The sequence below is a fragment of the Canis lupus genome, chromosome 10 (assembly GCF_011100685.1).
Source record: "Canis lupus familiaris isolate Mischka breed German Shepherd chromosome 10, alternate assembly UU_Cfam_GSD_1.0, whole genome shotgun sequence".
Classification (NCBI taxonomy): Eukaryota; Metazoa; Chordata; class Mammalia; order Carnivora; family Canidae; genus Canis; species Canis lupus.
In genome coordinates, this window is record NC_049231.1 from 23,897,917 (window position 1) to 24,039,233 (window position 141,317).

General features: G+C 52.4%; 1 protein-coding gene, 2 long non-coding RNA genes and 1 pseudogene across 4 annotated transcripts; 1 reads left to right on the top strand and 3 right to left on the bottom strand.

Moving 5' to 3' along the window:
* Window positions 1–23,772: 23,772 nt before the first annotated feature.
* Window positions 23,773–25,345, bottom strand: LOC100682605 (annotated as a pseudogene).
* Window positions 25,346–47,973: 22,628 nt separating this feature from the next.
* Window positions 47,974–48,906, bottom strand: LOC111097637. Its single transcript, XR_005365542.1, has 3 exons — window positions 48,752–48,906; window positions 48,328–48,425; window positions 47,974–48,228 (listed from the first exon to the last, which is right to left on the bottom strand). It is a non-coding gene; the product is annotated as an uncharacterized LOC111097637 (long non-coding RNA).
* A 9,034-nt stretch (window positions 48,907–57,940) lies between these two features.
* LOC111097638 lies at window positions 57,941–67,050 on the bottom strand. 2 transcript variants are annotated; one of them, XR_005365541.1, is made up of 4 exons: window positions 66,902–67,050; window positions 65,142–65,300; window positions 64,852–65,046; window positions 57,941–60,460 (listed from the first exon to the last, which is right to left on the bottom strand). It is a non-coding gene; the product is annotated as an uncharacterized LOC111097638 (long non-coding RNA). The 2 variants fall into 2 exon arrangements; XR_005365540.1 differs by lacking the exon at window positions 66,902–67,050 and adding an exon at window positions 66,170–66,267.
* Window positions 67,051–67,747: 697 nt separating this feature from the next.
* NFAM1 (NFAT activating protein with ITAM motif 1) lies at window positions 67,748–106,751 on the top strand. The gene is made up of 6 exons (XM_038550330.1): window positions 67,748–68,090; window positions 84,007–84,336; window positions 85,730–85,842; window positions 94,253–94,351; window positions 103,228–103,314; window positions 104,658–106,751. The coding sequence occupies exons 1-6, from the start codon at window positions 67,991–67,993 to the stop codon at window positions 104,715–104,717; spliced, it is 789 nt and encodes a 262-aa protein (XP_038406258.1). The 5' UTR covers window positions 67,748–67,990; the 3' UTR covers window positions 104,718–106,751.
* The last annotated feature ends 34,566 nt before the right edge of the window (window positions 106,752–141,317 follow it).

A 141,317-nucleotide genomic window follows, 5' to 3' on the forward strand; every position in this document is an offset into this window, starting at 1 on the left:
AGACAGAGACACAGGCAGAGGGAGAAGCAGGCTCCTCGCAGGAAGTTCCATTCGGGACTTGATTTTGGAACTCCGGGATCACGTCCTGAGCCAAAGGCAGACGCCCAAAGGCTGAGCCACCCAGGCATCCCTAATTATATGCTTTCAAGTTGGGAGGGGGTTAGGGAATAGCGTATTCTCTAAGGAATTTGGAAGCAAGGTTTCCAGGACCTTGAGGGGCCAGCGGTTAGGAAAAGGTCATTTATTACTGTGTAGTAAAACCCTAGTAGTGACCTTCAGGTGTATTTGGGCAGGTCATACCTTTGGCAGGATGATTGCTAACAGATAATCTGGGGCGGGGAGGTAGAGATAAAGTTTCCAAAGGAGATTTTCTTTCTTTCTTTTATAGATTTTATTTATTCATGAAAGACAGAGACAGAGACAGAGACAGAGACACAGGCAGAGCGAGAAGCAGGCTCTATGCAGGAAGCGGATGTGGGACCTGATCCCAGGATTCTGGAATCACATCCCTGGGCCAAAGGGTTGTTGCAAGGATTTGTCAATGGGCTGCAGGGAGTAAGGAATTAAAAAAAAAAAAAAAAACTTTATTTATTCATAAGAGACACAGGGAGAGAGAGAGAAAGAGGCAGAGACGCAGGCAGAGGGAGAAGCAGGCTCCAAGCAGGGAGCCCGACGTGGGACTTGTTAAGTTTTTTAGTAACTAGATGGAAATGAGACCGCCAAGGCAAGCGAGGGTCCAAGAACAGATTTTATTGCAGGCACCCTCGGGCGAGGTTCCACGACTCACGGGGGAGAGAGTGAGTCGAGGAAGTCGCGCCAAGACAAGGTGGTCGGGGGTTTACATAACGTTGTAAGGCAGGACGGTTTCCTATTGGTTGGCTCATATGCAAAGGAAGGCTTGCAATCCAGCCAGTCAAAGGTGACCTCCTCCTCTGGGGTTTGAAGGGCATTGGGTTCGGTTGGGGAAGTCCAAAGGAGAGGTGTAAGGGTCTGCTCAAGCTGTCGTCCCAAGTGGAGGTGGTGACACGAACCTCAGCCATTTTGGCGCATCCGCCATCTTGAGTTTCCCTTCCCGCCTGGCCCCAACAGGACTCCATCCTGGGACTCCAGGATCAGGCCCTGGGCCAGAGGCAGGTGCTAAACTGCTGAGCCACCCAGGCTGCCCCGGAGTAAGGAAATTTAAACTCTCTGTTGTCCCTGTTTCCCACATCACTATGAGGATGCCAGCAATGATTCCCAGTGCAAGCATCTCTGCTTCCTTGATGGTCCTGGCGATGGGCCTCGGAAAATGAAAGACGACTAAGTGACACAGATCAGGGTTGATCACATCCACCTCCCAGAGCAGGTGAGGAGGCCGGCAACACGGTGAGGGAGGTAAAGTTTGGCCCTGGCACGTTGTCCTTTCTTGAACTCTTCCAAACACAGAGGCCGGTGTGGCCCCGCGGTCCAGGAGCTGGATGTGAGCCGCCCCCACACCGTCCGCTTCCTTCGTTCAGCAAGCGCTGCGGGCCCAGGAGGTGCAGGCTTGGTTTTCTCGGGGGCCTCGGGGTCACAGAGCTCTGAACTGGGTCCATCAGGTCAGCGCCACTCACCTGCGGTTTGGCCACGACCCTTCCACTTGGCGCTGTTTCCCGTCTCGGGACTTCCTCCAGCGCCGAGTGCCCAGGTGGGCAGCAGGGACGCTCCGAGGCCCGCAGGTGGGCCCAGAAAATATGTCCACCAAGGCCCTCGGGTTGCGACCGAGACCCACCCCGCCTCCCCAGGCCGCGCGGGTGGGGGAAACACTTCCCACGGGCGGGGGTCCCATTCAGCTCGATTTGATTCCCGCTCCCCCGCCCCCACCCACTATCACCCGCCCGGCCTCAGGTCCTTCCCGCGGCTCTGCGCCCTGACTTGCTTTCAAGTGTGCGGGGGGCGCGGGCAAGGCGGTGTGAGAGGTCACGGTAGATGGGCGCCGGGGGAGCCTGGCGGGCACGCGCACGGGGTGGGGGTCGGTGGGGGAAGGGGAGGGGCGAGAGCGCGCGGCGGGCACGCGCCCCGGGAATCGGTGGGGGCCGGAGGAGCCGCTCGGGGCGGGGACTGGGGTGCCCAGGCGGAGGAGAGCTGGGCGGGTGTCTGCGGGGGCGGGGGCGGGGGGGTCCTCGCTGCGCCTCCGCCTCCGCCTCGGCTCTGGGAGGACGTCACCCCGAAGCCCGCAGCGCCCCGCCTCCTCCCTCTAGAACTCCCTCGGGTGCGGGGCGCACCTCCCTCCCCATCGAGACTTGTGGGGCTGGTTTTGGGCAAAAGAGAATTTCCCGCAGTGAGGCGGGGGGCGGGGGGTGCACCTGGGGCGGCCGGCTGCCCTTGCTGCGGGCGGGTGGGTAGCGGGAGCCCCGCCGCTGCAGACTCCGAATCCAGCCCCGTCAAGCGGCTTGGGCGGGGCAGGCGGCTCCTGGGTGCGAGGACCCAGGCGGGCGCTGCGGGGTTCAGGGTGCACGCGAGCCGAATGGGGGAGAGACGCGGGCGGAAGTGGGGGCTCGCGGCGGGACCCCAAGAGCGCGGCATCCCGCAGAACTCAGGCGTTGCAGTTGACCTCCTCCACCCCGGGGCAGTTTTGCAGCACCTCTCGCCCGCCCCCTACCTTAGTGCATCCCCTGCCAGTCTTGGGATGTCTGATTATTCTAGAACTATGTCCAAGCGGGATCAATAGTTGATAGATTAAGCTTCATCAAAGTAAGAGAAGACCGAAAGGGACTTATTGTAGCCCGTTTAGCTGTAAGACCCACCTTACCTGTATCATTGAGAACATACTTATTTTTTAATTAATTAATTAACTAATTATTTTGAGAACATACTTCTTGATTGATAAAGGGCTACATAGAAGTAGATTCCTATTTCCTTGGTCTCATCCATCCAGTTTATCATTACAGAAAGTGCCAGATAGAAAAAAAGGAGAGTATACAGTTTCTCTTGTCCATAAGGATAGCAAAGTAGGAAAACTGTAAGAAACTACTTTCTGAACATCTGAAGTTCTAACCCTAGTCCTGGCTCGGCACCGTGTTCGTTTTCTTCACTTATACCTGTTTGCAGTTACTTCGTCTGTCTTTGGCCGTGTTGTCACCTGTCCCTTACGTTATCACTCTCTGGGGCAGTCAGCAACCACTGATTCTCCAACCTCGGTACTGCACCTGCTGCAGAGCTGGCTCTGAGCAAACCTACATCGGAGACACGAGCCTTCTTGGAGGCAGTGTGCAAGATAGGACCAGTTTTCATGGATTTTCTGGCAGTCTCTGCACCCCGGTGTCCCCTCTCCCCTGACCACTTCCAGTTCTGGGTGGGGGTGGGGATGAGTTTTCCAGACCAGGTGGAATCTACATAATGCTGTGTATCTGAACTAGACTTAGATCTAATGCAAAATTTTTTCAGGCTTTTTTAAAAAATTCATAGACACACAGAGAGAGAGAGAGACAGGCAGAGACACAGGCAGAGGGAGAAGCAGAGGGAGAAGCAGGCTCCATGCAGGGAGCCCGGTGTGGGACTCGATCCCGGGTCTCCAGGATCAGGCCCTGGACCGAAGGCACTGCTTAAACCGCTGAGCCACCCAGGCTGCCCCCCCCCCCCCCCCCCCCCCCCCCCCCCCCCCCCCCCCCCGTGAGGGACTGGGTGGCTCTGCGGTTGAGCATCTGCCTTTGGCTCAAGGTGTGATCCCAGGAATCTGGGATCGAGTCCCACATCGGGCTCCCTGCATGGAGCCTGCTTCTCCCTCTGCCTATGTCTCTGCCTCTCTCTCTCTCTGTCTCTCATGAATAAATAAAATCTTTTTTAAAAATTGAAAAAAAATAAAAATTACTCAATGAGGGCTCCTGGGTGGCTCCTGTCAGTTAAGCAGCTGCTTTCGTCTCAGGTCATGATGTTGGGGTACTGGAATCGAATCTGTGGCCTCCACTCAGCGTTGAGTCTGCTTGTCCCTCTCCCTCTGTTCCTCTTTCTGTGCAGGCACTCACTTTCTCTGTCTTTAAAATGGATAGATAAAATCTCTTTTAAAAAATTATCCAATGAGAAAGATTATAGATAGAAAACTTCTTAATGCTACTTAAGCTGATTGCCAGCAGTACCTATATACACAGTCAAAACACTTCTGTAGATAGAGACTGACAAAATGTTCCAAATGCATTTTTAACTGTTTTTCGAGCTTCTTGGTATGATATATTTTAAGAATATGTCAGGTTTTTTTTAATTAAAATTTTTTTATTGGAGTTCAATTTGCTAACATATAGCAAAATATGTCAAGTTTTTATTAAGCTGCATACATTTCATTTGAATAGTTATATTTTGGTGTAATTGATTTATAATGCATAGGTATTTTCTAAATTGAGCTAAATACCACAGTACTTGGCTGACTTGGTGGGTAGAGCACGTGACTCTTGATCTCAGGATCGGGAGTTCAAGCCCCATGTTGGGCATGGAGTCAACTTTTAAAAAATAATAGTGGTCAGCTAACTACCTAAATCCTACCTATTGTAGGATTCAGTAAAATAATTATTTAGTTTTTATTAATTTAGTTTAATGTGCAATAATTTTCTAATATATATACAATATTTAGCACAGTTTTGCTATCATATACTCAATATGGAAGTTGTTATTGTTATCATTACTCTTATTACCTTGACCTCTGAAACAGAATAAAAATAACCATGAGAGAGACAACTTATTTAAAAATATTCTTGGAATTACGGAGGGCTAGTAAATAAATGGTGCAACATAAACTAGGAGACACTAACTTGCTTGATATTCAGTATAAGACTGTTCTGAAAGAAGTGCATCTCCCTGTTTTATAAAGGTGGCAGGAGATACCTGTAAGTTGGGAAGAGATTTGCTACGTCTGCGGCCTTGTATCCAGGATGCAGGCCCTCCTTGGGAAAGTTCATGTGTGTTTAGTCTTGGAATAGCCCAGGCTCTATGGAATAAAGGTTAGTTCATTTTGGAGGCTGGAGTGAAGTTGATTTTTACAGCTGCTTCTGTTAATTATTCATAAATAAAGATGTACCTAGTTTACCTAAATGCCAAATGTATCCAGTTTCCATAACTTTGGGCTTTTGTTTAACTTTCTTTTGGTAGAAAGAGGAATTAATGAAGACTTTAATTGGAAGCCTATGAGGGAAACCTTCGCACAGTTTGGCTGTCTGCCCCTCCCTGCTTCTTTATCTCCCTCCATCCCACTTCCCTTTTACAAATTTTCTTGGTTTGTTTCATTCTTTGTTTAGAGAGCCTTCCAAGCACTGAGCCACCCTCAAATAAATAAACGTGTGTGGTGAATCACAATAAATAAAATCTTTGAAATAAATAAATAAATACTCTTAAAATTTTTTTTTAAAGATTTTATTTATTTATTCATAAGAGACACAGAAAGAAAGGCAGAGACACAGGCAGAGGGAGAGGCAGGCTCCATGTAGGGAACCTGATGTGGGACTTGATCCCAGGACCCTGGGATCGCGACCTGAGCTCAAGGCAGATGCTGAAACAACTGAGTCACCCTGGCTCCCCGAGACCTTCCCTTTCTATCAATATATGCTCGTGGTATTGGACAGTTTCCTAATTTCGTGTTCACCCGTTTGCTTGTTTGTCTCTTGCACTAAGCCAGTGTTCCCAAGCATATCAGGTCCCCTTTATACTTGCAAAATATCAAGGACCACACAGCTTTGGTTTCTGTAGATGACATCTATTGATGTCAAAGCTGAGAAATATAAAAAATATGTATTGATGCATTTGAAAATTATAATAAATCCATTTAATATTAACATAAGTGGCATGTTTTGATGAAGAACAACTATTTTCCAGAACTAAAACCATGTAGAGTGGAGTTTTACATTTTTGTAAATCCCTGTCTGGCTCTAAAGACACAATGTTATTAAGACATATTACTTATCCCTCAATGGTTTTGCTTGTGGTGATTTTTTCTTCTTTTTTATAGTGGTAAAATATCCATGACATAAAATTTACCATTTTAACCATTTCTAAGTGTACACTTTATTTATTTTAAACATTTTATTTATTTTATTCATGAGAGACAGAGAGGCAGAGATACAGGCAGAGGGAGAAGCAGGCTCCCTGTGAAGAGCCTGATGTGGGACTCAATCCCTGGACCCTGGGATCACGACCTCAGCCAAAGGCAGATGCTCAACCACTGAGCCACCTAGGTGCCCCTCTAAATATACACTTTAGTGGTACTAAGTGCATTCCCATTGCTGTGTGATCACCCCCTCCATGTCTCTCCAGAACATCTCATCCTTCCAGAACTGAAACTCTGTCCTTAATTACACACCAGCTCCCCATCCTCTGGCCCCTCCTTTGCTGGTAGTTTTGTCCAAATACTAGAGATGGCTATCCACTTTCTGGAACAGTGTGCTCTTCCCCTCAGTATTTCAGAGGACTTACTGTGGGCATCACCTAAGGCAAACATTTTGAACAGCTTCCACGACGTGAGGCCTAGCACAGGTATGCGGGGTGCAGAGGACACACTCTGCCCTCAGGTAGCTTAGTTTTAGCTAGACAGGAGCATATAAAATGAAATCTATGCACAATCGTGTGCATTCAGAAAATACTTATTGAAGATCTTTTTTTCTTTAAAGATGATTTATTTATTTATTCATGAGAGACACACAGAGAGAGGCAGAGACATAGATAGAGGGAGAAGCAGGATCACGACCTGAGCCAAAGGCAGACGCTCAGCCACTGAGCCATCCAGGTGCCCCAGATCTTTTTTTCTTTGATCACAAACTGCACTTTTTTTTTTTTTTTTTTTTTTACAGTTTAGCATCTCTTAAATCAGGGATGAATTTTACTATCCATGAGTATCATAGTTTAACCATCAGACTTTTTTCTTGGTGGTACATAAATATTGGTGCACTTGGGATGCCAAGTGTGTCTGCTTTTGGCTCAGGGCATGATCCTGGAGTTCTGGGGTCGAGTCCCACATCGGGCTCCCTGTGGGGAGTCTGTTTCTCCCTCTGACTATGTCTCTGCCTATGTCTCTGCCCTCTCTCTGTGTCTCTTGTGAATAAATTAATAAAAAATCTTTAACAAAAACATAATGGTGCACTTGACAGTGCAAAGGCATCTTAGATGTGATGGGACATGGTGTGTGTCAAGTACTGTTCAAAGTGCTGGAATACAGCAGTGATCAGAACAGACAAAAAGGGGAGAGGGTAGTGGAGATGGGGGGAACAGAAGAAGGGGATGAAGAATACACCTGTCATGATGAACCCTGCATAATGTATAGACTTGTTGAATTGCTGTATTGTACACCTGAAACTAATACAACACTGTACTTCAACAAAAAGTTAAAGATTAAATTAAAAAAATAAAAAATAAAGATTTACAGATTTTTTTTTTTTAAGATTTCTTTCTTTTTTTTGAGAGAGAGGGAAACAGACTTCCCGTTGAGCAGGGAGTCCCTTATGGGGCTGGATCCCAGGACCCTAAGATCACAACCTGAGCTGAAGGCACCTGCTTAACCGACTGAGCTACCCACACACTGCACCCCAAATATTTACAGATTTCAAGTTTGGGGCGAGAAGAAGCAATTACAGTCAGTCTGGGAGAACTTTTAACAGAAGTAAAGTTGGATTCACATATCAGTGGGGTCATGTCAAAAGTATACAGCTTGAGAAGTGCTTGTACATTAAATTTGAGAAATTTTGAACCTATAATTATTATAAATGATAATAGGTAAAGTCAATGGCAGAAAGAAAAACAAGAGGGAGAAAGGCAGGAAAAGCTCCTTTACCACCACGGGGTGGAGGGTGGGAGGTGATTATCAAACTAACTCCTTATCCCAAGACTTGGTTGTTCAATGGAAATAGTTTGACATTACCCTAACTTTTCAGAAGCAAGAAGAAATGTTACAGAAGGATACCAGCTAATAAAAAAAAACCCCACCACCACCTCCAAAGACAAAAAGGATAGTGGATAATACGTAGCAGGCATTCACTACTCTTTGTTCTTTCTCTTTTTCTTAATTTATTTTTTATTGGTGTTCAATTTACCAACATACAGAATAACCCCCAGTGCCCGTCACCCATTCACTCCCACCCCCCGCCCTCCTCCCCTTCTACCACCCCCACCCAGTTCGTTTCCCAGAGTTAGGAGCCTCTCATGTTCTGTCTCCCTTTCTGATATTTCCCACACATTTCTTCTCCCTTGCCTTATATTCCCTTTCACTATTATTTATATTCCCCAAATGAATGAGAACATATAATGTTTCTTCTCTTAATAACTGGCAAGTGTTGGGGCTTTTGGCTGGCTTAACCGGTAGAGAATGCGACTCTTGAGATCTTGGGTTTGTGAGTTCAAGCCCCATGGGGGGCGTAGAGCTTGCTTAAAAAACAAAACCAAACAAAACTGGCTGGCATGTACCTAAAGCCCCTATAGGACTTTGTACATGATGTTCCCCTCTCAGCTGACAGCTCAGGGTGCCATAAGCATTGGGGAGCTTGTAGACCAATAGGACAAGATGTTTACTGCCTTCTGTTGAAAAGTAACAACCTCTGGGCAGCCCGGGGGCTCAGCAGTTTAGTGCCGCCTTCAGTCCAGGGCATGATCCTGGAGACCCCGGATCGAGTTCCATGTCGGGCTCCCTAGATGGAGCCTGCTTCTCCCTCTGCCTGTGTCTGTGCCTCTCTTTCTCTCTCTGTCTCTCATGAATGAATAAATAAAATCTTTATTTTATTTTTTTAATTAATTAATTTATTTATTCATGAGAGAAGAGAGAGAGAGAGAGGCAGAGAGAGAAGCAGGCTCCATGCAGGGAGCCTGATGTGTGACTCGATCCCGGGACTCCAGGATCACGCCCTGGGCTGGAGGCAGGTGCTAAACCACTGAGCCACGAAGGGATCCCCAAATAAAATCTTAAAAAAAAAAAAAAAAGTAATAATCTCTTTTATTTGGTCACCATTTTACATGCATAACTACTCAAAGATTTGCTGAGTGACCTCTGCCTCTCTCTCTCTCTGTGACTATCATAAATAAATAAAAATTAAAAAAAAAAAAAAAAAGATTTGCTGAGTGAGTGGATGTTCTTTTTGGATCACAACATCCCTTTGAGACAGGCCAGAAAATTTGCATCACCATCTAATGGGGATGAAGGACTTCTTCGGCATCACCCCACAAATGCAGGGGAGACCCAGATCTTCTGACTCTTGTGCAGAAATGCTCCAAGTCCAGCTCTTGGGAAGAAGTGTCCAACTATATCCGACCAGTCAAAGTGCAGGAATCTTAGTCTTGCTTCCTTTCCAATCGAGGCTCATTCTGTGACAATGCCATCTAGCTTGGAGGTATGGTTCAGATGGAGGCCGCCCTCTCTAAAGTAGGCCATAGAGGCTTCCAGAGGCAAAATGGAGGCTACTGTTTATGGAGAGGGAGAGGAGGGAGGTCAAAGACAGTGATCTGGAGATGTGTTCGGAGGGCATCCTGGAGGCTGCGGATGAGGCCAGGCTCTGTGTCATTCCTGGTGTTTGAAGGAACTCAGCAGCAGCACAGCTCCATGGGTGCTGTCTAGTGGAGGGTCTGGGTGACGGAGGAGCAGCAGGATGGCGATAGATGTTACCCTTTCAAATGTAGTATCTTTTCAATCTGCACCAGACTGTAGCCTCTGATCTGATCTGATTTGGGGTCTCCGGAGGTGGGAGTTTATTTTTTTAGTTTTAAAAAGATGTTATTTATTTATTTGTTCATGAAAGACACAGAGAGAGCAGAGACACAGGCAGAGGGAGAAGCAGGCGTCCTGCAGGAAGCCTGATGCAGGACTCGATCCCGGGATCCCAGGATCACAACTTGAGCCGAAGGCAGACTCTCGACCCCTGAACCACCCAGGTGTTCCCAGTGGTGGGAGTCTAAGAGCTACTCTTGCCCTTTCTTTGTGGCTTCCTCAGGCTCTCTCCATCTTTTCTGACTCTCTTTCTTCCAGCTGAACTGTTTCTCCTTTTAATCAAGAAGAACCACAAGAAATAGAGAACTGGGCCCAGAGCCAGGGAGCTTGGCTGGCGTCTTTGGAGGCTGCCGGGCCAGGTCCCTGAATCCTCTGGCTTCATGGCCCGTACCCAGGAAAGTGGGTCAGGCATTCAGCGAATGCTTTCCAATTCGCCTCACGAGGGTTTTCAGCATCAGATTAGACTATGGGTGTAAACTAGGAAATGCTACAAGAATGCAAGTTCTGAAATAAGATGTCTAGTGACAATCAGAATCAAATTTTTGTCTTAAAATAGATGATATTCATCTCCTCTGATTCGATGTCAAAAATGTGCAGACTTTTTGGTCATTTGGAGAGGCCAGCATAATTGTAAGTTGCATAGCTTACAAAGGCTTCTCATGCTACACGAGGTTTTCTGTGTTATAAAAACTGATAAGAATACAATCAAAGGGAGGGGCACCTGAGTGGCTCAGTCAGTTAAGCGTCTAACTCTTGGTTTCAGTTCAGGTCATGATCTCAGGGTCATGGAATCAAACCCTGCGTTGGGGTCCACACTCAGCATGGAGTCTGCTTATCCCTCTCCCTCTGCCCCTCCTCCTCCTGCCCTCTGCCAGCTTTGTTGCTTTCTAGAATAAAGAAAATTAGGGATGCCTGGTGGCTCAGCAGTTTAGCTCTTGCCTTCAGCCCAGGGCATGATCCTGGAGTCCTGGGATCGAGTCCTGAATCAGGCTACCTGCATGGAGCCTGCTTCTCCCTCTGCTGGGGTCTCTGCCTCTCTTTGTGTCTCTCATGAATAAATAAATAAAATCTTTAAGAAGAAAGAAAGAAAATTAAATCTGAAGAAGAAAGAAAGAACAGTATAAAGAGGCCCCCCAAAGAGCTGAAAATACCATCTACTCCATTACAGCTTGTGCCACATTTGTACATGGGAACTGGATTTTCTGTAAAGCCCTAATGAACGTATTTATGGCCTCCTCTTTCTTTGGGTGAAATTAACGTCTCTGCATGAGCCAGAAATTAATTTTGTATTTCACCTTTTCTCCCTAGTGCTTTCTCAGGGCTTTGCCACCGGCGCCCCGCAGCCCCCACCTTTCTGTCTCTGCAGGAACCTCTCCCTGAGCCCCCCGCCATCGTGCGCTCAGGTGCCTTGCCAGCATCCTTGCTTGCACGGGCCTGTGCAGCTGTCCCCATCCACTTGCCTCGTCTTGTCCGCAGGCCTGGTCCCCTCCCAGCCTGACCCCACTCCACTGGCTGCGGCTCTCCCTGGGCCAAAACCCCACCCCAGAGCCAATCTTGCCATGAGCCACCCTTGGCTCTGCATCAGAATACAGTCTGTCACTCCCTTGTCTTGTCCGGTGGAGCCACCCTCGTGTCCCCTCTGGGTCACTGCCATCGTGCCTACACCCGTCAGCTGCTCCTCCTTCATCTGCTAGAGTCACTTCTCAACCGCCCGAGTGATGCCCTGTTCTGAACCTCGCAGTGGCTCCTTTTCTTTCATGTTGGTAGCATTCTTTTTTTTCTTTTTGTAAGATTTTATTTATTTATTCATGAGACACAGAGACTGTGAGAGAGGCAGAGACACAGAGGGAGAAGCAGGTCCCTGCAGGGAGCCCAATGCGGGACTCGATCCCGCGACCCCCGATCACGCCCCAAGCCAAAGGCAGGCGTTCAACCGCTGAGCCACCCAGCGTCCCCGATGCTAGGGTTCTTACAACGACTTCTCAGGTCCCCCGTGATGTGCCCCTGGCCCTGCACCTCTCTGAGCTCCTCTGCCACATTGGCCTCCAGGGACATGCCAGGCATATTCCGTCCTTACCCAGGAAGAGCCCTGGCACCAGAGCTTGTCCTTCCAAGTTACCCAAGTGACCCGCTGTGCTGCCTCCGTGGAGGCTTTCCCTGAATGTCACCTCCTCCCCCAGGTCTGCCCTGACCACCTGACTCCAAATTGCTCGACATCTGGATCCCCCTCACCCTCCTGGAACTTATATTTTTAAGTCCTCTCGTCATCACTTTGTAACGCCTACCGAGCAGATTGCAAGGCTTCTCCTGCCTATTATTTGTTCTCTGTCTCCCTCTGCTGGAATGGGTGCTCTGCAAGGGGAGGGGTCTTTGTTCCCCTCAAAGCTCCGACCCCCGAGGTGCCCTTAATAAGCTGAGCGAACAGATGAGTGATGCTCACAGCCGGTCATCTCAGCCTCTGCCTACTTGCTGTCAGCACGAGCTTCCCACTGGGCTCAAACCTGTCAGACAGATTTATTCTCAGGATTTCAGCGTGGCTTTGTACTGGGGTGGCGGGGTGGGTGGAGGGACTAGAAGGAGGCAAGGATGTACAGGACATTTGATCTTTTGGGTTTTTCTAAGATCTTATTTATTTATTCATGAGAGACACACACAGAGAGAAGCAGAGACATAAGCAGATGGGGAGCCCGATGCAGGACTTGATCCCAGGACCCTGGAATCATGACCTGAGCCAAAGGCAGCCGTTCAACCACTGAGCCATGCATGTGCCCCAGGACATTTGATCTTTTTTTTTTTTTTTTTTAGGACATTTGATCTTGATGAAAACAGTGATTTATTGTTCCAAACATTTCAGGTATTGGAATTAGCAAATCAAAAGTTCTAAAACTTTGGGGAGTCTGGGTGGCTCAGTCGCTTAAGTGTCTCACTCTTGCTTTTGGCTCAGGTCACCATATCAGGATAGAGCCCCACGTCAGGCTCTGCGCTCATTGTGGAGTCAGCTTGTCTCTCTCTCCCTCTGCTCTTCTCTATGCTCTTTCCCTCTCTCTCTTTCTCTGTCTTTCAAATAAAGAAAATATTGTTTAAAAAATTAAAAAACTTTAGATAAGGAGAAATTTCCCTGGGGTGGGGCAGGGGAGCAGGGCAGGCTCCCAATCGGGTTGATCCCGTGGACTGTGTGGTTTCCTGTGTGTGTTTGGGGGTGTGTGTGTACCCATGTGCGTGTTTGTGGAGAGTGTTCTAGAGCCCTTGCTGGAGTCTCAGACAACCTGTCCCCCACAGAACATCAGGATCCCTGGGTCAGGACAGACCCAAATGTGCGTACTGAGTGCCGCTGACCACCTGCCACCTTGGCACCCGGAAATGTCACTGTTGGCTCTTTCTGCCCCTGGGGCCCCACTTGGAAACAGTTCAGTGACTTTACTGAAAGTTCTTTTGTGCTCGAGCAGCAAGGGTACACACTCGGGGTGGGGAGCCCGACTGCCCCGGTCTGGATCCCAGTGGGCACTGCCTGCCGTGTGTCTCTGCGCGAGTTACTTCACCTCTCTGAGCCTCGCCTCCTTCCTCCTAGAGTAGGGACGAGTCAGGCCGCACAGTGAATTCGCATAAAGGTTTAGGCTGCCCCGGGCACGTGGTCAGCGCGAATATTCTACACACTGGGGCTTTCTTTCCTAACAGTGTGACACGGGCAAAGTGTACTATAGAAAGCGTTTGAGTTTCCACTGGAGAGGTGATTGGACATTGCGCAATGGCACAGAGCGCGCAGGGCTGGCTCAGAATGCACTAGCCTCAGTTCTGGAAACTTTACCACTAATCCGTACAGTCACAGAGAACTGGACTGTGCCAAGTGTCTAACCCCAGGAGTTTACATTTCAGTGAATATCTGACTCGGAAGGCTTGGTTCCTAGAAGGCTGTTAATAATTTGGTGGAAGGATATAAACCTTTGCAAACTGTTTTCAGTGATTTCTAAATATTAACATTGGTCATATCCTTGATGAAAAAATATATTTGGAATTTCTCGTAAAAAGAAACCTCAGAGGGATGCCCGGGTGGCTCAGCGGTTGAGCATCTGCCTTCGGCCCAGGGCGTGATCCCAGAGTCCTGGGGTCGAGTCCCACATCAGTTTCCCTGCATGGAGCCTGCTTCTCCCTCCGTCTATGTCTCTGCCTCTTTCTCTGTTTCTCATGAATAAATAAATAAAATCTATTTAAAAAAGAAAAGAAAAGAAATCTCAGAGATAGTCCAAACTACACAACAAATGACTTACTTTGTGGCCATATTTGCATTTTGCCTTGTTTTTGATCTTAAATGATGAGAGTTATTTTGGTCAGTATGCTTATGGATCAGGCTCGGTTGTTATGGCTTTTGCATATTTCCAGAAATTAAATTCACCTCCCAAAGATGAAAATGAGACAATTATTGAGGACAGTTAAAAATGTGCCCTGTGGTGGTTTTGTAAGTGTATATATTTATCGAAACTCATCAAGTGGTGCACTTAAAGACAAGCACACATTTTTTTGAGGGGGATTGTCTAAATTATAGTCTAGTAAAGTTTACAGAAAAGATAATGAAATCCTCGAAATAGTCACTGTGTGCTCAGCAGACAGATCACAAAAGCTTGGTCTGTGGCATTGCTAGCAGAATCAGTGTGCTCCCTGGCAGGGGGCTGCTTGCAAAGGATCGGACCCTGTGTGGAGATGTCCACTCAGTCACTGTGTGTATGTGATGGGGGTGCTGGGAGTGTGCCTGGGAGAGACTCGGTGTCCCCACTATTGAGCAATCCCCCACCACTCGCTCCAGATCAGAGACACGGAAGGCCGCATGCTAAGGGTGACTTCTTCCTTAGACCTGCCTGTTTCTGCCGTGTGGTACCCTCAGGCCCCAACATCCTCTGGACTTCCTTCCAAAAGGGCTAACCCATTCTTGGACTGCCTGTCTGGTGAGGCTTCTGGAAGAGGTTATGGAAGCAACTCAAAACAGCTGTCTCCACTGAGCTGGGGGCGTAGGTGAGCCCCATGCCAGGCCAGCGCCTGGGCTGCTGGAGGACTGGAGGCAGGGCCAGCTGTGGCCTTTCATCTCTGTGGGGGAAGGGACCCGCTGATCCAAGACCTGAGCTCCCAGGCAGACAGAGTGCACTGGAGACCTGCCTCTTTGTCTTAGCAATCAGCTGCTAGGTGAGGCACCCTGCATCAGTGTCCCTTGTCTTTGACTGTTGTAATATTTTAATTCTTATTTATTTATTTTAAAGATTTTATTTATTTATTCATGAGAGAAACAGAGAGAGAGGCAGAGACATAGGCAGAGGGAGAAGCAGGCCCCCTGCAGGGAGCTGATGTGGGACTTGATCCTGGGACCCCAGGATTATGATCTGAGCCAAAGGCAGATGCTCAACTACTGAGCCACCCATGCATCCCTATTTAAAAAAAATATTTTATTTATTTATTTGACAGAGAGAGAATGCAAGAGAGTACAAGCAGGGGGAGCGGCAGGCAGAGGGAGAGGGAGAAGCAGTCTCCCTGCTGAGCAAGGGAGTCCTACGTCCATCCCAGGACCCCAGGATCATGACCTGAGCCGAAGGCAGATGCTTAACCCCCTTAGCCTCCCGGCGCCCCTTGACTATGGGTATATTTTTATTTTATTTATTTTATTTTATTATTTTTTATGGGTATATTTTTAAATGGTGGTTGTACAGGCACAATTTTAGAAGGAAGGCTGAAGCCATCTGTTTGATCCTAATAGATCATCCTGGGCTCCTCCTGCCATGCCCATTGAGGGTTTATGACTCCACTTTCGGCATAATTAATTCCTTTTCTCCTTTATAGCTTTTGAAAGGGCAGGAGGGGGATTTCGTGAGTGCTGGTATATTTTTCTAATACATACCCGCAAAATGAGACACAGACCAGGAACAGTGGGGAATCAACTTTTATGTGGGACTTGATCGGCGGTTGGCACACCCCGTTTTGCCATTACAGACAGCTCCTCGTGTGCCTTTCTCAGACAGCCCACGCGGGTGTGTACTCCCCAGCGCTTGTGGCAGGCTGTGCCTGGGCTCCGGTGTCCGTCTCAGAGCAAACCTTTGGTGTCAGTAGAAGCACACGCATAGCTGAGTGGTGCTCACCTCCCACCATCCCTCTCTCCTTTGCTTTTACCAAATTCGGCAAGTCAGCTCCAAGTAGGATGTTGCAAAATATATTAAGGGATAGAAAAAAGATAGGAAAGGTAAAGTGCTGTAAGAGTCTGGCCAATGTTCTCGTTAATGGCAGTGCCTCAAAGTAGATGCCCGTCTCTTTCTCCTCACAACACCACACTGCCACATCATAGTAATTTGTGGGTGCTTTCTAGGGTCGTTGATTCATCTAGCAAACATGCTTTGAGCCCACATGGGAGCAGCCTGGTTCCTGTGGAGGAGGCCCATAGCCTGAGACTGATCCTAAGCAGAGAGGGAAAGTTCGCTTTGAATGAGCTTTCTCAAGCCAGGCTTGGGAGTTGGACAGAAAGGCTGGGTGAAAGGTCAGGCCATAGATCCTGGTGTGAGCTGAATCCAGGACCACAGGGAGCAAAGAAGTTAAGGCCTGGAGAAATGAAATGGTTTATCCAGGGTCTCCTGACTTCAGCCTGGAGGTTTCTCTCTTAGATTATACCTGCTGTATTCTTTTTCTTTTTTTTTAAGATTTTATTTATTCATGAGAGACAGAGAGAGAGAGAGAGGCAGAGACACAGGCAGAGGGAGAAGCAGGCTCCATGCAGGGAGCCTGACGCAGGACTCAATCCCGGGTCTCTAGGATCAGGCCCTGGGCTGAAAGCGGCGCTAAACCGCTGAGCCACCCAGGCTGCCCTACCTGCGGTATTCTTTTATTTTTTGGAAAGAGTGAACGCAGAGCCTGATGCGGAGCTCGATCCCATGACCCTGAGATGATGACCTCAGCTGAAACCTAGAGTCAGATGCTTAACTGACTGGGCCATTGAGGTGCCTTGCCCACTGTATTCTTGGTTGTTGTTTTTTTTCAATATTTATTTATTTATTTGTTTGTTTGTTTATTTATTTGTTTATTGTTTTTTGTTTTGTTTTTTATTTAATTTTTTTTTATTTTTATTTATTTATGATAGGCACACAGTGAGAGAGAGAGAGAGGCAGAGACACAGGCAGAGGGAGAAGCAGGCTCCATGCACCGGGAGCCTGACGTGGGATTCGATCCTGGTCTCCAGGATCGCGCCCTGGGCCAAAGGCAGGCGCTAAACCGCTGCACCACCCAGGGATCCCTGTTTTGTTTTTTAATTTGGAGGAAGAGGAAAAAATTTTCATACCCTTAAAACTCATCGGATTTATGTGAAATCACCATTTCCCAAACACCATTTCATGGAATATTAATTCTGCAAGATATCATTCTGTATTCCCAATTTTGTCATTATGTATTCCCACCTGTGTGGCTCAGTCAGTTAAGCGTCTGCCTTCAGCTCAGGTCATGACCTCAGGGTCCTGACTGAGCCCCAAGTAGGACTCCCTGCTCAGCGGGAAGCCTGCTTCTCCCTCTCCCTCTGTCTGCCGCTCCCCATGCTTGTGCTCTCTTGCATACTCTCTGTCAAATAAATAAATAAAATCTTAAAAAAAAATTATGTTAGCAATATAATAATAAACCTGTACTTAATAAACAATAAAGTACAGGTTTATAAAATGTGAAACCCATGTATGTAGTTATTACTATTAGTATATGATAATCACTCTCGTGTGGTAATCTTACAGTACTCCGTGAATACTGCATCAAACCCTAAAATGCATCAAACCCTAAAATGCAAACCCTAAAATAGCATGAAGTGGTCACTTGATCTTACAATACGGATTCTACTCACAGGAAGCGTTTGTCAACTCCATACTCTGTGTGTTATTTGTACATGGGCAAGCCTGTATTAGATTTTTTAAAATTAAAACCTCAATATATGATTAGCATTCAATATTTATTACATATTACACATCAATAAGATTTAAAAAACTAAATGCAGCCTTTTAAGACAAGCTTGCGTGTAGATACTGAATCGTTCAGCTCTGTGTGTATCTAAAACAGACGGATGAGCGGGTGAGTGTGGAGCCTCCACCGAGTTCTGGTGGCTTCACGGCAGAAGAAGACAGCTCACGTGGTCATGACCAGTTCTGTCCCTGGCTCTGTGTGTGGCCTCTGTGCTCCAATTCTTCTGTCTATAAGATGGGTGCTGATGCAGAACTTTGCAAATAGAAAATACAAGCGACCAAAATCATAACCTGGAGACAGTTAGATACTGAGATATGAGTTATCCCATAATCTCTCTCCAAAATGTCTCCTGAAGGTAATAGTTTTAATCAGGATTTGGGCCAACTTTTCTGCAATTACATAATTATTAGGCACAAGGATTCTGGAAAATGTTTCTTTGCATGTGAATATTTTTGAAATGTAAAAAAAAACACAGTCCGGGACTCCCGGCTGGCTCAGTCAGAAAAGCATGAGACTCTTGATTTTGGGGTCATGGGTTCGAGTCCCACATTGGGTGTAGAGATTACTAAAAAATAAATTAATTTTATTTAATTAAAAAAAGATTGATTGATTTTAGAGGGGGTAGGGGCAGAGGGAGAGGGAGGGAGAATCTCAAGCAGACTGAGTGCAGAGCCTGATGTGGGGCTCAATGTTACAACTCTGAGACCATGACCTGAGCTGAAACCAAGAGTCTGACACTTAACCATCTGGGCCACCCAGGCGCCCCGAAATAAATAAACTAAAAACCACAAACGTATGTCCCATTTGGTTGTCTGTGATGAATGTCAGTGGACTTAGTGATTTTCTCTTGAAAATGGTAAAGACCATTTAGATGGTCAAAGGTCATGGTTAAAATGATTTTTCTGGTGTTAGGAACCATATATTCTGGGTATGAAAGGATACTTTGGTTTTCAAATAGCCAAATACTGATTTTAAATAAAAGTTGATTATTTGATCATGTTTTCACAGACCTTTATTATATTGTTTTATAAGTTTAGTTAAGGAGAGAAAAAGGTTGTTTATTTGAGTGTCTTACTTGATAACCAACACTGCATCTTCATTCCTCCTGGGTGATAGAAACCATATGAAGTTGAAACGATTTACTTTGGTCCTCAAATGCATCTATAGCATGAGTCAAAACATCATTTCATTCACTTCTGAAAGGTAGGTACTCCCCTCAAATTTACCTTAACAAACTCATTTATAGTATGTGCAATTGTTTAAAATAAGGTTATTAAGAGATCATTTAAAATGGCTACATTTGGGGATACCTGGGTGGCACAGTGGGTTAAGGATGGGACTCTGATTGGTGGTGATCTCAGGTCATGAGATTGAGTCCTGAATTCCCTTCTTTATTACCCGCTCCCTCCTCAGGGCAAGTCTGCTTGGGATTCTCTCTCTCTCTGCCTCTGTCCCTCTCACTCCTGCTCTCTCTCATAAATAGGTAAATCTTAAAAAAAAAAAATGGTTACATTCTATTATATTTTGTTTAATTCAGACTTTTCACTGATTCAGCCTGGCCCTTCCCCTAAGTGGGCCAAATTGCCAAATCATCAGACACCATTGTCACCAGCGTTTAGTGCCAGCATTAACTCCTGACCCCGCTGGTCCACAGATCAATTGTCAGAATGGCCTGGCTTGGGGATCCCTGGGTGGCTCAGTGGTTTGGTGCCTGTCTTCCACCCGGAGCATTATCCTGGAGACCTAGGATCGAGTCCCACATCGGGCTCTCCACAGGGAGCCGGCTTCTCCCTCTGCCTGTGTCTCTGCCTCTCTCTCTCTGTCTCTCATGAATAAATAAATAAAATCTTAAAAAAAAAAGAAAAGAATGGCCTGGCTGGTTTAGCAATACATTCAGAGCAAATAATTCCAAGCTCTCCATTTCTAAGTTCCTGCTGGCTGGAATCTTTGGTGACTTTTCTCCCCCCACGAGGAATTTATAAAGCACCAGAAATGGACGGTCCCTTGGGAGCTTAACGCTGGCAACGGCTCAGGGATCCATCCCTCAAGCATTAGTCGGGTCATGGCCACCGAGCCAGGTTCTCTGCTATGCACCAAAGGTACCCAGAGTCTTAAGGGCCTGTCTATCCAGTGGGGGGAGACGGAAGAGTGACATACAGCGCTCTGGAGACTCTAATCGAGTTTGTCCTCTGCAGAGTGCGGGTTCAGTGGGCACAGACAGAGGTGCCTTCCAAACAGAAAGGGAGGGGCTCCTGGGTGGCTCAGTGGTTGAGCATCTGCCTTGGCTTAGGTGGTGATCCCGGGCTCCTCAGATCGAGTCCCATGTCAGGCTCCCCACAGGGAGCCTGCTTCTCCCTCTGCCTGTGTCTCTGCCTCTGTGTGTCTCTCATGAATGAATAAATAAAATGTTAAAAAAAAAAAGAAAAACAACCCACATCAAACAGGAAGGGACATGAGCCATTGCAGAGAACAACTGCATTTTGTGAGCATGTCCTGCATTGGAAGCCCTAGGAGCCTGTGTTAGGTCCACCTCTGCGACCTCGGCCTTGGCCTTGACCTCGGGGAGCCAGGGACCTGGGACCTGGGACCTGGGACCCACACGCATGCAGCACCCAAGGCCGGGCTGGAGACGCAGGGCCTCGTTCCCTTTCCTTGTAAAGTGAATTCCTCCAAAGGGTTCAGAGCCAGGAAAGACATTTAAAATGTATTCCATTGTCTTTCTTGGCGACAGAGTGGCCTCCTGCAGCACATTTCCTAGAGTCTCTTTGTAACCAGGGGAGTGTGTTACTCCCTCCTCCTCTTAAAGCGAGGCAATAATGAAGAGGGAGAAAAAGCGCTTGTTGCAAAGCGTGGGTTATTATAGGTTCTGGTTATTATAGGTTCTGGATGCTCCATGTGCATCCACCTGCCGAGGAAATCGTGGCTTTGCCTGTGGAGGGACTTAGAGCGCCACGCAGCTCCTGTGCAACTTTGCCAGGCAAAGCTGGCAGTGTTTGCAGGTGCACAACGTGACTTTTATTTATCTAAAGATTTTATGTGAGAGAGACAGAGAGACAGCATGGGGGCGGAACAGAGGCAGAGGGAGAAGCAGACTCCCCTCTGAGCAGGGAGCCCCACGTGGGCCTGGATCCCAGGACCCTGAGCCAAAGGCAGCAGCCTAACTGGCTGAGCCACCCAGGCATCCTGGGGAAATGTGATTTAAGCATGTGATAAATTATTTTTCTCACTGTCTGCCACCCCCCCGGGGGGGAGGGATAATATCCACCTCCCCTGGGCCATGGGTTGGCACATATTGTAGGACTAGCTGGAGGTGGGATCCTTGCTCGGTAGAAGCACAGTGTAGACTGGGAGGGTGGGAAGTCCTTCAAAGGCTTGGGTGCACAGGGCCTAGCTCAGGCAGGGTGGGAGATTAGAAAGACAGCTAAAGGGGTGCCTGGGTGGCTTAGTTGGTTGGGCTGCCTTTGGCTGGGGTCGTGATCTCAGGGTTCTGGAATAGAGCCCCATGTTGGGCTCTCTACTTAGCTGGGAGTCTGCGCTCTCCCTCCTCCTCCTTCTCCTGTGTGCTCTCTCTCTGTCTCTCAAATAAATAAAAAAATAAAATAAAATCTTAAAAAGAAAGAAAGAAAGAAAGACAACTGGGCATGATTCCAGAGTCTTCCTTTTATCACATATTTATTATGGCCTTGAGGAAGTCCTATAAACTTCCAAGGCAAAAAAAAAAAAAAAAAAAAAAAAAAAAAACAAACCAAACCCCAAAAACCAAAAACCAAAAAACAAACAAAAAAAACCTTCCAAGGCCCCTTTGGGCACCTGGCTGTCTCAGTGGGTAGAGCATGGGACTCTTGATCTTGGGGTTGCAGGTTCGAGCCCCATGTTGGGTGTAGAGATTACTTAAAAATAAATTCTTAAAAAAAAATTTTCCCCCAATGCCTTAACTGCCTCCTTTTCCAAATGGAGGATGGCCAGTGGCCTCTGTGGGTTCTAGGGCCAGTGTCCACTGGGGCATGGCAGAGAACATACATAGCATTCAGTGTCTTCCTCCTTCCTTGGGCCTCCTTTGGCACTTTGGCCTGAAGTCAGCTAGCAGCTTGGGGCAGCGCAGCCATGCCATTAGGGTGAGTGAGACTGTGTGTGTGTAATCAGTTGGTATAAAGATCAAACTCATAATCTATCCAGATTTTCTAAGATGAGCACTTTGCAGAGAGAAGGGCCCTGAAAGGAGGTATCTACATGCAGTCTGCTTGTGGAAAGACTCACTGATAAAAATAGTTGTGACTGTGGACCAAGTCTGGGGAAAGGATGATGGGGACAAAGAGAAGGGACAACTTGTATGTGGACACACAACCAAGAAAGGTCATTCCGAGAAGGTGGTTTCCAGGCAAGGGCAGCTCGAGGAGAGTGAGTTGGGGTGGCCTGGAGAGGCTAATGGAACTGAAGGTTTACTGGGTTGAACAGGGTCCCTCAAATATGCGTGTCTGCCCCGAAACTACGAAAGTGATTTTATTTAGCAATAGGATCTTTGCACGTTAATAAGAGAGTCCCCCTGGGATAGGGGGGTTTCTAATCCAATGACTGGTATCTTTAGAATACTAGTCAAAGAATAGAATCTTTAGAAGAAGAGGGAAGTTTGGACATAAAGACACTGGCCAGAGGGAAGAAGTCCATGGGAAGATAGAGGCAGAGATGGCCCTGATGCTCCCACAAGCCAAGGAGCGCCGGTGGGTGTCCGGTCTGCTTAGGCTGCTGAAATGAAACATCATAGACCAGGGGCTTACGCAGATATTTATTTCTCATCGTTCTGGAGGCTGGGAAGTTCAAGATCAAGGTGGGGGCCGATTTGGTGTGTGGTAAGAGCTCTCCTCTGGGTTTGCAGATGGCTGTGTTCTTGCTGCGTCCTCAGCATGTCTTTTCTTTCTTTCTTTCTTTTTTTAAAAAGATTTATTTATTTATGATAGACATAGAGAGAGAGAGAGAGAGAGAGGCAGAGACACAGGAGGAGGGAGAAGCAGGCTCCACGCCGAGAGCCCGACGCCGGACTCGATTCCGGGACTCCAGGATTGCGCCCTGGGCCAAAGGCAGGCGCTAAACCGCTGAGCCACCCAGGGATCCCTCAGCATGTCTTTTCTTATAAGGGCACTAATCTCATCTTGGGCCTCCACCCTCATGTCCTCATCTAAACCTATACGCTTCCCAGAGATCCCACCTCCTGAAACCATCACACTGGGAGTTAGGGTTTCAACCTGTGCATGGTTGGGGGAGGGGGGTGGTACAGACATTTGGTCCCTCACAGCCAGGAACCACCAGTAGCTAGAAGAGGCAAGGAAGGACCCTTCCCCAGGGCCTTCAGAGGGAGCATGGCCCTAGTGATACCTTGGTTTTGGGCTCTGGCCTTCAGAACTGTGAGAGAATGAATGTCTGTTCTTTTCAACCTCTGAGCTTGTGGTCATTGTTCCAGTGGCTGCTGTAGAAAACTAACACAGAAGGAAAAGAGTCTTCAGAGAGCTGGGGGGAGCACGCATGTGCGTTTCATTGACCCTTCCCCACCTCTATTCATGCCAGGGATCCCCTTCCACCAGGGTCTGTGGCCCCACCAAATACAGCCTCCCCAGATGGAAGGTGACTCCTTCATGGACTTCACACACAGGACCTCACCTGCTTTCTGGACACAGCTCCAAACCCGACTTGCCCACAGGGAAGGGCGGCAGCAGCTAGTAGATGGAGCATGTATTAAAGTCGATGCCGTTGGGAGGCTGGGTGGCTCAGTGGTTGAGCATCTGCCTTTGGCTCAGGGCGTGATCATGATCCTGGGGTCCTGGGATCAAGTCCCACATTGGGCTCCCCAAATGGAGCCTGCTCCTCCCTCTGCCTGTGTCTCTGCCTCTCTCTCTGTGTGTCTCTCATAAATGAATAAATAAAATCTTTAAAAAAGATAATAAAGTCAATGCCAGATAGGGTTACCTGTGTGGCTCAGTTAATTAAGCATCTGACTCTTGCTTTTTTTTTTTTTAAGTTAAAAATTCCTTAATTTTTGTGCTCCTAGTACCACTACCACAATTCATGGGGCAATATACCTGATGTAATGAAAAGAAAAAGACAAAGCTACAACAGAAAGAAGACCTCAGGAATGTACATCTAATTGACACTACATTGCATTAATCAATAGCTGCACTTTTTGCAAACTATGGCTATGACAGTCCTGAACAAGAAGGGTTTCCTGTTTAAGCTGCAGTAACTTTTCTGACTACGGATCATCATTCCTCCTGTGGCAGATTTTTACAGTTCCTCTAATGCATTTGGGACGACTGTCTCAAGGTAACCTGCAGCTTTCCTGACAACTCCTTGCTCTCTCTCCTGCTAAGGACTGTAGCCCTTTTCTTCTGAAAATTTTTTAGAACCTTCTGCTACCATATCCACCATATCCACCACCAGATCCATAACCACCACCATAGGGACCACCCGAGCTTCTTCCACCAGAACTGCCCCCCTTCATGGGTCCATAATTTGATCGCTGTTGTCCACTACAATTTCCAAAATCATAGTTCTCACCACTACCATAGTTTCCTCCAAAATTTCCTCCTTCATTGTAACCATCATATCCTCCACCACCACCACCATATCTGCCTCCTTGGTTTCCATATCCTAGTCCACTACCACCATAGCCTCTGCTGCTATAACCAGGACCTCCACCATAGTTGCCACCATCACCTCCAAATCCGTTATATCCACCATCACCTCCTCCATAACTACCTCTGCTGCCACCACCTCCACGACCATAGCCTCCTCTTCCACCAAAGTTTCCACCACGGCTAAAATTACCACCACCTCCAAAGTTTCCTCCACGACCCATGAAGTTGCCAGATCCACCTCCATGACCTCTTTGTGATCCAGCCGACTGCATCTCTTGTTTAGAAAGGGGCTTTTTCACTTCACAATTATGCCCATTAATAGTGGGGTATTTCTGAACAATAATTTTATCAACTGTATCATGATCATCAAAAATTACAGGGCAGCCCGGGTGGCTCAGCAGTTTAGCGCTGCCTTCAGCCCACAGTGTGGTCCTGGAGACCTGGGATCGAGTCCCACGTTGGGCTCCCTGCATGGAATGGAGCCTGCTTCTCCCTCGGCCTGTGTCTGTCTGTCTCTCTGTGTCTCTCATGAATAAATAAATCTTGAAAAAAAAAGTTACAAAAGCAAATCCTCTCTTTTTTCCACTCTGCCTGTCTTCCATAACTTCTATGGTTTCAATTTTGCCGTACTTTTCAAAGTAGTCTCTTAAATTATATTTTTCTGTATCTTCTTAATACCACCAACAAAAATTTTCTTCACTGTTCAATGGGCACCAGGCTTTACAGAATCCTCTCTAGAAACAGCTCTCTTTGGTTCCTCTGCACGCCCATCAACCTTGGGTGGTCGGGCACACATTGCTGTATCCACCTCTTCAACACAAGAGTAAGTCACAAAACCAAAACCCCTGGAACGTTTTGTTTGGGGGTCTCTCATTACCACAGAGTCTGTAAGTGTGCCTCATTTTCCAAAATGTTCTCTTAAACTATCATCTCTAGTTTCAAAGCTCAAACCACCAATAAACAGTTTTCTCAACTGCTCTGGTTCCTTTGGATCATGGCCCTCCTCCCCTTGGCAGTGGTGGCGACGGCCAGAGTTGGGCTGGGGGCGACCGGGTGGTGGTTTTACCTCCATTTTGAGACTGGACTCGCCTCTTCCAACTCGAGTTCAATATGGTTGACTCTTGGTTTTAGCTCAGGTCATGATCCCAGTGGTGTGGGATCGAGCCCTGTGTTGGCTCCATGCTCAACAGGGAGTCTGCTTGAGATTCTCTCTCCCTCTGCCTTTCCCCTTGCTCTCATGAGCATGCTCTCTTCCTCTCTCAAATAAATGAATATTTATTTTTAAATATTTTTATTTACTTATTCATGAGAGACCCAGAGAGAGGGGGGCAGAGACACAGGCAGAGGGAGAAGCAGGCTCCCTGCAGGGAGCCCGACATGGGACTGGATCCCAGGTCTCCAGGATCAGGCCCTGGGCTGAAGGCGGTGCTAAACCACTGAGCCACTTGGGCTGCCCATAAATAAATCTTAAAATAAACAAAGTTGACAGCTGATAGAAACCGCCTCATACTAAACAAGTGAGCAAGCATTGCAGGCTGCAGGAAGAGCTGTGTGCACGTTTTCTATAGAGCCTCTTGCTGGCCAGTGCTTTAGTGTGATCCAGTAAAATACCAGCATCATCCCAGATCTTGTTTCCCTGCATCCCAGTGGTTTGAAAATAAACCCACCCCTTCTCTTTGAAGGGTAAATCTGTCCATTTAGCAAATTTAAGCCTTTCTCCCAATGTCACCCAGGACCACTCTTCCCTTTAGTCAAAATACTGTAGCCAGTCTGGGTGAGCCTTCTGCTTCTTGAGACACCAAGTTCTCCATGGCCCCGGGTCTTTACACATGCTATTTCCTCTGGCTGAAAAGTTCTGGCTTTTCACATGAGTGACTCCTTCCTGTCCTTTGTACCTTGCCTTCAATGCCAGCTCTTCAGGGAAGCCCCTCCTGACCACTGTTCTCCAGAGTAGCATCCCCACTGTGGTAAGGCAGTCTAATACCTCTTTGCAAAGATGTCCAGATCCTAATCCTCGGAACATGTGAATATATTTCGTTCCATGCAGGGGGGAGTTAAGGTTGCAAATGGAATAAAGTTTGCTATCAATTGACTTTGTTTCTTTCTTTTTTAAATACAGATTTTATCTATTTATTTCAGAGAGAGAGAGCAAGCGCAGGAGCAGTGGGGAGGGGCAGAGGGAGAGGGAGAAGCAGACTCCCTACTGAGCAGGGACCCCAATGTGGGGCTCGATCCCAGGACCCTAGGATCATGACCCGAGCCAAAGGCAGATTCCTAACCAACTGAGCCACCCAGGCATCCCGAGAGATGGCATTTTGAGGAAGATCTGCAGGCTTTGGAGAGGGAGGCAGAGGCCACAAGCCAAGGAATGTGGATGGCCTCTTGAAGCTCTGGAAGACCAGAATACTTGTTCTCCCCCTGAGCCTCCAGAAAGGAACACAGTTCTGCCAACAACACCTTGAATTTAGCTCAGTGAGGCTCAGTTTGGACTTTCTGACCTGCAGAACTGTCAGATAATAAATCTGCATTGTTTTACGCTACCAAGTTTCTAGTACTTGGGTGCAGCAGACCAGCCACTTGGGTGCAGCAGACCAGCCGAGGGAAAATAATACAGATCTTAGTTCCAGTGTGAACCACTCAGAGAAACCCTCTCTGACCATCTTTTTTTTTTTTAAGATTTTATTTATTTATTCATAGAGACACACACACACACACACAGAGAGAGAGAGAGAGAGAGAGAGAGGCAGAGACACAGGCAGAGGGAGAAGCGGCTCCATGCAGGGAGCCCAACATGGGACTAGATCCTGGGTCTCCAGGATCACACCTCAGGCTGCAGGTGACGCTAAACCGCTGCACCACGGGGGCTGCCCCCTCTCTGACCATCTTATCCAAAGAGGCACTCCACTCTCATCCAGTCACTCTCCCAGGTGCCCCCATGGGCTAAGCACTGTTTTAGGTCGTAGGTATCCAGGCACGGACAAGACCTGAAAGATGCCCATCCTCACCGAGCCTGCATGGCCGGTGGGGGGCACATAATCAACAAATGAGGAAAACAAACAGCGTGGTGGCTAGGGGAAGAGCAAGCTCAGGAGGAGGGTAGCAGGTGCTGGGGTCAGGGGTGGGTGCCACATAAATGGCATGGTCATTAACGGGTCACTAAAGGTGACATGTGAGCAAAGACCCAAAGCAAGTGACGGAAGGAGGCAACTCTCTGGGAAAAGAGCAGGACAGGCGGAGGAAACGGCAAAGGGAGAGGCCAGCAGAGCCATCAAATTCATCATCCAAACCAGGGCCTCTGGGAGGGAAGGTGGCACCATTAATAATCATGCTGGACCAGCAGCCACACACCAGGACAGATCACCTCTCAGCGGCAGGGTCCCTGGGCAGTGAGTGAAGGAGGGAGTAGGATGAGATCTGAGACGGTGGGTGTGGGTCCGGCAGGACCTTGTACTTTACTGTGAGGACGTTGGCTGTCACCCTGGGGCAGCTGGGAGTCTATGGGAGAATTTTGAGCAGAATAATAGGATTGGGCTTAGGTTGTAAAAGGATTGCTCCTGGGGCACCTGGGTGGCTCAGTTGTACACACACACTCTCTTTCTCCAATAAATAGAAAAAAAATCTGAAACGAAATGAATGAAACAACTGGCTTGCCAAAAGTCATTATTGACTCAGGGGCAAAGCGAGGCCTCAGTCCGGGTCCCCCGACTCCACCTCTGCGGCACCTGGCCAGGGGCCTGCTTGCCTCACATCCTTGGTCCCCTTTTCTTGCCTTTGTTTGAAATTTGGTGCCACAGTGAAGTAATGGGCTTGGGAGCACCTGGTTAGAAAGCAGGGGCCCCGATGGTGGAAATGCTCCCAGAGAAGAGCCCCGTGCGTCCCCGATGGAAGAAAGGGCACCAGCTTCAGGAGCATCGCCTCCTCAGTGCCTACATCAAGGGGGGCTGGAGACAGAGGACGGGTCTTCCAAAGACCCCCATCATCTCCCTTGCAGGAGGGCAGTCCGGCCACGTTATGTGTCCTAATAGGTTAGGAGGAAGGGCACCTGGTGGCTCAGCAGTTGAGTGTCTGCCTTTGGCTCAGGACTGATCCCAGGGTCCTGGGATCAAGTCCACCATCCGGCTGCCCGCAGGGAGCCTGCTTCTCCCCCTGCCTGTGTCTCTGCCTCTCTCTGTGTCTCTTATGAATAAATAAATAAAATCTTTAAAAAGGGGGAGGGGGAAGCATGAGTTTTTCTGAACTGTATTAACAAGTGACTTTTTCTCTGTCCCTAATTCTCTGTCCACCAGAGTTCATTCAGTGGTGCCGCCTGGGGAGATAGTGCTCGGGATCCGGGCGGGGCAGGGAGGGTGGCAGGTGAGGAGCCCGACCACAGCTCTAAGAGGAGATGCCACGATTTTCTGTCCCACTGCAGTTGCTGTATGATCTCTGCGCTGTTGCCAACACAAGCTTGGCTCTACTTGTGAGGCAGCTACATCTTAGTAATGCGTGGTTTGTGTGCATTTGCTTTATGAAGTTGTTTGAGATCTGATGATCTTAAGCAGATAACCACTACTCATTGATAAGGTCACCTTTTAAACTTGGTGAGTGGGCATATTTACACTTCAGAGAGAAAGGATGGACGTACTTGAACAATTCTTATATAATTATCCGGAGAGACTGAGTGTAAACACGGACAGTGCCAGAGCATATGTAAAAATAGAACTTTGACTCATGGGCTGCAGCAACCTGCCCAGGAAACCAACCCCCTGACCTATAATAAATAACCCTAGAAGCCAGGCTACTGTAAATCAGACTTGCAGGAAGCCAGGTTCCTAGCTCTGGTGACAATCCACAAAGCTAAACAACTTCTGTAACAGTTGACCCCAGATGACCAGATGTAGATTAATAACTGACAGCCTCCCTAATTTTTGTGCCCCCTTCCAATTTAGGACCAACCAGAGGAAGCGAAATAGGTACACCTCACCAATCACATGGGGCACCCCCTTGTAGGCCGCCACCTACAGCTTCCCCAGGCCAACCGCCTCCCATCAGGGCACACCCGAAGAAGGCTTCTTCCATGATAAACCTTCCCCACTTGGGGCGCCTGGGTGGTTCAGTCGGTTAAGCATCTGCCTTCCGCTCAGGTCATGGTCCCGAGGTCCTGGGATTGAGTCCTACATTGGGTTCCCAGTTCAGTGGGGAGTCTGCTTGTCCCCCTGCCTCTGCTTCCCACTTCCCCTGCTTGTGCTCTCTCTCTCTCTCTCAAATAAATGAATAAAATCTTAAAAAAAGAACAACCACAAAAAAAAAAAAAAAAAAAGAACAACCACAAAACACCAGACCTTCTCAACTCTGTCCGTTTTGACTCTTTGTCAAAATGCAAGTGACACTGGCTCACTCCTTTGCTGTAGCCAGTTCAGAAAGAATGGCCTTTACTTTTCTTATTTGGTTGGTCTTCATGTATTTCCACAGTTCACAGAAGACTAATGAGGTTTAAAGACACAATGTGTGTCTGCATGAAATATGTTATGTGTGAATGCTTGTACACATGGGCGACACTGATTAGATATTACTTTAAAAATCAGTTTTAATTTGCAAATGACTGAGTTTTATTTTTTTTTATTTTTTATTTTTTTAAAGATTTATTTATTTATTATAGACATAGAGAGAGAGAATGGTAGAGACACAGGCAGAGGGAGAAGCAGGCTCCATGCAGGGAGCCCAACGTGGGACTAGATCCCGGGACTCCAGGATCACGCCCTGGGCCAAAGGCAGGCGCCAAACCGCTGAGCCACCCAGGGATCCCCGCAAATGACTGAGTTTTAATTCCAGGATTCTTTGGCAAAGATCTCAGGAGAAGTGTGTCTAAGCAAACGCAGGCACTTTCCCAGAAACCACTGCCCTCCAGAATGTCATGGTTGTAACTTCGTGAAGTTGTCTTCAAAGTGTGGCCTCTGTTTGGCTGGCAAATGTGTGTCCGGGAAGGAGGGGCAGCACCTGCTTTGTGTGGGGAACCGAGCTGACCTCGTCCCCCAGCGCAGGCTTCAGGCTGGGGAGGCCGCAGTCTTGCTCTGTTCCCAGAAAAGTCTGTGACAGTCATAAACCACAGGTGGGCAGAAACCCTAAAGCCTCCAGGTGCCACACAGGAGAAATGCAGAGACGGATCTGGGGTCACATGGGGAAGGAGCAGGCTCCAAGAGGTGGTAGTTGCTGAGAGGGAGGGGGGAATCAGTCAACCTTGGAAACAGATTGGGCCCCCGCGACTGAAAGAAATAAAGGTAGGCTTCAAATAAATCAGCTGCGGCCAAGTACATAACATTTTTATTAAAAATCTAAAATCTCGCCCTGGCCTTTAAGTCAGCCAGATTTAGTGTTACGACTTCCTACGAGTGGTCCTGTTAGCCTAGAGTCGGGGTGCGCAGTGGTAGGCCGCAGGGACCGGGCTGCTCCCTGGGTTGTGTTGGAATCCGAAGGGCCTGGGACCCAGGTGAGCGATTGATGGTGGCTTCTGGATGTGTCTGTGCCCCCAGCCATCTGACACCACCCTCCCCACCCAGCCCTACCCTGTGTTCCTCTGTCCCAGATGCCCTCCCTGCCCCTTCTCCATCCCGGGGGGCCGCCCAACCTCACCGAAGCTCTCCAGGCTGGGTGCTCTCTCATCATAAGTTAGTGACTCATGTTTCCCCTTTGCTGGTAAAATTTTTTCCAGCAGGTGAAGCTCCAGGCTCAGCGCCTGCACTTGGGTTTCCAGCATGCCATTTCAGGCGTATGCGAACTCCTGTGTTTCATCATTACAATTGCGATTTTCCCTGCCGGGGTTCAAATCCTAACTCCCCCGCGCCTTACTCATTCACGCCCTCCACGTGCAGAATGGCAGAGCTAAGTGCATACCTCGTACTTTGCTGGGGTGTGAGAGGATTAAATGAATCAGTGCTTCGTGGGGCACCTGGCACCCAGTAGGTGCAGCAGGTGTCTTCGCTATTAATATACCAACGTGTCTGTGCAGATGAGGATCGAGGCCCACTGGTGGGTCGTGGTGGAATGCTCTGTCGTGCTCCGAGGGCTGCAGATGGCTTCCAAGGCAGCCCTCCCAGGGAGAAGAGCAGGAAGGCGGCAAAAATCACGCAGTAGCAGAGAAAATAAGTGAGATGCCCGTGGAGACCCTGAGTTATTTGGGAGAAAGGACCCTGGACATGTTCTAAGTGGTGCAGGAGTCCGGCCTCAGTATTTCTGAAACCGTGGCCCCACGTTGATGGCAGCCTAGGAAACAGGGCGATGCCTTTTGGGTCCTGGCCATCGAGGAGGAGGAGGCCTGCTAGTGATGTACCAGCCCAGCCGAAGGCCCAGCAGGCTTCCTTCCTGGGAGAGCTTCCCTGATGCCAGAGTCAGCTGCATGATTTTGGGGGCCCAGTGTGCGATGGGAATGTAGGCCTCTTGTTCAGAAAGTAGGGAAAAGACACTAGCAGACAAAGCTTTCCCCTTTCTTCCAAAGCCTGACATGAGGCTTTTGGTTCACTACTTAATGTTATGCCCCCTTGGGCATGAGGGTACTCAAAGGGAGAGTGCTGACCCTCAGAGCCACCAGGATCTCCCTCTTGCCATAGTGGGACAACAGTGCCCTGGCTGTGAGGCTGGAAGTCAATCCCCCCTTCCCACGAGCCTGCCACCCCAGCTCCTAGTGGATGGGGAACCCCAAGAGAATGAAAGTTGGTGCTTGGATAAGGAGTTGGGCAGAGGCGTGTCCCCACGGAGTTAAACACACCGTGGCACAGGCTGCCCAGGGAAGGACAGTTGCCACCATGTCCACCATGTCCACCCCAAGGCCTCTGCTGGGAACAGAGGGCTATAGCAATGCACTGGCCTCCCCCACGTGCCCCCTCCCATTAACATGACTGAGCCACCAGCCTGGGCTGAGGGCAGAGCAGGCTGGGGTGGGGAGGCAGAGGCCAGGAGGCAGGTGGCTGAGAACCACCTAGTCCAGAGAGGTAGTAGGAGGCAGGGACTGCCTGAGAGCCAAGCCCCCAAGCCCCCACTTCCATTGTCCCTTCAGACTTCACTTATAACACACAAATTCAAAGGTAAAATTATTAAGAATTTCAAGATAGTGGCCACAGAGCATAAAACTCTAAATACAAGCCCATGTGAGCCTGCATGGCTGCCCTGGCTGGATGCCCACGAAACTGGCCTCCTGACACCCAGGCCTTTTGGCTCCTTAGCACCCTGTGCACGCCTCCATCGTGGGATAAAAATCCTCATGCTGTAAGCAGAGATATGCAGAAATGTAACTGTCTTGCTCACAAGTCCCCACTCCCACCTTTAGGCAGAAAAAGAAAAAAAATTAAAACACTGTGAACTTGCTAATAAAAGCTGTCTTTTTCTTCAGGCTTCAAAAACTCCTGCGTTAACTCCATTGCATCAAGACACTAGTTCAAGTGCATTCAGGTTCAGGCTCCCAGTCAACCCTCCTTCTGCTTCTTCTCAAGACGGGGTCCAGGCTCCCGGCTCCTGCCTTTAAGATGGGGCTGCGGTAGGTCCTGGCAGCCTGTCCTGGTGCCCACTGAGCAGCCGGTCCTGCCTGGTTCTCGCCTTCCCACCAGTGTCCTTTGTTTTGTTCTGGTACCACACTCATGCTGGGCCTTCCCACTGCTGTTTTGACCAGGAGGAGGGAACCAGGGCCCTCGTATCAGACCCCCTGTCTCTTCCTACCTGATGGGAACTTCCCCAAATCATATATACCCTCTAGCCTTGTATCCTTTTTATGTCCAAGACACTAAACTCAGTTATCATTTTTTTAAAGATTTTATTTATTTATTTATTTATTTATTTATTTATTTATTTATTTATTTATTTATTTATTTATGAGAGACATACAGAGAAAGAGGCAGAGACACAGGCAGAGGGAGAAGCAGGCTCCATGCAGGAAGCCTGATGTGGGACTCGATCCGGGGTCTCCAGGATCACGCCCTGGGTGGAAGACGGCGCTAAACCGCTGAGCCACCCGGGCTGCCCTCTATTCTCTTTCTTACTTCTGGAACTGGATGCTTAGCTCGCTCAATTTGAACATTTCTTCTTCTCTAATGTGTGTGCAAGGCTATAAATCTCCCTCTGCACACTTCCTTAGCAGTGCCTGTCTACTCTCAGCCCATAGTGACCTAATTATCCTTTAGTTCTCAATATTTCCTTATTTCTCATATGACATTTGGATTCATTGGATGACCCATGAATTTAAATTTCAAAACAGGGATGCCTGGGCAACTCAGTCAGGTAAGTGTCTGACTCTTGATCTCAGCTCAGGTCTTGGTCTCAGGGTCATGAGTTCAGGTCCTACGTTGGGCTCCACATTAGGTGTGGAGCCTACTTAAAATAAATAAATAAATAAGTAAACAAACAAAATTCAAAACCTATGACTTAAAAAAAAGTTTTATGCTTTATTTCTGATCTTATTTTATCATGGCCGACTCTTGGTTTTTTGTATGGGTCGTCATGGCTTTGTGACCTACTATATGTATGATTTTTATAAAAGTCCCATGTATGCTTTGCAAGGTCAGTTCTTCAATTCCTGGCATTAATCTTTAGGAGAATGTCTCTGTTTTTGCCTGCTTGATCAGTCAGTCGCTGAGGGCTGTGTAAGGTGTATATTATGATATTCTCCTGTGATGGTACCTGTGGCAGCCTTGCACGTGTGCTGCTCAGATTCCCCGTTAGAGGCACCTGCTGCAGGGAGTGTAGTCAGCCGAGAGCTTCCAACCAGGACACCTTCAGACCTACTGTGGCACTTACACCCAAACCACATTCCCACCTCCCACCTCCCTGGGCTGCTCCCAGCCAGTGGCTAGTCACCAGGGGGTATGAGAGCTGAACAGGACCATTTCTGCCCTAGTCTTTGGTTGGGGATAATCCATCTGTCTGGCCAAAGCTTCCTCTCAGTCACACCGTGGAGGCTTCCTCCTTCTTTCTGCGATGTCAGACCTGCATGAGTGGTCTGTGGCTCTCCAGCCGGCTCCTCCATATTCTCCTCTTTGTCCTTCACACATCTTTCCCCCAATAAATCTCCTGTGTGTCAACTCCATCTGGACCTGTTTCGTGGATGATCCAAACCAGCACAATGGATTTGTCAACTTCTCCATGTAATTCTGACCATCCTTGACACGTTGCTGGGTGCATAAGAGCTCAGACTTCTTACGTCTTGTTGATGTTCCTTATTATCGTATGCAACAATCCCATTTATTCCTAATAGTACATTTTATTAGACGCACCTGTACCCCGAAACAGTATGTAGTATTGTGTTCTATTTTTAAGCTTTACCTAAAAGTCATAATTCTGAAATATCCTTCTGCAATTTATGTTTTTGAGATATATCCATGTAGATGCATTAGCTGCAGTTTATCTGTACTGCTCTATAGTAGTCAGTTATATGAATAAATGCAATCGATTGATCTTCTCTGCCACTAAAGGACATTTAGCTCATTCCCACCTTTTCTCGATTATACATAATACTGCTGTGAACATTCATTTTTTTTTAGGTTTTGTTTATTTATTAATGAGAGACACACACACACAGAGAGAGAGAGAGAGAGAGAGACAGAAACACAGGCAGAGGGAGAAGCAGGGTCCCCTCGTGGAGCCTGATGCGGAACTCGATCCCAGGACCCTGGGATCACGACCTGAGCCAAAGGCAGACACTCAACCACTGAGCCACCCAGGTGCCCCATGATGTGAACATTCTTTTTTTTTTAAATTTTTATTTATTTATGATAGTCACAGACAGAGAGAGAGAGAGAGGCAGAGACATAGGCAGAGGGAGAAGCAGGCTCCATGCACCGGGAGCCCGACGTGGGATTCGATCCTGGGTCTCCAGGATCGCGCGCCCTGGGCCAAAGGCAGGCACTAAACCGCTGCGCCACCCAGGGATCCCTGATGTGAACATTCTTACACGCAGCCTAGCGCTCCTGCAAATGTTTCCTTAGGATACTTGCCTAGAAGTAAAAGTGGTGAGTTATAGCGTGTCACTAGATAATGTCAAATTGCTCTCTAATGGGGTGGCCTATCCTCTGTGTCTTTTAATCTCTCTTGAAGTTTTTCACATATTTATCTCTCTACTTTGCATTCCGAATATTTTTTCACATCTTCTAGTCCAGCAATTCTCTCTTCATCTGTGGACAATCTGCCATCAGACCTGTCCTGAGTTTTACCATCTCATTATGTTTATTGTTCATTTCTAGGAGCTCTATCTGGAGATCTGTATTTTGTTTGTTTTTTAATCTTCATTATGGACATTTTCAAATGTATGTAAAATTAGAGACAAGGAAATAAAAAGCCCAGATATACATATCATTCTTCATGCTCAACAAGTATCAACCCACAGCCATTCCTGTTGTACACATACGGCTTCCCAAATCTCAGACACCATGTCATTCCATCTGTAAATGTTGCTCGAATCTGTTCATTCTTGCCTTCATAATGTATTGTTATCTCCTTAAGAGTCTGACTCTTTCATTTTGGCCTTCAATCAATAGAAACATTCTGCTTGCATACTCTCCTCTGCGGGCTGTTCTGTTCTCTCTGTCTTAGGGCTCTAATCCTCATGTTTGTGGCACCTGCTGGCATGTTCAAGATGACCTCCTTTCTTCACACATCCTGGGATTTGATGTTGTGAGCTCATCTTTGGAAGAGCTTGTTTTTTTCTGTGGGAATTGGAGACTGCTACCTGAGTTCTAAGAGTGTCCCTCTAAAGCCATTTTGCATCTGCTTTACCAGGTGGGCTAGGATTATCACCAGCTTGGTATCAATTTCTTTCTCTTGACATATGAATCCCAGACCATGCACGCAATATAAATTTGGACCTCCAACCCACTCTCAAAGTGCAGACAGGCAGTTTGCAGTTTTCAGAGGATCTTTTCTGAAAACCCTGCTGCTCTTGCCTATGCTGTGATAGACAAGCTTCCTCATATCCCTTGTGCCTGGTGATGGGGTTTTCTTAGCCCACCCTTTCACTGAGCGATCAACCCTTAAAGGATCTCTAAGGAGATTGGCTTTACAAAGAGTCACAGTTTCAACTCTCTACCTCCTGTCAGCTGGCAATCTTACTTGCTATCTCTATATGCATCTCAATGTGGAGGCCAAAGCCAAGGACCCGGGGTTACTGGTTCTGATATTTACCCCTCTCTGACATCCCTCCCTGTAGCAGCCATGGGGTCAAATCACATCCTACACACTTAACAATTTATTTGTGTGGTTATATTTTATCATGCATTTCTGTTTTTGTAGGGAGAGGTTTTTTTCACATTATTCTAGTCAAGATTTTGTCAGAACTGAGTCCCCTTTATTGTGAAAGCTGATTTCATTTCCTTTTGTTTTTGTTTCTTACTTGCAATGAAAAAAAATAAATAATTGGAGTGCCTGGGTGGCTCAGTCAGTTGAGCATCTGACTCTAGATTTTGGCTCAGGTCCTGATCTCGGGGTTGTGGAATTGAGCCCCACTTGGGCTCTGCACTCAGCAGGGAGTCTGCTTGAGATTCTCCATCTCCCCCTGTCCCTCCCCACCCCACACCCTCTGCTCCCATTCTGTCTCTCTAAAATAAATAAATCTTAAAAAAAAAACATTATAATTATCATATCACACTCAGATCAGACACACTGCCCCCAAGGCCACAGCACAGAGGCACCCATTCTTTCTGGTTCTTGCCTTGTTAGGGACTTTGGGTTTGAATGGACCAGCTGCACTACCCAGAGGCAGGTGTTCACTGCCCTGGTTCACAGTGATTGCACTTTGGCCACCCCACAGGGCCTTTGAGGACAGAGCCCCTGCCCTTTCACTGGTAGAGACCAGCTGTGGGTTTTGCTTCATGGACCATATGGATAGTGCTCTGTGCCATTGCCATGTTGCAGAAACTTCAGAATTCCGGATTTTGCTGCGATATGGCCTCTCTGTCCATTTTTCTTTGTAAATAGGCAACATTTATCTCTAATACTGATTTGTATCACTGCCACTAAATAGCCAGCCAGCAAAAAATGGCCTGAGTGTTCATAACCCAGTTCTCTTCCTGTCAAGGAATAAGAATCTAAGAGAGGGGCTGAAATTCCCCCCATTGCTGCCATGGATCTTTAACCCTTTAGGTGCTGCTGTGCTCATCATTTATATCCTAGGCTCCACGAAGGGGGCCAGGTTTACCCCTTTGAACCCCTCTCTGCTCTGCTGCCAAGCTGATGGGAGGCATAATTTGGCCAGGCTAGACCCTGTCAAAAATCCTGCTCAGAAGGTTTCCTTTTGGGGATGATGAAAATGTTGTGAAATTAGATTATAGTGATAGATGCCCAGTTCTGTAAATATACTAAAAACCATTGAATTGTACAATTTAAGCTGGTGAACTTAATGGTATAGAATTTAAATCTTCATCAGGCTATTTATTTTTTTTAGCACATGAAATTATATGAGGAGAACACCTGCTTGGGCACCCCAAGCCCTGCTGTGACCTGCTCCTCCACATGACCTCAACCTTCATCCAAACCAAGCTCCCCACTGCTCCTTTCATGCACCCCTCTATTCCATGCACCCATGACTTTGCACAAACTGTCCCCTCAACATGGAACACCCCTCCTGCTGAACCCTAGCTAATCTGTACGGTGGGCCTACAGTTTGGCTGTCTCCAGGGCATCTCTCTGACCCTTGTGAGCCTCTGGTATCCTGGCTTATCTCTGCCACTGCTCTGTTCACATAAAACCGTTGGCTTCAGTATATCGGCTTGTCTCCTGGATATCCCTAGTCAGTCTGCCTTTCTATCAGACTGTCTGGGTGCCTGGCATCTCAAACATTTTCAATGGAGGCTTCCCCTAGACCTGGCAGGCTTCACAGATCTCCCTATTAAATCTGAGTCCTCTGCAGTGCGTGGAAGCTGTAAGCCTGTGATGGGAAGAGCTCATGGGGGCTTACTAAGTGCGTGGGTAAAACTCCCTCTGTGCACTCCTGTTTAGCTGCTTCTAAACCTCTGGTTTAGCAATTTCGAAAGAACCACCTTCCTTGTCTTTTTGGAATGCTCCTCTACTTGGGGTGGGGACCAGGGGATTGCTCCTACTGGCTGAATGAAAGAGGGGAGAGGCCAATTAACATTCAGCTAAGAGAGAAAATGATTTCTCCTATCAGCAATAAAAACTGACAGCTCTATCAGAAAATGAACCAGGGGAGCCACAGAGCCTGGCGAGGCAGGGGAGGGGAGCTGTGTGCAGGCCTCACCCCCCGTGGTAAAGATGGCTAAGGGCAGAGACCACTGCTGGGAGTCAGGGAATGGTTCAGGCATCCAGGGGAGTCGCCTTGGGAGGTGAACCTTGCTCTTGCTCCTTGCCCCTCCTCTGTGATCCAGCCCCCAGGCAAGAAGACTAGCACTGTTCAGGTTTTACAGGGAAACTCAGAGCTCTGACTCTCCTAACGGCCTCTCCCTGTGCACTCGTTTCCTCTGACCTTATCATAAAAGGAAGCCACGTGATGTCTATTTATGGTAGCGGTAGGGTCTGGGGAGAGGAGGCTCACAGTACGTGAATTCCAAGGGCTGATGAAATTGCTCTGGCCCTCTGGATCTCTCCATGCCATGAATGAATAAACGGGCGTGGGGGCAGGGCGGTGAAGCCCAACTCCAGTGTGATCCAACAGACAAGTTCCTTCTTGAGCGCTACATAGGTAATTTGTCCTATAAATCAGAGCTTATAAACCAGAGAGGAGTTAATAGAGCTCAAATTCAATAGCTTTCACAGGAGAGGAAGAGCCAAGAGAAAAGATGGGGTGAAGCACCCTCGTTTAGCCTGGTAGGGAAGATATTTCTCTTTTAAAAATATAACCACTCACTTTCTATTTTAAATATAATATACTTTGCAAAGAGAGAGAGAGAGAGAGAGAGAAGAGGCCAATGAGACAGATACAGCAAGTGATACAAAAGAGATCTAAGACTAGAGCAGGTTGTCTTAATTGCAAGCACAACAGAGAGGCGGCTTGGGGTTGTGTTCTGCATCCGGTTCTGGACCCCGTCCTCTCTGATTTACAAAAATGAAGCATAAGGACCGAGACGAAGTCTCAGTGCCTAGGAGCGCTAGCTCCTGCCCAAGGCATCTACACGCCCATCGTGGGGACGTAGGAAACAATCTGGTGACACAGGTCAGGGATTCTCATTTCTCCAGATGTTTGTCTTCAGCAGACATTGGTGGTGAGAAAGCAGAGGTCCAGGCAGGCATTGTCAGAGATGATAGCTCTGGAGCTGTGCTTTTTTGTTTGAATTGCTCCCAAGTGCTTTTGAGCTGGGAGTTCTGATCAGGCCTCATGTCCAAAATGTTCTTCTTCTTCTTTTTTTTTTTTATATTCTCAGTATAGTAGGTATAACAAGGCAATAAACTTAAGGTCTCTAATGCCCACAAATGGATTCAAGTGTGTTCCCACGTCCTTAATGTATCATTAGCAGGCATCTTTCAATTTACATTGCTGATTTTTGAGGTTAACAGCAAAGACACACTAGCCGTTGTTAACATGTCCATTCCAAACTATTAACGGCCTAATTCAAGAGCCACGAGTCTTGCCCATTTAACAGACCAATATGAGTGTTCATGGTTGGTGGAAGGCTTTTCTCCACGTAGTAATTCAGGGACCTCTGTTCTTTCCTTCTTTTGGCTCTATCTCTGAAGGCTTTGTCATCACCACTTGCCTCTGTCAATGAGAAGGGAAAAGTGTACAAAGAATATTTATTCCTTAATGGCGTTGGCTTGGAAATAACATGCAGTGCTCCTCACACTCCATTGGCAAGAACTGTTCATCTTGTCTCACCAAGGCCCAGGATGCCTTGGAAACATGCCTGGGCAGCCACTTCCTGGTAACACCTACGTGCTGTTCAGGGTTGGGGTATGACTTAGGGTTAGCTGTCTTTGTCTCCTCCAAACATCTTGGTACCACTTTCAAAAATCACCAGCTACATTGTACTGAAAATGAAAATATACAGCAATTTGTAGGATGCAGGTAAAGTAGAGCTGGGAGGGAAATATATAACACAAAGTGCTTACGTTTGAAAAGAAGAACGTCTCAAATCATAACCTAAATTTCCATTGCAAGAAACTAGATTAAAAGAAAAAGAAAGAAAATAAATCCAAAGCAAGCGGTAGGAAGGAATGATAAAGAATAGAAATCAATGAAATTGAAAACAGGAAAACAAGAGAGAAAATCAGTTAAACAAAAATTGGTTCTTTGAAAAAAAAAAAAAAAAGAATAATTTTATAAGCCTCCAGAATGACCAGCAAGGTAAAAAGAGAGAAAACACAAATCACCAATACCAGGAATGAAACAAGGAATATCACTACAGGTCCTATAGCCATTAAAAGGACAATAAAAGAATACTATAACAACATTATGCTTCTAACTTGATCATTTAAATGAAATGGACCAATTCCTTAAACGCACAGACCACCAAAACTCAACCAAGATGAGATACATAATAGGAAAAGTCCTATAACCATCAAGGAAATTGAATTCATAATTTTAGATCTCCCATTAAAAAATGTCTATAGAGGGATCCCTGGGTGTCTCAGTGGTTGAACGCCTGCCTTCGGCCCAGGGCGTGATTCTGGAGTCCCGGGATCGAGTCCCACATCAGGCTCCTGGCACAGAGCCTGCTTCTCCCACTGCCTGTGTCTCTGCCTCCCTCTCTGTGTGTCTCTCATGAATAAATAAATAAAATCTTTAAAAAAATGTCTATAGAATCACCCAACTGGCTCAGTAGGAAGAGTATGCGACTGTTGATCTGAGGTTGTGAGTTCAAGCCTTATGTTGGGTGTAGAGATTACTAAAAAAATAATAAACTTTAAAAAAGTCTATGGGGGCACCTGGGTGGCTCAGTTGGTTAAATTTTTGCCTTTGGCTCATGTCATGTTCCTGGGGCCCTCGGATCGAGGCCACTTAGTGGGCTCCCTGCTCAGTGGGGAGTCTGCTTCTCTCTCTCTCTCTCTTTCTCTGTCAAATAAATAAATAAAATCTTTAAAAATTGTCCATGTCCAGGATTGGTTCAAAGAGAATTATACCAAACATCTAATGAAAAATTGACACTGATATTACACAATCTCTTCCTGAAAATAGGAGAGGAAAGAATACTTCTCAATTTATTTTATGAGGCCAGTATTACCATAATATCAAAATCAGAAAAAGGATAGCATGAAGAAAACTACAGAACAATATTTTTCATGAACTTATAGAAATCCTCAACAAAATGTTAACAAATCAGATGCAGCAATATATAAAAAAAAATAACATACCACAACCAAGTGGATCGCATTCTAAGTGTGCCAGGTTGTGTCAATATTCAAAAATCAGTTAATGTAACCCACCAGATCAATAGGCTAAAGAAGAAAAATCATACGATCGTGTCAATTAATACAGAAAAAGCATTTGACAAAATCTAATAAAATACCTATTCATGATTTTGAATTTTTTTAATTTTTAAAGATTTTATTTATTTGACAAAGAGAGGGAGATCACAAACAGGGGGAGCAGAGCCTTATGCAAGGCTCGATCCCAGGACCTTGGAATCATGACCTGAGCTGAAGGCAGATGCTTAACTGACTGAGCCACTCAGGCACCCCACCCATTTATGATTTAAAGTAATCCCAACCTCTCAGCAAACTGGGAAAAGAAGGGATAATTTGATAAAGGGCATCTATAAAAAATTGATAGCTGCTACTCCCACAAATTTTGGTATCTCATGTTTTCCTTTTCAGTCAATTCAAAATACTTTCAAATTTCCCTTTGATTTCTTTTTTTTGACTGTTGGGTCATCTAGAAGTGTGCTATTTAATTTTGAGTCATCTTTCTGTTATCCATTCCTAATTTAATTCATCGTGGTTAGAGAGCATACTCTGTATGACTTGAATCCTTTTAACTGTACTGCAACTTGTTTAATGGCCCAGAATATTGTCTATCTTGGTAAATGTTCTGTGTGAATTTGAGAGGATGTGCATTCTGCTGTTGTTGAGTAAAGTTTTTGTAAATGTCAATTAGATGGAGTTGGTTGATAATGTCAAATCTTCTAAATAGTTACTGGTTTTCTGTCTACTTGTTTTATCAATTATTAAAAGAAGGTATGAAATCTTCCACTATAATGGTCAACTTGTGTATTTCTCTTTGCAGATCTATCAGGTTTTGCTTTAAGCATTTTGAAGCTGTTATTATGCACATAACCATTTAGAATTGTTATGTCCTCTTGATGAATTGGCCCATATATCATTCTCATATACCCTTTTTATCATTGGTAATATCTTTTGCTCTAAAATCTGCTTGGTCTGATATTAATACAGTCACTCTAGCTTTTTTTTTTTTTTAAGACTTTATTTATTTATTTATGAGAGACACAGAGAGGCAGAGACACAGGCGGAGGGAGAAGCAGGCTCCATGCAGGGAGCCCGACATGGGACTCGATCCCAGGACCCCAGGATCACGCCCTGGGCCGAAGGCAGCACCAAACCGCTAAGCCACCCAGGCTGCCCTCTGGCTTTTCTTTTCTTTTTTTTTTTTTTTTAAGATTTATTTATTTATTCATGAGAGACTCACAGAGAGAGAGAGAGGGAGAGAGAGAGAGAGACATACTCACGCAGAGGGAGAAGCAGGCTCTTCGGAGGAGCCCAATGTGGGACTCAATCCTGGATTTGGGATCACAACCTGAGCCCAAGGCAGCCACCCAGCTACTGAGCCACCTAGGCATCCCTAGCTTTTGGTTTCGATTGGTGGTAGCAGGGTATATCTTTTTCCATTCTTTTATTTTTAATCTAGTTGTGTCTTTATATTTGAAGTGTGTGTGTGTGTTTTAGAGAGTGCACATGTGTGTGCAAGTGGGGTAGAGGGACAGAAGGAGAGGGGGGGAAGAGAATCCTAAGCAAGCTGTATGCCCAGCATAGAGCCTGATGCAGGGCTCAATCTCACAATCCTTTTTTTTCTTTAGATTTTATTTATTTATTCATGAGAGACACACGGAGAGAGGCAGGGACACAGGCAGAGGGAGGAGCAAGCTCCACGCAGGAAGCCAGATGTGAAGCTCAATCCTGGGACTCTGGGATCATGCCCTGAGCCAAAGGCAGATGCACTTAACCGCTGAGCCACCCAGGCGTCCTACAATCTCACAATCCTGAGATCATGACCTGAGCCGAAATCAAGAGTAGGATTCTTTTTTTTTTTTTTTTTTTTTTAAGAGTAGGATTCTTAACTGACTGAGCCACCCAGGCGCCCCTGAAGTTGTTTCTTATAGATAGCATACAGCTGAATCTTGCTTTTTTATTCAGCCTGGCAATCTTTGCCTTAAAATTTGGATGTTTAAACCATTTATACTTAAAATGGCCATTGTTATGGTTAGGTTTCAATCTAACATTTTACTGTTGATTTTCTATTTGTCTTACTGTTTTTTGTTTCCCTTTCTCTCTTCTGTATTCTTTTGGCCTAATTGAATATTTTAATGATTCTATTATATCTCATTTGTTGGCTTATTATAATTTTTATCATTATAATGGTTGCTTTAGGGTTTATAATACATCTGTTAAAAAAAAAAAAAAAGATTTTGGGATCCCTGGGTGCTCAGCGGTTTGGCGCCTGCCTTTGGCCCAGGGCACGATCCTGGAGTCCCGGGATCGAGTCCTGCGTCAGGCTCCCAGCATGGAGCCTGCTTCTCCCTTCTCCTGTGTCTTTGCCTCTCTCTTTCTCTCTTTATATCTATCATGAATAAATAAATAAATATAAAAAAAGATTTTTATTAATTTTTTTTATTTGAGAGAGAGAGAGCACTAGAAAGAATGAGAGCAAGCACAAGTGGGGGTGCAGAGGGAAAGGAGAAGCAAAAAAAAAAAGAGAGAGAGGAGAAGCAGGCTCCCTGCTGAGTGGGGAGCTCGACCCTAGGACCCTGGGACCCTGGGATCGTGACCCAAGGCAAAGGCGGATACATAACCCATTGAGCCACTCAGGCATCCCTATAATACATCTTCAATTGATCAGTCTACCTTGGGGCATCTGTATGGCTCAAACAGAGGAATGTGCAACTCTTGGACTCAGGGTTGTGAGTTCAAGCCCCATGACTGGTGTAGAGATTACTAAAACAAACAAACAAACAAAAACCAAACAAACAAACAAGAAAGAAATCACAGTCTACCTTTAAGTGATAATATACTGCTTGGTGGAAAGTATAAGAACCTTACAATAGTTCCTCCATTTTTTCCCTCTCATCTATTAAAAACATCTTGTGTCTCAGGATTATTGACAATTGCAGTCTAAGGACTACAAAAACTGGGCTTCTATTATTTCAATCCCTCTATTTGACATTTACCTCCAGACCTTGTGGGCTGCCGTTTACCTTAGTGTAGGACTTGACACCTCTCTACCCCAAACCAATTAGGGTCTACCTTTGCCCAACAGCCTAACTTGTTCACATCTGCCTAGTGGCTTTTTTAGAATTTTTTAAAAAGGGGAAAAAACAACAACAACAACGAGTATCTTCTAAAGCAAGGAAGGAAAGAGGAGGAGCTCTAATAGTTTATGAAAGCCTTCTTGCTGGATCAGATATTCCAGGCTTATCCTGTCCTTTTTGTTTTTGGGTTGTTTTTGTTTTTTAAGATTTTATTTATTTATTCATTAGAGACACACAGAGAGAGGGGCAGAGACACAGGCAGAGAGAAGTAGGCTCCCTGTGGGAAACCCAATACAGGACTAGATCCCAAGTCCCCAGGATCACGCCCTGAGCTGAAGGCAGACGCTCAACCCCTGAGCCACCCAGGTGCCCTGAATCCTGTCCTTTTTGCCCAGATTTGGAATCAGTCCAGAAACCCTAGCTCCTTTTAGTGGAAAATGGTGTTTAGAGACCACAGTCTGGGAACCAAGTGCTTTGCTACTGTTGCTTTAGTTTTTAGTGGATAGAACTGGGAAATACTTTTCATTTTGTTTTATTTTATTATTTTATTTTTTAAAAAATATTTTATTTATTTATTCATGAGAGACACCGAGAGAGAGGCAGAGACACAGGCAGAGGGAGAAGCAGGCTCCATGCAGGGAGCCCGACGTGGGACTGATCCCAGGTCTCCAGGATCACACTCCGGGCTGCAGGCGGCGCTAAACCGCTGTGCCACCGGGGCTGCCCCTACTTTTCTTTTCTTTCTTTCTTTCTTTTTTTTTTTAATTTTTTTAAAAAAAATTTATTTATGATAGTCACAGAGAGAGAGAGAGAGGCAGAGACACAGGCAGAGGGAGAAGCAGGTTCCATGCACCGGGAGCCCGACGTGGGATTCGATCCAGGTCTCCAGGATCGCGCCCTGGGCCAAAGGCAGGCGCTAAACCACTGCGCCACTCAGGGATCCCCCTACTTTTCATTTTAAAGAGAAAATGTGGGGCGTCTGGCTGGCTCAGTCAGTAGAGTGTGCAACTCTTGATCTCAGGGTTGTGAGTTTGAGCCTCACGTTGGGTGTAGAGATTAGTTAAAAATAAAATATTTGGGGCAGCCCAGATGGCTTAGCGGTTTAACACTCCCTTCAGCCTGGGGTGTGATCCTGGTGACTGGGATCGAGTCCCGCGTTGGGCTCCCTGCATGGAGCCTGCTTCTCCCTCTGCCTCTGTCTCTGCCTCTCTCTCTCTGTGTCTCTCATGAATAAATAAATTTAGAAAAAAAATAAAAATAAAATAAAATATTTTTAGTAAGTGGGTGGAGGGATGGGGTAACTGGGTGATAGGCATTAAGGAGGGCCATTGATATAATGAGCACTGGGTGGTATATGCAATGATGAATCACTAAACTCTATCTCTGAAACTAATAATACACTAATGCTAATTAATTAGATTTAATTTAAAAAAGAAAATATTTTAAAAAATAAAATAAATAGAAAATGCACAATGAGTTTATGTTCATATTTCCAGCTTAAATTTAGGATTATAGGGTTTTCAGTTATCTTCTTTGATTTTCTATTTCTTTTTTCTCTTATGCTGAAAATTTTGGTTCCTAAGAACATTAACATATTATTTGTTTTACCCATATGCATAACCTATGCACTACATATTATATAATATGTGTTATAAATATAACATAGCATATAGTAATTTTTTTAGCATATAGTAATTTATATCACATATTTTGGGAAAACACCAATATTATTGTTAACAATATAATTAGTGAAGGCAATTTAAGATTTATTTGCTTTTTATTTTTAAACTTTTATTTATTTTATTTATTTTTAAGTTTATTTATTTAGTTTTAGTGATCTCTACACCCAAGGTGCTTGAATTCACAACCCCAAAATCAAGAGTCACATCCTCTTCCAACTGAGCCATCCAGGCGCCCCCATTTATTTACCCTTTTTTTTTTTTAAAGGTTTTATTTATATATTCATGAGAGACACAGAGAGAGAGAGAGAGAGGCAGAGACACAGTAGAGGGAGAAGCAGGCTCCCTGCAAGAAGCCCGATGTGGGACTCGATCCTGGATCCCAGGATCACACCTTGAGCCCAAGGCAGATGCTCAACCACTGAGCCATTCAGGCATCCCTTATTTGCTCTTTTAAAAAAAATATTTAGGGTACCTTATTCTGGGAGATATAGTAAAATTATTTACTTTTGAAATAGTTCCCATCTGAGAGGTTGAGCCACCTATATATACAGTTATTTCTATTTGTTTCATTTTGCTTCTGTTCTTTAGGAATAATTTTCATTTCAATTGAATTTTTGTTTATAATTGAATAACCATTTACATGGTTCCAAAGTCAAAACGACAAAAGAAAGTGTTTTTAGGCAGCCCGGGTGGCTCAGCAGTTTAGCACCGCCTTCAGCCCAGGGCCTGATCCTGGAGACACAGGATCGAGTCCTGCATCGGGCTCCCTGCATGGAGCCTGCTTCTCCCTCTGCCTGTGTCTCTGCCTCTTTCTCTCTCTCTCTCTCTCTCTCTCTCTCTCTCTGTGTCTCTCATGAATAAGTAAATAAAATCTTAAAAAAAAAAAAAAAGGAAGTGTCTTTAGAGAAGTCTAGCTCAACCCCATCCTCTCTATAGTGTTCTCTCTCTTGCTCTCTGTGTGATCTTGGCTTTCAGGTTTTCCTTTCTTTGTTTAATATGAACAAATACTTTTATATACCTGGACGGCTTCTCCTTCTTAAACAGTAGCATACAATGTACATTTTTCTCCTCTGGGCTCAATACATCTGTTTTATGGCTTTATTAAGTGGCAAAGGATACAGGTTCATTGTTAAAAGACCATGTCAAGAGCCTGGTGACTAGGTTTATATTCTATGTGTTTTGGATTCCCTTTGTATACACAGAATGGTCATCACTGGTCACTTATCAAATGTGTGCATGGGCCAGGCATTGTACAGAGCATTTTGTTTATTTTTTATTTATTTATTTTTAAAGATTTTAATTTTTTGTAAGTGGGCTCCAGGCCCAGTGTGGAACCCAACATGGGACTTGAACTCGCAACTGTGAGATCAAGACCCGAGCTGAGATAAAGAGTCAGATGCTTAACTGACTGACCCACCCAGGCACCCCAAGGTTTTTTTTAAGTAATCTCTACACCCAACGTGGGGTTCAAACTCACAACTGTGAGATTAAGAGTCACACGTTCTACCAACTGAGCCAACCAGGCACTCCGTGCTGAGCATTTTCTATGCTGTATTGCTGAGTAACAAATAAAAAACCCAAAACCTTAGCTTAAAGCAACAGACATTTATTATCTCGTGGTTTCTGTGGGTCAGTGGTCTGGGCACAGTTTATTTTATTTTATTAAAAAAAATTTTTTTTTTTTTTTGGTCTGGGCACAGTTTAGTTGGGTCTTCTGGCTCTGGGTGTCCCATGAGGCCATAATCAAGGTGTCGCCAAGGCTGTGGTCATCTCCAGGCTTGGCTGGGGAAGGACCCATGGCCAAGCTCACTCATGTGGTTGTTGGCAGGATTCAGTTCCTGGCAGACTGGTGGCTGGAGGCTGTCCTCAGTTTCTCACTGTGTGGGCCTCTCCATAGGGCAGGTCACAATATAGAATCAGAGTAAGCAAGTGAGCAGGACACCGGGAGGGAGGGGAAGAAGGGGAGGGAAAGAGGGTCAGCAAGTCACCGTCATTTGTAGCCTGGTCTCAGAAGTAACACCATGTTCTGTTGACCAGAAGTAGGTAGTAAATCCAGCCCATACACACGGGGAGGCATGACACGAGGCTGTGAATGAAAGAAGCGGGAGGATTACAGAGAGCCTTCTAGAAAGTGCCTACTACCTATGCTTTACCTCTTTAACAAACACAACAGTCTCATGAGGGAAGCATTACTGTCCTTGCTTCATAAATGAGAAAAATGAGGCATCTGGATGGGGTAGGCAATTCACGCAGCATGCCAGAGCCAGCAGGTGGCCAAGCTGGGTCTGGGTGGGGGGGGGTGGTATCCACAAGGGCCATGCAGATGCTCTCAGGGCCCGTTCTGGGGTGTGCATCGGCCACTTCAAAAACAGCATCTTGGGATTTCAACCCAGATCACACATCTCAAAGTACCTGACTCGGCGGAGCTCCCACTCGAGTCTCGATTTTTCTGTGATTTATGTTCAGGTCTAGATTTCCCTCAGAACCATTGGTCCCCACCATCCCTGCCAAGGATGCAGAGGGTCGCAGCTGGATGGTGTTTGCTGGTGCTCTGACTTCTGAGCGAATCTGAAAAGACAAAACTGCCAAAAAAAAAAAAAAAAAAAAAAGACAAAACTGCCCTTTCCACACACCCTGCCGAGATGCCTGGCGTTTAAACTTTTTAATCATTTACATTAAATTCTCAAGTACAATTGTAGTCATTTTTTTTCATCCAGTACATCCTTGTAAGAATTTATTATGTACTAGATTCTGTTCTGGTAGTGAACAAAGGAGATGGCATTCTGGCACTTTCTAGTTGGGGGAGACAGGCAGTCAATCAATCAACCGATCAATCAATCAATCAATCAAATATATAGTGTGAGAGATAGTGACAGCTGTCAGGAAGGAAATACATCGAGGAGGGGGTGGGAGCAAGCTGTGCAGTTATAGATGGGGGTGGAGGAGAGAATATTCCAGAACAGCTGGTGCAAGGTGATATCTGGTATGTTCCAACCCAGTGAGGAGGGTGGTGTGGCTGGGAGGTGTGGAGGAAAGTGTGAGGCTGAGACCCCAAAGTGTCTGGGCTGTCCGGGAAAGACGACCTCATCCTTTGCTGCCCTGGGCCATAGTGTGGTGGTGGGGAGGAGCAGGTTGGTGAGGGAGGGGCATGGCAGGGGGCTTGGCAGTGGAAGTTTGGAAGAGCCCACTGGACCCCGAGTGGAGGTGTTTTTTTTAAAGATTTTATTTATTTATTCATGAGAGACATAGAGAGAAAGAGGCAGAGACACAGGCAGAGGGAGAAGTAGGCTCCCGGTAGGGATCTCGTTGTGGGACTCCATCCCAGGACCCCGGGATCACACCCTGAGTCAAAGGCAGATGCTCAACCACTAAACCACCCAGAGGCCCCCCAAGTAGAGGTTTTGAGTGGGACGCTGGGCATTCGAGTCCAGAGTCAAGGCAAGGTCCTGGCCAGAGGGCTAAGGCTGAGAGTCCAAGGCCTCCAGTGGGATTTATCACAGGCGTGAGTATGGGCCTTGGACCCATTTGGAGGTTGGGGTGATGAGAAGGAGCAGCCAGCAGGAGAGGGGAAACCCGGGCAGAGGGATCCCTGTGCCAAGCAGGATGAGGCTCGGGACAGGGCTGCTGGATTCCAGCACCCAGATCACTGGACCTCGCCAAGGGCATTTCAGAGACCGGAGGGGATGAAAGCCCATCAGAGAGAGATCTGGAGAGAGCAGGAGGAGGGGAAGGCACACAGACAATGCAGACATTCTTTCAAGGAATTTTCTAGATCAGAGGCCTGGCACGCTTCTTGGAAAGTGATGCTGAGCCAAGAGAGGCTTTTGTGGGGTTTGTGGTTGTTGTTTTGTAAGAAGGGAGAAATGAGAGTGTGCTTGCAGGTTTGCACACTGCCGGGAAGGGGAAAGGAGCGGCTGTGGGAGCGCGGGACTGCCCAGGCCTGGGCTGGAGTCAGCAAGCAGGGGTGGGGTCTGGACCCAAGCGGGGGTGCCAGGTGGGCACGGGCACTAAGGAGCAAAGAGTCTTACTGAGCTCCTAGCGTGCAGGGTGCTGTTGTCGGCGGGGGTCAGCGATGAGTAAATGAAAACTCTCTGCTCTCATGGAGCTTCCATTGCTGTGTGGGAGGTGGACGCAAAACAAGGGCAATGAAGATTTAAGAAAAAAGGCACCAAGCACCGCTGGGAGGAACCCGTGGCAGGGAGGGAGATGCTGGGTTCAGGGAGGGATGCGTTTTAGGCGGGGAGGCTAGGAAAGGCCTCCCTAGGAGGGTGAGGCCAGGGACAGTGGCAGGAGGGACACTCATGGGTATGGGGGAGTCTCCAGGTGAAGGAAGAGTAAGGCTCAGATGGGAGCCTGTGGCTGGTGAACCTGTAAGGAGGCTGGCAAGTAGATGAGGCCGAGAGAGAGAGAGAGAGAGAGAGAGCCATCACAAGTGTTTGCAGATGTGATGTGAGGTTCCCTGCTTGTGTTTAACCCCATCCTCTGGCAGAGATGGGGAACCTCAAAAAAAAGTGGGAGGCAGGGTCACAAAGGGGCTGTATCCTGGTGACATTTTGCCAGTGGAGGTGACTATGCATGTGACAGATGGCCCCAAGGCTCCTCTGAACCAACAGAGGGATGTAGTGAGGGGAATATTCTCCAAGCAGCAGGGCAGGGACTGGGCCAGGTGGCAGTGGGTTATAGGAAGGTGGCCTGGGGTTGGGGGGGCCATCCAGGTGAGCCCTGGTGATTGTGAATGAGACTCGTGAGTGCAAATGTATGTCTCCAGTCACGTTCAGGAGTGAGGTCAGAGGGCAGGGCCTAAGCAGAGGCAAGGTGGGGGGTCCCTAGGCAGTGGGATGAGGGTGGGGGAACAGTCTAGGAGGGAGAATCAGGTGAGAGCGCTGTAGGTCCACGGTTCGAGAGTGCTGAGGTGGTCAAGGATTGTCAGGAGGCAGGAATCTAGAAGCAAGGAATGGATAGTGGGAGGTGGTGGCCTGAAAGCGCTGGGGAGTGGGGGTCTGAAGGGTCTGAGCGCACTTGCCAGGTCCAGTGTGTGCCCTCAGGAACCCGTTGTTGAGCTGCGAGGAGGACCCAGCCATCGCAGGAGAGGAGGCAAAGCCGTGAGGCCGGAAGACCATCTGCACGGATGCCACGGTCACCAGGAAGTAAGCAAGTGCAAGGGGACAGGAGACCCAGCACTAAGATCTTCAAGGATCGAGGGCAGGTGGCCTGGAGGTCTGTGGGTACTGAGGCCAAGAGGGGTGCTTCTCCCTCTGCCTATGTTTCTGCCTCTCTCTCTGTGTCTCTCATGAATAAATAAATAAAATCTTAAAAAGATCAGATAGGATGACTTTTTTAAAGGCATTTTTTGGCTTTTAAGGTTGATTACCAGTTACTTGGGATTTGACCATCCTGCCTGGGGACCATGAACCGTTTTCTGGGCTGTTTTGATCCACTTTGGCATTCTTTCGCTGCTCTTGGGTGGGCACTTCTTCGTGTTAGTGGAAATAGAAGGAAATGAACCCAAACCATGATTTGACATTCTGAGGGAAAAGGCACAGGATGGAAGGAGGCTGAAGGGACAGTGAACGTTTGCTCCTCAGTGATTGACCTTTGTCATCACACTGCTGCTGATGGGGACCCAGAGCTGATGATGAGGGGCTCTCTCTGACCAAACCTTTTATATATATATATTTAAGATTTTATTTATTTGAGAAAGCAAGAGAGCACGAGCCAGGAGGAGGGGTGGGGGGGGGGAGGGAGAAGCAGGGTCCCCACTGAGCAGGGAGCCCGATGTGGGGCTCGATCCCAGGACCCTGAGATGATGACCTGAGCCGAAGGCAGACGCTTTACCGACGGAGCCCCCCGGGCACCCCTCAACCAAACCTTTTAGCAAGCCTGACTTGGAGGTCATCTGGAACCTGACTGGGACCCAGGACCCTACTTGTAGGTATTTACACAGGAGAAATGAAAACGCATGTTCACAGAGAAACCGAGACGTGAATATTTACAGCAGCCTTGTCCATCATCGCCAGAGTGTGAGGGGAGCCCACATCCTTCACCTGGTGAGAGGACAAACCAACCGTGGTGATGCGCAGGGTATACTCAGCGATATGAGGGAATCATACACGATAAGGAATCCACAGGACCGCATGGATGCGTCTCAGAAGCATTGTGCTCAGTGAAAGCATCCAGACTGGAAAGGCCTCGTGCTGTGTGATCCCACTTCTGTGACACTCTGGAAAAAGGCAAAAGGAGGACAGACCAGTGGTTGCCAGGGCCTGGGGGAGGGACTGACCACAAAGGGACAGAGAAGGGAATTTGGGAGGGTGATGGAGTGTTCTTTACATTGACGGTTAATTGGTTGGTCGTGGTTATGCATTTGCCAAAATCCAGAGAACTGCACCAAAGAGAGTGCATTTTACTGCCTGTAAATTTAAAAGTACATTTTTGAAAGTTAAAAAAGAGGGGGACCTGGGGGGCTCAGTTAGTGAAGTGTCTGCCTTCTGCTCAGGTCCTGATCCTGGGGTCCTGGGATGGAGTCTCACATGGGGTCCCTGCAAGGAGCCTGCTTCTCCCCTGCCTGTGTCTCCGCCTCTCTGTGTCTCTCATGAACAAATAAATAAATCTTAAAAAAAAAAAAAGTTAAAAAAGAAAAAAAAAATCATTGTTTCCAAATAGATGAAGAAGAAAGTTGTGATACATCGAAATTTAGGGATTTTATTTTATTTTAAAGATTTTATTTATTTATTCATGAGAGACAGAGAGAGAGAGAGGCAGAGACTCAGGCAGAGGGAGAAGCAAGCTCCATGCAGGGAGCCCGACACAGGACTCGATCCTGGGACCCCGGGATCACACCCTGAGCAGAAGGCAGACGCTCAACTGCTGAGCCACTCAGGCGTCCCTAAATTTAGAGATTTTATTTTATTTATTTATTTTTTTAAATTTAGGGATTTTAAAAACAAATCACATTTCATCATTTCTGGAGGTTTTTTTTTTTTTTTTTTTTTTTTTTTTTTTTTAAATCAGAGAAGGAACGAGGAATCAGGGCACATCTTACTAAACTTCGGTGAGTGGCCAGGCATATGCCGGGGACTCGTGTGTGGTTTTCTCATTTAACCCTAACTGATTTGGGAGGACAGATTATCACCCCCACTTTACAGATGAATAAACTGAGGCTCAGAGAAATGACTTACCTCCCCTAAGTCAAAAAGGAGTGGGGAGACTTTCTTCGTGAGAGGCAAAACAGAGCGGGGATTTGATCCCAGGCCTGCAGAGTCCCGAGGGTTATTACAGCATAATGGGTTCATGCTCTCTTCTGTTTGCCAGACTTTTTGTGAGGTTATGTGGCTCTAGAGTAAAAAGTTACTTATTTCCCTCCTACAGCTCATTGCTTGTCAGAAAGTTGCTCCTGGCATGGCCTCAGAAGTACTTAAAATTGCTCGCCGGCCTCCTCTTGAGGAAATTTGCCTTTTTTTTTTCTCTCTCTGCTGGTGCTTGCTTGGTTTCTTTATTCAGCCTATTAGGTTCCCAGGGCCACCATGACAAAGCCCCCCAGCCTGGGTGGTGGAAAGCAGGAGACTGTTCTGGAAGCTAGGAGTCCAGGATCCAGGTGTCAGCTGGTCCTGCTCCCACTGAGGGCTCCGAGGCTCCGTGGCCCGAGGCTGCCTCCCTCCGCCTCTGCCCCATGGTCACAGATCCGCCTTTCCTGCCTCTCTGTGTGACCCTCTCTTCCTAGAAGGACAGCAACCATCGGATTCAAGGCCCACCCTCAACCCAAGATGATTTCATCTCGAGATAAATCTGCAAGGACTCTTTTTCCAAATAAGGCCACGTTCACAGGGACAGGGGTTAGTATTGGACATATCATTTGGGGAACACAGCCGAACTTAGCTGCTTCAGTGAGACTTTCTTTGTGAGAGGCAAGCCAGAGCCTTGGTGCTCACCCATCCCATTCTTGGCTGTCACCCTGATGGGTCTTGGGGAGCTGAGCTAGAGTTGTCAGCAGCAGAGAATCCCAAATTCACCCTTCCTAATAAAACCCCATTGCTTCTCCCTCCTCCCAGCAATCTCCCCAGTGGTGTCTCCTTGAAATAAGCTGACCCCGAGAAAGGGAGGGAGGTATTATGGGTGAGAAAAGTGCCTGACAAAACATCCTTTTACGAGTAGGGTGCTTCTTCTAGCAGCTTTTGCCTGCCCGGCATCCTCCCCCACCCCCAGAAACAGCCTCCTTGTTCTGGTGAGGACTCCCGGTCCTCGGGTCCTCTTGGTCCTCCCTGGTCTTCCTGAGGTCAATTCCTGGGACAGGGATGGGGCCCCCCCACCATCAGCTTGTCCCTCTGGCTTCTTTCAGCTCCTGCCCTCTGCCTCCTCCTGTCCTTCCCCACGGCTGGGCAGAGCAGATCCTTGCTCTTCTATAGCCCCACCTGGTCTTCCTCACCTGATTTAGTTGACCTGCCAGGTACAGCCCCAAGCAAGATGCATTCCAGTAAAAAGAGCAAGGATGGCCCTATGACAGTAAAATCAAACAAGCCCGGATCCCCAGCCGTGGCTTCATATCTGTGCAGAGTCAGAAAAGTCACAGGTGCCAGTGAGCTTGAGGGTATAGATACTTTTGGGGAGAAGGGACTGGGAGGTGGGAGTATGGAGGTGATCAGCCTTTTTTTTTTTTTAAAGATTTTATTTATTTATTCATTAGAGGCACAGAGAGAGAGGCAGAGACACAGAGGGAGAAACAAGGGTTCCTGCGGGAGCCGGATACGGGACTTGATCCCAGGACCTCGGGATCATGCCCTGGGCAGAAGGCAGATGTTCAACCACTGAGTCACTCAGGTGCCCCAATTAGCTTTTCTTTATAGGTCTTTGTGTGTTGCACTTTCTCAGCCCTGATTTTGCTCTACCCCCTAGCAAACCTCGCTGGGTCCTGGGTATCTTCCCTGCTCTGTTCTGCCTCCTTCCTCACCCTTCTTCACCCTGAGTGTTGTCCAGAGCCGTGCCACCCACAGATCTGTCTGCCAGGACCCCTGGCTCCCTGGCCCTGAGGCCTGCAGGTTCCCCCCAGGTGCCCCTGGCTTTTCTTGTCACTTGGCCAACAGCCCGTGGCCCTCCTTGATAGTGACTAATGAACTTGGCCGATTCTCAGCTTTCCTCTCTCTTCCCTGAAAACCTAGGGAGCTGCCACCCAACAGGGTTTTGTGCTCAAGGGAGAAAATGCTTGAAAAAAGGCGCAGTAAAATTGGGATTTGCTAGCAAACAAGAAAGTGTATTATTAAAGACACGGATGCAGAACACTTAACCAGCACTGTCTCCTTCACTGTCAAGGACAGCCCTGGATCCAGGATGTCAGGACAGAGAGGGTCCCTTGTCTTGCATCACCCCAACCCACCCACCCCGTCCTCTCTGACCTCCAGGGGGCACTAGATCTCCACCCAGTAAGAACAGGTTCCCCTGCCTCTCCTCAATTCCTCCTAAAGGCTCTGGCTGAGGGGTGTGGGATGGGCGGGAGGGGTGGGCACAGAGCAGGGCCTCCACCCAACGGCAGGTTTGGGGCCACACCAATATATCGTCAGGGTGCAGCACTTCTAGTCCTGCAAGATTCAGAACATCCCTAAATCCCACATTTTTGGAAAATGGATGAAAAGCTGATCAAACAGACTTTGATGCCAGGATGAAGGGCCGAGTCCTGCGTGATTGAGTTGGAGGCAAAGTGTGGGCTGGAGTTCTCTTCAGCTGGAGGAGGAGTCTCCCATCATCTGTCAAGCCTGAAGGGGAGGATGCAATGGGGCCTGTCTGTCTCCCCTTGGAGCCTGGCTGCTAGGGTGGCATGGGCTGGGCGGCCAGAGCACGCAGGGCACGCAGGGGCAGGCTCAGGCCAGGGCGATGGGGGTCCTGGGGGCCCGGCTCGCTGGTAAACCACAGTCCAGCTTGGAGTTTGGCTCAGGATGCTGATTCGGAAATACCATCCCTTCTCCATACCTGGAGAGGCAGGTGAGCCCCCAGGCTCCACCCCGACAGAGGCCTACAGGGCAGTATTCCCCAGGCAGGAGCCAGCCCGCCTCACTAGGGAGGGAGGATACCCCCCTACACACATCCACGGTCCCTTATGGCCCAGCAGGGGAATATGCCCTGCTCCCAGGAACGCCTAGCCAGGAGTGAGGTGACACTCAGAAGGCCCTCGTGACTTGCACAAGCCCCTTCAGGAAGTGGCAGCCTGGGGGCCTTGAACCCAGGTCCCCAGCTTCCAAGTTCAGGCTCAGGTTCCCATAAGGCAGAGGCCGCCCCTCCCTGTCAGGGTGGTTTCGAAGGTTGGGCCTTATGAGTGAGATCAAAAACTAGCAGGAGTTTGGCTGCTGCATCCTCTTTTGGACACTTTTCTCTGGAACAGCCAGGGAGTGACTTGGGTCCACCTGCCCGGATGTGCCTGCTTAGTCAGTGCTATTGGGTAAAAACAAATCCTTTTTTTTTTCTGCCACCGAATTAGAATATGTAATTGCAATGTGTTCCCAATGTCGTACGTTTCTATAACATTTTTGTATGTTTTTTGTGTTGAGGCTTTTTTAAAAAATATATTTTATTTATTTATTTATGAGAGCAAGCCTGCACATGGCGGGGAGGGGCAGAGGGAGAAGCAGACTCCCTGCTGAGCAGGGAGCCAACGTGCAGCTTAATCCCAGGACCCCGGGGACTCGATCCCAGGACCCTGGGCTTAACCAATTGAGCCACCCAGGTGCCCAAATGTTGAGCCATTGTAAACTCAGTTACACCTCTTTCCATCTGACTCCCTCCCTTCCCACCTCTCATCCAGGTGGGTGGTGTGGGACTGGCCCCGGGCATTTGGGGGAGGATGATTTGGAAATGTGTTTGGCTTGGGCTGTTGGGATATTTTTTGTGGCTCAGTTACCCCCACAGTCGTTATTGGGCCGTCAAGGGTATGGAGGGCTTCCAGCAATACTCGCCCTGATGGATAAAGAAGAGAGAAGAAAAAATACAGGGGACACAATAGAAAAAGATGTACGTTTCCTGCTTATTTGACATGAAATAGTGCCATCGAACAAAGATGACACAAGTCATCATAGGCCCCGCAAAGGAGGCATCCAAGCCGCGCTGGGATCCCAGTGCCATCCACCCAAGGACCCATGAGGTCAGTCCCTGCAGGAGAAAATTGAACAGGCCCGGAATTCTTTCCGGTCACGTATGAAGGAAACTTGGCCAAAGTTTGTATTCTGTTTACAGAACGGGACATCTCAGAATCCTTGTCAGACAAAGAGGGGATCAGAGGGAACAGGATCACAGGGAATATGTTGCAGAGGTGATAGGAGGTTAATACAAAATATCCTGTTATCTCGAGTTGCTTGATTGTTTCTGGCATTTGTCAGCCGTTTAGAATTTGTAACTTGCGAGTTCTACTCTCCTTAGAAGGGGAAGTTAATATTCACCGCTATATTTGATTTTGGTTTTGTAGTTATGGGTCTTTTTTATTTTTGCAATGAGAGCCCCCTCAAAACTGCATAAGCCTCAGATCCCAACTTTCTTTATTTTTATTTTTAATTCTTTTTCTTTATTTTTTTAAAAAATATTTTACTTATTTATTTGAGAGAGAGAGCATGAGCAGGGAGGAGAGGGAGAGGCAGACTCCACACTGAGCAGGGAGCCGACTCAGGGCTCGCTCAGTCCCAGGACCCTGAGATCATGACCTGAGCCAAAGGCAGACGCTTTGCCGACTGAGCCACCCAGGCACCCCCAGAACTTTCTCTGCTGAAAACAGGTGGTTTAGATACGTGCTTGGTCCTGCCCCTTCCTCCCCCGGGACCCTGGCCAGCTGGCTTTTCTCAGCTTGAGTCCCTTCCATATCCAACAGTGAGTCATGCCCCTCATGAGGCCGTGAGATCACGCGTATGAAGCGCCCACAGTCTTCCTGAATCCTTCACAGAAGCCAGTGCTTGGTGCCCATTCCTAGATCTTTCTCTGATGTTCCACAGAGATGGTTTCGGTTCCTCTCATGGGGCATGCTAAATGTGGGAGTGTTGTCCTTGCCTACACCCCGAGCTTCCTCACAGTGTGGGTCCCGAGCCTGAGAAAGGCTTTCTTTAAGACGCGACGTGGGACTTGATCGCAGGACCCTGATCCAAAGGCAGATGCCCAACCAACTGAGCCACCCAGGCACCCCTGAGAAAGCCTTTCTCTAAATCTAAATCGCCAGTGGAGGATGTAAAGCATCAGGCTGGGACAGGAGTTGTTGGGGGGGACATCTTCCAAAAAAAAGTGTCTTCCCAACAGGTCATCCTCTTTCAGAAAGGGCAGGGCTTTGCCATGTGGGAAGCCAATGTTAGTCAGCACCATGCATTACCAGGAAAGAGGACCCACATCCAGGGGTAGGGGGGGACGGGGGCAGGAGAAGCTTTGTGGGGCCTAGAAGGGGTGCAGCAGAGGGTCAACCAGCAACTCGGAGGAAATGAGGGGCCCAAAGGAAGCTGGGCACTTTAGGAGGCATCTCTAGGATGAGGGAGGGGTGTGGCCCACTGACCTCTGCCCTGGAACCAGGGACAGGCAGGCTGGAGGCCCCTTCTGTGGGAAGGGTCTGGAAGCCAGCTCAGAGGAACCACCGGGACTAGGGATGTGTTGGCCTGCAGAACGGGAGGCTGGGGGCCACGCACCCTGTCGGCAGCTGTGGCAAGGAAAGCAAGAGGACCTGGGGGGAAATCCCAAGGGAGACCCTTCATCCAGGGCAGGGCTGCTACTTTAGGATCCCAGTCAGCCAGTTCTTCCTTAAGTCAGCCCAGATCCTGTTTTCAGAGTCCGACGTGCACTTTCTACCAGTCACGACCAAGGTCATTTATCGATTATTAATGTGATCTGAATTCCCTGTGGGGCCCGTTTCCAATAACTCACACAGGGACTCTTCCCAATTTCTCATCATTCATTCATTCACTCATTCATTCATTCAAGAGGTACCCATATGGGGCCTTAGCGCCTGAAAAGTGGAGGTGTCATTGTGTCATTGCCTGGGAAGGGAGGCCTGTTGCAGGGGGGCTGGTGAGGGGGTGAGGGAGCCTGCGGGGAGCTCACCACCTAGCCAGGGAGTGCAGACAGCCCCCAAAGGTAGCACTCGCTGGCAAACTGAGTTCAAAGGCCCTGCTCTGCCTTCTCGGGCTGTGTGACTTTAGAAAAGGGACTTCAAGTCTTCTGAGCATGTTTCCTCATCCGCAAGAGGTGGATAGGATAAAGCTGACCGGGCAAGGAGGTGGAGGGGAGGGAGCTAGCCCAGCATCTGGTGAAGATGACTTAACAGTTCCTCCTTGGGCTGCTTCTCCCCACCCCACCCTTGCTTCCAGACACAGGCCAGGCCCAGGGGCCGCTGGTTGGACACCCCATGGGCGATGGTGTCACCGGAAGCTGTGGGTGAGGAGTGATGGGACCCCTATGTGGGTCCAGGTGGCAAAGGGCCTACTCTGAGGTCAACTGCATGGAGCAAGGAGCCCAGCTCCGACCCATGGGCAGCTCAAGGATGGCCGAGTCCTTTGTGTGTCTCCAGAAGGTGCTGACACAAAGACCAGAGGACAGATATGGGAGGAAAAGAAGGAAAAGGAATAGCCAGCAGTGCAGGGAAGCAGTGACTCGGGTTTGGACTCCCTGCCAGGCAGGGCTGCTGCCTAGAAAGACTTTCTCCCAAGTCTGATTAAAAAAAGCCCTGAAAATACTTTCCTCTGGCCCTGGGTGGGGATGGGGTGCTTTCCCCAGGAAGGAGCTTGCGGGGGAGGGACATCTTCTGGACACCCCCTGGGCTTCTATGTCTGCTGAGACCTACAGGAAATGTCACAGCACAGCGAGCCCAGAGTGTAGCCCAGAGTCTACACTTGCCTGATGTTTTCTCTTCCTCCTTCTATCTGGACGCAGAGCAGCCTGTGATTACTGTTGATCCGCGAGTCCTCTGGAGACTTCTGGGCCTAGAAAGACAGCAGCATCTCCTGAGGATTGCTGGGCGTTCTGTACAGAATGGGATTTTCACCCCAGCGAACGCAAGGAGTGTCTCAACTTCCAAATGAGCTGTCTTCCAGAGAAAAATCTCTGCACTCGGAAACTCTATCACGAATGATGCCAGGCTTCTGCCAACGGCCAGAAAGTGGCTCGACTCAGATGCGGCTGAAAATCCGTACATGCAGAATGAAAACAGAACAAATTGATACTTGTTGCACCACCAGTTATTTTTTAATAGAAAAATAAATAGTTTAATTCATCTGGCCAGCGTCACTGGGGAGCACAGGTGGTTTCAGCCAAGGATGGAGAGGAGGGAGGCCCTCCAGGCCCCTCTCCCACCTCAGCTGCTCAGGACCTGACACCCCAGTCCCTCCGGCTGGCTCATTCTCTCCTAGTCCTCGAAGCTTCTCATTGAGCCTTTGTGAATGCTGTGGCCTTGGCTTCCATGGCAGGCTCAGCCTGGTCTGGGCTCGTGTCCCCTTCACACTGGGATCCCACTGGGTTGTGACTCAGCTCTATGAGTGTCAGGCTCTGCCCCAGATGGAGGGCATCCAGGACAGGATGATCCGGAGCAATGTCCCCAAGGGGGTTTGTTAAATGAATGAATAAAAGAGTGATCCAGGGATGCCTGGGTGGTTCAGCGGTTGAGCATCTGCCTTCGGCTCAGGTCGTGATCCCAGGGTCCTGGGATCGAGTTCTGCATTGGGCTCCCTGCATGGATCCTGCTTCTCCCTCTGCCTGTGTCTCTGCCTCTCTCTCTCTCATGAATAAATAAATAAAAATCCTAGAGAGAAAAAGAAAGCAAGAAAGCAAGAAAGAAAGAAAGGAAGGAAGGAGTGACCCAAAGTTTCTGGTGGGTCATTGCAGGCACTTTTAGATCCTGTAAGAATTAGAGGTGCTGGCCTGGGTTCTTTGCAGAAGGACTGAGGGCCTTCTGCCTGTGACTCAGTCTCCCCAGGCATGGGGTATTTGAGGGAAATGGCCTAGCATGGTGCACTAAAGAGGAGTGGGAGGAAGAGAACCTTCTGGGCGGAGAGGAGAGGGAGAGTGGGAGAGGCAGCAGCTTTCTCAGGGAATCAGACCACGCTGGTGGGAGGGTTCCCGAAGATGCTCCTGCCCCTACCCTGACCCCTGACCCCATCTCTGGAGCCCCAGCAGAGGCCAGCTCCAAGACAGGACTCCCCTGGGGTCCTCCTCTCCTGCCCCTCCTCCCACTCCCCACCCTCCCCCCATATTCTCCCACTGCCCCTCCCAGACCTGTTTCCCTCCACAGAGTTCCTCATCCATAACCCACACCCTGGATGTCTGGACGCGCCCCATCTCCCCTTGCTGGATCCCCAAGGCTCTCTGCCAGTCCCCCAAGCCCCACATAGAGACCTATTCTAGAAAGAGGCTCAGTGAGAGTTTAAGGCAGAACTGCTACTTTCAACCAACATCCCATTCTTTGCAAAGTGCTCTCGCCTCTGTCTTCATCAAACCCATACAGGGTAGATGAAGAGACTGTCCCCACTGGCTTAGAAGGTAAGGCGGGGAGGCACACGGAGGGGGCTCGGTCTATATTCCCAGGACACCTGCTGGCCTTCCAAGGGAGGGGGAGGAGGAGAGGGAAGGAAGGAGGATCAAATCTCTTTGAAGGGCTCCTCCTGGCCCTTTCAGAGCAGGCCTCCTGGAAGGCTGCCACGGCCCTGCCCACAACCCCTTGGGAATGTGCCTTGCAAGAGCTTCAGGCATTTTTTCCAGTGTGAGAACCAGGGGCTGTTAAAATACAGATCCCCTGGCCTCTCAGAGCTGAATCTCTGGGGTGGAGCCAGAAATCCGCATAATTACTGGCTGCCACACACACACCCCTCTGCCCACAGGACACTGAGGCCCTCTGGCTCATAAAACCATAGAACTGTGTGGGGTGACAGTGCATGAATTAGCCTCAGGGGAGGCTAATTGTTTCCTTAATTGGCTGAACTCACTGTGGGAGCCCTGCTCAGAAAGTCTCTGGTTGTCACTGCAAAACCCTGCGACTAGTTTGCCTGGTGGCCAATAACTGGATCCAATGAAATCTCCCCCAGGTGGGTTTTATAAAGTGTTCCCAGCAAAGCGGCTTGTGGGAAAGGAGCGGGGCGCTCCCCAGCCCGGGAAGGGCATTGCTGGGACAGCCAGCCGGCTCTGCTCTCCGAGCCCACAGGCCCCCTGCCCCCTGCCCGGTCCCGCTGGTCCCCCCCTTACCCCGGCCCCCCCTGCTCCTGCCACCCTCTCCTGTGGCCTCTCTAGCCCTGGCCTGAGCCTGCTGGGTGGCAGCCTCTGGAAGCCCGAGACCCCCTAGAGGGAAGGAAGGGATGGGGAAAGACACCTCGGGGGAGCCACCAGGTGGCACCATTGGCATAGGACAACCCCCGGGCGGTCCGTGGCCTGTGGGGACAGGGGTGGTACCACTAGTACAAGACCTTCAAGGCTCCCTGCCTGACACCTGAGGACCTGCAATGATTAGACTCTTGGTCGGTGCTTATTTCTCCTGAGGACACAGTTGTACCAGCCTAACACGTCCTAACAAGGCCTCGGCATATGGTGAACGTGGAATAAATATTGAAAAATGATGCCATCTTTGTGTTTTGGGTGTTTTCCCAGATCTTCAGGATTATTTTCCGAGTGGCAGGGACCGAGGAGGGGGCAGGCCTCCTTGCTGCCTTCCCCCGACAGAATCCGCAGGGAGGGTCTTGTCTCACTCGGGGCATGTGTCCATTAGGAGAACCCTGGCCTCTGATCCCCTCTGTGACGTCAAGCAGGCCATTTGCACGATTTTTCTCTGCCACTAAATCTATGAGATGAGGGTTATAATACCAGCCCTGCTGGGGAATCAAGTGAATTTTGCAAGAGAACGTAATGATTAAAAGTGCGATCACGGGGCCCTTGTTCCACTGCCTACTGGCTGTGTGGCCTTAGGCAAGTGGCTTACACTCTCAGATCTTCAGTTTCTTCATCTGTAAAATAGGGGCAATAAAAATGCCTACACGCACGAGGTTTCTGAGGCCTGAAGTAGTCAATACATGAAAAGCCTTTAGAACCATGTCTGGTATAGAACAAATACTTAATAAACAAGCAAAAACACTGGGTTGAACTGGGCAGGCACTTTGGAGAGGGGCCCAGTCAACTGTACAAGCAGGACAGGAGGCTCTGAGTGAGGTGCAGGGAGAATGGCCTCCGGACAGGTTTGCACACCTCTGGTAACGGAGAGCTCATTTTCTCCAAGGAAGGAGGCCGGTCTACTGTGGGCCAGCCCAGCTCACGCTCAGAAGGGTCCCCTCGACTGAGTCACAGCCGGTTCTCGGGCGGAATCACGTCCCTGACTTAGTGGTCATGGTCAGGTCGACTCCAGGAGCAGGGTCACTGCCCCCCCAGCCTCAGGCCTCTACATGGTGCAGAAAGGAGGACCCCAAAAGCACCCCGGGTGGCTCCAGGAGGGGAGGGAGGCTGGCCCCCCAGCACTGCTGCTGTGTCCCCCGCACTCACAATTTGGCCTGAGGAGGAAACGGAGAGAATACAGGCAGCTCCTGAGCACAGGAACCGAAGCAGGGCCAGGCCAGGGGCCTCACAGTCACTTCCTCGCCCACCTTTGCTCACCTGGGGCGGCTGGAAATTCCCATCCGGGGATTGTTTTCTTCTCGAGATGGGGAGCGACTCAAAGGCAAAACTATGACTTACATCCTGTGCTTCCACTGCCTGGCACACAGTAGGCACTTAATAGGTGTGCGTGGGAACTAACTGAAAACAAAGACCAGGAGTTTTGGTCCAGTTTGAAAAGCTGTAGTCTTCGTGTGGATAAGGCTCCTCTGGACTGCAGGGGCATCTGTGCTCTCCCATTTCCTCCTCCTTTGTGGCTGTCACCTCCTCCAGGAAGCCCTCCTTGGCACTCCCTCCTCTCTTCTCCCTGAGCAAATAACCTCTTCTCGTGCCTCACTCTTGGCTCTGTACACACTTCTGCTGTTAAAGGTGGGATGGAGGAGTGGACGGGGCCCCAAGAGCCAGGGGTTATCTTCAGAGTCACTACCGCTAGACATATTTCTTAGCTTTGTGACTTTAGGCAAATTTTATTTTTTTTATTTATAATTTTTAAGAAGATTTATTTACTTGAGAGAGAGAGAGAGAGACAGCATGAGTGGGAGGGACAGAAGGAGAGGGAGAGAGAATCTCGAACTGCCTCCATGCTGAGTGTGTGGAGCTGACATGAGGCCTCGATCTCACAACCCTGAGATGATGGCCTGAGTTGAAGCCAAGAGTCAGATGCTTAACTACCTGAACCACCCAGGGGGGCCAGGTAAATTTTATTTTGAGGTCTCTGAGTGGCTCAGTGGTCGAGTGGCTGCCTTTGGCTCAGGGCGTGATCCCAGGGTCCTGGGAGAGAGTCCCACATTGAACTCCCCACAGGGAGCCTGCTTCTCCCTCTGTCTAGGTCTCTGCCTCTCTTTGTCTCCATGAATAAATTAAAAAATATTTTTAAAAATTATTTTAACTTCCCTGTGCCTCGGCGTCCTCATCTGTAAAATGGAGTTGGTTGTAGTACCTACCTATGGGACTGCAGTGAGGACTGAGTTGATTTATAGATTAGAAGTGTGTTGAACAGCGTCTGGAGTTGAGTAGCTGGCCTGAACTCCCACGTTATTGCCTCGTTGTGCTGGAATGATCGCTTCTCACCCAAACATGGGCTCCTCGAAGCTTGGGTCTCTTACTTCTGCATCTGTCTGCGAGGCCACTGCCCAGTGCTGGAGAGATACGCAGCAGAATGTGAAGGGACAGATGGATGGACTCACAGACAGATGTCTGGATGAGCACAAGTGCTGAAGTGTAAGGACCTCACCTGCAAACTCAACTGTGGAGTCCACGGCCACCCATCAGGGATGCCACTAGAGCCCACGTCCCCTGCCTCTCCTGTCCTGCTAACCCAAAGCCCCCACCAAGAGCTCGGGGGAGGAAAGGCCATCAGATCCAAATCTAGCAGGTTGACTCTGCAGCGGCCCTGTGGGTGAGAGCAGGTGGAAAGTGTTGGTGAATACGAGGTTTCTCCATGTGCTGTGGTTTCATTTCCATCACCTGGTTCCTGAAGGCCTGACAGGACGGCCCCAGCCCGTCAGCTCCCTGCCCAAGGCCGGTCCCTGCCTCTCGCCAGGAGCCACCATCCATCCCCCTGCCACCTGTTGGGAGCCTGCTCTGTGCCAGGTTCCATGTTGGGCACCCACCTTCACAGCCAGCCTGAGAGGAAGGCACTCCACCCCACCTTAAGCTTAACTCACCATTGATCCACCCACCCACTGACCCATCCATCCATCCACATGCCCATCCATCCACCCACCCATCTACCCACTCACCCATCCACCCATCTACCCACCCATACATTCATTCATCCACCCATCCATTCACCCACCTACCCACCCATCCACCCATCCACCCACCCATCTACCCACCCAACCACCCATCATCCACCCATCCACCCATCCATCCACCCACCCACCTACCCACCCATCCACCCAACTACCCACTCATCTACCCACTCACCCATCCACCCATCCACCCACCCATCTACCCATCCATCCACCCACCTATCCACCCACCCGCTCATCTACCCACCCACCCATCCACCCATCCACTCATCTACCCACCCACCCATCCACCCATCCACCCACCCATCCACCCATCCACCCACCCACCCACTCATCTACACACCCACCCATCCACCCACCCACCCATCCACCCATCCATCCACCCACCCACCTATCCACCCACCTACCCACCCATCCACCAACCCACCCAATCATCTACCCACCCACCCACCCATCTACCCACCCACCCATCCACCCGTCTATCCACTGATATTTATTATGCACATACTAGGCGCCCACACTGTGCCGAGCCAGGAGGAGTCAGAGGTGAAGGTGACAGAGACCACCCTGGGCAGACAGGAGACCACACGCCAGACTCACACCCCGAGGCTGCGCAGCTCCCAGGGCCCCAGGGTGCAGACCAAGGGGGTGCAGTTGTTTGGGGGCTGAGGGCTCTGTGTTCGGGGCGGGCAGAGAGAGCAGCACCTGCGCGGACGGGAGCCGCTGGGCCCTCCAACGCCTCGTAAAGAGACTCCTCGAGGCACAGACCGATGCCTTTATAACGCTCCCTCCGTGCACAGAGGCATTAACATGACGTCTATCACCATGGCATCGAGGTGCTTAGACAACCTGCTCCCCCCGGAGGTCGGAAGCAGCGTGAAGCAGATTATCTGTGTCTCACTGTGACATATGCGATCATGTATCACTGTGATGGATCAACAGTCAAAACCGCTGGGGTCCCCGCCGCCCCCTAGCTGGTAGGAGGTGGCTTGCGTTTATGTCGTCCTCCTCACCTGGGGGGGCAGTCCCCACCTCCCGGCCTCCACCCCCCCCACCCCCCCCACCCCCGTGCTGCTGGTCGGAGGAAACGGAGGAAACAGCGTCCCTCCGGCCTTCAGGGTGCACGTGCAAAGCTGACAAGGGGAGAGGGTCCCCCCTCTGTGCCACGAGCGGGGCTCCCGTGGAGGTGGGGAGAAAGCAGGCTTCGCACAGCCCAGCCTTGGATGCTGGCCCCACGCACCTGCCCTGATCTTGAGCAAGTTGCGCAGCCTCTCGGGGGCACGGTTTTGTCTGTCGTCAAATTGGGATAATCGCATTCATCTCGAGGGTTAATGGGTTCTGCTGGAGAGGGGCGGTGAAGTGCTGGCATGCGCCCAAACGCAACCACATTCACCCCAGCCTCTTCTGCGGGGCCGGGATCCCCTCCACCCCCATCCCCTCCACTTCCGCGCCCCCTTCCCTGGGCCGCTCAGGGGCATGCGGGCAACTGTCTGTGCCCCCAACCTCACCCAGCTCGCCCGGGCTGGGCTCCAGAATGCCAAGGGTAACAGCCCAGGGTGCTGGGGGCAGGGGGGCGGTGGCCACGCCTTATCCTACCTGTTGTCAGTGTCTGCGTGGGCGGGGGGGCGGTGAGGAAGGGGGGGCGAGGAAGGGGGCTGTGGCTCCACCCGCTGAGGAAGCAATTCAGTTGTCTGCTGGTGGGGGAGGGGTGAGCTCAGGCTGAGGGAAGCTTCAGGAAGGAAGGACATTTCAGGTGGGTGAGAGAGGAGGCAAGTGCTGGGGCTGTGTGATGTGAACACAGTTTTAAAAGTTTCAGATGTGGGACGCCTGGGTGGCCTTTGGCTCAGGGCATGATCCTGGGGTCCTGGGATCGAGCTCCCTCCCCGCAGGGAGCCTGCTTCTCCCTCTGCCTCTGTCTCTGTCTCTGCCTCTCATGAATAAATAACCAAAATCTTAAAAAAAAAAAAAAAAAAAAAGTTTCAGATGTGAGCAGCTAAACCAAGCCCTAGAGTTACTCGTGGGACTCCTGCATCCCCTCGGTCACTAGTGTCTACCGGATGGGCCACCAGATAGAAGGGCACCCAGGACGGGAGCAGCACACCACACGGGGTGGAGCAGGAAACCCCGGACTCCTCACCTGGTGGCCTGTGCCCACTGCCTGCTCAGAAAGTCCAAGGTCATTAAGGGGAGCAGACCGAGTGAGGCCCCGAGGAAGCAGAAGCGAGGCCAGGGAGGAGCTTTGTGGGAACTCAAAGGGGAACTGCGGCTGCCAGCAGGCCATCCCCTCCCGAGGACGAGAGGAAAGAGGAAGGCTGAACAGGAGGCCCCGATGGAGAGCCGGCCTCCGCGGCGGTGGGCCCCGCCGGCCGCCTCCTGGGGCCCCTGGCTCCTGGGTTTGCTGCTGTTCCCCTGGACCCTGCAGCTCACAGGTACGCTGCCTCCTTCCCACCAGCTCCCTGGCTCGCACATCAGAGCGGCTTTCATCTGCCGGTGCAGCTAATTCCTGGGGACCTGTCTCGGGAGATTTGCTGGTTGCGTTTGAACATTGCAGACTTCACAGGGGAAGCCTTCGGGGAGCCAGGAGATGTTTAGCTAATGCCTCGCCAAGGTGGCTTTTACAGGGGTGGGGGCAGCGCTCCCCCCTCCCGGCTGTGTTAACAGCCCTCCTCCCGCAGCCTGACCTCTGGGCCTTCAACACGGTATGGGGGGGGGGGGGGGGGCGTCAGGATAGGTGTGGGGCCGGTGGGGAGGGACAGCTTGCCCCCAAGGAATCTGATGGTGGAGTCACCGCGTTGTCCCTGCCAAGCGGCAGGGTCAGCCTCGGCCTCGTTCCCAGTGCTAACCAGGGAGACGGGGGTGGCCGAGGGCTGGCCAACAGAAGCATTGTGCCCTGGGACACAAAATTGTCACTATTGCCAGAAGGGGTGGCAGTCTCCACTTCCTGAAGTCACCCAGAGGCCACCTTATGTTATTTTATAACAGGAGCTTATGCCTTTCTCCAGGGCCAATGCTGCACCCCCTTCCCTGGTCCCAGATCCGCTCAGAAACTGGGTGGCCTGGATCCAAGCCAGGCCTGGGGGCATGTGCCATGGGGCAAGTCCATCCAGATCCCTGGCTGAGCAGGTTGGGGGGACACCCCCAAGGGTTTGCCTCACTGGGGCTGCCCTCACTGGGGTCCCTCCCTGCAGCTCAGTCCCTCCCTGGGCAGCCCTGGCCCCCTGGGGTTCCTTGGATCCCCCACCCCACCCTGCTGTGCAGCCTAGATGTTTTTCTTCCTATTCACCTGGTCTTCTCTGAGGCTTCCAGGAGGGCTCCCGACTCTGCTTCATCCTCTGCCTTTCATTTAATAGCATAAACAGTAAAGATCTAGACAATGAGTGGAGGTCAGGTTTAGACCTGAGTCAGCCTGAACCCTAAGCCAGGACCCTTGGCAGTGAGCCCCAGGGCTCCTCTCTGGCTTTCTTTGTAGAGAACATTCCTTATGTGATGCCTGGGTGGCTCAGCCATTGAAGGCTGAGCATCTACTTTTGGCTCAGGTCGTGATCCTGGGTCGGGGGATCGAGTCCTGCATTGGGCTCCCTGCGAGGAGTCTGCTTCTCCCTCTGCCTGTGTCTCTGCCTCTCTCTGTGTGTCTCTCATGAATAAATAAATAAAATCTTAAAAAAAAAAAGAACATTCCTCATAGAAAAATTTCCCTCCCCCAGGGAGGCAAGAGCTGACTGTGGTCCCTACTGCAGGCTCCTGGGCTGGGCCCCTTGTGACATCATCCCCTTTCATCTTGCACACCTTGCGTCCCTTCCTGCTCCCTCCCAGAGATGGCCAGTGACGAGATGGCCCGAGGAAATGCAGCTTGTTGGTGACAGTGCATCCAACTGGGTCATTTCCAACTTAATTTCCCTCAAATTAGTATCATTTCTTTTGGCGTGGCCCCTCCTCCCCAGAAGGGACCCAGCATACCTGGGTAACAGCAGGCGGACCACACTTTGCGGGGACACTGCGCTAAGAGGCGCTTTTGTAACCGTCTTAACTGTAAATAAAACAGCAGGATCCTCCCCCCCCCACCCCCAGTATTGCAGCAAAGGTTGTACAAAAGAGAAAGTCTGCTCTTTCACAAGAGGTGAAAAACCCTCAGGGTCCCCTGGAACCTCCTGGAACAGCAGAGAGCACAGTCACTCCTGGTCCTGCCCCTGCCCTGATTCACTCTGTCTGTCTGTCCGTGAAGCGGAGGGACAGCGTGCCACTTCCCTGATGCGTGTTGGGTACATACGCCAGGGCATAATCAGCTTGCCTTTCCATCTAGGCGCTGATGTTCACCGCAGGGGCCTGGGCAGGTTCCTGATGTCTCTGCGCCTCAACTGCCTCCTCTGTTAAATGGGTGCGGTAGTAGGACCTCCCTGTGTCACCCCCTGAGACTGAGTGGTTCGGGCACGTGGACGGGGCTCAGAGAATGTCAGCTACCCTCCAGCCTAGCAGAGCCAATCTGGGGTCCCTGTGACCTTGCCGGTGGCCTCTGGCGCACTGTGGGATGGTGTCCCAGGACTGCCCTTGCTCCCAACCCTCCTCCTCCTGTCGTGAGCCGGGTCTCAGGCCCACTCCCCTCCAGTGTTTCGAGCTCTCCGTAAATTCTACTTTGCTCAAAGGGTCTCGCAGCCACTTGTGGTTTCGTGGGCAACTGCTCACCCCCAGAGGTGAGTCATCCGAACCCCAGACTGGGAGCCGCTCGCTGTGCATCTGCTCGAGCCCTGCTTCTACAGGGCAAGGGCTTTGGGGCCCAGCGGACCAGGCTCAGGTCCTACCTTCTTCCACTGCCTGCTGTGTGACCTCGGACAAGTCCCTTAACCTTTCTGAGCCTCTGCATCCTCAGCAGATGTCAGAACTTGGCCTTCCCAGAACTCCGGGCTGTATTTATTTCTCAAATATCCACTGAGGAGTACGGGTTCTAGGCCCTGGGGGGTGAGGGGACCCGGAGGTGAACAACCCTTACTCTCAGCCTGGTGCAAAGGCTGAGGCTCACCCAGAGAATGTGACCCAACTTGACCCAAGGAGAGAGTTACCGATGCAGGTTTGCTCCCTGCCCCCTTTGCTCCGGACTCAGGTGTCACAGCTCTCTTTGTTGTCCAAAAGATGTTCAGGAGCCTCCCGCCTTCTTTCCCGCAGCTCCGAGCCTCTGCCAGGATTGGCCTCTGCTTTTCATCTTTGTCTAATCCCAATAAAGAGCTTTCGAGGCAGGCGGAGAGAAGCACCTCTCCGCTGGAGGTGGGGCAGGGGGAGTGTTCGCGGGGGCCTGGGAGCGGAGAGGGGGAGGAGGGGAGCAGGTGGGTGGGTGGCAGGCGCAGCGTGAATAAAGACGGGGAGGTCAGAAGGCAGAGCCGGGGGAGGGGAGGGGAGAGGTTCAGTCCCACGTTGTCGGGAGAGGAGGGTCTCTCGGAAGCAGTGGGATGCGAATCCCACTGGGCTATCTTCCAGGTGGATTATAAATGCCTGTCAGGTAGGGGTTCGGATGCTCTTCTGGTTGGCCCTATTGTTATTGCTTCCTCTTTGTAAGCTGTCAGCTATCGTACCTATACAGCAAAGTACAATAAATATCAGAAAACAAAGTCCCGTGTGACTGCCACCCGGAGAATGCTGCAGGGTTCCGGAGCCCTCGGCCCCGTGGCCGCCCCCTGGACACCCCTCTCTCCCATCCCGACTCTTAGGGCAATTGCTTCCTGGCGTCTCTTTATGGTTTTATCCCGTACGTGTCCCTGAATGATATGGATTAATCTTGCCTGGTTTTGAACTTTGTGTCATCAGAGAGATGCGGTGTATTCCTTTGTGACCTGCTTCTTTCACTCAGAGTGATTTTTTTTTTTTTTAAAGATCCATCCAGGTGACAGTGTGGCTATAGTTTGTATATTTTCGTTGCTCATGAGCAGGGATCATAAACGGCGGCCCCAGGGCGGAATCCAGCCTTCTGCCTTTTGGAATGTCCTTGGAGCTAGGCGCGGTTTTTAGATTTTTTTTTTTAATGGTTGGACGGACATCAAAAGAGGATTATTTCACAACACGTGGAAATTATACAATATTCACATGCCAGGGTCCCTAAATAAAGTTTTATTGGAACAAAGCCACGCTCATTCATTCATAGATCATCTATGACTGCTGTCACCGACATCGGCAGAGTTGAGTAGTTGCGAGAGAGACCATATGACCTGCAAAGTGTGAAATATTTACTACCTGGCCCTTTACGGAACACGTGTGTCAACCCCTGCTGCGGAGTGTCCCTGTGAATGGAAATACTGCAATTTCTTTAGCGACGACTGACATCTCAGGTGCTTCATGTCTGTGGCCCACATGTGTCCGATGCCTCTGGGGGCATGTGTTCCCACGAAGGCTGCTTCTTCCCAGGCTGTCTGCCTCCCTGTGGGGACTGAGAGCTTCGGCGGGCTGGAAATGCAGGGTTCAATTTCTTGCTTCAATTTTTCAACTCCTAGCACGATGCCTGGCACCCAGAGATATGCCCAGGAGATACCAAAGAGAGTGGGATGGACTCAGCTCCTCAGCCACAGACAACCCCAGGAGGAGTTCTAAGAGGGTAGGACCTGGGCTTGAGTTGTGGGCGACTTGGCCATGTCATCAGCTCCCACTGTCAGGACACTCAACACACAGCTATGCAGGCCTCTTGCCAGGGGTATCAGGAAGGCACATCCAGAACCAGCAGTAGCCCTCAGACCTGGCACCAGGCCCCTCAACCTTGGGGACAGGATGCCTCTAAAGGAGGTGTGATGAACCTGGTGTGCATCTGCTCAACTGTGTGGACTGTGGGGAAGAGAATGAGGTCAGAACCCAGAGCCCCTTTGAGGCTCCGGGCCAGATCTGTGCTTGCTGCTGGTGGGCCAGGGAAGGGGGCACCACGTGAGCACAACCTAAGGCAAGGCAGGCTAGCTTCCCAGAGTCAGCAGAGGCATTGCCTGCAGCGCTGGTTATAGGGTCCAAGGCATATTTCTTTTTTTTTTTTTCTCGAAGGCATATTTCTGAAGGCCACCCGGCAACTCATCTCAAAATTTAAAAACTTAAAAGGGTACCTGCCCTTTGAAGATTTATTTATGAGAGACAGAGTGTGTGCACACACTTGAGCAGGGGAAGGGGCAGGGGGAGGGAGGGAGAGAGAGAATCTCCAGCAGACTCCCCACTGAGCAAGAAGCCTGACCCTGGGGGCTCCATCTCATGACCCTGAGATCATGAGCTGAAATCAAGAGTCGGCTGCTTAACCTACTGAGCCATACAGGTGCCCCAGCGTCCGTGCTCTTTGAATCAGTAACTCCCTTTTTGAACCAGACAACCTTTTGCACATGGACAATCCCTCATGGGTCCCTGGAGCACGACAGCAGACTGTTTTGCTGCCATCAGCTGGCCCCTTGCTGTAGCATAGCTCTCCTCCAGGCCCCCGCCTCGAGGGACTCCCACACCCCACTTTGGAGCCATGCTGGATGACTGCCTGCCCCTAAGCTTTTTATCCTGTTGCTCCCTTTTCCTGGAAGGGGTCCTCTCACTTGCTCACGTGGTGACTCCAACCTGTTGGTCAAAGTCAAACTCTGCTATCTTTTCTGTGGTGCCCACTCTCCTGGTCCCCCACAAACCCGGCCTGCCCTGCCAGGGCTTTCACCTTTGGTTCTTTTTTTTTTTAAAAGATTTTATTTATTTATTCATGAGAGACATATAGAGAGAGGCACAGACACAGGCAGAGGGAGAAGCAAGCTCCTTGCAGGGAGCCGGACAATGGGACTCGATCCTGGGACTCCAGGATCCTGCCCTACGCTGAAGGCGGTGCTAAACAGCTGAGCCACCGGGACTGCCCTCACCTGTGGTTCTGAGAGTCAGGAGCTTAGAGGTATGAAGGGCATGACAGTGCTCACCTGGGCAGGTAAGGGTGTGGACAGCACCAGGGAACCAGTACTCAACGTTGAGAAGTGGGCTCTGTGCGAAAAGCCAGAGAATGGGCAGAGAGAAGGTGCTGGCTGGGGAGCTCTGGGGGGAGGAGGAAAGGTCAAAGGAGGTGCCTGCAGGTGAGGGTCAAGGCCAGAAAGAAGCCAAAGCTTAGCCTCCAGGTGTTTGCTGACTTCCTCTTGCTAAGGGAGGGAGGAGGCTGACAGGAGGCAAGGACAGGGCTGGCACCGCAGAGACTGTGGGAGGATGGGGGCCAGTGAGTGATTTTGTGCCTGAGGGTGCTGGATCTTTGGGGAGAGAGAGATTTAGGAGAAGTCAGGATAAAAGTGATCTGGCGAAGGCGGCCTCAGGAGGAGTTAGTGTGTTGACACCCAGAAGCATTTATATTTGAAAAGGAGGCCAGAGGGGGAGGGGTCCCAAGCCCCAGAATGAGTCCCTAATGCCAGGGTGTTAGGCAGATAAAGACTGGAACTACAGTATCTCGCTTGTTATCTTTCTTTTTGTAGAGGTGGGGAGGGGCAGAGGGAGAGGGAGAGAGGGAATCTTAAGCAGGCATCACACCCAGTGGGGCGCCCGACATGGGGCTCGATCTCACCACTCTGAGATCATGATCTGAGCTGAAATCAAGAGTTGGGCGCTTAACCGCCTGAGCCACCCAGGCGCCCCCTTCTTGTTATCTTTCTAACACACATGTAATCCTGTCAATTCCCTGCCTGGCATTCTGTCCACCGAGGCTCCCCCTGGGTTTCCAGGACAACACTGGGCCCCTCCCCGTCCTCCCACCTCCCAGAGCCGCCCCACCACCACCCCTAGAACTCCCCTTGTGCCTTTTGAGTCCCTCAACTACCAATGGCAACAGGAGTCTTGTTTCAAGACTTCTAGAAGCTTCATTGAGAGCTTTTTGCACTTGAAACCCCCTCTCTGCACACCCCCCCCAACCTGGCTGCCTGCTAGTCTTGTATCAAAGTCCAGCTCCGTACAGTGAGATGTGGGAAACTCATCCCAAGGTCCACACCTGCGATGTCAGGGTGGCAGGACCGCAGGCAATTTCAGCGTTCTCTATCCTTTGCTGTGGTGTCTAGAACTTCTACAGTGAGCACGGTTCACTTACATGAAGAATTGTTGACCAGGGGCACCTGGCTGGCTCAGTTGGCTGAGCATCTGCCTTTGGCTCAGGGCGTGATTCGGGGTCCCGGGATCCAGTCCCACATCAGGGTCCTTGCATGGAGCCTGCTTCTCCCTCTGCCTGTGTCTCTGCCTCTCTGTCTGTATCTCTCATGAATTAGTAAATAAAATCTTAAAAATAAACAAACAAACAAATAAATAAAGACCCAGTCCAAGAGTCTTTGGCCCCTCCTGGAAACCTCTGCCCCCGCCCAGCGGGGTTGGCTCCCCTCCTCTAGGTTTCTGCAGACTCTGAGACTTCCCTTTGTCTCCCCACCTTCAGCTTTGTCAGAGAGCTCTGCCCAGTGGCAGGACGGCCCTCCCTGGCAGGACTTTGGGTGGACACACACTGCAGGGGGTGCCCTGGTGGGGTCTACCCCCTTGCTCTGTTTCTTCCACACCCATCCAGGGACGAGGACCGGGACCCCAACTCGGCCTCTTTGGTGCTATCGCCATCTCCACCCCATCCTGACACCCTTCTTGAGGGCGGAGGAGGGCATAAAGGGAGAAACTGAGTCTCCTGCAGACCACAGCCTCAAGCGTGTTGCAGAGTTTGAGAAACTTGCCTTTTCAAACCCATCGAAGGAGGCTGCTTTACGAATGCCAATCAATGCCCAAGAAGCTTCTACGTTTCTGGGACCAAACGTTTGACATTTCTGCACTTGGTTCGTGTCTCTGCGTGGCCACGGTGCACCCGGGGCCCAAAGTCTGGAGGCTCTAGAACGGAGCGCGGGAAGGCTGTGGCCATGGCCCCCGAGGCAGGCCGCGTCCCTCTGCATCTGTGTAATTCAGAGGTGTTGAAAGATGTGACAGCCAGCCTGATGGCAGTGTTCCGAGGGCATCGGCGCTAAAAGCCTCATAACACACTCTCTCTGTTCAAAGGTTGCCTTCCGACGCCTGCGACACGCTTTTCCCTAATCAGCCACTTGGCCACGCGCCGTTGTGTTTGATGCGTGTGTCCTGAAGGACTCACCCGGTTTTCTGCGGCACCTGGGATTCACGCTCAGGCACAGGCCAGAGCCCTGTGATAAAACCAGCACCCCACATCTCTGTCTCCCCAGCAGCCCTTCTTCAGATGGGCCTTAAAAAAAAAAAAAAAAAAAAAAAAGGCATGGCTCTGAGAAATGCCAGCATTAAATTGGAGGGCAAAACTCCATGCCTAAAATAAAAACCGTGGGAACTGCTTTCTTCTGCAGCTGGGGAATCAAAGTGCTTTCCTTTAGAATCGACCCGAGTTGGAATGGATACCTTTGATCGGCACGTGTGGACTCTCACACCCTTGGCTGAGGATGCCGATGCTCATGCTCTGGGCCCCAGGCGGGCTGGCGTTCCAGGCAGAGGGGAGACCTGGGGCCCAGGCCTGGGCCCCGAGTTGGTGGGTCACAGGGGCTGCGAGGAGGCCAGGGCAGCCCCGGGGAGTGCGGGGGGTGGGAGGGAGGGCCAGATTCTGGGTGTGGGGGGTGTCGTCGCTGCGGTGAAGGGGGGGACATGGCTGGCCCTTTGGACACTTGGCTGGTGCTGCCAAGGGACGGGTCTGTAGAGGGCTCGTGTGGCCACTTGCTTCTGCTCTGGGAGCCACAGGCCCTCCTCGAAGCTGTTCCCCCTTAAGCTGAAGGGTCAGTTCTGATGAGTACCTTGGTCTGAAGATACCATACGCTGCTGGACCTGTCTGCCTATTAGATAACCCAAATCTAGGGAAATGGCTGCTGAATTTTTTTTTTTAAGATTTTATTTATTCATGAGAGATGCAGAGAGAGGGGCAGAGACACAGGCAGAGAGAGAAGCAGGCTCCATGCAGGGAGCCCGATGCAGGACTTGATCCCAGGACCCCAGGATCATGACCTGAGCCAAAGGCAGATGCTCAACCGCTGAGCCACCCAGGCATTCCTGGCTTCTGAATTTCTAGCTCCCTTTAAAGGGGTGCAGCTCTTTCATTTGAGAAATGTTTTCTTTTTCTTGCTTTCGGATTTAAAAATCATGCCACAGAGCAGGGGTTAAGAGCATGGGGGTAAGGACCCAAAGGGACCCAGCTTAAAATCACATCCTCGCCACTGACTGGCTGTGCTTCTGGGCAAACCTCTTCCTTTCTCAGAGCCTCAGTTTTCTCATCTGTAAAAGGGGTGTGTGTCCCAGAGATACCAGTGCTTATCATCACGTGGCTTAACAGCAACACCTGAGAGTCAATTCAGGGCAGGGGACCCATGTACCCCGCAGTGGCTCAGGAAGGAAAGGAGTCCTTCAGATGTAGAGGGTGATCCCACAGTCCTGGGAGAGGAAGGGAACAGGAGGACTTTCTGAGCAGCGGGAATAACGTAGGCAAAGGCTGCAGAGACTGGCAGGCCTGGCGTCTGCCGGATAGTGGGTGAAGGGGAGCTGGAGGCATAGACTGGATCTTCCAATCCAGGGACTTGCAATTTTTTTTTTTTTTAAAGGTGATCCAAAGTTAAGGGATGCATGTTATAGTATGACCCTGTCTGAACCTGGTTGTATGACTGTAACTAGAGCCAGAAGGTCACAAAAAGTACCCTTATTACACACAAAATGCTTCCTGTTCTATTTTTTTGAACTGCTTGTCCTCACCATGTAAATTGATTTCAGAATCCTTCCTGGGTCTCCTCTGGTGGGCACCCAGCAAGGTCAGCAAGGTGTTTGTGGTTCCCTCGGGAGCAGCGCCAGGCAGGTCTCTGGCTGCGTGGAGAGAAGCCTGGATTCTGGAGCTGGCAGGTGGACGGGGGGTGCGTTGTGTAGGGTGTGGGGAGGGCAGACAGGGTGGGCATCCTTCCTACATCCAGGCAAGTTCTTTGATTATGAATCTCTCCCCCCAGGGACTCAGCATGTGGTCCCTGGGCCAGGGTGGGAGTGGGGCACCCCCAGCCACCCCTCAAGAGCACCATTCAAATGGCCACAGATTCAAAAGAAGAACCAGAAAGGGAAGGATCTGGTGCCAGCAGGTGGTAGACGGAATCTTTCCCAGCCAGGGCACAGACAAGCAGGATGGGGGAAGAGCAGTGGAGGCTGCTGGGGGGACGGTCCTCTGGGCTCAGAGCTCCTGTACTTACACACTGAACACCTGCCAGGGTAGCCTTGAGGACCAGGCCCAGGGTCTGCACCCCAGGGGGTCACCCACTCCCCTGCGTCCAGGCCAGGCCAGGGCCCAAGGTGGTAGACAGGCTGTCATGTTTGGAGGCCACTCCATGCTGCATGTGCCCTGCACTGCAGGCCTGTCACTTACGTGGGACATTTGCCTTTCCAGACTCAGTGAGGACTCAGGACTCATCCGACTCCCTTGCCTCTTTCTTGTCACTGGGGAAAGGCAGCCTGGCCCTGTGGCAGCCTCTGACTGTTCCTGGCTCCTTTTAGTCCCATGCCAACCGTGTAAGGTTGGCTTTGTTGTTCTCCCATTTTTCTGGGGAGACATCAAGCTTCAGAGATAGAAAGCCACCTGCCCAAGTTTGCACAGCGTTTGGGTGGCAGAGCAGGGATCCAAACCCAGGCCTGATGCCTCAAGAAACTAGGCTTTTGGGACACCTGGGTGGCTCAGCGGTTGAGCATCTGCCTTTGGCTCAGGGCATGATCCCAGGGTCCTGGGATCGATTCCTGCATCGGGCTTCTTGCAGGAAGCCTGCTTCTCCCTCTGCCTGTTTCTCTGCCTCTCTCTGAATAAAGAATAAATAAATTTTCAAAAAAGTAGAAACTAGGCTTTTCCCAGGCACCCCTCACCCCCATATATCTGGCGGGGTCCCAGGCTTTGTAGCAGTCCTTGGAGCTGCTGAGAAGTGAGGGATGGAAGACACGCCTTCCCTAAAAACACTCTCCTGCAAAGCAGCATAGCCTGCGCTGCCCTGGGGAACCATCTGTGCTTGCAGTGGGGAGGGGTGGGGAGGACGGGCTTGGGGATGCCCTAGGTGTCACAAGCTCGAGGGCAGGGCTGGCCTGGGGTGGTGGCCCTGAGGAACGAGGTCCTCTGGCTGGGCCTGCTCCTCCCCTTCCTGCTCTTCCCTCCTGGACTGCACCCACCAGGGGGGCCCTCTTCTCTGCGCGGCACCATCATCCACATCCACGCAGGCCCACGCTCCACCCCCATCCCCACCCCTAGCCTTCGGACTCTCCCCGCCCCTCCGGCTCCTCCTTTCTCTCCTTCTGCGCAGGAAAGAGCAGTTACATGAGCAGGTGGGGGATCCACCTGCCCGCATCCCCTCCTCCGCGCTGCCCTCGGCCACCTCCAGGCCCTCTCCCTGTCAGGCAGGGAGCTCGTGAACTGAATGAACCATCTCCCTGCAGAAAACAAGCCAGGCTCCCGGCTGCATTTTCTTCCCTGTACCTGTCCTGGCCCAGGCTGCACGGAGAACCCACCCGCCTCCTGGAGAATTCTCAGCAGAGCAACTTTGTGTTCCTCCTGGGGCCCTTTAGGCCTTTCATATCGGGGCCTGTGCCCCAGCGCCTGGGGGAAAGCCCAGCCACCCTGGCCTATTCCAGGCACTCTGCCCTGGGGTCACTCACAGTCAATACCAAGTCCTGGTTCTCCTTTCTCTAACCAGAGGAACAGCCAAAAGGCTGAACTTTTTTTTTTTTTTTAAGATTTTATTTAATAATTCAGGAGAGACACAGAGAGAGAGGCAGAGACGTAGGCAGAGGGAGAAGCAGGCTCCCTGCAGGGATCCCGATGTGGGACTCGATCCCAGGACCCCAGGATCACGCCCTGAGCTGAAGGCAGACCCTCAACCTCTGGGCACCCAGATGCTCCCCCAAAGGCTGAACTTGATGCATGCTGAAGGCGGCATCTGGGACCTGTGTGAGAGGAAGAGGTGAGGGGCCTCTTCCCTTCTTCCCCCCAGACCCCCTCCCGGTCCTTCCCTGTGTCAGCTGGGTGGAGACAGGGGACTGGGAAGGAGCAGGGAGAGGGCAAGGGAGCCCTGCTGGTCAGGTGCTGTGGATAGCTGGCCCTGTGCTCTGGGTCCTCGCAGGGCTTGCAGTGGACCCCCTCTCGTGGGTCACTGGGGTGTGCCATCCGGGCTCCTGTGGCTCTGCCTCCCTCCAGGAATCCAAATCCCCCTGGTCCTCCTCCCTGGGCTGTGTATCCCTCTTGGAGGCCCATGAGCAGAATCTAAGAGGATCCCCAGCCAGCTCACTCCGTGCTGACCCACCTTGTTCCATGGGGGACATACCCCTTTGCCTGAACAAGGGACAGAGTGTGATACAACCGCCACCAGGTGCGAGGTGGGTACCAGCCACTGTGCATTCAGGGGACACACTGCAAGCTTGGGAAGGGTCCTGGTGAAGCCTCTCTGGGTCTGGGGTGAGAACTAGGCACAAAAGGCAGGCCAAGTGACCCCTGCTCTCTGTCATGCGGCCACCTGGCCACCAACTGTGAAAAGACGTGGCTTGTGCCAGGAATCCCACGAACCCGTCTTCAGCAGCTGACGTCTACGGTGCTTGGTGTCACTGTGAGGGCTCCCAGCCCTGTGCCAGGCCACACTCGCCTAAGTCTGAGCTGCTAGCCCTGGGGGCTGGTTTTACATTCTCAGCACAGGCAGGCCTGGGCTCAGATCCCACTCCACCACTCGGGAGCTCTGGGCCGCTGGGCCTCTAAGACCCTCTTGGGTCTTTTGTCTGCAAAACGGGGCTGCAAATGTTGTCTCAAAGGATTGTTGTGGTGTTTGGTTGACAGAGGGCTTGTGTCGTGCCCAGCCAGAGTATGTTTTTTATGTATTTTCTTTCCCTTCTATGCTCAGGCCATTTCTGGCCCTGCCATCCATGCATGTGCTTGCTTTCCGTTCCCTGGTGACCTCCAGAGCTCCAGGTCACCAGCATGTCCCTTCTCCCATAAGTCCTCCTCCCACACATCCAGACAGGATTAGTAGTACCCTCCCTATGAGCCCTCCCACCCCTGGCTCCCTCTGCTTCTGTGATGCCAGGGCAGGGAGCCCCTCCAGGCCTGGGATGGGGCTTGTGACCTAACTGGTACTCCTTAAATGTTTGTTGGGGGTTCAACAAATGGTAGCTGAAAACCATTTGTGGACACGGGAGTTACTGTGGATCTGTCTATAGCACTGAGCCTTAATGGGGGGGGACACTTAGCAGCCAGCTGGAGTAGCCTGCACCCCAGAGTGGGTGTGTTGGAGGCTCGGTCTAGGAGGGGAGTGGGAGCTGGGCTGCAGCGGTCCCAGCTCTGGGGTGCTAACACCCTCCAGAAAACAAGGGGCAGTGGAGACAATGGGCTGCAGCATCGGGCCCGAACCCAGGCTCCTGTCGGCCACGGCAGGCCTCCTTCCCTCTCATTTTTTACCTGCTGTCCCTAGACTGGTTGTTCCTCCAGATCGACAGAGACTGCTTCCCTCCTCACTCTTGGAGTCTGTGGTTTCTCCTGAGGTCTCAGGCTCTCCTCCAGGGCAGATCCGAGCCGGGGCCACATACTGCCATCATGATCCTAACCCTCTGACCTTAAAATACTGAATCCTGGAAGAACACAGAACAATAGTCATCTAATTTTATAGGTCCCCCAAATTGTAAAGATTGGCTTAATCACACTGACACATTCCATCATTTTCTAACAAGATACCTCAAATGCAGAAAATTTTTAAAAAAGATTTTGCTTATTTATTTGAGAGAGAGAGAGAGAGCATGAGCAGGAGGGGCAGAGGGAGAAGCAGACTCCCCACCGAGCAGGGAGCCTGACAGTGGGCTCCACCCCAGGACCCCCAAGATCATGACCTGAGGTGAAGGTAGATGCTTCAGCACGAGCCACTCAGGCACCCCATAATGCAGAGAATTATTTTCAGACAATTGGATGGGTATCTTCCTGCCAGGACAAACAGGAAGGTAGCCTTGCAGTCCTGATGGTGTCCAGCCTCCCTAGGCCTCCTAGACACACGGAGGAGAGAAGCAGGAGGCCCCAGGGGAGGTGGAGAGGCCTCCGTGCCAGCCCTGGTGGGTCACTTTCCTGGTGGCTTTGGTCCAGTTCCATCCTCTTGACCCCCAGCAGGAAGCACCGGCCTGGCTCCGCCTGCCTGGGCCGCCTGGACAGCCACACCAGAGAATGTGGCTAGAAGTCAGGGTGCTTCCCGAGCTGAGTCTGGGGGACTAGGTAGGTGGTGGCCAGGTGAAGAGGTGGGAGGTCCAGGCAGAGGGGCCTGCAGGGGTGGAGGCAGAGGGGGAAGTAGCCACTTTGGGGAGGCAGGGAAGGAGGCGGCCTTGCTGGGCAGGGCAAATAACATCCATCTCAGCCCTCTGGCCCCTCGTCCTTACTTGGGGTCACACAACCACCCCTTTCTCCACCTGCCGCATCCCAGCCCTGGCCGCCGCATCTCAGGCAAACCTCAGCCCTGAGTCACTGCTCCTTGTTTTGACGACAGATCGAACGTGTTGTCATAGCTAAGCCACAACAGCCACCCTGCAGTAGAGCCAGAGACACAAAGCACCTGTGAACTTCTTCCTGTCCCACCCACCACAGGAGCAGGGCCGTGGGTGCCAGCTCAGTGGCTTCTCCATGTGTGAATATCGTCTTATTATTATTAATATTAAAGATTTTATTTATTTATTCATGGGAGACACATAGAGAGAGAGAGACACAGAGACACAGGCAGAGGGAGAAGCAGGCTCCCTGCGGGGACCCTGATGCAGGACTCGATCCCAGGACTCTGGGATCACGACCTGAGCCAAAGGCAGACGCTCAACCGCTGAGCCCCCCAGGCGTCCCAGCATCATCATATTAATGCAGTACGAGGAAGCCAGTCCGCTGGGACATCCGGCCGATTCCCTGGAACTGTCACCGCCTTAGTTCTTTGGAGGAGGGGCAATCTCTTTAGTTACTTGATAGGAATCTCAAAATATCAGTGGCCAGAGCTTCAGGGGATTGACTGGTTTAGAGGGTCACCTCTGTCCTGTCCCCAAGTCTTCCAGAGGACCTGACCTCACCCAGTGCTCAACAGAGGAGCCCAGAGGAGAGTCCAGCCTGGCCTCACGCCGGCCCCGCATCACGGGCAGGGGGACCCGCGCCTCCCCTTCCCCAACAAGATAAATCTAGCAGCTCCCTCGAGCATCTCAAATGCATGATCTCCTCCCGATTAACAACCTGGCCGGCGTGTTCTTGGCTGCCTGCTGCTGACCTCAATTTAGACCTGTCTGCTGTTCGGCCGCGGGAGCAGGAAGGTGGCAGGGGACGAGGCCCGTGTAGGCTGAGGGGGCCTGTGGGCTGAAGTCTGGGGGTGAGAGGTGGCCGCTGCTGACTCGGGCCTGGAGTCCGACTGCGCCTCGGGAGTCCGCAGGAGGGTGGAGGCCCGGCCCGGCAGGGGCTGCTGTGGGCTTCTTTCTTTCTTTCTTTCTTTCTTTCTTTCTTTCTTTCTTTCTTTCTTTCTTTCTTTCTTTCTTAGATTTTATTATTTATGAGAGACACAGAGACAAAGAGGCAGAGACACAGGCAGAGGGAGAAGCAGGCTCCATGCAGGGAGCCCGACGTGGGACTCGATCCCGGGTCTCCAGGATCACGCCCTGGGCTGAAGGTGGCACTAAACCGCTGAGCGACCCAGGCTGCCCTGCTGTGGAGCTTTCAAATGGGTTTCCCAGGGGCCTGTGATGAGGACGGGTGTCCAGGTATCCAGAGAGGAAGGAGGCTCCCACAGACCCGCCTTTGTAACGGTCATCGAATGTTCTGGTTGTGCCCAAAACGGCTACCTCTGTGTTGACAAAGTCTTCTCCGAGCTCAGATCCGGGGCAAGGTTTGTGTCTGCTGATGCCTGCCGTGCCTCCTCCTTCAGGCTGGGGAGAGCCATGGCTCCCCTCTGTGTGTCTACTGCCAGGGAGTTCGTCCTGCCGGGAAGGGTTCCTTTATTTTGTCTCCGGCCTCCTTGCTCTTTACTTCTCATCCTTCAGCAGCTTTGGGTCTTCTCAAACTGGTGCTTTTATCCAACGTGGCTTCTTGGCCTTTGAGCAGAAGAGCGGTGAGGAGTGTGGGGTCTGGAGTCTGCCTGCCTTGGGCAGGGTTGTAGCTCTCCTCAGTACCTGCTGAGAGATTGAAAGCTAGCAGCTTGACCTGCCTGACCCTCGGACTCTTCCTCTCTGTGAAGTGGAGCTCTGACATATCTGCCTTGGGTGTGTTGGGAGATGGCAAGTTCTATGTGTAAAGCACCTGACCCAACACCTACACTCAGTGACTGCATGAAAGGTGTGAGTGTGAGCTGAGGGCCTCGGAAGGCAGCAGAAGGGCCTCTAGCATCCTGGAGGGTAAGCTCCCACTCTTTCCTTTTCCTTCCCCTGCAGGAGGGCAGTCGGTGACCCACAGTGGTGACCCCATCTTGGTCTCCCTGGCCAACAAGGCCGTTTCCTTCAACTGCAAAATCACCTACTCGTACACCCCAGAATTCAAGGACTTCACAGTCTGGTACTTTCACGTGGACCTCAAGAGCCAGAGGAGCCTCAACAAGCAGGTTAACTGCCCACCCACCCAGGGCAAGGAGAACCAGACATACACCCTGCAATGCCAGGTCACCCTCAAGCTGCCCAATGCTTCAGCCACGGGCACCTACTACTGCTGCGTGAACTGGCCAAACGTCCACAGAATCAGTGATGGCGTCTTCATTCTGGTCAGAGGTGAGGCTTCCGCGGGGCTCCTCCCAGGGCTAAGGGCCCAGAGCTTTCTCACAGCAGCATTTGGGGCACAGAATCTTAAAATGGGCAATGTCTGCCTCATCTGCCAGCTTTGGCAGAACAGAACATTGTCCTCGGGGGGCCGCTGGTGGTGCAGGTGTGCCGACGTCTACCTTGATCTGGGAAGGGCAGAGGCCTGGGATACAGATCTGTGTCTGGCCCCCTCTGGCAGGTGCCTGAGAGGAGTCACCAGCACCTCGGGCTCAGCGTCCCTCTGGCACCATGTGTGTGTGTGTGTGGGGGGCAGTGAGTACACAATTGGGCTCGTGCACATGTGTGTCTGCGGCAGCCTGCGATCGAACACTTGGCTCATGTACATATGTCTGGGAAAGGTTCCTAGTTTCATCACATCCCCAAAGGAGCGATGACTGTAAAAAGTTATCATCAGCAAAGCCATGATGCTGTGACCTGCCCCTGTGCTTCCCACCAGTAGGGGTTGGGGTTTGGGAACGCCACCGAGCTGGGCTGGCCAGGGTGTGCTGTGGGCCTGGGCTTCATGGCTTTTATGGGGAGAATGAGATCCTGCGGGCAGGGGCTGCTGTCTGGTAATAGGAAATGTTTGATAAATAACAGACATGGATGTGCCTGGCACGTGGCTGGCACTCTGCAGTTTTTTGTCAGCCAGATGGACGGATGGATGGAGGAGGGGGGGCGGGGGAGGGATAAAAGGATGGATGGCTCAAGGGGAGGGGCCGGGCTGTGCCTTTCACCTACCCCTGGTACAGGCCAGCCACCCGCGAGGCCCAGTCCAAACCCATCCCCCCGCCCTCAGCACACCTGCGCATGTGACCATTTCACGTGCCGAAAACAGAAGGCCCCGAGGGATGACGTGACTCGCCCAGGGTCCCGCAGGCAGCTCTCAGGGGGCTGATTCAGCCCAAGGCAGGGACACTTCAGAAGCAAAAGCTATGGTCCTTGCCCCGAACAAGAATCAAGACAGCAGGGACCACTGAGTGGCCCAGCGGTTAAGCGCCTGCCTTCAGCCCAGGGTGTGATCCTGGAGACCCGGGATCGAGTCCCGCATCGGGCTCCCTGCATGGAGCCTGCTTCTCCCTCTGCCTGTGTCTCTGCCTCTCTCTGTGTCTCTCATGAATAAATAAATAAAATTAAAAAAAAGAAAAAGAATCAAGACAGCTAACACGGAAAAGGGTTTCACCAAAAGCGAGCGTGGGAATGAGGAGCTTGGTAAAGGTGGGGGTTTGGGGGGTTCCGTGTTGTAGGTGGAGTCCTGGCTAAAGGAGAACATAGGAATTAGGGGCCTAGGGTTTGGCGGGGTGGGGAGCAACCCAGCCTTTCTCAGGTGATTAACCCTCTGCTTCCCTGCAATCCCCCCTAGACACAGGGTACCGAGGACCTCCACAGAACTCCCAGAAGCTCCTGCTCCTTTGCTTCACTGGCCTCCTGACTGCGCTGAGCATCCTGGTCACAGCTCTGCTGCTCTGGAAGAAGGTAGGGGATGCACACGCACAGCAGCGCTGCCCCTCCACCTCATTCACTGTGGCTTCGGGGTACCTCCTGGGGAGCGGAAGGGCCACCCACCTGCCCCCATGGTGTCCCCGTGGGCCTTGGTGAGGGGGCCTGCGACAGGTGTTCCTCATGGCCTCTTACACCCCCGGCCATCCCCATAGTGGGGCCTGTGCCGCCAGCTTCCACTCCCCAGGGCCTTTGGATCTTGTTGCACAAAATCAGGGCTCTTCAGCCATTTCCAGGTCATGGGTCCTCATGAGTACTCAATGGAAGGCTCAAGCCCCATTACTGGCCCGTCAGATTAGGAGCCCCTGGCTAGGGCTTTCTGGATCCCCAGCACCCCAGAAGAGAGGAAGAAGCATTTCCTAAGAGCCACTGTCTACCAGGCACCCTGCTATGTGCTCTCCTCCGTGTCCCACCGTGACTCCGTGAGGGAGGTTTCTTCCCATTTTACAACCCTGGAAAGCAAGGCCCAGAGAGGTGGTGACTTGCCCAAGGTCACACAGCAAGCACAGTCAGAATCAGGGCTGGAATGCAGGTGGATGGGTCCGGCTCTACACCTGGCTGATTCCTGCTCGGCTGCGGTGACACCAATGCAGGGAGAGTTGTCTCTCCAGTGGGATCTTGTCACTCTCATTGTCACCCACACCTGTGGTTTCTTGTTCGATGCCGGCCCTCCACGCCAGACAGTAAGTGCCGCGAAGACAGAGGCCACACTGAGCTTGTTTCCATGGCTCCGTGCATGCCCAGGCATGGTCAGCACTCAGTAAATGTTGGGTGGAAGAATGCATTGCCCAGGGGGGTGCCAGGTTCTGCCCGGCTCTGGGGGGGAAGATGACCAGCACGGCTCCAAGCTGCCATTAGGACCCTCTGTCCTGGCTCCTTTTTTTTTTTTTTTTAGACTTTTTTTTTTTTTTTAAGATTTTATTTATTCATGAGAGACTCAGAGAGGCAGAGACATAGGCAGAGGGAGAAGCAGGCTCCAGGTCGGGGGCCCGATGTAGGACTCAATCCCAGGACTCCAGGATCACGCCCTGGGCCAAAGGCAGGTGCCAAACCACTGAGCCACCCAGGGATCCCCTTTTCTTAGATTTTATTTATTTATTCATGAGAGACCCAGAGAGAGAGGCAGAGACACAGGCAGAGGGAGGAGCAGGCTCCCTGCGGGGAGCCCGATTCGGACTCGATCCCAGGACCCCAGGATCAAGCCCTGAGCTGAAGGCAGATGCACAACCACTGAGCACCCCAGGGGTCCCTGTCCTGGGTCCTCGGAGGCTTCAGTCAGACCCACTTGGGCCAGTACTCCACCATCTAGGGACCAAGAGCTTCTCTGCTCCTTGCCAGCCTTAGGGGCTAAACCTGGGGATCAGCTCAGTCAATGAAGGCCCTGAGTGTGGGAGAGGCTCCACACCACCACGGGGGTTCCATGGGTCAAGAAAAGCTCAGCCCTTGCACCCAAAGGGCTGGTCCCTATTTACACCCAAGGAAGCCCCCCCACTTAGATGGGAATTCATGTGTTCACTCATTAAACACATATTGAGGACCTACTAAATTCCAGGCCCTGTTAGGCTTTGGGGTTCCAGCAATGACTAAAATTGATCCCCAAGAAATTCCTGCCTTCGTCAAATTTGTATTCCAGCTGAGGGGAGACAGACCATAAACAAACGTATAAATAATTAGCATAACGGACGTGGTCAGTGTTGAGGGGAAAATACAATAATGCTAAGAGAGGAGTGAGTGAGGGAATGGGGGAGCTTGGTGTCTTTAATTAAGAGTCAGGAAAGGGGGCACCTGGGTGGCTCAGCAGTTGAGCATCTGCCTTTGGCTCAGGTCATTGTCCCGAGGTCCTGGGATCGAGTCCCACATCGGGCTCCTCACGGGGAACCTGCTTCTCCCTCTGCCTATGTCTCTGCCTCGTTGTCACCCATGCCTGTGGTTTCTTGTTCGATGCCGGCCCTCCATGCTAGACAGTAAGTACCGCGAAGACACGGGTCTCTCATGAATAAATAAATAAAAATCGTTTTTTTTTTAAAGATTTTATTTATTTATTCATGAGAGACACAGAGAGAAGCAGAGACACAGGCAGATGGAGGAAGCAGGCTCCACGCAGGAAGCCTGATGTGGGACTCGACCCTGGGACCCCGGGTCAAGTCCTGAGCCAAAGGCAGACGCTCAACTGCTGAGCCACCCAGGCGTCCCAATAAAAATCTTTTAAATAAAGTCAGGAAAGGCCTCCCCACACTGCACCTGGAAGGAGGGGAGCAGGCAGACGTCAGGAAGAGTGTGCCCAGCAGGGGAACAGCAGGTATGGGTGCTCTGAGGCTGGAGCTGCAGAGTCCCGCATGGGGGTGCGGCCTGAGCTCAGGGAGCAGAGGCGGGAGGGGAGGGGCATTGGCTGGTTGTACTCTAAGTGAGTGGGTGGTCCTGCAGGCCGTGGGGAGGAGTGAGATAGGATCTGATCTCCGTGGACCCTCTGGCTGCTGTGAGAGTGGGGAAGGGAGACTCCATGAGGAGCTACATTAGTCCAGGCGGAGGTGACCAAGGCTGGGACGAGGTTGGCTTCTGGGGAGGTGGCAAGCAAGGCAGGTTAGAGGCTGAAGGTGGGGCTGCTGAGAGTTGCTGAGGAGGCGACACAGCACTAGAGCCCACGGGCTGCGGGGGAGGGACTCCAGGTAGGTGCCTCCAGCTCAGGACCCGCTGAGGTGGGTGTCAGGGAGACGCCTGTGGATGGCAGAGGCAGCCCACGGTCAGAGGGCCAAGGACTTGGCTGAGCCACACACATGGCCAGGACACGCAGGCCTGAGACTTGAACCTGGGCCTCCATTCCCCACCTTGCCTCGAGGCTGGAGACATAATCACTCCTCCAGAAAAGGCTCCAAGGTGAGAAAAGAAGGTGAACGTGACCCCTTGATCTGCCGTGGAACTCCGGAGGTTGCCTTGCTGCCATCTGTGAGCCGGAGCCTGGTGACAAGCCCAGTACCCCTCTAGTTCCTCTCCTGTCCTGTGATCTGCCTTGGGACGCCACAGATGTGGGGCGTGAACTTGGCGTGACCCGCTCATCCTGCTGACAAGCTGCAGAAGGAGTCCACTCTGCTCTGCCCAGGAGCAGGCTCTGCTATGAGGTCCTGGGGGGGCCGTGCCCCCTCCGCGGGCCCCCGGCCCCCTGCCTCTGGCCTGGTCACAGGGACCACTCAACAGCGAAAACAGAAGATGATGGGAAATGCTTCACTGGGCCTCCCGTGTCCCGGGCTGAGGACAGAGCCCACTCGCCCCTGGGCCCACCTCAACCAACACACACTGAGCACCTACTATGTGCCCAGCTTGGCTCTCACCCCCCAATATATCCCCCCACCCCCACCTCACTGCTCATCCCATGCTGGTAGCAGGTGGGACGGCTCTTGATTTGTCACTCAGTGAACATCTGCGGAGCAGCTACTGGAACTTGGGTGTGGACACAGGGACTGTGCTTCGGGCAGGGGTCATGAAGGACCCACACTCGGTCCATGGACCCCCACACAGGCTAGGTGCCTTCCGTGGGCATGAAGCCTCCACTGCTCTGCAAAAACAGGATTGTAATGACTGGATCTTGGGGTCCTGCAAGGCCAGGGAGGCACCTGGCACAGAGTAGGTGCTCAGGAAAGTCTGGCGAGGAGGAGGGGAGGGGGTGATAGCCCCAGCCAGACTTCCGAGCCCAGCACCCCCCCCTGCTGCGGGACTTCCACGACTCCTGGCCTCTCTCCTTCCAGGAATAGCTCCTGAGTATCTAGTACGTGCCAGGCACCGGGCTACATGCCAGACACCGTGGAAAGCAAGACAGATGCAGCCCCTGCCCTCTCATCAAGCTACAGCTCTCTCTGAGCCTTGCTTTCCTCCTCCAGAAATGGGGATAAGGGTGGATCCCCGCTCCACCCCCACCTGGAAAGGGTGGAAGAGAGCATTTATGAGGCACCAGCTGGGTGCCTGACCCAGGGTGAGAGGAAAAGCCTAGACACTTCCCATCTCCCTCTGGGCACCTGGGGGCGGAAGCGAGGGTGAGGGAGCGGGCCCTTGGAGAGGGAACTCAGAAGCTGGAGAAGTGCCCAGAGCTCCCTGGAACCGGATCTGAATTTGGGATGTGGACCTTGTGGATGATGCTCCAGCGTCAGAAAGCCCCTGGCAGCCCTTCCCTTTGCTCGCCAGCATGCTTTTTGTTTTTGTTTTTATAAGATTTTATTTATTTATTCATGAGAGACACAGAGAGAGAGAGAGAGGCAGAGGGAGAAGCAGGCTCCCCATGGGGAGCCCTATGCGGGGGACTCTATCCCAGGACCCCGGGATCATGATCTGAGCCAAAGACAGCCGCTCAACCGCTGAGCCACCCAGGCGCCCCTCGCCAGCATGGTTTGAATGAGGTGCAGGAACAGAGTTTGCAGGCCCACCCCCACCCCCGCCGGTGACCAGGCCAGGCAGTCAGCCCTGGGGACTGAGAGGAGGCCAGGGAGGAGGAGGAGACAAGGAGGGCTCTAGAGGCACCGGCGGCTGCGGGTAAATGAATCGAAGCCGGTTGCTGCTGGCACAGAAACAGCAGATGGTTCCTGCGTGGGAGAAGGCCGGAGGGCTCCCACCCCAGCTTCCCAGGGCTCCCACCCCAGCTTCCCAGGGCGGCAGCCTCCGACCTTGATCGCCGACCCGTGCTCATTCCCTAAGGGCACCCTCCTCCCCTGCACACTTTCTCCCTTGCCTGCAGGACTCCCAGGCAGTCCTGTGCTGGTCACCTGCCTCGTGGTGGCCTCTGGCCATCACAGGTCTGAGGTCCCTTCCTCGGAGCGCCCCCCCCACTCTGCCTACACTCCCCAGTGATTGTTCTGCTCCTGGGGTGACGCTCCTCACCCACCCCCTACCCCCGCCCCCCGACACTGCCCAGGCCTGTCCCTGAGCCCCAGACCACCTCCACCCTGGGAGACCTATGGGCACCCGCACCCACTGTCCCGGGCACCACTCTTTAGCATCCGAGTCAGCCCTGCCCAGGCGAAGGGTGCCAGGCCTCCAGAGGCTCAGGCCAAAATCCTCAGAGTTGCACTTGGCTCCCTCCCAACCCCCCTACAGCCCTGCCCCCAGTCGGTGGTGAAGGATACAGCCCTCTGGGGTGGGGGGGGAGCCTGACACACGCTAAGCACTTGTGGGAGGAATGGCTTAGTAAGTGAGTGCTGAGACCTTGGAAGAGGAGTGGGGGTGGGGGGCAGGCTGTGAGGTGGGTGAGGTGACAGTATTGCTCCCATTTTACAGAGGGGGAAACTGAGGCTCTGCAGGTTTCCTGAGCTGCTGGTGGCCACATTGATTGGTTTATTCATTTGAAAGTCACAGCTGGAAGGGCAAATGTTGATGACAGGGAACGAGGTAGCCAGGGAGGGCAGGGCTGGATCCTCGCCCATCACAAAGTGCACCCATCTGATTTTTCGAGGGGGGCACCCCCTGTGTGCCACAGCCCAGGCCTCTTCTGCACTACCCCCCCAGCACCACTCCTGGAGATCTCTTGCCTCCTCCTCTTAGCAGCCCTCCCAGCTCGCAGCCCACTCCCCAAACTGACGGCTTCCCTGCGCTCCGAGGGAAGACACTGTGGGTCCCGCCTTCTGTGGCAGTGCCCTTGCCAGGCTCCCGGCTCACCTGCTTTCATCTTTTACTTTCATTGGCCACTTTCTGATGGGCCATCCTGGCGCATGTCCCCAACGTGTGATATTCCTGTCCTGACGCCATCCCGGGCCTTGTCCCTGTGGCCTGTGACAACTTTCTTGAGCTCTTCCCCTGTCTTTGGGAGGCAGGGCAAGCCCTCAGGAGTCTGCTCCAACCCCTGGCAGTCGTGGGGATCCTTCCCACATCCCTGGCAGCCCTACCAGTGTCAGCAGGAGCACCACAAAGACAGGCCTGGGTCTTGTTCACCGCGGGTCCCAGGAGCTCACACCCACCAGCCTTGACGGCGTCCAGGCCGACAGGCTCAGCGAGGGGAGAGGCACCAGACCCCCAGCTGTCTGGAGGCCAGCCACAGCCTCTGATGGGACAGATGCCTCAGGAAGCAGGTGGTGCAGGGGCGGGCCACTAGATTTGGAACAGGGCATCTGGGTTCCATCCAAAGGCAGTCATTGACTAGCTGGACAGGCCTCAGTTTACCCCTCTCTGGAGTCTACTTCCTCAGGCCATAAAGAGAATTAAGTGAGACTAAGAGCAAGTCTCAGGGTTTTTTTTTATAAACTGTAAAGGGCCACACAGATGCCAGCACCTGTCTAACTGTCTATGAGACCCACACGTTCGAACAAAACAAACCTTCCAGAGACAGTCGGGTCGGCATCTTGGTGAATCAGACAGACCTGGGTTCAAATCCTACCTCTGCCACTCCTGGCTCTGTTGCCTCAGGCAGGTCTCCTGCCCTTTCTGAGCCTTCTAGTCCTCATGTGTGGAACAGAGGTGACATGAAGACTTGTCTCGCAGGTTTGTTCAGAAGCACAGGAGACAGGGCACATAATGCGTTCAGAGAGAGCCCCCCACCTTGGCTCCCTCTCCTGAGCCACCGTCAGGCTGTGACCGGGGTGGTTCTGGCTCCTGCCTGCCAGTTAAGTAGCTCTGGAGAGCTAAGCCTGAGTAAACGGGCTGGGGATGGGCAGGCGGCCAGGATTTTTAATTAGCCCCTGCCCCAAGATGAGGCTGCTGTCCTCCACAGTGGCCGGTGTGGTGCCTGAGATGAGGGGGGGGGTCCGGATGGCCTCCCCTGTCTGGGAAGGAGCTGCTGCACCGCTTCCCACCCGTCCCCCTGTCCCCCCGAGGCCCGTGTCTGCCCACAGACCCAGCACCCCTTCCTCCACGACCACCAGCCTTGCTCACAGCAGCCAGCATGAGCTTCTTGACCCTGCTTGCCAATCACTGCGCCTCCTGTCTGACGCACTCAGATCCTTTCCACCGTCCACACTGTTGGCTCAGCCCTGCCCATCCGGGCGGCTTCTCCTCTCTCTGGCCACACTGACTGTCTCTAGGTTTCTCCAGACCTTCAGGCCTTGGCACACGCTCTTCCCTCTGCCTCCCCTCCCTCTCCTGCCAGAGGAGTTTCTCAGCCTTTAGGTTTTACTATTTTATTTTATTTTATTTTGTTTTTATTTTATTTTATTTTATTTATTTTATTTTATTTTCATTTTATTTTGTTTGACAGAGAGAGAGAACAAGCAGGGGGAGCAGCAGGAAGAGGGAGAGGGAGAAGCAGGCTCCCTGCCTAGCAGGGAGCCCGATATGGGGCTGGAACCCCAGGATCATGATCTGAGCCAAAGGCAGATACTTCACCCACTGAGCCACCTAGTCACCCCGGCCTTCAGATTATTTATTAATCAATTAATTTAATTTATTTATTTTTAAAGATTTATTTATTTATTTATTCATGAGAGACACACACACAGAGGCAGAGACACAGACAGAGGGAGGCTCCCTGCGGGGAGCCTAATGTGGGACTTGATCCCAGGACCCCGGGATCACGCCCTGGGCTGAAGGCAGATGCTCAACTGCTGAGCCACCCAGGCATCCCTATTTATTTATTTTAAAATATTTTATTTAATCGTTCATGAGAAACAGAGAGAGGCAGAGACACAGGCAGAGGGAGAAGCAGGCTCTGCACAAGGAGCTTGATGGGGGACTCGATCCCCTGATCCGGGATCATGCCCTGAGCCGAAGACAGACGCTCAACCGCTGAGCCACCCAGGCGCCCTGGCTTTCAGATTTTAAACACCGCTTTCTGCAGACAAGGCATCTGTCCCCCAGAGCGTGCCAGAGGCTGTGTCCTGTTGGTCAGCGCACAAACCACGCTTTAGGAGAACTGTGTTCATCATCTGTCTCCCCACGAGGTCCTCAGTTCCAGGAAGGCAGGGACGTGTCCACCCCTTCACAGCACCTGGCCAAAAAGAGGGGGCTGACAAGTGTGTGTTGGTCGGCCAATGGCCACCTAGTGCCACCTGAGTGCCAAGCACTTACCCCTGAGTAATTACCTCCCTGGGTCCTTGTGACAATCTCGCAGAGGAGGGTTCTCGCTGAAGGAATAGAGGCCCAGACAAGGGCAGGGGCAGAGTGGACGGACATCTGGTCTGGCTGGCACTTGCTCAGGACCACCCACGCAGTCAGCTCTGCAGCCAGGGTCCCTGTCACCCTGGCCCTGTGTCCCTGGGCAGTGCCTCGTGGGGGGTCTTCACCATTTCTGGTCTGTGCAGGCAGATGGGTGGCTTGGTGCGGGTCCCGGAGGCATTTGCCAGGTCTCCTCGGGGGGAAGGTGGGCAGGAGGTCCTGGGTGGCCTCTGACAATCTGCTCTTCTCTGCCCCGGTGGGGTCTGTGAGGTGGGGGGCCGCGCACCCCGGGCCCTGACAGCCCTGACTCCCTTCCTCACAGAGACAGATGCAGGCTCCCCGGGAGCACCCCGCCCTGAAGGACCCAGCCCCGAGCGCCGCCGCCCGCCAGGAGCAGCCTCCGGAGGAGTCCGTCTACACAGTGAGTGGAGGCCTGGGCCTCTCTCCGCCTCTCTCAGGCCTGACGCAGGGGCGGGCTCCCCGGCTCGGGAGGTGCCGCCGTGTGAGCTCTGAGCCTCGGGGCTTCCTGGTCTGGAAACCGGGCACAAGCATTCCCACCTGGGGGAACTGCTGTGAACATGAACACGCGTGTGGCCCCCGGGCCCTGGCACGGGTGGAGTTGTGAGGTGCCCCCGGGCTCCCCTCCCCAGCTCGCCCGTCCACTTCTGGGACAAGGGGCTGCGAGGGCACGCGGTGGCCAGGAGTGAAGACATTTCCTTTATCCGACCAACTCCTTCCTGTTTTTATTACACAAGCAGCAGCACAGCAACAACAAGAATCACAGAAAGAGGAAAAGGTCAGGCACCATCACATGCCCTGAACAGTCCATGCTTCTCCATTCTTCACACCTCCCTACCCCCCCCCCCCCCCCCAGACATTGTTCTATGTTCTTGAACTCAAACAGAGACAGGGGACCGGGCCATACGCATTCCTGTAGCTCTACCTGTCTTCCTATTTACCTGGAGGAGGCTCGGCCTCACGCCTGCGCTGGGTGTGAGCCCCCCGCCCCCCCCCCGCCCCGGTCAGGCCGCAGCCCCTCTGCCCAGCAGCTGGGAAGGCGACAAACATTTTTTTTCAGCTCCATTTCAGTTCCGCAAGTAACATGTCATTGAGAGCAAGTGAAGAATAAATGCCACCCAGTGTCAACTGGGGTCTTAACTCTGAGAGATCTAGAGCCACCAGGTTAGGACCTTGGCTGCTCACCTGGGAGGTGTGAAGCCTTGCGGGGGTGGGCGGCCTGCGTGGGTTCCCCGGGGGTGTGTTCGAGGGCTGCCTGTACGTGTCCCTGTCCCTGTCCCCACCACCCAGACACACGTGAAACTCGAGTCCACACAGAGGGCATTCAGAATATGGCCTTGCTTACTGAGGATGGGGACAGATGGGGACGAGCCAAGGGGAATGTCCCTATAGCACCAACAACTCCAAATAGAGCATAACACTGCCAGCCCTCTGCCAGCCTTCCCCTCCACCCCTGGGAATTTCTACCAGCCACGGCTTCCCACGTGGCCCCAGACTTCCCCATATTGTCTCTTCTCTCCCAGCAACTCATGGTACTCTCCCTGTGAAGAATTCTCGTGTCAGCTGTTGGATAAAAACATCTCTCTCTCTCTCTCCACACACACACAGACACACATGAGATCTCTCTCTCTCTAAATATATATATATATATATATATATATATATATATATATATATATGCATATATATAAAGAAAATAACCATCATCCTGAGCCTATCTTCTTCCAGGATAAATACTAGTAACATTAACTTCTATACCTTCCAGTCTTTTTTCTATAAATACACACAAAGAGACCCATACACGCACTCACACGTACTTTTTTTTTATTGGAGTAGTGCAGCTATTTTTGTTCATGTTACAATATCTCACGAACATCTTTCTACATGAATAAATATCTTTCTACAAGAGCACTTTTAATGGGAGAGACTCCCTTCTGCATGGAACATCTTTCCCGCCGGTGTTTAGACTTCTCTGAGGCTCGGCCGGACTCCTCTGGAGTGTGCGGAAGAGGCCCAACGGCCCCTGCAGGGTTGCAGGGTGGCTTCAAGAGATCTCAGGACAGGAAAGGAGGCGTGAAGGGAGGCAGATAAGAATGACATTCATGACAGCGATGATGACGTTAGGAGCATTTGTCGAGGGCCTATGATGTGCCAGGCACTGTGATAGGACTTCACACCTGGGAGGTCATCGATCTTCCTATTAGGGATTGGGGATACAGGTGCTGTCCCCAGATCAATTTTATTTTCTCACTGTCTATTGCTGGTGTGTAGAAATATGATTGGTTTTTGTATATTGACTTTATATCATGGCCTTGTTGGATACATTTATTAATTTTAAGAGGTCTTTGCAAATCCCTTGGGATTTTCTATGAACGCAGTCTACTCATGTCATGCGTGAATAATGGAAGTCCCACTTCTTTTCTGGCCCTCATACTTTTATTTCTTTTTTCTTCCTCTCTCACTGTCTCAGACCTCCAGTGTGATGGTGAGTAGGAATGGTGACACCGGTCATCCTCATCTTATTCCCAGCCTCTGGAAAAGGATTTTTGTACATTCCTCCTCTACTTTTTTTGGATGGATACTTAGGTCATTGATTTTCAATCTTCTTTTCAAATCTATGAATTAAAGGCTATGAACTTCCCTTTTAAGTACGGCTTTAGCTATATCCCGTAAGTTTTGATATGTGGTCTTTTCATTATCTTTCAGTTTAAATTTTCTATCGAGAATTCCTCTTTGCCCTATGGGTTGTTTACAGTATTTTGCTTCATTTTCAAATGTTTAATTACTTTTTTAGTCATTGTTCTGTTTTTTATTTCTTGCTAACTCCACTGTGATCAGAAAATGTATTCTGTATGATTTTAATCCTTTGAAGTCTCTTGAAATTTGCTTATGGCTCAGTGTGTATCCCATGTGCGTTTGCAAAGAACTTGCATTGTGCGTGGCTGACTTAAGTGTTCTATATATGTCAATTAGGTCAAGCTTTTTAAAATTATTATTAGGTTTTTATTTATTTGAGAGACAGAAAGGGAGGGGGAACATAAGCCAGGAGAGGGGCAGGGCCAGGGGCAGAGGGAGAAGCAGGCTCCCTACTGAGCAGAGAGCCTATGTGGGGCTCTATCCCAGGACCCTGGGATCATGACCTGAGCCCAAGGCATATGCTTAACTGACTGAGCCACCCAGGCAAACTTCAATTAGGTCAAGTTTGTTTTTTGTTTTTAGATGTTATTTATTTACTCATGAGTGACACACACAGAGAGAGGCAGAGACACAGGCAGAGGGAGAGGCAGGCTACCCACAGAGGAGCCCGATGTGGGCCTCAATCTCAGGACCCTGGGATTATGCCCTGAGCTGAAGGCAGATGCTCAACCACTGAGCCACCCAGGCGTCCCTAGGTCAAGTTTGTTGATCATGTTGTTTAAAATATTTCATTCCTTTATTGATTTTTTTGTTTTTGGTCTATCAGATATTAAGAGAAGTGAGTTAAATCTGTCCATATAACTGTAGATTTGTGTATCTCTCCTCTTAATTCTGTCAAATTTTACTTTTTATTCATGTGGGGAAATGCTCATGACATATTGTGACTTGAAAAAGAAAACTGTGTCACTGCCAATTTGTTTTTTAAAAGTGATTTATTAAGGGGCATGGATTTGGAGTGTGTCAGAGAGACTGGAGTTCAAAGCCTAGTTCTTTTGCTCACGGGTTCTGTTCCTTAAACTTTCCGAGTCTTGGTTCTATAATCCCTAAAATAGGGCTTAACAACAGAATATTGCATTTACAGCTTGCAAACATGCTACAATTTCTTCCATCCTATATTTTTTTTTCTTTTTTAAGATTTTATTTATTTATTCATGAGAGACAGAGAGAGAGAGGCAGAGACACAGGCAGAGGGAGAAGCAGGCTCCATGCACCAGCCCGACGTGGGACTCGATCCTGGGGATCATGCCCTGGGCTGAAGACAGCACTAAACCTCTGAGCCACCCGGGCTGCCCCCATCCTATATTTCTTGAGCCCAAGTCCCTCTCCTGTGACCCTACCCTTTCTCCACAACTCATAACAGAAATATCACAACTCTCAGTCTTCAGGCTTCCTCTCTCCTTTCTGATCCACTCAATTGGGCTTTCTGCCCATGTAATCATCAAAATCTTTCTCAAGGTCACCATCGACCTCCACATTGTTAAATCCAATGGTCACTTCCTGGCCCTCATCTTCTTTGATGAATCAGCAGCATCTGACACTAGCAGGCTTTCACTCCACCTTGACATACTTTCTTTACTTGCTTCCGGAACATTCCACACCCTACTGACGCACACCCGATTTACCACCAGGCCTCCTTGGCTTCCTTCAACTGATTCCTCCTTAAGAACCAGTAGAACCCTGACCTCTTCACAATGGGGTGCAGTCCTGGGACCCTTCCTCTCTGCTCTTCATCTTCTCCCTGGGAGATCTCATTCAACCTCAGGGTTTGAGACCATCTACATGCTGACAACTCCCATGTTTCTATCTCTAGGCCGGACACCTCTTCTGAACACCAGAGTCATTCCATCTGGGTCACTGGCTTCTCTCTGAGACCAGCTCCAATTCTTTACCCACTGGGGAGCCTCTACTCCTAGTCTTCATTGCAGTGACTGACTGTGCCATCCTTCTAATTGCTCAGGACGAGCATTTGAAGTTGTCCTTTCCTTCCCTCTGTCTATCACTACTCATATCTGCTCTGTCAGCACTTCTTGTTTCAAAGCAAATCTGGAATCCCTCCCCACTGCTCCGCATCCCTCCAGTGCTAATGCTGGTGGGAGCCACCACTATTTCTTGCCTTGGATCCTATAATTGGTTTCTGATCAGCTGGCCTATTTTTTTTTAAGATTAATTAATTTATTTGAGAGAGAGAGAGAGAGAGAGAGAGAAGAGGGGCAGAGAAACCTTAGCAGACCGTGCTGAACACGGAGCCTGACATGGGGCTCAATCTCATAACCCTGAGATCGAGACCTGAGCCCAAATCAAGAGCCAGATGCAGGTGCCCCTCAGCTGGCCTATTATTATCCTTGCCCTTGGCCAGCAGCCAGAGTGACCTTGCTCAAGCACAGATTACATTCCCTCTGCTCAGAGCCCTTGCTGTGTCCAGGCCTTTGAGAAGCAGCACTAAGCTGGGGTGAGCCTGAAATGGTCTTATTGGGGAAATCAACCTACGAGAGGAGATGGGGAAGGCTGGGCAAGCATCACACCAATGCAGAGCTGGTCCTGAGTGAGGAAAGTGGGAAGGACGGCAGAGAGGAAGCCTGGACGTCACACAGTGTAGGGAAGGCTGGGCAAGGCCAGGGGAGCCTTCTGTCTCCCAGGGTGGCAGGCTGTGCTGGCACCCCCGCTGTGCTCAGCCCCTGGCTGGGGCCTAGGGCCTCCATGCGCCCATGATGATGGGTTCCACAGCCCAGCAGCTGGGACCCCTGGTCACTACTGGTCCCTGGAGCTGGAGCTCTGTGAAGCACATCCTCACAACTACTGCAGACCCTCTGAAGGTTCCTGCTTCCCTCAGTCAACGTCAGAGCCCCCACAGGGCCTCCACTGGCCGCACCCGCATCCCCGCATCTCGCCCTGTCATCCACTTGCTCTGATCACACTGACTTCCTTGCTGTCCCCAGACACCAGGCATGCCCTCACCACAGCAGGCATTTGTGTTGGCGATGCCCTCTGCTCGTAGTGTCCTGTGTGTGCTGTCCGTGGGGCCCACCCCTCACTCCTCCTCACTTTGTTCGGATGGCACCTTCACAATGAGGTCTTTCCTGACCTTTCTTTCAAATTTGCAAGCTTCCCACCCACTCCATGACCCCAACTTCCCTCTCTCCCTCCCCCTGTCCCTCATGGTCCATATGGCCACCTCTTCCTTTCATAATTGTGGTTTGCTCACACAGTACTTTTTTAAAAAGATTTTATTTATTCATGAGACACAGAGAGAGAGAGAGGCAGAGACACAGGCAGAGGGAGAAGCAGGCTCCATGCAGGGAGCCCTATGTGGGACTCGATCCCGGGACACCTAGGATCACACCCTGAGCCAAAGGCAGGGACCAACCGCTGAGCCACCCAGGCACCCTGCTCACACAGCATTAAGTGCCACACGGACAAGCAGAGGACCATTCTTACCTTCCAGATGCTGGGGTTTCCATGGGGCTCAGTGCCAGGCACAGAGTGGGCACCCGGGGCACCTGTAGGGCATCAGCCCTGTGGTGTCGCTTTCCCTCGGAGGCATTTGGACACATCCCCTCAGCTCTGCTCCAGCCTTGCCTGTTCTGCTGCCCTTTTCCTGCTCCCTGCAGCAGGGGGCCCTCACTAACACGCCACCGCTGCCGTGGCTTCCCACTGAGGAATCTGAGGGGGCTTCCCACTGGCAGCTTTTCATCTGGCGGGAGCAGCCTTCATCAGAGGGCTTCCCCAGAACCTGCCTCCCCAGATACTGTCCCCGCGGGGGCGGCTCGCTTCAGACATACCTCGACCTTACCCTGCAGAGGTACTTCTCCACTGGGTGCCACTCCTTTCTGAACAACACCCCACATCGCACCCATCCCCCCCCCAGAGTACAAGTCTCTACATGCGGAGGTGCATGAGAGGGCAGCTCTTGTATTTCCAAGGCAGCTTGGGCCAAGCTTTGGCTTGGGCTGGGCTGGGGGGAGGCTTTGCCACTGACTTCACACCTCTGCAGGGCCGACAACTACGTGGGTAACAGCGCTGTCACCCATGGAGCAGCTCGAGGTGAAAGTCTTGGGGGGCCTGGGTCCCTGACAGACAGCTTGAGCCCAGCACAGCACAGCCCGGCCCAGCCCAGTATAGCCCAGCACACCCCAGCACAGCACAGCACAGCCCAGCACAGCACACTCCAGCCCAGCACAGCCCATCCCAGCATGGCCCAGCACAGCTCAGCACAGCCCAGCCCAGCCCAGCACAGCCCAGCCCAGCACGGCACAGCCCAACACGGCCCAGCATGACCCAGCACAGTCCAGTACAGCCTGACAGAGCCCAGCCCCATCCAGCCCAGCCCACAGCAGCCCATTCAGAGGCCAGGGCAGTCTTCGCCCAGCAAGCACACCCTGAGGGAGGCAGTTCCCATCACCACCGCAGAAAGCCAGGAGGGCCGTGCAGAGCCTCAGAGGGTGTCCTGTTGACAAGGCCTCCAGGCCTGTCACAGCCCAGTGATGCAGGTCACACCCTGAATGCAAATGCAGCCCAGCAGGTCAGGCCTTGTCAAAGGCTTCACTCTGCAGCTGCTAATGGGCCCCAGCCTCTGCACCTCCCCTGCCTCAGTCTCACAGCTGCTGGTCCTCAGCACAGCCAACCCCCAGTGTGGTTCAGAGGCCTGCGGGGTCCCAGGCCCGGGTGCTTGTCACTAGTTCAGAAGTCTCCTAGCTGCTGCTGGCCCAGTGGGAGCACGCAGGGCTGGGCAGGAGGCTGAATTTCACTTCTGCTCCACCAGTGAGAGGCTGTGTGACCTGAGGCATCTTTGAGCCTCTCTGGGCTAATGTGTGACAGGCAGCCCCTGTGAGCGGGACATGAGGGAGAAGGGAACCACCTGTGGGACCCCAGACCGGCTCCCCCGCTGGGATGTTAGCAAGGAGGCCCCTTCATCCCCTCTGTGACCTGAAAGATCCAGCTTGGAGGGGCTGCCTCCAGGTCTGGGTGGACAGGGGCTGGGGGCGCGGGGCCACCAAGTAATGGATGCCTATTCTGGGTGCAGGTGCTCTGGGCGGGCACGGACACCCAACAGGCCGGAGCAGGCCCTGGAAGTTCCCTTCCACTGAAGATGGGGCTTCTCCCTAGGGCGGTCCTGCCCCCTTCCCTGCCCCGAGGGAGGTCAGAGCCCCTCTCCCAAGACCCACCCTCTTTCTGACTCAGGGCGCCTTAGCTGAGCCCCAGGGCTGCCGAGCCATCTCTGTGTGTGATGCCCTTGAAGTGCGGGTCGCCCAAGCGCCAATGGTTTATTACCCGGGTTTTCATGCACCGCTACCTCTCAGCACCTCCCTCCGCCCCTCCCCACCCCCCCTTGCCTCTGAGCACCACCTGTCTCGGCAACCCCTGCTTGCCTGTTGCCAGGGAAACCACCTCCTTGGCAACCAGCCGGCATCCATATGACATGTACATGCGGGAAGGGAAGGTTCCTGCCTCTTGCTTAGGCTGTTGGTGGCTCTGCTCTGGCAACTCCAAAGCACAGCGTTTGTTCCTCTCGTGGGACCCAGGGGCCCCACAGAGTCTGAAGGAGGGGCCAGGCTGCGAAGGCAGACAGGGGAGGGAGGCAACAAGCCTCCCTTGATGATCATTCAACTGATGATCATTCCGCAGTTATTAAGCACCTACTGTTTGCCAAACCCTGTGCTTGGCAATATCTCATTTAATCATGCTTCGAACAGACAAGATAAATATAATTATTCCCATCTCACAGATGGGGAAACAGAGAGAGGTTCAGGGGCTGCCTGCCAGGCTGGCCTGTCAGAGCTGAGAGCTGAACTTAGTCTGGTCTGATTTCAAAGCCTGTTTCTTTCTACCACCTGAGGCCTCTGATCAGGCTGCTTATAGCTGGGCCAAGAGTGAGTGTGGCCCCAAGACACACAGCCTGGTGAGCAAGGACCTCATAGATCGTATGGTGCCATTGTCTCAAGTGTGCCAAGCAAGCTGTAAGTTCGGTGACCCAGAGGCAAATCAGGTACAGCTTGATCAGAGAGGTAGGTGACCCTAGCGGGTGCCTAAGCCATCTGTGAACACAGGCCGAGGTGGGGGTGTCTAAGGAGTCCTAGAGGGGAGGATGGGTGGTCAAGATTCTCACAGGGTCAGAAGCTTTGGACCCGAGGGATAAGGACACATGCCAGGAGGCCATCCTATTGGAGCCACGGCCATGGGTTGTCCTGGGGCTGCTGGCAGCCAGGTTCCTGAGGCCTCAGGACAGGCAGAGACTGTGGGTGTGAGCTTAGGCCCCTCCTCTTGCCTGCCAGGTGGAAGCCTGGAGAGGGCCCACCCAGGCTAAGCACAAGACCGTAATAGAGCCTCAAGATGGGATGAGCACAGAGAGGAGTAGCCTTGAACAAGCGGGAAGGGGCAAGGTGGCTCTGCAAGAGAGAAGAGCAGGTGCAAAGGTGCAGTGGCGTGGCTGTGCATGGCGGTCCCGTCACAGGCTACACCCCAAAGGGCTCTGACTGTTCCCTGGGCACCCGCAGGCAGGAGTGATCATGCCAGAGAAGCCTAGCTGCTGGGACCCAGCCCCTGACCCTCAGTTCATTGTTATCTAACCATTGCCCTCTCCTGCAGGTCCTACAGCGTAGAGACACTGAAGTGTACTCGTGCATCCAGAACGAGGCCAGGAGCCTGCCCCCCACCCAGAACCTTCTCTCCCAGGTATGTAGGGGTGTGGGGGTGGGGAGCATGCTTGGCTCCTCTTCTTATTTATCCACCCTTCTCCTTGTCTGTAAAATGGGGGGGTAACTAGGCCGAGGGAGTGAGCCACTTGCAGCTCAATCAGAGCCCTCTTCTCTAGAGCAGGTGGCCTAGTAGTTAGGAGGACTGGAGGGTTTGAAGTGCGGCTCCAATCCCTTACTGGCTGTGTAGCCCTGGGCCGAGGGGCTCACCTCCGAGCCTGAGTCCTCTCCTCTGTAAACCGAGGGGCCTAACAGCCCTCAGCTCACGGATTCACCATGGGAATCAGTACTGGGACCCAGTAGGCACTTGTGCAATGTGAGCCGTGTCTACGCTGGCCAATTAGGCCAGGGGTGTTAGGCTTCTAGCTGTCCCCAGGCTGACATGGGCTAAAGTTGGAAGCTAGAGTCTGGGCTGGGCCAGCGTGGGCTGGCCTGGTCAGAGCTCTGTTTTTATCATGACGGGGGCGGAGGCATATCACTCAATCATGATTCCCTCTTAAACCTCAGTTTGCTCATCTGTAAATTGGATGAGTGACACGTTCCTGCAAAACCAGCTGCACTGATTTCAAACGAGTTCCAGGTTAACATCGACACCAGAGCTTTGGGCATCATAAAATGCAAGGGGTTATGAAGCTGGTACCGGAGCCCATGGGGGTGATGGGTGGGTTTGTGGACACCTTGGAAGAAGCGTCAGGAAGTGAGGGGGTTGGCCTTCCCCAGCCCAGGGGACCCAGGCTGGCATTGTTAGTGGACTCTCCTTTCCTCAAAGCCCTTTCTATACTCAGCCCCAAACCTGGCCCTGACTGGAAGCAGGGCTTCCCGGTGCTGAGCCCCCCAAGGACGTCTGGGCCAGCCTAGGCAGTGGCCACCCTGTGGCAGGCCCTGAGTGCTGGTCAGGACGGCTGGACGTGGCCCTGCCCTCTGGGAGCCTCGGGCCTGCAGGGCCAGGCGCTGACCCGACACACAGGGCGTTTGCAGGCCCCTGTGAGGGGGGTGCTGTGGGGAGGCACCAGACTAGGGGCAGGGGAGGGGGCTCTCAGGCACGCTGGGCCAAACCCTGCAGGGTGAGTAGGATGTCGTTGGGGAGCAGGTGGGGTGGGGGGAACACCCCAGACAGAGGGAAGAGCATGTGGGGAGGCCCGGGAAGGCTGGAGGGCAGGAGTGAGGGTGGGTGGAATGGAGGGAGAAATGGCTGGCAGGGTGGCCCTGGGGACAAGGACAGGCCTCCCTCTGAAAGCCATGCAGGAAGCTGTTTGCCTCTGCCTGAAACTTTGTTTCAGAGAACTTTGTTCTCTTCCTATTGTGTTTTCTTTCTTTTCCCAGAAAAAACTTAATGGATTTTTGGATGACAGCGAATTTAACCTCGTCTATGAAAACCTCTAGGATGAGCTCCACTGGCCCCTAAGGCCCCGATCCCCTCTGGCCCCGGATCAGCGGTCCCACGGGGCCTCCCTCCAAGGACTGGCCCGCCAACCCAGGACCAAGGCCCCATCACCTCACCCCCGCATCCATGGTGCTCCCGGCCCCCCATTCTGTACGCCAGACCTACCCACTGAGCACCTCGCATCTGGCCTCTGCCCAGACTCTTCCTCCGTCTGCCAGGCCTAGCTCAGCCTTCACAGGTCTCTAGGACACCGCCCCTTCCCAGGCCCTCCTCACCTTCTCAGGATCCACGGGCCCTCTTGGCACCAGCCTGCACCCCAGACGGAGCTCCTCAGGAGGCTCCCGGCAAGGCACCCTGGTCAGTGCTGTGAGCACGAGCACCAGCGGGGACAAACAAGGGACCAACCATGCAAGTGCTCCCTGCCCAGCCAGGCCAGAGGCACAAGGCAGCCATGCGAGGTGGAGAAAGGAGCTGGGGGTGGGGGCGTATGGGGTGTGGGGAGGATGGGAACTGTGCAGAGGTGGCTGGGCCGGGCTCGAGGACAGAGCTAGAGACCAGAGAGGTGGCTGAGGGGAGGTCCTGAGGCTGGTGGCCGGGGCAGGGAGGGTGAGGAAGGAGATCAGCACATTTGGGGCAAGGGAGGGGGAGATGCTGGCTACACAGGAGCTGAACCTCCTAAGCTCTCCATCCCCCAACAAGGATGGTTGTTGCCCATCAGCCTGGCCCTCTGCATCCCTGTGCCAACTGCTTTGTCACCTCTGCGGCCCTTCCCCACCCTCCAGGCCTCAGCTCCTCCTCCCTCCCCCTGCACCCACCTTCCCCACCAGGGCCAGTTCCCCAGAGCCTCAGTCTGGCCTCCCTGGATCCCACTCATCTCCTCTATTTGTTCACATTTTGCACCTGTCCCAGGGCTTTGAGGACCTCTCCTCAAATGGTCTAGCTGCAGGGCCTGGTGTCTGGGGCTCCCTGGGTGGTGTAGGAGCTCAGGCCCTCAGTGCTCACACAGAGCCATTTCTGAGGCTCCCAATGCTCATTTCTTCCTCTCAGCATCTCTGCTGGAGCCCATTTCACAGACAGGGGCTAAGGGTGGGGGAATCATCCAGGCTGTGGGGCTCTGCTCTCCTCCATCTCTGTTGCTTTCCAGGATCTCATTTGTACCATCCTTCCTCCCACCCCCAGGCTGCTGCGGAGTCCTTGAGGGGCCCTCACACACAGACGTGTCCCGGGACAGTGAGGGGCCCAAGGCACAGGCCCCGACCCTCGCCCCTGAGCAGTACTGGGCCACTAGGTCATGGGCAGCCCCTTCTCTGTGGTCCAGGCCCCTCCCTCAGGGCAGATAGGCTGGGAGTTGGGGTGGGGGGAGCAATAGCCTGACATCCAAAGGAAATCCCAGCCCCTCTGCTAAGAGGCATCCAGCCTCCCTGGCCACCCAGGACAGGACAGCCCACAGCCTCCCAGCTTGGTTCTGAGCCTGGCCTGTGAGCACACAGCAAGGAGGGCTCTGAGCTGGATTATAAGGCTGAGTGGAGAGGGCCCTGCTCCCCCAGAGGCTGGAGTCGACTGAATTCCTTGCCTGTGCAGGAGAGGCTGCCTGGAGCAAAACTGCCTTCTACGCTCCTGACTCCCCAATAGCCCGAAGCAGAGGCCAGGATTGTGGTAGGAGTGAGGCGGTCTGTGCTGCTCAGGGTGCGGGGAGCCTCCCCAGAGGAAACGAAAGCCAGCAAGACCAGGAGGAGGCTACCTGCTGGGCATGGGCCTCTCTGTCCTGGCCTCAGGACGCTAGCCCCTGGGGCTCGGGCTCTGCATCATTCAGCCTCAAGGGAAGCCTGAAGGGATCACATCCCCTTGCCCTGCCCCCACTGCCTCTTCTCTGCAAAGTTGCCTAAGGGATCCAGATAAAACCTATGGGGGGGGGGACACCTGGCTGGCTCAGTGTTTGAGCATCTGCCTGCGGCTCAGGGCATGATCCTGGGGTCCTGGGATCGAGTCCCACATCGGGCTCTATGTGGGGAGACTGCTTCTCCCTCTGCCTGTGTCTCTGCCTCTCTCTCTGTGTCTTTCATGAATAAATAAAATCTTAAAAAATAAATAAATAAAATCTTTTTTAAAAAGAGAAAAAAACCTATATGGGATCGGAGTGCTTGGGTGGCACAGTCAGTTAAGCATCTGAATCTTGGTTTCGGCTCAGGTTGAGATCTCGGGGTCCTGATCTCAGGGTCATGGGATCGAGCCCTGTGTCAGGCTCCACACTCAGCACAGAGTCTGCTAAAGTTTCTTTCTCTGTCTCCTGCCGCCCCTCTCTTGTGCACTCACTTGCTCTCTCTCTCTCTCAAATAAATAGTCCTTAAAAAACCCGAAAACCCTACATAGGAGCATGTCCTTCCTCACGTTCAACAGTTCCCACCTCACTTGGAATAAAATCCTAACTCCTCCCCGAGGCCTATGAGGCCCTTCAGGAGTGACCTGACCCCCTTCTGTACACATAGCCTTTGCCAGCAGAGTGGCTGCATCTGGTTCGAGGCAAGACTGGGAGGGTGCTGATGGGGTCTCCAAGGAGCAAGCAGAGAGGCAGGGAGGAGGAGGAAGGTCAAGGTGGAAGGGTGGGACCCTGGGGGACCTTTGACATGAGGGAGGGTGGGGAAGGAATATCCTGGGGCTCCCTGTGTGGAGCAAGGAAGACTGGGTCCCTCTGTCCCTTCACCTCTGGGACTGAGAGCCCGATGGGCTGGTAGGGGGACAAGGGGTGGCTGATGGCGGCAGGGGGTACAGGCGGCAGTAAGGGAGGAGGAGGAGGGAAGCCCTTCGGGGCTGGGTGGCTGCTGGCCTCCCTTGAACCCCAATCCACCCCCAGCAGCCATGCCCTCCTCAGCCTTGGTTGCGGTGACAATCAAGACGGCTCCGTGTGGCTCGGAGAGGACAGATGGGGAACTCTCTGCTCCCACAGGGGCTCAGCGGGTATGCGTTTTCCTCTCCGCTCATCCTCCAGGAAAAACAGGCGACCACAGAGCAGTGTGGAGGGCATCTGGGAAACAAGGGGTAGGCCTCCCTCCAGGGGATGGGGCCCCAGGCTCTGTCGTCCCCACCAGGAGCACCCCAGGGTGGGGGCTGGGCAAGCAGGGAAGTGAGGCATGAGGAGGCTCTGAAACAGTTCAGCTCCCTGTGACACCCTCCACTCCAAAGGCCCTTTGGGGCAGCCACTCGGAAACGGCCCACGCTGCCCCTTCCCTGCGGCCTCGGCCTCCGGCCCCCCAACCCCTGCCCTGCTCCTGCTCCTCTCAGCACTTGCCAAAGGGAAAATCATCCCTGGAAACCAAACCCGGGAACACAAAATAGGTGTGGGAAGTGGCGGCCCCTCCTCGGCAACAATTTCCAGAGGATTCTTCGGAGCAGAGTTTCCATGGGAACATGTGCAGTTCCACATGGAGCCTTGGTGGGGCTGGGGTCCCCCTCACCGCCGATGCTGGAGGACCCCGGTCTGGCTGGAGAGGGGGGTGCCTCGGCCCAGCCCAGCCCCTGTGTTTGGGCCACCAGCCCTCACTAACCTGAACTCCAGCTACTGGCAAATCTGCCTTCTTCTTCTTCTTCTCCTTTTTTTTTTTTTTTTTTTTTTTTTTTAACATTCTAATTTAAAGGCGCACTCCATTCTAAGGATGCCTCTGGGATTTCCAGGATGGATTTTTATGTAGCTCAATAGTTTCCTTGGCAGACCGCTCAGCCGGGAGAGGTGGGCCATGGCCCCAGCCCAGCCAGGCTGACAAAGCAGCTTCTCTGTGTCCCTCTCAATGCCAGGGGACATCCCATACCCACATGAGGGGCTTCCTCAGACCTGGATTTGGATTCCACGAGCTGGGGACAGCAGCAAGAGGCACTGGGTCCCCTTCCTCACTGGCTTCTCCATTGCCCCGTGCTCATGACTACGGCCTGCGAGCCTTGAGCGAGTGCGGGTCGGGCCCAGCTCTCTGCACTTGTTATTTTGTGCGTGTTTATCTAAGCAGGCGACACAGGCATAACACAGGCGGTAAAATTCTCTCTGATGCTCCTGCCAATTGCAGCCTCCAGCCCAGTCCCCTCCTGGGGTGACCACTGGGTCACTGGGGTTTGTGGGTTTTTTTTTTTTTCAGGCTGTTTTCATTGTATCCACGCACATATATGCATATGAACATATAAAATCTATAGCGATTGTGTGGGGTTCTGGAAGCTGAAATGGAACCGTTCTGTAGGTGTTGTTTGTGCTTGCTTTGTTCATGCAGCCCCACGTGGTGGGGATCTGCCCGTGACAGCACACAGAAGCTGCCAGACTCCTTAATTACAGCAAAGGATTTCACAGTACCCATGGATCCTAATTTAACCAGGGCCCTATAAATGGCCTTTTCGGTTGTTTACAATTTCCAGCCTCACAGAAGGTGCTGCAGGGAATATCCTCGGACAGAATTTGCAAAACTTTCTCCGTGGGAGATGACGAAAAGGACACCCTGGGGCCCCAGGTGTGGACATTTACTATTTTAGCCGACACTGTCAAACAGTCACGTGCAGAGGTTATACTGGTTTCCATGCCTCAAGCCTTCCATCTACAATATCTCACTAAATCCTGAAAACACCCCACGAAGTAGGGGGCTTGTCTCCCCATCTTGCCAAAGCAGAAACTATGATTGAGCCAGGAGGACTGGCTAAAGGTCATGTACCCCAGAAGGGGCAGCACCGGGCTGGCTCCAGTTGTATGTGGTCCTTTGGACTCCACACGTCAGACGAGCGGGGTGGGGGTAGGGGGGTTGCACAAAGTGTCTTAGATGGACTCACTGCCCCGAGGACTGGGGAAGTCCTTGAAAGGACAGATTTCTGCCAGAGATAGACTGTCAGCCTGACATTGCTCAGAATTATAGGGGGTTAGGTGGGGCAGGGGGTCCTCCTTCCCCACAGTCAGTCTATCTTCTTGGGGAAAAGAAGGCAGGTCTGTAGAGTCAGTGGAGCCAGGCCCACCCAGCACGCAGCACACACTGTGGGGCCTGGCTTCAGGCAGCCTAGACATTTGGATCCCTAGCCTCCCCTGGAAATTTCTGGGCACAACATGCCTGGAGGTGTGAGCCGCCTCTTGGAAGCTTTCTAATCCAGGATAATGCTGCTGTAATTGGCAATGTTTTGCATTTACAACCCTCTCGTTACCTGAAAACCTCCTTGCAATGGCTGTGTCTGGAGAGGGTTTAATTTTACCACTTTGTGGACCTTGAGGGGCTGAGGAGCACAGGCTTTTTCTCTGTGTCCCTTTGTCCATCCATTCCGATTCTCCGGTGGGCATCACAGGTCCTGGGTGGCCCAGGCTGGCTGAGCTCGTGGCCGTGGTTAGGGGGCACAGCCCTGTACTTGGCTTCCCACAGGAGCCCCAGACTGACCAGGGGACTGGTTTTCTCCCAAATTCCCCCTCATTCCTGGGTCCAGCCCACCCATCTCATCTCCCTTCCACACCTTCTCCTGGCCCTTCCCAGTCTCTGCCACCAAACTCATCTTTCAATGTGTTTGAATGTGCCTTTCAAGGCACAGATCTGACCATGCCTCTTCCCCCTCAAAACCCTGTAGTACCTCCCATTTATTCATTTCAACAAAGGGGCCAAGATAATCAATGAGGGAGAAAACAGGCTTTCAACAGATAGGGCTCAGAGACAGGGACATTCACAGGCCAAAGGATGAAGCTGGACCCCTACCTCACATCCTGTACACAATCTCGCAGTGGATTTCACTATCCACAGGATGGAGCCCTGACTTCTCAGTCCTGTACTTAGGGCTCTTACAACCCCTTCATTCTTTCAACATTTGTGCAGCTCCAACTTTGTGCCAGGGCCTGTGCTGAGGCTGGGATAAGAGACAGATGGTTCTATCGTCATAGAGTCCATCAGCCTCGTTTCTGACCAGCTCCCACTGGCCCAGGCACCCCAAGCACCATCCGTGTTCCCATCCACAGCTGCAGTTCACCGAGATGCCAAACTCACCACCTCTGAACCTGTGCTCCTCCCATTTTCTCTGGTGAATTCCTGTTCAGATGCCACCTCCTCTATGAAGCCTTCCTTGGAAACCCCTCCCCCACCAAGCGGTTTATTCATTTCTCACTGCTCTGACCTCTTGGACTTGAATCAGTTCACACACCCAACTCCCCCCACAGGCTCTGAACATCCCGAGCATGGCTAAGATGCGACATGTTTCTCTCTGTGCTTGACTCAGAAGAAGGGCTCAAGAGCCATTTGTTTAAAGAATAAGTGGGGGATCCCTGGGTGGCACAGCAGTTTGGCGCCTGCCTTTGGCCCAGGGCATGATCCTGGAGACCCGGGATCGAATCCCACTTCGGGCTCCCTGTGCATGGAGCCTGCTTCTCCCTCTGCCTATGTCTCTGCCTCTCTCTCTCTCTCTCTCTCTGTATGACTATCATAAATAAATAAAAAAATAAAGAATAAGTGAACTTTTTCCTTTGCCGGCCACTTAGTTCTTACTGAAAGAGAAAGAATGATCTTATTTTCCAGTTTCCGAGAAGTGATCTCTAGCATGTGATCCATTTTACATATGTGAAAATTGAAACAGACACGTCGCTACAGCCATCCCGGGAAAGGGGAGGAGGTGAAAGTGCAGGTTCTGGAAGGTTAGCACCAGCCCTCCAGACAGGAGGGGGCAGGCTCTGTGCCCAGTTATTGGAGGCGAGGCCCAGGCACCTGAGAAAGAGAAAGGCAAGCAGCGGTGGAGCAGCGCCCCTGGCTTCACCCCCTGGCTCCCAAAGCTGTCAGAAGCTCCGATCAATGACACGTGCCTGTGGAGCTGGCGTCAGGGGCTGAGAGCCCTGTTAGGGTGGTTCTGTTAATTGATCCCAGAAGCCCCTGTCACTGCCAGGGGATGCTTTAGCCAGCTCAGCAATGTTCTGACCACTGTCCTTCGCCTCACCAGATGGCTTCCCTCCTGCCTCAGCTGCTTCCGGGCTAAGCCAGACAGCCCTGACGATCCCAGGCCTAGGACCCTCCAAGCAGCCAGCAGCTGCCATGATCCCATGGCAGGCTACAGGAGGCGGGCGGCAGGCACTGAGGAGGTCCCTTGTGGGTCCTCACGTTCTGGCCAGGTCAGAGCCACCCAGACAGACAATGGTTGGGTTGATAGGAGACACTCAGGGCTGCTCAGGCCCTTAAAAGGCCCCCTACTCTGACCTCTCTGGAACCAGCCTCAACTGTCACCCCCCACCCCCCCTCCAGCAGCCTCACAGCCTCCTGCCTTCTGCAGACAGGGAGCCTTGAAGTGCTGCGTATTCGGGGTGAAGCCAAGAGAGCTGCCCCCTTGACCTGTTAGGAAAAGTCTGGCCAGGTGAGTCCCAGAGGGGAGGGAGATGCTGGAACTGAGTGACCAGGTCCAGAAATAAAAATGCTAACTGTGGGGATCCCTGGGTGGCGCAGCGGTTTGGCGCCTGCCTTTGGCCCAGGGCGCGATCCTGGAGACCCGGGATCGAGTCCCACGTCGGGCTCCCGGTGCATGGAGCCTGCTTCTCCCTCTGCCTGTGTCTCTGCCTCTCTCTCCTTCTCTGTGTGACTATCATAAATAAATAAAAATTAAAAAATTAAAAAAAAAATGCTAACTGTGCTGATACAAAGTGAGCCCTGAGCTCCCACACCTCGGCCTCCTCAGCCTTGTACAGTGGGTTACCCTGCATCCCAGGATACAGTGAAGAAACCGGGAGAGGCTGAGGAGAGAGCTGATCCCAGGCTGGCCTGGCCCCGTGGCTGGTGCTCCCAACCTCCGCTCAGTGCTACAGGATACCGCTGTCTTCTCCCGCGGTTTAAGACTGGAGGGGGCGGCTGCAGACAGCTTTAAGATGCTCCAAAAAAACTGCCCTGCCTTGGAGGAGGGGGAATGGTTGCTGATGGGTATGGGGCTTCTTTATGGGGTGATGAAAATGTTCTAGAATGGGATAATGGCAATGGTTGCACAAGCTTGTGAATATGCTGAATGCCACTGAATTGTATACTTTAAAATGGTGAATTTTATGATATGTGAATTATATCTTTTTTGTTGTTGTTAAAGATTTTATTCATTTGAGAGAGAGCACGTGTGTGCAACAGAGAGAGAGTGAGAGAGGGAAGGAAGGGAAGGGAACACACGAGCAGAAAGGGCAGAGGCAGAGGGAGAAGCAGACTCTCCGCTGAGCAGGAGCCCAACATAGGGCTCAATCCAGGACCCTGGGATCATGACCTGAGCCAAAGGCAGACACTTAACCCACTGAGCCACCCAGGTGCCCCGATGATGTGTGAATTATATCTTAATAAGACAAAACAAAAACTGCCCTGTTTAAACAATTTCTGTGTCCATGTCCATGACCCCCAAGACAGAGGACTGAGCACGCACACACACACACTTCCCTGGGATGGGGTCCAAGTCCACTGTCCTCCAGCCCTCCCCCCAGCCTGCCCTGCCCCCTGTCCCGCCCTCCCTCTCTTCCTCTTACATGAAGATCCTTCCAGGCTCTGGTGCACGTAGTTCTCTCTGCCTACTGTGCACTTACACGTCTATTATGTTCTTATGTGGAGCTGGGCCCTGTTTCCGTTTTATAGATGAGGAAACTGAGTATCAGAGAGACGTAGCAACTTGCCCAAGTCCACACAGAGGGCAAGTGGGGAGGCTGAGATTCAGGCCCCAGAAGTGACTTCAGAGCCTGTGATCCGAACCTCTTTACTCAGTTGCCTTCTGCCATAGGCTGAATAGTGGGCCTCCCCGAGATATCCACATCCAAGTTCCTAGAACCCGTGAATGCTACTTCATGTGGCAAAGACTTTGCAGATACAATTAAGCATTTTAAAATGGGGAGATGATCTTGGTTATTACAATTTTTAAAAAAGGTTTTACTTATTTATTCATGAGAGATGCAGAGAGAGAGGCAAAGACACAGGCAGAGGGAGAAGCAGGCTCCATGCAGGAAGCCCGAGGTGGGACTCGATCCCAGGACCCCGGGATCACGCCCTGAGTCAAAGGCAGACGCTCAACCACTGAGCCCCCCAGATGTCCCTGGTTATTAAATTTGCAAGTGTTCTTGTAGGAGGGCTTAGACAGAAGGCAGAAAGCACTATGAGGACGGAAGTGGAGAGATTCAAAGTCACTGCACTGTCAGCCTTGGAGGAGGATGGAGGAAGGGGCCGTGAGCCAAGGAGTGCAGCTCTGGAGCTGGAAAGGGTGACGAGGCTGATTCTCCTCAAAGATCTGGAAGGAGAGTGGTGGCCCTGCCAACCCCTTAGTTTCAGCCCGGGGAAACTGATTTTGAATCTCTGGCTTCCAGAACTGTCAGAGAATGAATGTGCACTGTGTGAAGCCTCTGAGTTTGTGCTGCTTGGTTATAGCAGCCCTAGAAAACAAGTGTGCTTTCCCTTCTGGAAGGGCCTGTGCAGCCTCCCAGGCCCCCTGAGCACTGGCTCCCCCTCTGCTCTGTGCTCCTTGTGGTTGCTTCTCACAGCTCCAACCCCGGAGGTGCTGCTGCCACAGCCTCTGTGCTTACCCCAACCTGGGACCTCTTCTCTCCCTCCAACACTGACAGTGCCAGACTGGTGTCATCCTCCAGCTGCCCAAGAGTAGGCACTGGCTCTGGGGTGTGGCACAGGAGGAAACTGAGGCTCAGAGAGGGGCCATGAATGCCAAGATCACTCAGGTGGCAAAGGGCAGGGCCAGGTTTGAATTTGGACTGGGATGATTCTAGAGCTGGTGCTCCCAACAACTCAAGCGATGTCCCTGAACAAGTGTCCCTGAAATTGAGAAATGCCCCCTAATGGGTGACCCTCAATAAATGTCTCTGAAAGGCAGGCAGACACAGAAACCCAAAGAAAATACATTGTCAGAAGGGCTATGGGAGCTCCAAGGAGAGTAAACCAAGCCTGGGCTAACCAAGGAAGGCTTCCTAGAAGAGGAGACCTTGAAGGATAAAGACATTCCAGATGAAGAATATTATGAACTAAGGCCTAAGGATGGAAGAAGTGATGATAGAACATGTGAGGTGTTTGGAGGAGGCTGGGGAGGTCGTGAAGGGCTTCGGTTACCAGACTGAGGCCTGAGGAGGCACACAGAAGTTAGGGAGCAGGGGAGCAAAATCCCCTACACTGTTCTTTAGGAGGCAACTTGAGTAAATGGATAGAGGGAGCCGGGCTTGTTTCATTTGGAGGCTGCTGACATAGGCAGAAGTTTGGACTGGGACTGAGGCCGAGGAGGTGTAGCCTGGGGCAGAGGACCAGAAGCTAGAGCCACTTCCCAGGGGAGGGGCCAACAGAACTGGTGATTTACTGGCCTCAAGCATCATGCCCCATCCACTGGACAGAGGTCGGTGTCAGTAAACACAACCGGAAGTACGGGAGTGGAGCACCAGTGTAGAGAGACATGGTGGGGGGCAGCCGGGGTGGCTCAGTGGCTTAGTGCAGCCTTCAGCCCAGGGCCTGATCCTGGAGACCCGGGATCGAGTCCCACATCGGGCTCCCTGCCTGGAGCCTCCTTCTCCCTCTGCCTGTGTCTCTGCCTCTCTGTGTGTGTGTGTCTTTCATGAATAAATAAATAAAATCTTAAAAAAAAAAAAGACATGGTGGGGGGCCACCAGGAGGAGGTGTCCTAACAACAGCCAAGAGAATGGATCAGGACTCAGGGGACAGGTTGAGGCAAGGGATACATGGAGAGGAGAAACAGGGAAGGGTGTGGTGGCTATTGCCATGGGAGGAATGAAGTAGTCAGGGAAGACGTGCCAAGAGGTGACCAGTGCACCATGGTCAAGCACTCTAAAGGACAGGCCCTTTCCGTCATCTACCGCTGCCGCCTCAGGGTACCCAGCACCCATCTTGGCTCATATGGAATTGGACCTTTCCTGATGGGCTTCACTTTAGGGAAACCTGATAGCAAATTCTAACCCAATAAGAGCAAATAAATGAGGGGTGATTACTGACAATAGAAGAGGGTACACCACGGGGTGCCTCCAAATAGCATCTCCTCCAGTACATTTTAAGTGCTTTATAGGTCATTAACTACTTGACAGAGAGAGCCTGACACTTAAAGCAAAGAATTCTACGCCTCTGCCAGGGAAAATCAATCAGAAATGAAGATCGAGCATTGCTGATGTTAAGATGTACTGGGTGGGCAAGGGAGATTCGATTTACATGTGATTTTCAGGCCCTCTTTGTTGTGTAAAGTGGGGCACACTGGTATTTGAGGCCCTTTATAAATCTCGAACTTAACCTCCTCCTTCCATTTTTTTGTTGTTGTTATTGTTAATGAAATATTTCAGAAGCACAGAAAAGTACAGAGGTGAGCTTAACATCTAAGCCCACTACCTGCCTCTGCCAAATAAAACATTACGGCTCTGGCTGAAGTACCCACTTTAAAAAAAAAAACAGTTCCTTGATTTTTCTTTCTGTCTTTTCAAATCATTTCTGTCTTCCAGCCCCACTTTTTCAGGGAGATGGAGGCTGACCACCCATCCCTGCCCAAGACATCGCTCCTTCCTCTGAAATCTGAGCGTAATTATTGCCTCTTTAATTAACTTGGCGATTAATCACCACCTGCTTGTGAAACAGCTTTTATTGTCCTTGTCCATCTCATATGTGGGATGTGGGTGGGGGTGGGGATCAGGCAGGCAGGCAGAGGAGGGATCGGCAGGCAGGCCGGGAAAAGCCTGCTGGAAGGAGCGGCTTGAGAAGGCCTGTTATCAGAGGATCAGCTCCTTCCTGGCTCAGTGTAAGCAGCTGCCAGGGACCGGGAACTGAGAGGAGCTGAAGATAAGACCCCAGAAAGCAGTGGGCATTAGGAGGGCAATCAGCTGTTGCAGTTGCCCTCTGACCGGAATGTTCTTTCTTCATTGAGCCTTGTTGCAGGCTGAACTGTGTCCCCCAAGAAGATATGTTGAAATCCTAACTTGTGAATGTAGCCTGATTTGGAAATAGGGCCTTTGCAGATGTAATGAAGTTGAGATGAGGTCGTACTGGATTGAAGTGGGCCCTACTGCAATGACTGGCGTCCTTATAAGAGGCCCTGTGAAGACAGAGACACTGGGAGAACTCTCTGTGCCACCAAGCCAGCTCCTCTGCATGCCTGAACCTGGCTGTCCAGCATCTCAGGTAGCATTTCTCTGGTCAACTAATGCTCTCACCCAACTCCAGGAGCAGCTCCTACACCCTCTTTTATCAGAGGAAACCTTCTCCTCTAGCCCATCTCAGAGACTGCCCTTCAATCAGAAGGACCAGGCTGGGGGATGCGAGGGAGACTCAGTCCCTAAAATACCCGACTCGATCTCAGCTCAGGTCTTGATCTCAGGGTGGTGAGTTCAAGCCCCACAGTTGGGCTTCCACGCTGGGCATGGAGCCTACTTAAAAACAAAACAAAACAAAACCAACCAGCCTGGGATGGAGTGGGGTTTTCCAAGAACTCCCGTCCTGCCAGAACAGCATGCTTGCTTAAGTCCATTTCCCTGTGGCTCCCCCCAAAAAATCCTCCCACATGCCCCTAAACCCTCAGAGATCGGCAAGACAGCCTGGTTTGACCACAGTACTTTTAACTTCCCCTGTGATTTGTAGGGAGAGGGTTCCAGGAAAGGAGAGGACCCAGAATTTCACATGGAGGCTAGGGATGTCTCATTCACACTGCCAAACACAGTGCTGCCTACAGCACGCTCACTGAAGTAACCTTTCAAACCACCTGCTACTCCAAGCAATCTAATATTTTGACAGATTGGAAACTGAGGCCCTCACACTCCACTATATAGAGATCGGTATATAGAGATCTGAGGTCCAGTGATGTCTGCATGTCCCAGTAGCAGCTCAGCAGCCATCACTCCCAGGTGACAGCATTTCTCTGCATGTCAATCTCCCCATTCTTTTTTTTTTTTTAAGATTTTATTTATTTATTCATGAGAGACACACACAGAGAGAGGCAGAGATATAGGCAGAGGGAGGAGAAGTAGGTTCCACGCAAGAAGCCCGATGTGGGACTGGATTCCCGTGACTCCGGGATCATGCCTTGAGCAGAAGGCAGACTTTCAACCACTGGGCCATCCAGGCGTCCCTCAGTCTCCCCATTCTTGAAGGAGAATAATAATCCCATTTTCTAGCTCTAAAAACTTGTATGCACATTTCCCGTTAATTCAATCAACAAACACATTTTGAGCTCATCCTGTGGGCCAGGCCCTGGGGGATACAGTGGTGAGCACCACACGCCGAGCTCAAGGTGCTACCTATTTGGCTGTTATACTCGAGCGGTTAAGTGTTATGATGGGGTGCACGGAAGCAGCGATGAAAAGGCTGCGGATCTCAGGGGCCCCAAAAGAGCAGCGGTGGCAAGAAAGAAAAGGCGAAGAATGAAACCCGCAACCCCCACTCCGCGGTCCGAGCCCTTCTTCGTCTCAGCCAATCAGGCCCCAGCATCGCCTGCCAGCCGACCAATCAGAGCTGGAGCAGGAGCGCTTGTAGCAGCGCCGCGGCTTCCCGCGGGAGGGCCGCCGGAGCCCGCGCCCCGCCCCGCCCCGCCCAGGCCCCGCCCCGGCCCGCCCCGGCCCCGCCCCGGCCCGCCCCGGCCCGGCCCCGCCCCGCCCCGGCCCCGCCCCCCGCGGCCAGCCGCGGCTGCCTGGAGCCCCCCGGCCAGCGGCCGGCCGCTGGGGCCGAGTATTGTCTCAAAGGCCGAAAAGACAGGAAAGCGGGGACACTGGGGGACAGCCACGTGACCAGGAGAGGATTTATAATATTTTCCTTCGCTGTCGACAATATTGCAAAATGTACGAAAGGGACCGCACGGCCGCGACCGGAGCGTGACGGCGCGGGCAAGGTAAGCGGCCCCGGCCGGCTTCGCGGGGCGCGGGGGCACCGGGAGCGACCGCCGCAGCGCCCCGCTCCCCGGGCGGCTGCCGCGGGCTCCGCGTCCCGGGTGCGCTCTGAGCCTCGTGAGCCTTGGGCGGTGGAGACGCGGCCCGGGAGCCGGGGCGTCTCGGGGGCGGCGTGGACGCGCCCCGGAGCCGGGGAGTCTTCGGTGCCCCGGGGGCTGCGCTGGCGGTGTAGACGGGCGCAGGCGGTCCGGCCGAGGCGCCTCGGAAAGCCCGAGACGGTCGAGGCTCAGGGGGGCGGTCCGCGGCACTCGCGGCGTTGGGACCGTGGAGACGCGGACTGTGACCGAGGCACCCTCCCGCGCCCCGGGGCCGGGGGCGCGCCGCAGAGCCGCGGGGCGGTGTAGACGCGCGCGGGGGGCGGCGGCGGAAAGTTTGGCGGAGCGCGCGGGGCGGGCGCAGGTGGAGGCGCGGCGCCGGGCGGGGGCGCGCGGCGGGCAGGTGTCGGGCGCTCCGCTCCCCGCCGCCGGCGCCCGGGATCCCCGCGCCCCCGCCCCGGCCCCGCCGCCGCCGCGCAGGGAGGGGGAAGGACGGGGGCGGTCGCTGAACTGAGCGGGAGGCGAACGAGAGGACATTGACTTCGAGCCTTTCAGACAGGTTCCCGGAGCGCCCGCGCTGTGCCCGCCGGAGCCCGGGTCTCTCCAGCTCGCCGGGGCGGAATCCGAGGGCAGAGGCCGGCTTACCGACACGACACGCGCCGAGGGGACCCAAACCCGGTCCGGTCCGAGCCCGCAGCCCGGCTCCTTCTCTCCTTCCACTTCCGCCTCAGTGAGGAGAAAGGCGTGGGGGTGGGGGTGCAGATGGGACTTGCGGGTGGGCTGTAGGGAGGAGGGGGACGCCCGGATCTGCCTCCGCTGCCCCTCGGCACAGGGGAGGGAGCCCACCGGGCAGGGGAGGCCAGTCCCCGCCCACTGCTCCCCGGAGGTGCCCAGAGACCTGTGTGACTACCGCCTGGAGGGAAAGGAAGACACCCAAACCCAGATTCTGCCAAGGCAGGAGGGGGCCCACACGAGGGATACCTGCCCACCCAGTCTGGCTCTCGGGGTGGCCCAGTCTCGTCTCCTACTACTCCCTGTGCCTTTGCCATTCTTACTCCTACATCCCCCTGGTCTCTCTGATTCCTGCACCACAGGTCCTTTGCACATGTGTTTTAATTTTAAGATTTATTTATTTATCCATGAGAGACAGAGACAGAGAGAGAGGCAGAGACACAGGCAGAGGGAGAAGCAGGCTCCTCGCAGGGAGTCTGATGCGGGACTTGATCCCGGATTCCGGGATCATGACCTGAGCTGAAGGCAAGCACCCAACCCCTGAGCCACCCAGGTGTCCCTGTTGTGTATGTTTTTGGATCAAGAAGTAGTCATCAAACATCCCAGGCACAGGCAACTCAGTGGTGGACAAGGCCGACCTCTCTGGGTCTTCCACACTGGTAGAGGGACATAGATGAATAGTCCAGAAGGGAATGGGACATGGGAATGGGAGGCAAGCATGGGTGGGCATGAGGGAAGGCTTCTCCAGAGAGGTGATAGTGAGTCACAGGGATTCATGCCATCCTCGGCCTTTGGGCCTCAGTCACCTCCTCCAGGAAGCCTTCCCTGACCTCACACGATCTGACATTTCCCCCTGACCATGACCCTCCTTCCACGGGTATTTTTAAGTCATTATTGGGTTAATGTTTGTTTCCCTCCCTCACATAGAAGTGCCAGGAAGGCAGGACCTGAATCTCTTTTTGGGTAGACAGTAGGCAAATCGAATAAAGGATGGGTAGATTTCCCCCAGAAAAATGTGAGCTGCTCAGCCAGGTCAGGCATCCAGATGGCAGCAACTTTTCTCTCTCCTTCCCTGGACCGAGTCCTGGGCTCCACACCCCATTTGCCGTTCACAGAAACAAAGTAAAAGAAACCAGCAGGCCTGGTGAGGAAGAGAGCGGGGCGAGGCCTGGCACAGATGGCCCACTGAAGCTCCAGGGCAGTTCCCCTGGAAGGGAAGGGATCTGCGGGGAGGGGGGAGGCCTGAGCACAGGTGCCTGTCCTGTTTCCTGAGCTCAGACCAACCTTGGCCTCAGTCCAGCCTCGGAGCCAGCTCTTGGAGGCTTGCTTGCCTTCAGATGCTACTCTGGAGAAGGTGGTGGCCAGCCGGGTCCCCAGGATGGCCATGGTACGGGGCCACAGTCACTGCCTGGTCTCCCCTGGCCCTCCCCCAGCCCAGAGCGGACAGGAACCCGGGCAGCACCGGCCTGACCCAGAATCCGGCCCCTGTGCCACAAATAGCTGCCCGGGTTCCCCGCAGTTCATTTAAAGTCCTGTCTTGCAGCCAGGACTCGGGCTTACAGGGGCCGACTCTTCTTATTTTTTGTAGTTTCCACGCTCAGTGAATTTCTCCCTCCCCTGGCTCTGTCAGACCTGTGTGCCTGGCACCTTTCCTGTGGCAGATTATGCTCTCACAGATGCCCGACAAAGCTTTTAGCTTCCCCCCCTCCCTCTCCACTTCAGGGGATTGAGCCTCCATGCACAGCTAGAGAGAGCGTCTGCAGGCTTTATTCAGGCTCTGGCAGGGACAGAATAAAAGCGGCCTCCCCACCCACCCAGCCAGCCAGCCCTCCTGACTGGAATTGCTTTAAAAAATTAATTTGCCATGATTTATGTCCTTCTGTTCTGTGGGGATCACCAGCATTTTAAATATGTATTTAAATCAGAATCACTGCTCCCGGTTAAACCTTAAACGCGGCCCCCCCCCACCCCCCCACCCGGCAGAAAGAGCACTGGATTTGGAGTCAGCAGAAACTCAGAGGTTCAGGCCAAGTTCTGCTAATGACAAGCTGTGTGACCCTGGGCAAATTACTTAACCTCTCTGCGCCTCCATTGGCTCCTCCGGTAAGTGAGGTTAATGATAATCCTTCCCTCACAGGGGGTTGTGAGGATTAAATTAGATAACGTTCAGGAAGAGCTGTGCAATGCCAGGCCTGCGTTTTCTGTTCCCCGGTCCGGGGGTCCCGCTAATTAGCCTGGTGACCTTGGGCGGGCCACTCAGCCACTCCTGGCCCTCAATTTCCCCATCTGAAAAGCAGGGGGGTTGTTCTAGGAGATGAGGCCACAGAGCCCCCCACCTCCATCCCTGAGCACCCCCCACCTCCTCCTGCCCTCCCCCAGACACCCTCCCCTTGGCGACCCTCTTTTTCATCATCCAAGCACTCGGTTCTAATTGGAGGCGGCCCCCCTCCCTGGCTGCCTCTCCTCCTGGCTCCCTGCGAAGCCGAAGCCGCAGGGTTTGGGCCCCAGGGGCCTGCAGCTCTTGGCTCATTTTCAGGAGCAATTAGCCGTGATGTCACAGGCCTCCGTGGTGGCCTCAGTGGGCGTGTGTGCCTGGAAGCCTGGACTCCGCTCCGTCTGTGGCCTCTGGGACTCCCCCAGGCCAGGGGTCCCCACTGCTGGTTGCAGAGAGGCAGCTTCCCAGGCAAAGCCATTTCTGTACTTTATGACTCCGTGAAGCCCCGAGCCTCAGCGTAAATTAGTTCTACCCTGTGCTTTTGTTGGCACTGTCTGTTCCTTGGAAGCGAGGGGCTTTGTCAGGAAGAACAAAGCTGTTTGGTGTTTTTCTGATTTGGGGGAAGCGTGCTCCTGGGGCGGGGGGGGGGGGGGGGGGGGAGGCTCATCGCTTCTCAGTGTCAGTCTGGAGTCCTTGATTCTCAGACTCACTGGTTTTGTTTTGGGTTTTTAAGTCCTATGGCTTAAGAGTCACATATGTTTGTGTGAGTGTTGGCTAGGGGATTTCTTTCCTCCTTTTTGGCTTATATAGTGTATTCTGTGGAAGCTAATTCCAGGGACTGAACTTTTCAAATCACTGCTTCAACAGCTTTTAAAAATCTGGACCTAGTTACTCCTGTCATCCATGTGTAAAGATTTAGAAAGAAAAAAAAATTCCCAACCCGAGGGTGGGCAGCCTTGAGGATGTACAGCTCCTGGCAGCTCGCACTCGCTGTAGACCTGAGGTCAAAGCTGAAATGTCGGGTGCCTCTTGGGATGGGAGGTAGGGGGGAGCGTGGTCTGCTCGGTGCCAGACATCTGGATATTTAGAAAACATCTGGGTGGCTGGATTTTTCAGGTTTCTGCCTGACATTAAATATCACAAACATTGAGCCTGCCTCCAGTCCCCCACCTCCCCAACACACCCAGCCCCTTCCCCCCCTTTCCTGATGGGTAAGAAACATCCATTCTTTCCAATTCCCCAGCGTTTCCCCCCTACCGGAAATCTGATGGGCTTATGACATCATGGCTGGCTGCTGAGCGATGAAGTGGATGCCACAAAGAAATCCGACATATCAGATGGATTCTGAAATCAGTTTCCCTCTGGCTGTAGTAACAGGCGTGAAGTCAGGAGAATGTGAGCTTTGTTTAAAAAAACAAAAAAATATAACTAAGCCTCGTCCTGTGTTAAATACAGTTTTTTTTTTTTTTTAAGCAAACACACCTTTTGGACATCATCCTATTTTAATAGACATGCTGGTTTTTATGAAATGAAAGCGTCTAATAAATCAGACCTGATGCTGCATTTGAACGTTGTTCCCTTTCGGTTGAGTTTTTGTGTGTCCTTATTCACTAATAAAGGAGGAACTAGGAATTGTTTATCTCCCTTCGTTATTCAAATGGGGTGGCTTTTTGTTTGTTTGTTTGGTTTAGTTTTTGTTTTTGTTTTTGTTTTTGAGGCCAATAAAATTCACGGGGTAAATTGCTGGGTTATATGTTTCCAGGAATCCATTTTTATAGAGTGACCTTGGACCTGACCTCGTCTGCAAACACTGTATTCCCCTCTGCTGGTTTTTCTGGCTGGAAAACTATAAAGAGGATGCAGTTAAGCCTGCTTTTCAGTGTGCCCTCGCCAGGGCAGGGCAGGGCAGGGACCAGCGGGCCAGGGCGGTTTTAGGGGATGAAAAATCTCTTTGAAAGGACAAAGTCAGGAGGGGAACAGAACAGTAAAGGGGCAGCAGAGGTGTAGGGGGATCCACTATCTTCCCGGCCCCTCCAAAGAGGACCTCAGAGCTCAGAAATAGATCCAGATGGAGGGAGCTCACCCCGGATGTAGGCCCAGGTTAAAGGAAGCCCAGGGTTGGTGTGCCGTGCCTGCCACTTTTCAATGGGGGCATTTGGAGTCTAACAGGTCTAGATTGGAGTCCCAGCTCCAACTTGGACAAGCTGTGGGGCCCTGAGCAAGTCATATCACCTCGTGGTCTCTGCCCCCTTGAACTGGCGCAAGGACCCCACCCTGCCTGCTGGGAGAATCAATAGTGCTGGACATGCCCCTGATGCCCCGTCACTTCTCAGGCCTCCGGGGTCAGTCTTGGAGGCAAGAGAAGCCAGTGTAGATTCTAGACTTTACATCTTGATCCTGCCAGCTACTATCTGCAGCATAATCTTAGGGCCAGCCTTGTACACCAGCGTAGTAAGCGATCGCCAAGCCTTAGCTGTTATTATGAGATGTGCCCCTGAGCCCTGCAGACAGGTTGCCCGGTAGGACTACTGGGCCTGCGATGGGCGGGGATGTGTCGAGCTGAGCACAGGTGGAGGGTACTCAAGGACTGAGTCCTCATCGGTCTGCACAGAACTTTCCACGGGTCGCCGCTGCCTGAAGGGAATAAAAGTTCCCTTCCTTATCTGAGCCAAAGCTACCTCACACTTGAGCCTCACGCATTGTCCTCTGCCCTTGGTCAGTGGGCCTCCCAGGCTGGAGGACACTGCCTTCTTTGGACACAATACTAATGGGAGGCCACATTTTTAAGCACCTGCCGTCGCTTTATGTGGGGCACTTTACATGGATTAACTCATTTGATCCTCACATCAATCTATGCAGGAGCTAGGGCTATTATTGGTATTTTAGAGGCAAAAACAAAGACGTTGAGGATCTTGCCCAAGGTCACAAAGCCCAGAATGGATCCAGGCATTGGGCTCCGACACCCTTCCACCTCACCCCAGCTCCACTGGCTCTGCTGAGCCTTCCTCCACCTGTTCCCCACCTCACCCCAGAGGCTGGAGCACCTGCCTTCCAATGCTTGCCCCATCTCTGCCAAGACTCTGCCACCACCCCACCCGAGAGGCCTTCCTAGATGACCCTCCAGCCATGTCATCCAAGGAACGCTGGCAGTGTGCGTGTGCCCCTCTCAGGGTATGGCTCTGTGGTTGGCCCCAGGGCCTTCGTTTATCTCTCCTAGAGGCCAGGAGCAGGGTTGTGGCCAGTTTTGTGTCCCCCACAAGGCCCTGCAGGCCAGGTCAGCAGCCATTTACTAAGGACCTACTATGTGCAAAACACAGGGACTTACATGGCAGGTGCCCACACCCAGCTTGGACTTCCCTCCTGAACTACAGACCCATGCAGCCAGTGCTCTCTGCCACACCTCCATGTGGATGGCCATTGAGTCCTCTAACTCAGAGGTCACCCCAGAAACCTGCCCCATTGCCACAACCTCCCCATCTCAGGTAACAGCACCTCTGCTTCCCATGCACTTGCTCAGACCCCAAACCTGGCAAATATTTTTGACTCGTCCCTTCCCTTTTAAAGTTGGTAGGGGAGCTAATGGGGGGGGGGGAGGGAGGGAGGGAGGGAGGGAGGGAGGGAGGGAGGGAGGGAGGGAGGGAGGAGGAGGGGAAGGAAGGAAGGAAGGAAGGAAGGAAGGAAGGAAGGAAGGAAGGAGGGAGGGGAGGAGGAAGAGTAAGATGGAAGGACTGGATGAAGGTAAGGAGTATTAGGCAGGCAAGCCCACTCCATCCCGTCTTCCTTTATTCTTTCTTTCTTTCTTTCTTTCTTTCTTTCTTTCTTTCTTTCTTTCTTTCTCTCTCTCTCTCTCTCTCTCCTGCTCCTCCCTCATTCAATCCATCAGCAAATACCACTGGTTCTAACTTTCAAAATATATCAGCAATTTGACCACATTGACGGCCACTGTATGAGTGTAGCAGCCTCTTCTTGGGTCTCCTCTTCTCCCCAGGGCCCCTGGAATCCATTCTTGGTGCAGCCAGAGTGATAAAATTCTGCATACCTCAGCCCAGAACCCTGCACCAGCTCAGGCAGGGTCAGAGCAGAATCCTGCATATGTCCCCTATTTGATCCCTCTCTGACCTCAGCTCCTGCCACCCCCAAGGCATCCATTGACCTCCTTGCACTTCCTCCAACATACCAGGTGTATTCTCACCTCAGGACCTTTGCACTTGTTGTCCTGCTCCCTTTCCTCTGATGTTCATATCACTTTCTCTTTTGCTTCAGAGATCTGATCAAATGTCACCTGCTCAGAGAGATTTTCTCTTACCACCTTCTTCCATCTTTTTCCTTTTCTGTCATCCTTCCCTTGCTCTGTTGCTCCTCATGGCACTTATTCCCACTTGTCCTTGTAATACGCACACACACACACACACACACACACACACACACACACACATTACTGCACTAGAGCAGGGCCCAGCCTGTCTTCTTACTGCTGTGTCCCTGGTTCTCAATAAGCATTTGCTGAATGAAAAGATGGATGGATGTTCCTTGCTATGCGGGAACAGCAAGTATTGAACACCAGGTCCGTACCAGGTTCTGTGCTGGGTGCTGGGATGACACATGTGAACAAGACCCCCTCCCTTCTATCCCATCCTACCCACTGAGCACTCATCTGGAGAGATAGGCACTAAGCAAGAAATCACCAAGTAGGTAGAATGGGTGGCGCTGGAGAATGAGCTCAGAGGAGAAATCGGTCCAGCCCAGTCGGAGGGAGCTTTCTGACAGTGGAGATACATGGGGTGACCAGACGGTGAAGAGGAATTGGAGGAAGGAGGGTTGGGTGGACAGGTGCATAGTACACTCTGGGTGCTGAGGACAGAGCTGGGTGGGCACAGGAGAGTAGGTGGGGCCTTCAAGGCCAATAGGAACTTGGTGGACGGAGAGAAGGCGGGTTTTCCAGGTTGAGGTTTCCCGAGGTCGGAATATACAGGACGTGCATATGCACAGCTGGGCTGGTGGAGGACAGATTGGAGAAGGTCTTAGGTGCTTCCCGGGGAGGTGTTAGGAGGAGCAGTGGAGTCTGTTGGAATCCCAGCTGTCCCCCTGCATCTGCATAATCCTGGACACATTGCTTCTCCTCTCTTGGGCTCAGTTTCCCATCAGTAGACTCCTGACCACATTCCTTTTCTGCAGCACCGTCCTACTTCACGGAGAGGAAGAGACTTAATTAAGCCTGGAGGGACCCAGAGTAGAGAGAAGCCTGCCTGGAAGGCCATGGCAAGCAGGGGGAACAGAATGTGCAGAGACATGGGGTCCTTCTCCAGGCTGCATTTCTTCAGCCCTTGAGAGGCTGGGAAGACAATGATGGGGGTGGCCTGGCTGTCCCCAGTGGGGGCCTGGGGTGCACCTGTCTCTGCTGTCAAGGGGCTGGCCAGCTTTGACCTCACGCTGAGCACTGCAACCCTGATTGATAGGCCCTTTCCTGGAGCTGGAGAAGCCAGGGCTTGGAGCAGAGAGGTGACCGGCAAGTACATTACCAAATAGCTGGTAGATGGTAGTAAAGGACTCGAACCCAGACCTGCTCGATCCCATGCGCTGCTCGATCCCATGCCCTGCTGTCCCTCAACAAAACTGAGCTGCATCCTTTGGGTGGGGCAGGTGAGCTTGTGCCAGGTCTGGGGGAGCCAGACTTATATAGGTGAGGAGTGCCTGGCTGACTCAGTCAGGAGAGCATGCAACTCTTGATCTCGGGGTTGTGAGTTCAAGCCCTAGTCGGGAGTAGAGCTTTCTGAAAGAAAGAAAGAAAGAAAGAAAGAAAGAAAGAAAGAAAGAAAGAAAGAAAGAAAGAAAGAAAGAAAGAAAGAAAGAAAGAAAGAAAGAAAGAAAGAAAGAAAGAAAGAAAGAAAGAAAGAAAGAAAGAAAGAAAGAAAGGAAGAAAAGCAGAATGGTACAGGTAAAGTCTCGCTCATGACAGGCCCCAAGATGGAGTTCCGTCCTCCCTACCGTGAGGCTGCCCTGATCAAGGCTACTCCCTCCCTCCCTTGGGGGAGGTGAGTCAGGCCTTCAGAAAGCCCCTTAAGCAAGCCTCTTTCCTTGACTGGAGCTTCTCTGAAGACTCTGGATGCTCCTGGAAAGCTCCCAGGTTGTTGACTCCCTGAGGCCTCACAACTACCCTTCACACAGGGCCTGTTGGTATCCCCATTGTACAGCTGGGCAAAGTGAGGCTCAGAGAGGAGCACTTGACCAAGGGAGGCATGCTGGTTAGTTGGAACATGTCCCGCTGTATTCAATTTCTGAAGACCGCCTCAAGGATAGAGGGCCTGGCTCCGAGTACAGCTGACAGCTGGTGCTCAGGCCTCAGGTGGGAGCTTCAGGGGGCCAGTTTCAGCCCACACTGAGAATGTTTTTGCAGGTATGCCCAAGATGGGGTCTTTGCGGGGGTGAGCTCCCCGTCATCACTGAAGTTCCAACAACCCCTGCATTTCGTGGGAGGGAAGATTAAGGTTAGAGGGGCTTTGGACTGAACAGTTCAAATTTGTTTGACCTTCCATGCCTCAGTCTCCCAAGTTGTGAAAAGGGATTATTAATACCTAGCTGTCAGAGGTAGTCGGAGTCCGGGAGCACCATAAAGCACCCAATCCTTTCCTGGCCCACAGATGGTGCCCAGTAAGTGCCACTGTCCCCTCCTGGGACTCCCAGACTTCTTCAACAATGGCCAGGCTCTGAGGGCAGAGCCAGCCCTGCCTCTGTCTGGGGAGCCAAGGGGTTCCTGCTGGGAGCGAACTGCCCTGGGAGGGCGCCTCCCAGTCTCGTGTGCCAGATGGGCTGCGCCGTGATGGGGCTCCAGGGTGTGGGGAGGATGGAGCCCCCACAATGACTTTGGAAAGCACGGCTTTGAGGGCAGAGCAGACCTCTTGTTACCACAGACTTCCTAACCTCCAGGAGAAGCAGGGTTTACGTTTTGTCTCTGTAATAACCTCACTGCTCTAATTACAGACCCACCCAGGCTAGATTCAGAGCCTCCCTACCCTCCAGGGCTTCTTCGTTCCTGATTAGGAAGCTGCTCAATGCCAGGCCCCAGAGAGCTAGGGGCATCTCACCCAGCTGGGCTCTGTCATGATGCTCCAGGCAACTGGTATTTGTTGAGCACCTACTCTAGGCTGGGGACTTTCCTCACGTCCGCTTGAATAATTCCTGAGGTGGGGCCTAGGATCTCATGTCACAGGAGAGAAGGCCGAATTTCAGGGAGAGGAAAAAAATTGGGCTGAGCAATATGAAAGCCAGGGTTCCTCCCCCAGGGTGTGAACATCCCCTGACTATAACCTGCGATCTCCTGGGCAGGGTGGTGGAAGCAGCATTGGCTTCAGAGCCCCGGGGTGTGATGCGGGGGACTCTGAGCAGTGCCCGGGGCCGGTGGGCACAATCCAGACTCTAGCCTCATAACTTTGCACATTCTGTTCCCCCTGCTTCCCATGCTCTTCCAGGCAGACTCTTCTCTACCCTGAGTCTCTTCAGGCTTAAGTCTCTCCCTCTCTATGAGGCCGAGCAGGGTGGCCGGAAAGGCACATGGTCGGGAATGTGCAGGTAGGGTCTGTTTTCAAATCCTGCCCTGACACTGCTGGATGCAGAGGGAAGAAGAAGGGAGAGGGCAATGCAAACAGGGGACCGTGTGGACAAAGGCAAGAGGGTGTGAGTGGCCTGCACCAGCTGGGGGGGGCGGGGAGCCGGATGCTCTTTCCTGACTCTGGGCCTTGGCTTGGGCTGCCCTCCCTGCCTGGCCACTTCCCCTTTGCCCGTCCCACCTTCGTACCTTAAGTCCCTGCTCATTGGTCCGTCTCCTCCGGAGCCACCGCAGTCGGCACCCTCCTTCCTCAGAGTTCTCCCAGCCTCAGGGTGCTTTCTCGATTTGAGCAACGTCCGGAGCATGTGGCTCTCCATCCCGCCTCTGTGTGGAGGTAAGATCCTCCACTCAAATCCTGGCTCTGCCCTCTGTCTACTGGGTCGCTGCGGACAAGCTACTTCCCCTCTCTGTTTTCTCCCCGTCAGGATGGCTGCAGTCACAGGGTTCTCTGGGGGATTAAGTGAGGTTGCGCTAATAAAGCAGGAAACCACACTGCCTCCCAAAGCCGGCCAGCTGGGACCCATGTGTTCGCGCGTGCGCATCATTATTATTATTTGTGAGTCCCCTGAGGGCTGGGCCTTGTGTCCCGTGCCCTGTTCACAGCAAGGCAGAAAGGGGGCTCTGAGAGCTTCTGGAACAAATAGGCAGCCTGTTCTTCATCTCAGATGTGAGCTCTAACACAACTACCAGGAACCTGAATAGTTGTCACGTACTGAATACCTACATCATCTTGTTTAATCTCGGCCCGGCAATGTGGAAATTATTAGATCTATTTTGCAGATAGTGGGGTCAAGGCTTAGAGGACCAGAGGGGCGGCTGAATTGGGTTTTGCCTCTGCGTCTGGCTGACTTTGCTGTGCTGTGTGTCGGTTAGGACGCTGGCCTGTTGTGCCCCTGGCTGAGTGGTCCAGAGACCTCCCTCTCTCCCTCCTAGGTGTCTGTCTCCTAGTCCAGGCCACCCCCTTGGAGTCACTGGGGTGAGGGGACATGGATTTGGGGACCCACAGCAATCTGCTTGTTCATGAGCCCTGTGCCCTATAGCATATGCACACACACATGCACACAAAAGCACACATACACACATGTGCACACATATACATGTGGCCTCCACGGCCACCAAGTTCCCCAAGTCTCCACAGTCAAGTGTCTTATAACCACAAACCCATGTGAGGCCCCCGTGAAATGCTGTGGGTCTATGGGGCTTGGAGACTCCACACCCCCAGCTCAGTGTCCCCTGGGTCATGGGGTGGCAAGGGAGGAACAGGCACCCTCCACCCGTCTCATCTGGGGCTCAGCATCACAGAAGGGGGCCCTTGAGTGGCTCATGTGACCTCTTGGAACCAGTGTCATCATTTGTCCAGTGACCCCAGAACTCTGCTCTGTCCACTGTGCCTAGCCAGCCAGGCTGGATCGGAGGCTCAGGCAGGACGGGAACTGTGGAAGCTTAGGGTGAAGAGAGTGGAGAATGTGAAGTGGTGATATTCCTAGGAGGACTGGCTGCTGCGGCCCACTTGGGCCCCTGGGCAAGGGGCCGCATGAATGGTTCTGAACCAAGTGGCAGATGGGCCAGCTCTGGATCATCTTCCCTGGAACTCAACTCTGGGAGCCACCCGTGGCTACGTCCATCCCATCAGCCTTTGAGAGTGTGGGCAGCCTTTTGGGTGGGAGGAGGCAAGTCCCCAAGGGACTTTGGGACTCTTGAAGTGGCCCCTGGTGGGCTAAATCTGCCCGGTGGCCAAGGGGAAAGGCAATGATGGAGCAGCGAGGACCTGCAAGGGCGTTGGGCCTGGGGCAGGCCAGCCCAGCAAGAGCAAGCCTGGGCCTTGGAGATGCTCATTCATTTGTTCATTCTGCAAAGGTTTATTGAGCACCTCATTTGTGCTTTGCAGACCCTGTGCTCAGTGCCGGGGACACAGCACTGGACAAGACCCCTGCCCTCATGGAGATCACATTCTAATGGAGGAACACAGACAAAAGACATAATAAGGAAGTAAAAAATATTTGAGTCCAGAGTGATAAGCTCTGAGGAGAAAAATAAAACAGGAAAAGGAAACAAGGGGCGGAGTTTTATTTTCATTTATTTATTTATTTCTGAAGATTTTATTTATTTATTCATGAGAGACACAGAGAGAGAGAGAGAGGCAGAGACACAGGCAGAGGGAGAAACAAGCTCTATGCAGGGAGCCTGATGTGGGACTCCATCCCAGGACTCTAGGATCACGCCCTGAGACACAGGCAGACGCTCCACCACTCCACCGCTGAGCCACCCAGGGGTCCCTATTTTCATTTATAAATAAGGTGTCTGAGGAGGGTCTGATAGAGGACGTGACATTTGAGCAAAGACAGCAAGGAGGTGAGGAGGTGAGGAGGTGAGTCAGATGGCTCTCTGGGGGCAGAGCATTCCAGGCACAGGGAACAGCCAGGGCAAAGGTGTGGAGCAGGGAGTGTGACTGGCACAGTCAAGGAACAGCAAGGAGGCGGAGGCCAGTGTGGCTGGAGGGGAGGGAGGGAGAGGGAGGCGGTAGCAGAGGAGCTCAGTGAGGAAATGGGGGCCAGATGGTGAGGCCGCCTGGACTCACCATTTACAAGGATCCCTCTGGCTGCTGAGTTGAGAGGAGACTGGGGGAGGGGCAAGAGCAGAGCCAGGGAGCCAGATAGGAGGCTGTTGAAAATAATCTAACAGGATTTGCTGATGGATTGGATATGGGCAAGAGAGAAGGAGAGAAAGAGAGGAGGGAGGAGAGAGAGAGAGAAGACGAAAAGAGAGAGTGTGTGTGCAAGTGCAAGCAGAGGTGTCAAGGATGGCTCAGAGAGTTCTGGTCAATTTGCTGGAGAGGCCAGCCAGGCCTAGAGGCTCCGTGGAGGCCCTCAAGGAGGCTGGAGACCAGGGAGTGGGCCGGGATGAGGTGGTTCTTTCTGTGCCCACCGGTGTTCCGTGGATCCCAGCTCAGCCCCAGGAAGAGACATTCCCTCCGTACTCGGGTCTAGGGGCCCCTCTGAACCCCCTCTGCTTGAGCCTCCTACCGGTCCACTCACCCACACAGCTACCTGGCCTCCTCCCCGGCCCGCCCCCTCTCTCCTGTCCTTCCGCTGTTCCTCCTCCCACCCATCCAGCCCCTCCTTTGCACCCCACTGTCCAGACACTGCCCCCAGGAACGGAGGCCGAGTCCATGACCCCAGCAGATGGGGGGGGTCTCATGGACTTGACCTGCAGTGTATCTGGGCTTGAAGCAACCTCACAGGACAGAGTAAGACCAGCAGACACTCTTAACTCTTTCCGATTTAAGATCATGCACCAAGTTTGTGACTACGTGTGGTTTCATTGTAATACATTTTCTCCGTCGTTTCAAATAAATTCACCATCACTGAAAACCCTGGTCGGGTCATGCCTCCTGGTGTGTGTTCCAGAAGAGACTGGCAGAGCCAAGGGCCCCATGCTGCCAAGGCTCAGGGAGGAAGTCTCCCAGGGAGGCAGACACGTGGTGGACGCTTGGCACACCCAAAGCCATGGGTGGGGGAGAGCGTGTGGAGCAGGACTGGGCATGTGTGGGATGCCGGGAGGCTGCAAAGCCAGGTGGGTCCCACCAGAGCATCTTTGTCCTGAGAGCAGTGGGAGGCCACTGACGGTGGCTGAGCTGGGGGATGACCCGCCTTGCGGTGCCCACAAGAAAGGAGGCAAGTGACTCCGGATGGGGAGATCAGTGAGGAGCCTGGGGCCCTGGCCAGTGCAGGGTAGAGAGACCTAACCTGGAAAACGGGAATATCGAGGGGGTTGAATATGGGAGGAGTCACAGGAGTGACTGGTTGGATCTGAACATGGGGGTGATGGCACCCGCTGTGGTGCCACAGTAGGCCACCTCAGAAAACCTCACATCAGATGGGCTCCCTCTGTAGTGCTCCCCACCTCAGAACTGGCCCCATCCCCACCCCGCCGTCTGCACCACCAGAACCCAGCGCCATCCTAGACTCCGTCTCCTCTACATTGGTGCCAACTTGAAGCCACTTTGATTTTGTGGCTCCCAGATTCACCCGCCCCAGCATGCCCCTTCTCTGTACCCATGCAGCCTCTGCCCCAGGCTCTCCAGGTCTCTCCATGGCCTCCTGCTGGCCTCATGCCACCAGCCTTACACTGCCCTTCCATCCCTCACAGATAGCCAAAGGAATCCCTCTAGAACCTGCATCTGGCACACCATCCTCCTCACCCTCCTGGTTTCCCCAAGGAAAGCCCACCTGGTACAGGCCCTCCTCAGTCTACCTGCTCCCCTCTGCAGCCCTGCCCCTCCCAGGATGTCTGATCTCAGCTCAAGCTTCTTATTTTTGCTTCACTCAGTTGGCTACGGTTTCTCGTGCGCCTTCTCTGTGCTGGCGCCATGCTTGTACTGAAGGTTCGGAACTGTGTGTGAGAAAAGAGAACCTACCACAGGGGCTGGGATCAGGTAAGGCCTCTGTGAGGACCAGACATCCTAGCTGAGATCCAGAGGATGAGCAGGAGTGGGGGAAAGAGTGTTTCAGGAAGAAGCAACCTCCACAGCAAAAGGCTAGAGGCAGGCATGGGTTGGCCCCATGGGAGGAGGCCGAGCCCTGTGCCCAATCACCTCAGAGTAGCCACTGCCTGGCACCCCACCATCGATCCAGGAAGGCAGCTTGGAAGGGGCAGGGGCTGAGCCTGGGTGGGCCATCTCCTGGGGGGACTTTGGGGGTAGGCTGCCCTGTGGGGACCTTATCATTAAAAAAACACAGCTTAAAAAAAAAAACACAGCTTTATTAAGATATAATTCACATATCATAGAATTTACCCTTTAAGAGTGTACAGTCCAGTGGGTTTTGGTGTATTTATTGGGGTGTGCACCACTAGCTAATTCCAGAACACTTTGATCACCCCCTACCCCCAAAGAGACTCTGTGCCCACTCGCAGTCCCTCCCCGGCCCCTGTCCTTGGAAACCACTGATCTCTTTCCTGTCTCTATGGATTTGCCAATTCTGCGTCTGGCTGAATTATGGAATCAGAAAATACATGACCTTTGTGCCTGGCATCTTTCACAGAGCATAATGTGTTTTTAAGATTCCCTCATTCGTGCGGTAGCACCAATCAGCACTTCGCTCCTTTTTACGGCCAAATAATATTCCGTTGCCTGGATAGATCACATTTCCACATTTTTGTTTATCTACTCATCAGATGGTGAGCATGTGGGTTGTTTCCACTTTGGGGCTGTTACGAATAATGTGAGTAATGCTGCTGTGAACGAATGTGTGCAAGTTTTCTTGTGGATGCGTATTTTCGTTTCTCTTGGGTATATTCCTAGACGTGGAATTGCTGGCTGGTATGGTAACTCTGTTTAACCTTCAACGAATGGCTAGACACTTTTCCACAGTGGATTTCTCCATTCTGACATTCCCACCGGCAGTACAAAAGGTTTGAGTCTCCACATCCGCACCAACACTCGCTATTGCCTGCCTTTTGGTTATAGCCAGTCCAGTGGGTGAGAAAGGGTATCTCATTGTGGTTGTGACTAATGACTGATGCGTTGAGCATTTTTTCCTTGTGCTTATTGACCATTTGTATATCTTCTTTGGAGCAACGTCTGTTCGTATCCCCTACCCATTTAAAAATTGGGATACTTGTTGAGTTCTAAGACTTCTTTATATTTCTGGATGTAAGACCCTTCTCAGGAGAAATGAGGCCTAGGAGCTAGGCCTTGGGGCTCCCCTGAGCTCCACACGCCTAGCCACAAGGTCGGTCCCCCAGGCCTCACAGAGGGACTCCTTCATCCCCTGGAAGGGTGGGCATCCGCCCCATGAGTCACCCTCCACCTCCAGCTCCCTTACATCCCCTGCCTTGACCCACTTCAGACACCACCTGGTGAACACTTCACAGAGACCATGGTGCCTCCACCCATCAAGGCCCCGGCCCAGCAGCTGGTTTTCATATCAAGGAAAAAAGGGAAAATGCTGATCCTCTCAGAGGTGACCGCAGAGAAGCCAGCACCTGTTCCACACCCGCTGTGACACTGCCATGACCACAGCTGCGACAGGCCGTCCGCCCCCACAGCCCAGAGGTCGGGCCCACAGCTCACCCGGACGCCTGGCCGATGGACTGGCAGCAGAAAGGGAGAGGGCTCACAGCCCCCGCTGTACTGTGCTGTGGGAGGGACGCCTGCCAGGGCAGCCGCAGCCCCCTCGGGCCAGGCCCTCCCTCACCCTGCTTATTTAAACTTTCCTGAACTTTCCACAGTTTGTAAGTTGAGCTCCTATAACTTTGAGAATCAAGGGAAATGGTAAAAAAAAACAAAACCCAACCATGGCTGCTGGCTGATTTGGCTTAGACGTAGGGGAGGGTTCTTTCTCTGTGGCTGCCTAGGGCTGGGTGCTAGGCTGAAAACACAGGGGCAGTGCTTGCTGGGCTGGTCAGGTGTGTGTGGGGGTCTCACCACCTCCTACCACCCTCTGGGCTGGAGTGTTTGCCTGGCCAGTGACCTCCCCCAGCCTCATGCCTTTGCTTGTGACTGTGTGCTGGTGTGAGGGGTGGGGGTGGGGACTCAGTCACTGCAAATTCACTGCCCTCAGGGGCATAGAGGGCACAAAGAGGGGAGGGGGCCTAACAATTCAGGGAGACCAGGCACAGCTGGGGGGGTCTGAGCTGCAGCCTCTAGGAGCTAGGGAGGGACCTACAAATGGGGGGTTCTGAGTTCTCCTTTGAGGAGGGTTAGGATTTCAAAAAGGCAGTAAAGGCATTCAGGCAGAGGATAGCATGCACAAGAGCCTGGCACACAGGGGAACTGGTCGAGGGCTGTTATCTAGGGGGTGAAGAGAAGCCAGCCCGGGCTGATTGTCCTTGGGTCCCTTGTGCCTTGGCCACCAGCCCACCTCCCTGATGGCCTTCCTAAGTGCCGAGGAACCCTCTGGTCCTCTCCTGAACCTTTGGCCCACCTCCCAGGTCCTGTAAACCTCTCCCTGCAAGCCCCGCTGGCTGGCTCTCCCAGACGGCACTTCTCTCCTCTGCAGGATCGGGCCTCAGGACTCGCTCCTCACTCCCGCAGCGCCCCAGCTGGGCCTGCCACCAGCCACCTGCCACCCGCCCACGTGGACCCCCCTCTGCCCCTGCTGGCTTCAGCTTTGGCAGGCTCTGGGCCCTGAGGCCCCTCTGCTCACTGATTACACAGCAGCCGGTGGGCTCCAGAGCCAGAGCGAGAGATTTATTGTGGTTTTTAGGGGGCGTTTAGGAGCCAATGTGATAATGTCTGTGAACGCACTTTGTAAACTGTAACGGGGGAGCGCCATGCCCATGTGAGGGGCTGTGGCTGGGGAGGGGGCGGGAGCCCAGCCCCCAGATCCCATCCTGGGGCTCCGCTGGGAAGCCCCTCCGGTCCTGGGGGTGGAGAAGCCCTGCGGGGCTGCGGGGCAGGAGTCCCAGCCTGCATCTGCTGGAACAGGACTTTCCTGGGCCTGCGGGCCTATCTGTGTCACCAGGCAGCATCGAAATGAGGTGTGAGCCAGAAAATTGCCCAGGTCTCTCCCTCACCCAAGAGGCCCAGTTGTACTGCAGTGACAGTTACACACTTCCTGCCTGCAGTGAGGGTGTGTGTGTGCAGAACTCAGGCCTCCCAACCCTCGCCGTGGGGGCACTGAGCTAGCAAGGGGACAGCAGCTGCGCTGGGTTGTCTTCTGGGAAGGGGAGCTGTCCGCAGGCAGAGGGGCCCTGCCACCCTACCCTTCTAGCTCGGTGTCACCATCTGAAAATTCTTCTCCAGTGCCAAGTGTTTGTTGAGCACCTACTATGTGCTTGACACTTGCTCTAGATGCTGGGGGTACAGCAGGGATCAAGACAAATAAAAATTCCCGTCCTCACAGACCTCATGTACTCTTGGGGGAGAGAGGGTCAAGACAGACAACACACAGTGGAATAAAGATTTTAACTAGGGGTTGTTACTACAGAGATAGTGAAACAGGAGGATTGGGAACTGTGGAAGTTGGGGGTGGAGGCAGAAAAATCCTTCCTGAGGGTCCCTCTGCCCTTTCTCCAGGTGGACCCCTCTCCATGGCCTCGGGGACCATCTCAAGCTCTGAAGGGTTCAGCTGGTCCTCCCACGACATGCCAATCACGGAGCAAGGCCTTTGCTGGCTTGGCAGCCTCCCAGGCCTGCGGTCAAGGGGCCGAGGGAAGTCAGGTGTTCCCCATCTGGCCAATGTGGGGGGCTGCCAGAGTCCCCAGCTGGGCTGTGTGCATTTCCTCCTGGAGCTGGTGAGAGGCAGTATGTGGGCACAGCCCGGGGACCCAGGCACGGCTCAAAGAGGCGGCTGCTGCAGGCACTACTTTACCTGCACCCATTCTCCAGCTGAAGAAACCGAGAGAGCCCCAGCCGGCCCAGGTGGAATTGGAACTTAGGCTCACTGGCTTCCTAAGACAAACTAAACCAAAAACCAAAAACCATGCCCCTGGGCTCATAAGGACAGCAGGGGAGTCTCCCTGCACTTGGGGCTGGCTGCCTTTCCTCATCTGGAGAGTAATGAGCAGTGAGCTAATGCTGTTGGAGGGTTACCCGGGGCAGGCTCTTCTGAATACCGGATCTGAGGTAACTAATGCAGTCCCCGGCACAACTCAATGGTGTGGGAACCACCACCAATATTCTCATTTTATGGACAGGGAAACTGAGGCCCAGTGAGGTTGTGTGACTTGCTCGGAGCCATATAGCTGGTAGAGTGGAGCTAGGACGTGAACCCCTCGGGGCCCATGCTATTAACTGTTCCCTTCTGTCTCCCTCATAAAGGTCACAAGCCTCGAGCCTTACGATTGCCAGGCTATGCTGAGTGGTTCTACACGCATCACCCCATATCAGGCTCACTGGCGGTCTCTTAAGTCAGTCTTCCTATGATCTGCCCTATGCTTTTTACAGAGAAGGAAACTGAGGCCCTGAGCAGGTGAGTCACAGCTAGGAGGCTGGGAAGTCAGGATTGGAACTCAGGCTGCCTCACTCCAGAACCCAAGCAATTAACCTCCTGGCTCTCTCTTCTCTTTGCCTCCTGGTCTGCTGTCCCGTGTGTGCCCCTGAAAACCCACAGAGGCTCAGCTGTTCTCCTGTGTTGCAGATGGGCACGTTGAGGCTCGGAAAGGTGTGTTGCGACTTGTCCATGGTTGCTGGCTGTTGAGCTAGGCCTGCTTTCTGGTCCCTTCACCAAGAGGGCACCTGGCTGGGTCACTGAGGCCGGGAGATGGTTGGGGTAGGTGGGGCAGACAGGGTCCTGGGCATTTGTCCAGGGTTGCAAGGTTCTGGGAGGGAGGACTGCTCAGAGCCAGCTCTGGGGGCCAGGTGCCTGCATCTCCCCCATTCCAGACCAGTCCTTAGCTCTGGAACCTGCCCTGAGAGGGAGTCTCACTTCCCAGCAGGCAGGGGCACTCCTTAGTTTCCTACCAACCTGTGACCTTGGCAAGGTCATCTTCTCTGAATTTGTTTCTTCTCTGTAAAATGGGATCCTGGTGTCTGCTTGGGTTTGTGACACAGATTTTTTGTTTTTCTAAAGGTTTTATTTATTTATTTGACAGAGAGAGAGAGAGAGCGCGCACAAGCAGGGGGAGTGCTGGGCAGAGGCAGGCTCCCCGCTGAGAAGACAGTCCATGTGAGGCTCCATCCCAGGGTCCTGGGATTGTGGCCTGAGCCAAAGGCAGATGCTCAACCACCTGACCGACTGAGCCACCCAGGCACCCCTGTGACATAGGTTTTTAACGAGATCTGTGGTGTGGCTGGTGGCTGGAAAGGTGTGACTCTTGCCTGCGCCCCCTTCCCTGTTCTCTGCTCAGGAAGCTGAAGGATGAAGGGATACTGGAGGAACCTGCCCCAGGGAGTCATCACAGCTGCCTTGGCCAACAAGGGCTGTCTGGAGTATTCTGTTCCTCCCAGGGGCACTGGCCAGCTGCTGCCCTCAGACCCTGTGGTCCTGAGGCTGGTTGTGACCTCACAGGTGCCAGGGAGGCACAGTTGGATCCCCCTGAGCCTCCTAGACATTCCCGAGGTGGACGGCACCTTCTGGGAGGGATCTGATGCCAGTCTGAGGGCAGTGGCAGCCGAGGCCCTGAAGCCTTGGCAGTGGGATTAAGGTGGAGAAAAATGAAGCGTGGAAATCATTAGCTTCCTTGGTTGGCAAGAGCCACCCCGAATGAACATTTGAGGCTTTTAAAATGAACATCAGCTGCAGGGACTGGTGCCCTGTGCCCGCCACGGCCCAGGCCGCCTAGCGGAATCCCGATCCCGGCCGTTCTTCTTCGGTTGCCACTCAGCCAACACTTACTGAGCGCCTACTGTGGGCCAGGCCCCGAGCCAGGATGAGAGGGAGAATTCAGCCAGAGAGCAGCCGCCCTGGGGCGAGAGCGCAGCCGCAGAGGCCACGGTGCCAGCCAGCAAGGAATCAGACAGGGCGGGGCAGGCGCCACTACCTCCTGGGGGGCTGTGGGAGCAGGGAGGGGCTGGGTGGCCCCAGGGGAGGGGGACATTGCCAGGAGGTTTCCCAAAAGAGGAGCCTGAAGCGGTGGGGGCGGGCTTCCCACGGAGAGGGACCTGCAAAGGCACTGGGGTGGGAAGAGCTCCAAGCAAGAGAAAGCACAGGCCTCTTGGGCCAGGCAGGTGGGCCTGGTGGGGACTGGGGAGAACTGCAGGCTAGTGCTCGGTCAAGACTGCAGCCAAGGGGGGGCGGGGGGCTCGAGGCCTGTGCCCGAGCTTCCTCTTTTCCAAACTAAGCTGGAAAGGTAGATTTTTATGTGAAAATGCCCGATTTTTACATGTCGGGGATGATTTTTAATTAAAAACAAAAAATGCCATGGGGTCAAATCGAGCTGGCTTTGGCCGGATTAGGCCTGTGGGCCAAGTTTCTGATCTTCAGTGACAGAGGTGATGGGGCGGAGGCGCGGAGGTGGAGCAGGCTGCTCGGAATGGGGGGGCTGGGAAGGCGGAGGGGGCTGGGCAGGGTGGGCCGGCTGGAGGGTGGGGGGTTTGTGAAGGGGGAGGCGGGGTGGGCCGGGCCGCGGGGATGGAGGGGGTTTTCTGAAGGGGGGGTGGGCCGCCTGGGTGGTGGTGGGGTGGCCTAACCTCCCGCGGCGGCGCCAGCGCGTGGGGGGGCTGGGCGCGGGTGGGCGGGGGCTGGAGGCAGGGCCCCCCCTACCCCAGCCCCGCGCGCCGCGGCCGCCCGCCGCCTCCATCCGGGCCTCTCCCCACCTCCCGCCCGCCCGCCCCCGCCCGCGCCCCTCCCCCGCCGGCGCGCACGGCTCCCGCCGCCCCTCCTCCGCCCGCCCGCCCTCCGCCCGCTCTCCCCGGCTCCCTCCCGGTCTCTCTTAAGTGCCATCGAGGGGCGCCGGGAATTGCAGCCAGTAAATCGCGTCCCACCACTCAGCAGCGGGGCCACCGCAGCGGCGCCGCCCGCGCCCGCCGGGAGCCCGCGCCGCCCGGGCGCCTCTCCAGGGCCCGCGAGGCCCGCCCCCCACCCGGCGCGGCGCTGCGCAGGGCCTGCCCCCGGGCCGGCCGGGGCGCGCGGGGCCCGCGCTGGAGGCGAGGACGCGGCGGCCGCGGGGCGCACGGCCCGGAGCGCGCGGCCCGCGCCCCCGCGCGCCCTGCCCGCGCCCGCGCCCCGCGCTCCGGAGCCCGGCCCCGCTGCCCGGGCTCTCCTGCGGGACCGATGCCGGCCCTCCGGCCGCCAGGGTAAGGGGGCAGCGCGGGCGCGGCGGGGTGAGGCGGGAGGGTGGGTGGGCGCCCGCCCCGGGGACCCGGTGCCCGCCCAGCACCCGCGTCTGGCACGTGGGGGCGTCTCAAGTTCCCTCTGGAGGCCGGACAGGTGGCGAGCACGCGGGGGTGTGCTGCTCTGAGGCTAGCACTTACTGCGTGCCTACTGTGCGCCAGGTGTGACCGCTCGGCTCGAGTGGGGGGGGTTGTCCCCATTGTACAGATGAGAAAACAGAGGCTAAGAAAGGGCAAACGGCTCGCTCAGGGTCCCCAGCTAGGAAGTGGCCAAGCCAGGCTTTGAGCCCTGAGCTGCTTGACGCCGAAGCCACAGCTCTCCCCACTAGGGCACACACAGCCACAGAGTGAGGGTATGAATATTTCATTGTAGAAAAGAAGAAAAAAAAAATCAGCCATTGTCCCACCACCATAATGCAGCCACTGTAAGCATGGAGGTTCTTTAT

Coding starts and splice junctions, on each gene's coding strand:
- NFAM1 (XM_038550330.1), top strand. CDS start 67,991: ATGGAGAGCCGGCCTCCGCGGCGGTGGGCCCCGCCGGCCGCCTCCTGG. Junction 68,091..84,006: donor CTGGACCCTGCAGCTCACAG/GTACGCTGCCTC, acceptor CTTCCCCTGCAG/GAGGGCAGTCGGTGACCCAC. Junction 85,843..94,252: donor CTCTGCTGCTCTGGAAGAAG/GTAGGGGATGCA, acceptor CCTTCCTCACAG/AGACAGATGCAGGCTCCCCG.